Source organism: Thunnus maccoyii, chromosome 2 (assembly GCF_910596095.1).
Source record: "Thunnus maccoyii chromosome 2, fThuMac1.1, whole genome shotgun sequence".
In the NCBI taxonomy this organism is placed as follows: Eukaryota; Metazoa; Chordata; class Actinopteri; order Scombriformes; family Scombridae; genus Thunnus; species Thunnus maccoyii.
Genome location: NC_056534.1, coordinates 12930337 through 13074515, shown reverse-complemented (window position 1 = coordinate 13074515; position 144179 = coordinate 12930337). Strand labels below are relative to the sequence as shown.

General features: G+C 38.6%; 6 protein-coding genes and 2 long non-coding RNA genes across 19 annotated transcripts; 3 read left to right on the top strand and 5 right to left on the bottom strand.

Annotated features, from left to right (window-relative positions):
• Nucleotides 1–17481: 17481 nt before the first annotated feature.
• tmem154 (transmembrane protein 154) lies at nt 17482–28184 on the bottom strand. 2 transcript variants are annotated; one of them, XM_042429687.1, is made up of 9 exons: nt 27771–28184; nt 26953–27012; nt 25300–25365; nt 24971–25063; nt 24607–24771; nt 24050–24104; nt 22886–22962; nt 21179–21227; nt 17482–18624 (listed from the first exon to the last, which is right to left on the bottom strand). In XM_042429687.1, the coding sequence occupies exons 1-8, from the start codon at nt 27862–27864 to the stop codon at nt 21196–21198; spliced, it is 642 nt and encodes a 213-aa protein (XP_042285621.1). In that variant the 5' UTR covers nt 27865–28184; the 3' UTR covers nt 17482–18624; nt 21179–21195. The 2 variants fall into 2 exon arrangements, with proteins under 2 accessions (XP_042285621.1, XP_042285629.1); XM_042429695.1 differs by having other exon boundaries at nt 25016–25063; nt 27771–28181.
• Nucleotides 22217–25327, top strand: LOC121909281. Of its 2 annotated transcripts, none has more exons than XR_006099403.1 (4): nt 22217–22351; nt 22878–23676; nt 24654–24761; nt 25245–25327. It is a non-coding gene; the product is annotated as an uncharacterized LOC121909281 (long non-coding RNA). The 2 variants fall into 2 exon arrangements; XR_006099402.1 differs by lacking the exon at nt 25245–25327 and adding an exon at nt 25162–25241.
• Nucleotides 28185–37222: 9038 nt separating the features above from the next.
• Nucleotides 37223–41795, top strand: tma16 (translation machinery associated 16 homolog). Its single transcript, XM_042426889.1, has 7 exons — nt 37223–37326; nt 37474–37577; nt 38951–38988; nt 39109–39193; nt 40271–40419; nt 40517–40559; nt 41184–41795. The coding sequence occupies exons 1-7, from the start codon at nt 37324–37326 to the stop codon at nt 41365–41367; spliced, it is 606 nt and encodes a 201-aa protein (XP_042282823.1). The 5' UTR covers nt 37223–37323; the 3' UTR covers nt 41368–41795.
• Nucleotides 41796–43318: 1523 nt separating this feature from the next.
• On the bottom strand, nt 43319–64199 carry march1 (membrane-associated ring finger (C3HC4) 1). 4 transcript variants are annotated; one of them, XM_042426826.1, is made up of 9 exons: nt 64111–64199; nt 61062–61464; nt 51196–51246; nt 50309–50382; nt 48163–48960; nt 47801–47981; nt 47502–47646; nt 44042–44086; nt 43319–43943 (listed from the first exon to the last, which is right to left on the bottom strand). In XM_042426826.1, the coding sequence occupies exons 2-9, from the start codon at nt 61146–61148 to the stop codon at nt 43621–43623; spliced, it is 1704 nt and encodes a 567-aa protein (XP_042282760.1). In that variant the 5' UTR covers nt 61149–61464; nt 64111–64199; the 3' UTR covers nt 43319–43620. The 4 variants fall into 4 exon arrangements, with proteins under 4 accessions (XP_042282760.1, XP_042282770.1, XP_042282786.1 ...); XM_042426836.1 differs by having other exon boundaries at nt 61062–61461; nt 64111–64195; XM_042426852.1 differs by lacking the exon at nt 44042–44086.
• On the top strand, nt 58170–67795 carry LOC121907372. Its single transcript, XR_006098854.1, has 3 exons — nt 58170–58249; nt 64094–64279; nt 67513–67795. It is a non-coding gene; the product is annotated as an uncharacterized LOC121907372 (long non-coding RNA).
• A 16013-nt stretch (nt 67796–83808) lies between these two features.
• tmem192 (transmembrane protein 192) lies at nt 83809–99539 on the bottom strand. 3 transcript variants are annotated; one of them, XM_042426862.1, is made up of 6 exons: nt 99376–99539; nt 97533–97688; nt 96157–96418; nt 95929–96051; nt 86157–86262; nt 83809–84607 (listed from the first exon to the last, which is right to left on the bottom strand). In XM_042426862.1, exons 1-6 carry the CDS (start codon nt 99403–99405, stop codon nt 84493–84495), a joined length of 792 nt encoding a protein of 263 aa, XP_042282796.1. In that variant the 5' UTR covers nt 99406–99539; the 3' UTR covers nt 83809–84492. The 3 variants fall into 3 exon arrangements, with proteins under 3 accessions (XP_042282796.1, XP_042282805.1, XP_042282814.1); XM_042426871.1 differs by having other exon boundaries at nt 97533–97685; XM_042426880.1 differs by lacking the exon at nt 99376–99539 and adding an exon at nt 99104–99314 and having other exon boundaries at nt 97533–97685.
• Nucleotides 99540–101774: 2235 nt separating this feature from the next.
• LOC121914078 (LIM and calponin homology domains-containing protein 1-like) lies at nt 101775–132759 on the bottom strand. Of its 5 annotated transcripts, none has more exons than XM_042437107.1 (32): nt 132251–132759; nt 124281–124351; nt 124104–124173; nt 123900–124006; nt 123778–123808; nt 123582–123692; nt 122075–122202; nt 121708–121778; nt 119882–120083; nt 119504–119710; nt 118755–119063; nt 118289–118561; nt 116201–116458; nt 114729–115085; nt 114274–114609; nt 112226–112579; nt 111893–111931; nt 111333–111462; nt 109835–109992; nt 109246–109525; nt 108697–109146; nt 107588–107917; nt 106306–106408; nt 106120–106145; nt 105819–105932; nt 105591–105683; nt 104681–104882; nt 104486–104585; nt 103930–104004; nt 103628–103736; nt 103189–103291; nt 101775–102243 (listed from the first exon to the last, which is right to left on the bottom strand). In XM_042437107.1, exons 1-32 carry the CDS (start codon nt 132368–132370, stop codon nt 102218–102220), a joined length of 5343 nt encoding a protein of 1780 aa, XP_042293041.1. In that variant the 5' UTR covers nt 132371–132759; the 3' UTR covers nt 101775–102217. The 5 variants fall into 5 exon arrangements, with proteins under 5 accessions (XP_042293041.1, XP_042293052.1, XP_042293022.1 ...); XM_042437118.1 differs by having other exon boundaries at nt 108697–109056; XM_042437088.1 differs by having other exon boundaries at nt 108697–109525.
• Nucleotides 132760–137617: 4858 nt separating this feature from the next.
• Nucleotides 137618–143411, bottom strand: uchl1 (ubiquitin carboxyl-terminal esterase L1 (ubiquitin thiolesterase)). The gene is made up of 9 exons (XM_042398973.1): nt 143273–143411; nt 143168–143179; nt 142585–142713; nt 141609–141750; nt 140874–140959; nt 140228–140275; nt 140029–140098; nt 139882–139940; nt 137618–138695 (listed from the first exon to the last, which is right to left on the bottom strand). The coding sequence occupies exons 1-9, from the start codon at nt 143303–143305 to the stop codon at nt 138612–138614; spliced, it is 663 nt and encodes a 220-aa protein (XP_042254907.1). The 5' UTR covers nt 143306–143411; the 3' UTR covers nt 137618–138611.
• Nucleotides 143412–144179: the final 768 nt, after the last annotated feature.

Below are 144179 nucleotides of genomic sequence, written 5' to 3'. Positions count from 1 at the left end.
GTAATCGTTGCAGCTCTAGTATAAGAGCAAAGCCTGAACCTTGTAAACCACAAATGTAACATTGAAAGTTCAGTAAGAGCAACAGTTTGTCGGAAAATAAATGCTACAGCTCCTCAAAAACTGAGCACAGTTCCTGAGTTTTTAAATGTGCTTTCTATGACGCACATCTGAAACGTTGGAGAACTAGGCAGACTCTAGATCTTACGGGTTCTTACAAGTTCAGCTATGGGAAACAAGTCCACTCAAAGCTCCAGGTTAGGGGTCATCAAGTTCCCGTAGCGGAAAACACTTAATACTGAGTTGGAGAAAACTGTGGGACAAAGCAAGATTCTCCTCCATTCTCCTCTCTATAGTTAAAGGTTTTCTTTGAGAGACAACAAGATCGTCTGCAACAGCATAATTCTGGACTAATTTTGGAATACTGTCTTAAACTACCGCTTCCTCTTGTCCCTGCACTGTATCACACAGTATTCACATTATAGCCCACATCAAAGCAATAAGCCTGGGAGATTCCTCCCTGTGTTCATTAACCAACTCGGAGCAACATGGCACAGCACTGAATTATTAACATGCTCCTTGTGCCTCACAGATACAGAGCAGAGGGCCATTCACAACTGCAGAACACACCCACGCTCTGCTGTAGTTGCTTGTAAATCTCCAGCAAACCCTCAAGAGTGAATTCAAACTCATTAAGAAGGGATATTAAGAAAGTACAGAAAAGAAGACGCCATCACATGATCGATGATGGCCTAAGAGGCGGATAAATTGGACGATGAAAGCATTTAATATCAAAAAAAAAAAATCTAATTTTAAACATATCGAGGTTAAATCTTTCAGTTAGTGTAAGAGAGTATGTCTATAAGAGAAAAAGAGAAATACGAGAGAACAGAGAGAGGTTGCAGGGACATTATGAAAGAAAGAAATTAATGTTTAAAGGCGTGAGGAGACACTTCATAGATTCAACAATTAATCCAGAAAATAATTGTTATTTACAGCCCTAACTTAGGCTGTACAGCAACATTGCTAACTTTTACTATGACATTAACAACCTTACATAAATCCTTCAGTGAAGATGTTTACACAGGATCAATGCGACAGAATATTATCGGATTAATTGCCAACAATTCAAACTCAAACCCAGGATTTCTCTTAAGACGCTACAATGGTGGCTACCTTTGTAAAATTGCCACTAAAAGCTAAGTTATAGCTTACTAGCCAGACCAGCATTACTCACATTCAAAGTTATAACTATTTATCACATTCCTATATTTACAGAAAAAGAACTAAGTTTGCTTTTTAGTATCAATAACAAACCATAGGCAAATCCCAATCCCCAGGCTGTGGACCGGTACGAGGTCATGGGAATTTTTGCTTCCAGGCCGTATTAAACAATATGATTCAAGCTGAATTTAGCCGTTTTGTCGTAATTGCCTTGAACTGCATCTTTCCTCGTCACTCGCTCTCACGCCCACAACAACAACATACTGATTTTGAACTCAAGTAGGTCGTCAGTCAGTCAGTCAACAACCACTTGGCTACTCAATCAGCTTGTGTTTTGTTCCTGATGCTGTTGTAACTAGCTATTTAAGACGAGTCAAAAAAAAAAAAAAAAAAACATTGAGAGTTTGAGAGCACTTTAGAGTTTCTTCGAGGAGGTAGGCCAGATAAAAGGCATACTTAAAGCCTAATATTTCTTTAGGTTATGTCCTGCCACCCTTGATGTTGTTTGTCGATCGTTGCCCCAAAGTTCAACGTGATGTTTCTCTTAAACAGAGCTCCTCAGATTTCCTGGAGATGGGAGATCTCTTTCTTCGAGGTGACTTACAGCACCTCCACACAGAAAAGCCCTTTAATTTCCTCTTTGCTTGATCTCACTTTCTCTCAAGTGCCTCTTTCCACACACACACACACACAAAGCTGACGGCAGGCTGGACTTTAAGTAGAGCCTGCTCCTCTAATCTTTTTGCTTCTCCTCCTCATGCTTGCAAGCACTGTTTTATTTCCATCTCCGTTTCCCCGTCTACTAACACATCTAAATACATCCCAACACGTCTTTCCTCCACTTGCTCGCTGCTGTTCTCTTTCCTGTTTCTCCCTTCCGCTCTCATCTAGACTTTTCCATCTTTCCTTAACAACAACAACAGGTTTATCAGAATTGTTTTAAATGAGCTGAGAGAAAGTGGTGCATGTTTGCCAACAAGACTTACTCTCAAGCTACACACCTCCCACTTTGAGCGTATCCTTTGCTTTCAAATCTGCATACTTGTACCTCTTGAAAACCTGTTGTTCTGCAGGAAGATGCCCTCAATCCCATCTCTCCTCTCTGGACTCTTGATGCTTTCAAACTATGATCATCAATTCCTCACTTCCCTCAAACCAGCTGATGTCAAGATCCACTCACTCTTTTTTTTTTTTTTTCTGTTCCACTTCTGACCAAATGTCCCAGTATGTTTCACTAAACAGCGTTCTGGGTCCCAAAAAAAGACCTGGAAGACTGCCCGTTCTAATCAGACTGCACTCACTGCGTTACTAAAGCACTCCGCTCCAACACAGAAGCTTCTCTCTTTAGTCCTCATCTTTCTAGTGCTCCGCTGCATCCAACCCCATCAACCAGATGGTCCTTGCCATCCTCGTTGACCTGGGTTAGCCCCGATGTACTGCCATGGCTTGCTATGTTATTATGCAGTGTGTTTACATGACAACTACTCTAAATACAAAGATTAAGGTATTAATTTGGATTAAAACATGTGCATGGGGGCGCACCAATGGAAAATGAGTATATTTATTACCCTCCGCTGCAGTGTCAGACTGAGGGTCTGATTCCCAGTAGCTGTTCCTCTGGTTTGGTTTGGTGTTCCAGCTGCACCAGCAACTCGTTCGTTGAGGCGCCTACAGGCGCAGGATTTGGGGTGATGGCATGAACCTTGTTTACAAGCTCCATGTGTCACCGAGGATCACATTTTGGGTCGAGGGGGGGACCTTTGTTGTATGTTTCTCCATCTTTCTTGTTTGTCTATACTAGCTATGGTCAGTAAAAGCTAAAATGTACACAAAAAACTGCAACTAATTATTATTTATCCATATTGATTCATCTGATGATTATATTCTTGATTAATTGTTTGGTTACAATTTCCCAGAGCCAAATGTAAACATCTTATTTTGTCTGACCAAAACCAAAGATATTCAGTTTATTATCATGTATGACAAAGAAAAAGCATTAAATCATTACATTTGAGTAGTTAATCCATTATCAAAATAGTTGCTTTTCTGTCAATCAATTAAAGGATCACAGTAGAAAACAACCTTAAAATCAGGAGAAACCAGAGGAAATAAAGCAAAAATGTTTACATGGTTGCAGTTTCCCCATTTTCCCAATAACACAAGATTACATGATTGGTTTCATAACTGGGTTAACGTTCAGAGGGATATGTGGTTGCCAACAGGAAATATCTCGTCAGCACAGCCTCACAAAATAAGTTAAATAAGTCCTGATCAGCATAAAGTTGTCTTGCTTAAACATACAAGAGTAAATATGATGATTTTGATTATAAAATATTCACGTAAGAACATACTCGTCTCGAAGAATATATGCCACCTTCTTGAAACACTGCCCACTATATACAGCCTTAATACTCAATCCCTCTTCATGTTTTGTCAATACGAGCTTCAAAGCCAGGAAATCTCACTGTCCATATGAGAATGGTTTTAGGAAAGCCCTGGGGTCAGTAACACAGCAACAGTCAGAGGAGTGTGGGAATGTGAAGCTTTCTGCAAACAAAGTCTAGGATACCCCTCATCTCTCAGTCTCTGAGGCCCTGTAGCAATGATCACAGCCACAAAATAGTATTAAATCACAAGGATCCATGTGAATTCAAAGTATGCCGTTCCTGTCTCAATACTGACCACTTATCTTTATAATCTGTCACTTACATTCTCTCACTTCTCCAATTCACACTGCCTCAGGCATACTCATACAGTATGTCACATACAGTACGTCACATACAATGCTTCACATTCAACTGTTGGCTAGTAAGAAGTCGAGTAAATGCTTGTGTTGTACTTGTAAAAGGGATGTTTTACTGGGCATTTTGTCTCTAAAAGACAGTTGACAGAGTTTGGGTGACAATGAGAAAACACAATAAAGTTGTGGAAGATTAAGTGAGTTCTGCAAATGTGGGGAAAGAAACACTAGTTTAGTTTGTAGATAGTAGAACCGTGATGATTAATCGATTAGCCAATCGACAGAATATTAATCACCAACTATTTTAATAACTGTTTAGTCGTTTTGAGTCATTTTCTGACATTTTATGGACCAAATGACTAAATCAGAAAAATAGAAATCAACAGATTAATCAATAATGAAAAACATTCTCTTCTGATTTTAAATCCAGCACCTGCTTAAAACCAAGACAAGTCCAACACTAGTTTAGAAGAAATGTTGAACAGTAACACGTTCAATACAAGAAACAAATAAATGCACATTGATCTTCATAAATACTGTTTCTACTGTTCACCTGTTTCGCTCTCTCTGCTCTCTGAAAGCTTCATTAAGGATCAGTCGCCTATTTATTAATGACTGATGAGGTATTTTTGAGTGAAAAACACATTTGTGGTTCAGAAGTAATACTGGAAACGACAACAAATCTGACCAAAATTTGGCCATAATGTTTACAATTGATGAGTGATTGATTCAGTTTCCTCTCTTACAAAAGTACAGTTAACAAAAACATTAGATGCTTTCAGGAGTAAACTTTTAAAATCAGTTTTTTCTTCACACTTCCCAAAACTTTACCAAAGTTATTGTAACTTAAAAATGCTTCTCATGAGCAGTCACTACGATCAGCACTATGAGCCACTTTTCAAATGAACCATCGATACATTACTGCTTGAGCTAAAGGCAAAACTGAACCGGCTGAACTGCAGAAAACAAAGTGTTTCTATTCTGTTGGCTTTAAATCAAATACAGACTAAATTCCAGTGACTGTGACTAACACGTTGTCCTCAATGGATCTTTTCTACAAGTTCTGCTATTGGCATGCACACATACAGTATATGGCACTTTCTTAGAGACAAAGTTAAGAGTCTTTATTCATCCCATTTGATACCCAGCAATAACAATAACAACACTGATACATTAATAGTGCTGAATAGCCCAAACCGTTCTTATCATAACACAAGCATGTTGGGTTTTCAGAGCTGAAAAGAACCACAATCCCAAACTTAAGCAATCCAGAAACCTGTAAATGTTACAGGCTGTCCCGACCATTTAATCTGTTACACAAATGCCAACCAAAGCGCCCTCTTTTTTAACAGTATGATGCCAGTATTTACACTAAAATAACAAAATAATAATAACCTCCAGTACAATGTTATGTAATCTGCAATCCAATACAACAACACTGACATAAATGCTAGCTTTATGAAGCTTCTTGTGTTTGCGGTTTTGTCAATATTGTGTCACAAAAGCATTGATTAAACTCTATAGTCGTTCTGGAGCCTGTTTGTGTTAAATATTGTTTTAAACTGCATTATATGGAAAGTTGTTTTTTAAATTCTCTATGCAGAAAAGCCTTATTAAAGTGGTTGAAGATTTAATTTGACAAGTAAATAGTGAAGTATCTGTCTATTGACTGTGTGTAAACAGTTGGATTCTGTGGTAAGGCTTTGCGCATTACATGGATCTTGTGCATAAAAGAAAAGCCCCTCTGCAGTTTCACTCTTGTAATCCAAGTGATATAAAATGTTTCTACAAGTTCTCACCCCGAGGATGTTGTGTACAAGGCATAAATCTTAGTTGACACAGTGCTTAAGAGACACTGCCCCATACAAATACAACTGACATAAAAAGCCATGACTTGTTACCTTTTCCTTTCCCTCTTCTCTTATCACACAGCTTTCATACTGAACATAAAGACAACGACGGTAAGCTCTTCCATTCACGGCACATCTTTTATTTCTTCTGCTTCCGAGAGACTTAAAAGGACAAGTTCAGTGTCACTGGAGTTTTGTTAAGAGATACAAAAGCTCAAACATCGTTAACTTCCTCACAATTCTATCACGTTTTTTTTTATTGAGTTCAGCTATTTTGTTCTGCTGAACTTCCAACTTCTCAACTTGCTGCAAAACCACCTAACCTCTTATTTTGGAGATTTGGTAGCGTCAAAATAGCAGCCACTGACAGGAAGTTAAAAACTGGAAGCTAACAACTGGGAAACAGACAGAGGAAGTTTCTCATCATGGTAAGCTACACATTTTTAATTTTTTTTAAAAAAAAGTTTCTGCACACTTGAATATGTGACAGGTGCTTTACAAGGAAGCACAGCTTGAATAAAAATGAGACAAACTCCGTCTCACTTACAGCTAGAACATTTATTAGTTTGCAACATTTCGGTCTGTCCAACCTTCATCAGGTATACGATGAAACTTGATGATGATGATACACCTGATGAAGATCGGACAGACTCAAACTTTGTTAACTAGTAACTATTCCAGCAGTAAGCGAGAACTTGTGCGGGTGTTTTTCCTCATTTTTATTCAATCTTGCACCTTTTACCAGATTGTTCCTGTCAAATGGAAAACCAGTTGCAGTGTTGCACCCACATCACAGGTTCTGATCACAGCTGCTCACTTTACCACACAGCACAGATAAACAAAGGGCTAGTAAATTAGACACTGAAGGGGCATGGAAAATATTGCAATTTTTTTTCACCCAAAACACAACACACTCCATCCACAAAAATTAAGCTTTTAATGCAAAGCAGATTACAGTGATCTCAACTCCGGCGTAAACATTAACATACTTCAGATTTTCAAGACATGATTCAAAGACTGTTCTTAACAACAGACTCACTTCTCATCTGCTGAGGACTCAGAGTTATTGGGAGTGTTTTCCTGTAAGTTTCCTGGTCATTATCATGTTTTCAAGGCTCATGTCAACCCCATACATGGATGAGCTCACTCGCTCACTTGCTTTTGGACCACGTCAGTCTTTGCCGTCTCACTGGGGACAGATTGAGACCTGAGAGGTGAAGTGAATGTGGTTAACTAGCAGGTAGGGTGGAGAAGCAGTAGTCCTCTCCTGGAGAGGAAATAAAAGAACCCTGTTCAAACAGACACAGTGACGTAGGTTAAACCTGTGCTGGCTGTGCATCCTAATCTGTCAACATGTGTCAACTGACCTGACTCCACAATGAACTGAACTTGAGTTGAACAGTACTTTTGTGAACTATTAGGGTTGGTAATTTTTTTCAATGTTAGTGACATTTAACTGACTTCTGAACTGGACCACAACAGACATGAGAAAGACGCCATATAAGAGAAAATAAGGGTGTGGATTGAAGTGAAACTGACACTTTATTCGGTATTTATGTAACGTAACTGTATTTTTTTTTGTGGTAATGTGTGATGAACAGCTGCAAACTTGAGTCTGTGTGAAAACATGCCGACGGCTTTGTCTAACCTTAGACATGAAAGAACGGGGTCAAACTCAGGTTGAGAGGGAGTGTGTTGAAGTAGTGTTGCGGTAATGTGTGGCTCATGAAAACATAATACTCAGGTATCAGGAACCTTAGAAAAGACTTAATCCAAGTTCGGAAAAACACAGATATGCTTCCTGGTGAAGTGCTGCATGTAAATATAAACCTTATCCAAGACAGAGATTACTTTCTGTCATGTGTGCAGGTGCATCTTCAACTAATGTTACATTGTAATTAGTCTGTAAAACAAAACAAAAAGGTCTGACAGCTGAAATGCACACGATAAATTGTTTTGATCTTCCCTTACAGATGATTACACAGAGAAGCTAAATCCTACAGAGTCAAAAATGTAACAGAGTCCAAGCAGCCAGATGCCAAACTGGGCTCACCCTCTGATGTTGAGGTAACTCAGTCGGTACAGAAATTAGATATTTGCAAGATGTCTATGAGTCAAAGACATGTGTGCACCAGAACAGACGATCAGAAACCAGAACTATGTATACTATATATGAATAGCCAGGTTTATCTCTGCTTTGTGTAAACATCATATCATTAATATATAGCATACACACATGCTCAATGTATTCAGTGAATAAAATGACTGACTAAACATACACTCAGTTGTAGGGCTGCAACTAACGATTATTTTCATCATCAATTAATCTGTTGATTATTCTTCTTCATTGAATCGATAAGTTGTTTGGTCTATGAAATGTCAGAAAATGGTGAAAAATGTTGATGACTGTTTCCCAAAGCCCAAGACGCAACCTCAAACATCTTGTTTTGTCCCGACCGACAGTCCATAACACAAAGATATTTAGTTTACTATTATAGAGGACAAAGGAAACATCTTAAATATTCACATTCAAGAGGATGTAACCAGATAATTTGGGACTTTTTCTTTAAAAAATGTCTCAAGATAGTGTGCAATTATTTTTTTTCCCTTCTGATAAACCCCTCTGAGTATAAAGCAATGCCATTCAACAGCACCACAGACTACAGCCTCCAGTATGACCACAGAGATCAATCAACATCTCCCTCAACTCCTTGAAGGAAGGATTTATTGCAGGTCTGATGTACTATATTATTCTGCATTAGCTCCAGCTATGTAAACCTACTAAACTGGCACCTGTGTACAGATATGAGACAGATATCCTGTGCAACAACCAGCCAACCCAATGTTATTGTCTTCTTTTTACAGTACAACTTCTCAGAAAAATCAGAGCGGTGTGTGTAAACCCACATCTCAAATCCTACAACAACATATAAACAGTGCTGGTTATCATTGTCATAGTTGATTTTCTGGCACCCGGCGCCAGAGCTACATAACCGGAGTCAACTTCGCATGGGGTCAGCTAGCATTAAACCCCGAATAGCAGAGGAAATAGCAAATAATTCAACTGCTAAATTGCTCCTTAGCATTTCTTTTGTGTTCGCTATGAACACAAGCAATAAAGCCCACACTTCTCGAGTTTGTGCGCTTCGTATAACTAACATGTTGCATGCGGATTGAACTCTTTGCACTTCGCAGCTTTTGGCTTAGTTTGTGTGCAGTTTGTTTAAAAGAAAAGGGGGCACAGTGAGCAACCGAGTGAGACACACAGGCAACAAACTCGCCCGGCTTGTTTCCCTTGGCGCTGGTTACATTACAACAAAGTACGCAGAGCTACAGCGAGCTAAATCTGCCACCTTTAACTTCTTTCCAGATCGCTAAGAAGCTCCACATCAACAGAAAAGTGCGTTAGCGATGCTAACACGGTTAGCTAACGAGCTACGCGTTTAGCTGGCTAATGCTAGGGCCCTCTTCCACTGGTGCTTTGCTGCAATATTCCCCAGTTGTGATTGTAATTTTTACACTTGTGTTTACCTCAGAAATGTGAAGATGGACAAAGACAGCAGGCCTCTCCGGCGGCTCCTTTGGCTCGTGTATCCAAACCGAGATTTGTAAAGCTAACAGTAGAGGCTCCGGTGAGGTAACAGCTCCTTCTTCGTGTCTTGGTTTCCCAGCAGCAGCAGTAACAGTCAGTGTTTGCACCCAACTAACAGCAGCTAGCACGTTAGCAGCAGCAGAAGCTAACTAGCCTCTACAAGACAAACCTCAAGCCGAGTTCGTGTGATGTTAGCGGGCTAGTAAAACACCGCTAACGTTAGCTGCTCTGTCACACTGACGAGACTGTTGGTCGACCCCCGTTTGACTCCGTTACATTTAGCGGGCGACATATGACGGTCTCGGAGAATTACAAGAGGGAAAACACATCCACTGAGACCAAACAGCGTGTGAGTGGTGAGAGATTTTGCCGTCCACAGCCTCCTCAACAACCGCCAGGTTTGTTCGTCTCCACCGACTGGAGAGAATGGCTGTCGCAATATGATGATGGCACGGTTTTTTTTCTTCAAAACTTTATTTATTTTCAACAAAGAGGTATGATAACAATTGACATACAAAAACAGTAAAACATTTTTTTAAAAAGCAACTTTGTACAAGTCAGAGGTGTCCGAAGTCCATTTGTTGTGACTCACTTTCAAATAAAATGTACTTCTTTAAAATATTGAAAGTTTTTAGCTTTTTTGTTCTCCCTTACTGCGTGTGTTGTGGAATTTACCAATAATGATCAGCGGCTGCATTATATAGGTAGTTCTGCTATCCATCCTAGTGAATACAAAATATAACATCACATTGAATACATTTATCTGTACATTAATACCCACTTTTCTACTAATGTTTTGCATATATGTCCAAAATAAATTGGAATGATCACAGTGAAAAAAACAAATTAAATATTGTTTCGCGATACCTGAACTGCAAAAAACACAGGTATAATCTATATTTAGTTTAAATCTTTGCGACACTTCTTTAACAGGGTAGATTCGATGTAAAATCTTGAATTTATACTTATTTTACACTATTGATGTCACGTTTTTGTTTGTGAGTGGGCGCTCGGCTATGATGTCATAATATACTTGGCAGAGGGAAAAAAGATGCTTTTTAACTTTTTCAAAAAGACATCATAAGTGCACCCTCTGTCTCATCATATTGGTCCACTTTTGTTGGAGATATTTTTTCGGGAAAAATTTGGCCATTGCCACATAAGTTGTTTTTGACTAACAAAGTCAAAGAGATAAAATGGTTCATGGGTTTTATCCAACTAATCATTTATTCATTTTATTTTATTTGCACACACATAAGACAGCATACAATCCAGATAATAAAAAATGAGAGCTGTGTCAGGAGAGGTCAAGAAGCCACAGGCTTATACAACAGACTTCCCCGCAAATTTAAGGAGAAAAACAGACAATAACAAAAAAAGGAGGGGAAAAAACTAAGCTAATATAATTTGGGAAAACACAACAAAAATAAATGAAAACAAGAAGCACACAAAATGAGCAGAAAAAAACTAACCAACCAATAGACAACAATCCAATAAAAACAAAGACATACATGAAAAACAATACTGGGAAAAATAAGTTAATATATATATACTATATATACTATATACACATCAAGAAAAAAAAAACATTATTTGCAGAAACTCAAGAAAGACTTTGGTGTAAGATGTACGTTTTGTGGGGAGTTCACAGAGAAACGCTGGTACCCTTATTTTGGTCTCGCCCACATACAACTGTGGAGTAAACTGTCGTTGTTTACTGCTGATCATATCTACCCTCACTTTTTATTACTCTGGTAAAAATCTGTTTGGATTCACTGAATATGACAAGAATCTCCATTTGTAATTCCACTTGATTGATTTGCTGACTATTTTGAACAAATTCTATAGTATATAATCCAATCCAATACATTTCTTCAATATCTGAATGTACAAACAAAAAAGCTGATAAAACGTCTTATCACTCGCTTTACAAAATATTGTTGTTGTTTTGATTAATAAAGTCTTTTTTTTTAAGATGCTTTTTTATCTTGTGGAATAAACACTTGTGTCATGATTTTTTTTTATTTTCAATTGCAGTTTTTCTAAAATTATATCCATCTTTATTATTTTCCTTCAAGACCAACTCTCTAAAATTGCATCAAAGTAACGAGTACAAACACAATGAAAGATATTTATAAGTTATTTATATAGAAAATTACAGTAATCTATAGGTCTTTACATTTATACTGTGCTATGACATCTTTAACACACATATTTAAAGAGTGCTGATAACACTGAAAATGTCAATTATGATCAAACAAATGTGATACAAAACTGATTCCAGTTTCTAAAGAATGTGGATTTGTTTTTAACAAGATGAATGAATTGTTTCAATTATTAATATTATGAGAACTACAGTTGTGAACAAAACGTATTGTCCACATCAGTTGTGCTTGTTGGTGGTTTCTAGATGGTTTTACAGGTAGTCACAAGATGATGAATAATATTAGATTATTAATATTTTTATAGCTAATATGACTTTACATTAATATTTGCAAATATTGTTTTCCAAAATAATCCCCATGTTTACCATTTTCCTTTAAGTATTAAGTATTTATACATAAAAACAAAAAGATTATCAACACAGCTAAATACTGTAATTACATTTTTGCTCTGATTGTACCTCCCATTTTTATTGCTTAACACTTTTGTTATGGTAAATGTAAAATAGACATATATTTTGACAATTAAAGTTTGGACCAAAAAAAAAAAAAAAAAAAAAAACAGACTGAGAAGGGCAGAGACTCCAAACCTAATTTGCATGGTGTGTCAGAACTCATGCTGGATGAAAACGTAGACCTAATTCTTTCCAGCATATTGAGCCTCATTTATTCATAGGCACAAAACAAGCTATCGTGGATTAGTGTGCTGCTGCTGTTGCTTAAGTTAGCCCTGCAGTGCCAGCCATGGTTAGCTTTGGCTCACGGTCATTTTCATGCCCTGTATCTGAATCCTCCAGGGACAGTCTGAAACCCTGAGATATCACTAAGCATCAAACATGGGATCCTGAGAAGTGTGGAATTGAGACTGGCACCTGGTCAAGGAATACTGAAAAGCACATAATGAAAACAAAGCAAGAGACTGTAAATATCCTCAATTTGGCACTAAATACACTCAAATGGGAAAGCTGCTGTAGCTGTGTGCTTTTATGGAAATTATTCCTGTAAGTGACTCCTCACAAAAATCTGACGTCTTTTTTTAAGTTTTCTATTAGTGTCATTTGTACTTGTTTACTTCAAGTTATTTCCTACTTTAATAATAGTTATTTTTAAACTTTCGTCTAGCCCTGTTTCTCATTGTACCTGGTCAGCTACTTGAGAATTTGTACCTCAGCTCTTTTTGAGTCATTGTCCTCTGATGCTTGATTGCCTGGCTTCACTTGTAAGTCACTTTGGATAGAAACATCTGCTAAATGACAAAAATGTTAACAAAAAAATGAGATTTTTCAGTTTGTGATTTTGCTGAAGTCACATGTCCAAATACCCCTCTTCTACATTTTTCTTAAAATAACAGAAAACAGATTATTATCTTATAGTTTTTTTGCATGTTTAATTAATTAAACTGTTTTATTTTATCTTTTTTGTTTGTTTGCTTGTCTTTTTATTGTTTGAAAAACAGTTATATGTCCCAGAGTTTCCCTACATGATAGTTCAGAAACTGATTCTCTGGAAAAAAAAATGTATTTCTGAATTTTCTTGGTCTAAAATAGTCCAAATCATTGGCACCAAGTCCAAAAAATTGAAATCCTACCAAGCATAATTTATTAGATTATAAAATACAAACTATACTCCAGATCTCTAAATTCCCCCAAATACCAAACACATGACCCCAGGGGTGCAGTTTTAGCCCTGGATGACATTTCTTTTACAGTTTTATGAAATGTGTCCAACTGGTGCAAGAGGCAATCTTTGATGGGAGGCAGAGGAAGGTTTCACATGGTTTAAATAGTTTGTCATGAAACGACAACAAAAGACAGAGCATAATGACACAAACACACACCCAGATTCCCTGGTGAACGCTGTGTTTTCCACTCAGCGATTGCTCAAGAATGAGTGAATGCGATGATTGCGACAGACGGACGATGCTCTGTAACATCGTGGCTCTTGAAGGCACACGGCTGCTGGTGTGGCTGTGAAATGGAGCTGATGGAGTGTGACAGGCAGCAACAGTGCCTGCTGGGTAGACAATGATTCAGTCCACAGAGCTCTCAGAGAGACAGGTCACTGGAAATATGATGTTATGAATGTGTCATCCAGGGGATTACATCACATTCATATTCACTGTGAAAGATGCCTTTAATCAAAATTATTCCAGTCCTCCTACATGCCAGCACATACACTGTACCTGCTGCTAAGACGTCTTTGCCACTTTGTTGGGTTTTAGTCAGCTGAAGGTGTCTCATGTTATAGAGTGAGGTTTATCTATTACATATTGGTGAGAATAATTGGTGTTTTATTTACATGTAAACCAGTTTAGCTAGAATCTAGCATTGTGTGACCAACTGTGTTTGCAAGTGGCGCTGCCTGTGCACACAGTGAGAAAAACCTGCTGCTGCTGTCGTGCATCTCAGTAAGTTTTACTTGAGTCAAGTTTAGAAGTAAACCTTTACTTTTACCTTCACAATAAGGTATTATTATATATGATTATGTAATAATAATGATTATATTCTACTAATCTGTGAGGCACTTTTCAAAAGTAAAATCACATTTGCTTTACACAAAGCAACAAATAAAAACTGCAAGTAAACAACTTAATGATCAAATTTTTAATCTGCAGATAAATGTTTCAATAAGGTAAACAACTTATGAGACAATAAAGACATTTATTGTACAACCAGAATAAAAAAGGCAAATTAAAACAAACAGTTACACAACATCAAAGATATAAAGTAAAAAAAAAAAAAAAGTTATAAGAATTAAATACACTCAGATATAATCAGGATAAGCTCTCAGGTGAAAATATGTTTTAAGAAGAGATTTAAAAGATGATATTGATTCAAACATCATTATTTCTTGAAGCAGACTGTCACAGAGCCTCAGAGCCCTGACTGCAAACACTCTGACCCCTCTAGTTTTAGACCAGGACACTAGAACAGACAAATGACCTCAGCTCAAGGATGTCAACCAACATACAGGTTTATATGGACCAAAAAGGTCAAAAATATTGCTTGAAATAAGGCCATAAAACCCTTAGAATAGCAGTGCAGCAATTTAGTATTGCATTTCTGTGCAGTCTAGGGGACGTATCTAAAGAAGAATGGTCCAAATTGATTCAGCAGTGTCCTCAATATGGGTCAAGCTCCAAAAACACTGCATTCTATAATACAACTCAATAGCATCTTTCAAACTCCACGCCCTCCGTTTGTAATAACAGGGTTTGTGCCACCAAGCTCAAGCCGAGAAACCTGCGTGATGTCTGATATCTGATGTCAGGCTTGAAAAAGCTCCTGCAGAGCCACAGAAGACATTACACAACTGTTTTCACAGGCTGAGTAGTTCTTCTGACGATGAGTAAACTCACGGTGACATGTAAAATCAGTGGAATACCCCTTTAAACATAACCAATAAGATCATGAAATTATAAAATCAATCCTAAATCTTAATGGGAGCCAGTGTAAAGAAGCTTCTTACCTTACAGAGTTCACTGGAGTCTGTAGTTATAGTTCAGACAGGTGAGGTGAGTGACAAAAGAGTTTGTTGCAATAATTAAGGGGTTAGAAGATGAAGACATGTAAGATTGTTTCTATGTCTCAAAAAACCACCTCAAAAAAAGTATCTCTAAGATGATAAAAAAAATGACTAGAGAAACAGTGGCATATGATTCTTAAATTACTTGATGAACTTAAAACTATCAAACACTAAGATTTCTGAAAAGAGGGTTGATTCATCTGCGTCAACAATGAATCACGCAGGTATTTTCTTTGACGTCAGTTGTCGATTATGAAAATGTCAGTGTTCATTCAGCAGTGTCTGACCAGCCGACAGTAGTGACGATGCAGGCATTGTTCAGTCTGTCACTGCAGACAGAGCGGCCGTCTGGAAATCTTATGAGACAGAGATTGAAAAGGAGGAGAAAAAGGATTGAGAGACTTATTTTCACATTTGTATTCATTGTTTTGAATGGATCGTCCATCATTGCTCCCACAGACCTTCTGCTGGTGTGAATTCCATCAGCTTTTCATTCATGTCCATCACACATACAGAACTCAAAGAGAAAACCAGGCCAGACTGATCAGTGGATTTACAGCAGCAGACACAAGAGCTGAAGAGTGCACAGTGACAGAAACACATGTCGGACAGATGAATCATACCTCAAACAGGCTATGCTGTATTTAGAGTATCTAGAAGTTTTAACCTGGTGTAAATATAAATTTCATGTCAAATGATTTGAGTTGGAAACATCACACAACAATCATTTTAGCGTAGTATAAGTTGCATAAATGGAATATGCAATGAATCTATGCAATGCATTTTTTAGACTTTATTCTTATATGGCACCATATTCAATAAGACAAAGATTCTGCAGTCATGCTAGCAGCTCTGTGAGGTTGAAACTTAGGCAAAATGGTGAGCTAAATGCTAACATCAGCATGCGAACATGCTTCCAATGACAATGCTAGCACATATACTGATCATCATCTTAGTTTAGCTTATGTTAGCATGCTAGAATTAGCTAATTAGCATTAAAAGCTGAGGCTGATGTTTTACTGGTATTTGCTCATCATAAACCAAAGTATTGTGTAAAATGAAATTTTGATCTGATGATGATACAACATGAGAAGTCAGAGGATCACCAAAGTTATAGAAAATCATCCTGAAGGGGACATAAATGTGTCTACCAAATTTCATAGTATTCCATCCCATAGTTCAAGACAATTCACTCTGAACTGAAAATGTCAGTTTCATGGTGGCACTACTGAATGTCAGGGGATCAGCAAAGTCATTAGATTAATTGTCTGGGAACCAGCGGTGGAGGAAGTACTCAGATCCTTTATTCAAGTAAAAGTACCAATACAGCAATGTAAAAATACTCCATTACAAGTAAAACTCTTGCATGAAATATCCTACTTAAGTAAAAATACATAACTATTAGCAGCAAAATGTACTTAAAGTATTGCAGTAAAAGTAGTGATTTGGTCCCTCTGACTGATATATTATTATCTATGACATCATGAGAGGATTAATACTGAAGCATCAGTGTTAGAGCAGCATGTTACTGTTGTAGCTGCTGGAGGTGGAGCTAGTTTGAACTACTTTATATACAGTTAGCCAGTGGTTCCCAACCTAGGGGTCAGGCCCCTCCAAAGGGTCACCAGATAAATCTGAGGGGTTGTGAGATGATTCACAGGAGAGGAGAGAAGAAAAAAGTTCTGATACACAAATCTGTTTTCAGTTTTTAGAGTTTTTCTCTAATCTTTGATTTTTGCTGAAATATTGGATCATTTGAACATTTATTGAAATGAAACCATGTGAGAAGTTTAGAGGGAAAAATCACTATTTGGTGGAGCTGTTAACAACTCATAAACATCTGAAATGTGACCCCAACTACACACTGCTTTTTGTAAGACGTCACAAGCCAAAAACATTGGAAACCACTGGTTTCATCTTTAACCATGTGTTGTATTTTAAAAGCTTGTTATATTATCCATTGTGTCAAACCTTCATCTGAAAAGTAACTAAAGCTGTCAGATAAATGTAGTGGAGTAGAAAGTACAATATTTCCACCTGAAATGTAGTGGAGTGGAAGTATAAAGTAGCATCAAATGAAAATACTCATGTAAAGTACAAGTACCTCAAAATTGTACTTCAGCACAGTACTTGAGTAAATGTACTTAGTTACTTTTCACCACTGCTGGGATCCATTAATATCATACGTATCAATATGTATAAAATGTTATGCCAGTCCATTGAGTGGATGTCAAGATATTACACTTTAAACTGCAAGTGACACCAGAAGAAAAGTCATCAGGATTCGTCCTCTTAGGAATTTGAATGCTTATACTGAATTTGATTGCAATCCATCAAATAGTAGACATTATTATAGACATTTCCATTCAAAACCCAAACTCAACCTCATAATAGATTTTATTTATTGAAATCTTATTCAAAACATCAGCTGAACAACAGCACAACAGCCTTATTTGAAATATTTACAAAAGGCATTTCTTGAAAATATCATCTTTTGGTATACTGTATTCTCATATTTACAGTGCAACATACAGCAAAATACTGACTGACACTTTCAGAAAGTAGCGCTCACATTTATATCAGTGTCACGACTGCTTTGATTCAACACTTTTAAGCGAGAATCGGTAATTAAACATCTAAACTGCATCTGTAGCTATCAACTATTTAGTCAGTGAGTTATTATCTATAGTGAGATCTTATCAGTAGCAGCTTTTAGAAAGCTGTTCCAGCAACGGGTAATAATTTGTCTAAAGACTCGGGAACATAATACTGCTGATTTCACGCTCCGAGTGTCTGAATAAAAACACTTTCTCCGTAAGTCTTAACCAGCTCTGCACAGGAATGAAAAGGAGCGGTCTTCTCTGTCATGCATGCCTACAATCCTCAACAGGATATTTCCCCATTAAAACCTGCAGCTGGAGAGAGTCACATAGTGTAAAACAACAAAGAGGCTTTGAGCTGAAGAGAAGCCATCAGCAGAGACTATGAGCAGTTATATCTGTGAGGGGTGGAGACGGGTATTGACCTAATGCACTTTCTGTTGACCACACACTCTACAACAACATGAATCTGCAGAACAGGGAGTGTTTGGTAGTCACAGCAGTGGGGTTTTTTTTTTTAGGTTTATAACTAAATACTTTTCACTCTGGCTGATTCATGGAGACAGAAAATACTGCACATTGAAATTTCAGTAGACAAAAAAACAGGCAAAGCATGAAAAATGAAAGGCACAACACTGATCATTGTCATAAAGCACAACACATCCTTATCATAACAAAACAGAACAACTATTTAACATATTTAAGTCCAATGCTGCCTGCTGAAGACGGCCAAGAGTTGAAACAAGATTGCCTTTAGAAAGCTTTGAGATATGTATTTTTTGTAAGTGTCCTTTAAAAGTTGTAAGGATGTTTTCTGACTGCGTGGTCAATAACATTGTTTTAAAGTTGTGAGATGATTGTAGAACTTCAGCGTTGGCAACGATGCATTGTTGACTGCCTGTCCTTGCATGCCGAGAGAGCGTCCTTTGTTAACCTGCGGTAAAGGAATCATGGGAGAAAGAGGTGACAATGTCAGAGTGCGAAAGGTCATTCCTCTGTAATCTCTGAACTCTGGTGACATTAGTGAGGGGTGGTTGCGGATTTTACAGTCATATGCTCAGGGAATAGTTTCACATGACATTTTGTAGAAGCTTACTGATACCTCAACTACATTTATATTGTGATTTAATCTGTAAAATTACTTTTTTGTTCATTTTATTCCATAAAACCAAAGAAAATATTTCATTTTGAACCTGTTTATTTACTGTAATCCAAACAATTTTCTTTGATTCTGACTGCAGTGAAGACATGTCTAATCAATAGCATTCACACTGTGTATTGTACAGTCTATGCATAGTCTTACTACTGTCGTCATCAGCCTTCTCACGCATGAAAGGGCGTTCACACACAAGCGTCAAGGACTACGGACGTAATAAACTCATGACATGCTCCAACAACAAAACTAACCACGCCACAACCTGCAAACTTTCACTTGCAATCATTGTAAGCCAAGTGTGAACTCATTCTGCAAAAACACAAATCCAAGAAGCCAACTAATCTGTGACGAGTATTTGGCTGTGGTTGAACATGTTTTTTTTTTTTTTTTGCAGAATTTGAAAACTAAACTTCATTATTTGTTATGTTAATTAGTCATAAGTGTTGATAACTGTTATTAATTAATAATATTCAGATAAGTGAGTAATCCTGCTTTGTGTGGTTTCTTGTATACTCTCTGGAAAGCAGGTGTCCAGGTGACAGCTATTCCTTGTGTTTTTCTATGGATATTTGGCTATTTTTTTGTGTGTTATTGGCTGGCAGAATGCTCAAAGCTGCACTAATCAATATTTTTTTATGAACAATAAATGATTATGCTTGCTCAAGTGCTTGCTCGTGGGGGAACTGTTGAGTGTCTGTAAATGAAAGAGTATTGAAAAGGATTGCTCATAATGATGAATTCACTGAAAATGATCACCCAACTCTGCAGTTCCCCTCAGCTCTATTGAGCATTTTGGCATATTTCAGTTCATTATTTTGGTTTTCCAACCAGTAACTTTACTGCTTTGTTTCACTCTCAGCCAAAAAAGTTCTGATAAACCTACTTGTACGCTACTTTCTCAGCACCAAACACCAGACAGACAAAGTTAGTGGTGAACATAATGGGCATCTAGCTGCTGGAGAGACAAATATTTCCCTCAGGAGTTGGTGGAAACGTAAACAGAGCTAAAAAGAGAGTGAATATTGGACTAACATTGGTCCAGTGTCCAGAAACACGACTCCAAATAAATGCTCATTTACTCTGTAAATAGGCAACTGTTTGCTACCATGTCCACCACTACACCTTTATGAGACGATATTACGTCAATGTTGTATTAACAGTCAGCTTTTGACTTCATTTTGTCTCAAATAGTGTCTGTTTATTTTTTGAATTTAGTTTGAATATATTTTCTTAATATTTTTTACCAACATTTTCTCGTGAGAGTAGTTCTATGGTTCAACTTATTCTAATGCAAAGTAATTAATAGCTTTCAAAACTTGATTTCAAAGCAGCTTCATTGCATATTGTGTGTTTTCTCACCTAAATCTATAAATCTTACTATTGAACTTCATAGGTCTGTCAAACAAGGCACAGCTGCTGCATATAGACAACAAAACACAGAAGGTGGCATCACATTGTGCAACTGCAGCAGCAGCAACATCACATTCACTTCTGTTTGGAGATCTCTTGTGTAACCTAATGTGTACAGAGAGCCTCCGTGTTGAGTGAAAATACCCTCTAACCCTTGCACAGCTTTGGAAATAAAATCCTGAGAAAAAGCAGTGTGTAAATGACGTTGGTCAACAGTTAGCGGAGCGGACCTTGACCTCGCTTTCCCAGCCCTTCCAGTAAGGAGACTATCCTGAGTTAAGTTGCGCCACACTTCCATGCATGCCTTTTGTAATCACTAACAGATGTTAGGAGTGTTTGTGCTTTCAAACAGTACCATGTGTAATGACAAAAGGGTCACAGTTCATCAGTCACAGCTATACTGAAACCAGCTGGTGCATCACAACAAACAGAGGCTGGCAGGAAAAAGGAAACTGTTTGGAAAGGCTTCGTATTACCAAAGTCGACTGTTGAGTTAGCATTATTGTGAAACAAGCTGTATGTAACAGGTTGGTCGTAATACTTATGGCATAATGTGTACTCCCCAGTGAATAGATATTCACTTTTTTATGTGTGTAATCATAATGAGATAGCACTTTATAAATGGGTTATATTTACACCTGCTGGACCATGTCGCTGGTACAATTCTTGCTTAATAGAAAAATATTACATTCTCCTATACTGCCTTTTCATTTTAAGCATTTTTTAGAGTTCTTTAATTAAGGAAGTCACCAACCTCAAGGCAAAATATTACCAAATTTGAAATAAATGTAAAGCAATTACATGTTTTATAAGGTAGTCAGGAAAGATCACTGATTATAAGGAACAAATGACAAGAAATTGAATAAAGTTTGGATGTTTTCATTGAGTAGACATAAATATAACAAATGTAAAATATGCTCACCATAAGTAGACTGAGGCCTATGCCTGTTTGGAGTCCCCTGCAGTTTCACCTAGAACAAACAAACCAACAAACAAACCTGTGAGACACATAAATTCACTAAATCCTCACAAAATGTGATCATTCATGTCATGAAGATTACAAGCTAATTATTCATACGTAATTAAGTCATAAGAAATATACAGAATTTGCTGACTGACTCCTGACATGACAGTGACATTAGGTACTGTGCTGTATGTTCCCCTCTCATGAAGCAACTCTGACCTCTGCTGGATAAACTGCATCAACTCATGTTAAAGGTGCAGTGTGTAGAATTTAGTGGCATCCAATCAGGTCAGCTCCTGGTCTGAAAAGTGAAGCCAATGCAGAAGTTCCTTAAACCTGCATTTTTTCTAATGGCCATCAGTCGCCCCCTGATGGCCATTAGAAAAAATTTTTGGCCAGCATAATGATGGCATGATGGCCATTACGGCTGATGGCTTGCAAAAAGAAGTCCAATTATATAGGAATCTATGAGAAAATGACCCTACTTCTCACTTGATTTATTATATCAACAAACACTTTCCTGATGAGTTTATGGTCTCAATCACTAGTTTCAAGTCTTCTTCAATGCAGCATGATGTTCATTTTGTAAATTATGGTCCCATTAAAGTAAAATAGATGATAGAGCAGCATATGCTTTAGGGCATTGCTACCTTGTGATTGATTGCCATGGCAACAACATTGATAACGTAATGTAACTATGATGTAACCCTAGATTCACAGAATAAGCGTAGCCATAGCCATTGCTATTTTGGTGTGTTTTCAGTTCATGAAAGTTAATTGTAACATTTTGGTCATCTAAAAAAGTCTTGTTCAGCATTTGATTGTACTAAAAGACCCTCTAAGGAGTCGGATGTTCAGTTTCTCTGGTAAGTACATTTAGATTTAATGGGTTTAAGCCTGTTTTTCGCTAGTGAAAATTAGCATTAGTATTATCACAGTTAACCATAGACTGTAAATGCACTGTGCTAACCAAGTAAGTAGCTAGCGCTAGGGTCAGCTCCACCCTCTCATCCAAATATGGTCACATCTGGCTCCAAAAATCCAAGATGGCGATGGTCAAATCCAAGACGGTCAAATTGCTAAACTCCAGGCTTCAAAACAGTAGTGCACAAACCAATGGGTGATGTCACAGTGAGTATGCCAATATTTTTTTTACAGTCTACGGTGGCATCTGGCAGAACGGACTTGGCAGAAATGAATATAATATTAGATATAGATATGATATTCATAAGTTTGTTTTAATTAGTGTATAATCACCTGAAAATAAGAATCGTGTTTTCGTTAGCTTAGAATGAGCCCTTGATATCTACATAGGGAGCAAGCCCTCCTCTATGGAGTCCAGCATTTTGCACCGCCATGTTTCTACAATTTCCCAGAACGGACAAACCAAACATTAGCTCTAGAGAGGGTCTGATGCATTTTTGGCAAATTAATTTCACGGCCGCCATAGGTTCTCCTACACGCTTTGAGGGGGAGGCGGATGGGGTATTCAGTCAACCTCACCGCTAGATGCCACTAAATCCTACACACTGGTCCTTTAATGTTTTCCATAAAAAATATTTTTGACATATTTTTTGAGCTACTAAGATTTTATATTATTATTTTTATATTATTTCCTCTTATGCTCATATGTTGTTATTTGCTGTTTATTTTACAGAACCCTACCGTCTTTTTTCATCCATTGGTCCAACTCTTCCATCTCTAACTCCAAAACAGAGGGCACGTCTTCTTCAAACATGGGCCTAAAAGGGACACAAAATGTTTGAGAAATCAATGAGACTCAAAAACCAGATAAAAAGTGTTCACCATTATCTTCTGCCACCAGCAGTTGGTTTCAGCTGAACATTGTGTTGCTAGTAGCAACCACTACTGGCCATTTTGTCTTATCTGTGTTGAAGCAAATATTGACCAGCATATTTCATCTACTCCACAAATGGCTCTTGTTGTAGCATACTCTTTTTTAATATAGCTGTTTTGTGTCTGCTGATTTGTTCTTTGTTAATTTAGTTTTTCTGCAACCAGTTTAGGCTACAGCTAACCAAGCTAGCCATGAGCATTAAGCTAGCTGTAACTTATGTTGCTAATACAAAATAAGTTAATTTTCTGTTCGGCTACTTTTGATGTTATGCATCTTGCTCTTTTTGCTGTTAGTCCTCTATTTACTAGATAAATTACTGTGTTTTACTACTTCTTATGGCAACTTAATAATGTTCTTTTCTCCTAGCATGAGGGACAGTGTAGGCTAATTTGGGTTGTGAATCAGTTTCCTTGTTACTGTGCCAATTTGTTTTTACAATACTCTCAGTCTAACTCCTGTTTATGATATCTTATCTTTACTGATTTTAAAGTCCCATCTTTGAATTAATTGTGTTTTATGAGAAACTGTTTTCACAGTTTCTCAATTGCTTACAGTAACAACTTTAAAGGCCACCCGCTGTCTTCAACTGTTATTGGAAGTATGTTTAACTCTTTGCATAGTTGTGTAACTCTGCACATAGCAAGCACAGATGCATAAGTCTAAAGACAAAAGCAGTTTGGTCACATTAGCATCAAGACTTAGTGATGTTTGATATGCAGCAGATGTCAGAGGAAAGATACAACACCACGTGACATGACTTGTGGTTACTTTGTGCTATTTAACTATGTAACTCTTAAGCATATGTAACTCAAACATCCGTCCGTTTTGAAACAGAACATTAGGCTACAGGTTGAGGGTAAAATCTTCCTAAGCATTGGCTGGATATTGAGTGAAATGTATTTCAACATTTTATGTTTACCAAAAGTTAAATTAGCAGCTGCAAAAACTTTAAATTAATTTTCAGTACTTACATTGGCACCTTCTCTGCACTGGCGTCCTCCAAATACGGATCCTCTTTTCTTAGATCTATAAAAAGAAAACATGCTTTAATCATCTTTATTATGATAAAATGCCTAATAGTACCAATTAAAAATGTACATGTTTTACCTTGGAGTTATAAAATACAATTGTTAAATCAGCTAATTAGCTTGGTTTTACTTTTTCAATATCAATTTAATGTAATACAACAAATCAGACTCTCCCATTAGTTTCCCCAAGTCACAAAAAATATAATTTCCCACCATATTGGTATCTCGCTGTGCAGATAGTTATAGTATTATTTGTCAGATTCACAGTAATTTGACATTTAATAACATAATCCCCAGATCTCACTGTGGACAGATGCCATTATATCTATGTATTGAGTTTTCAAATCTAATATTGTTCAATGCTTTAAGGACCCAAAAACAAAATTATATTCACCCCACATTTGTAAACCCTTGTAAATAAATATGTTTTCCTTTTTTTTTTCTTTTTTTGTGACTTGAATTGTGAATTGATCTTCTCTTTCCCGTTATGATGGACGCACCTTGATTCTCCACTTTTTTGTTCCACCTGCGTTTGATGAAAATACAGACAACTATGATGGCAATGATAACCACCACCAGCACCACAGGGATCATGATGATGATGGGACTCAAACCCTCCTCATCCAGTGGTGTGAAGGGCGTAGAGGTATCGTCTGTAAGTATGTCTGAAAAGTCGGCAGTTTTGTGATTTAGTTATTTTTATGATAAATGTGTCCTGCTGCATTTCTGCAAGTCTATCAAAATACAAAAAGGTCTCTGTTTGAATCAGATGACACAGATTACAGTTCAGGGTTTTGTTGTCATTTAGCTTTCATTTAGCCTGAGGATTATTACAAGTATGAAAGTGATGATTTTGACATATACCATTAGTCAGAGAAAAGTCATGTCCTGGTATGTAGTCTGATATACCTGGGTTGTCAGAGTATGCAGAGCCTTCTCCATCTGAGTTCTCATCAACTGGAAACAATAAAAGAATCAATACATGATTTTACAGAAAGGTTTCAGTGAATACTGTCTAATGTACTACTTTTGTTTCTTCTTTCCACTATATGAAGCCAAGACGTGATGTCAGATGGTATTGGAATATCAAATGCTGACAACTGAACTTTAAAACTTTTGTGAAATGCTCTTCCTGAAGGTAGATGGAAAGATATTTCAGCAAAAAAAAGCACCATGTAGAAAAAATGCTGTACCTGTGACTTCACTGCCATCTGAGGAAGGAGGGATTGATGTCGGAGGGGCTTCAGATGGCTGTTCCTCTAGAAACCCAGACAGTAGCATGTCATCATGATTACCAACATATTCAGGTAGTACAATGTGTTATAAACAACGTGGCCAGAAGTATGTGGTCACCCAAATGTTACACCACGTGGTGGCAGACATTGCAGCAATATGCCACAACAACAGCTTTCAATGCTCTATTTGTGAACCTGAACAACACTTTTTAACTAGGGTGAGAAGGCAATAGTGAGAAATAGAAGTACAAAAATCAAAAGTTAATCAACCGTAGTATCGTTAAAGATATAATATTATAATATCAGATCACAGGACACGTTAACATTAGCTGTACCTCTTGTTCACACTTAACTTGGAAGAAGTGCATTCAAATACTACACTGCGTACAAATGGAAAAAGGTTACACTCTCTAATTTCACTTAAAGATTTTAAAAGGCTGTACTTATGTATTTGCAATCCCAGTTGTAATTGCTTTCTTAATGTGACAAAATAATGTCTAATGTGTGTCTATAAATTATCTGTGCGCCTGTCTATGTTTAAAATGCATATATACGTTGATCCTTGTACACAGGTCTCTCTTAAAAAAAAGATCCTGATCTCAGTGAGACTACCTGTTAAATAAAGGATTAAATAATTACAATTAAAAAGGAACCAATGTCCTCTAATCACACCCCACTACCACCACCACTTAGGTAAACGACTTTAGCTTCTTCACACAAACAAGGATGCAAGAGTCTAAGTGAAAATCAAATATTTTCCAATTGAATGTGATTTCTGGTTTGACGGCTGCAGACTGAATGACACTTTATGTTAAGGAGAAGCTCTAAAAACAGCCATAATTTGGTTGTAAGTGTACATTTATGTGTGAGAAATATTCTAAACCAAAATTCAGACAGTGAGCATACAGCACTGTGCAAAGGTTTTAGGCACTTTAGATGTTTAGGTTCTTATCCGTTATGCAAGGCATCTGATCGGTCCAAAATTCACTCTGCAGCATGACAACGACCCCAAACAAACAGCAAGAGTCATTAAAAAACTATCTTCAGCAACAAGAAGAACAAGGAGTCCTGCAACAGATGGTTTGGCCCCCACAGAGCCCTGATCTCAACATCCTGGAGTCAGTCTGGGATTACATGAAGAGACAGAATCCACAGAGGAACTGTGGCAAGTTCTCCAAGATGCTTGAAACAATCTGCCTGCCAAGTATCTTGAAAAACTGTGTGCAGGTGCACCGAGGAGAACTGCTGTTGTTTTAAAGGCAAAGCGTGATCATTTAGGTTTCTTCTGTTTACTGAACTTTGTATGAAGTTAACTGAAAAATAAAAACTATTCATGACATTATTTTTGAAAGCATCCTCACTTTGCTTTTAGTGCCTAAAACATTTGTGCAGTGCTGTATATACAGTATATAAAATATGTGATCTTTGTATTGCATTATGTATGTTTTTTATGCTGCCCACTCACATTTTTAAATCTCAATAAAAATTTTACTTGGTTAAATGAAAATTAAAACATTTCTTAATTAGAATTAAGGCACACCCCTGTCCACATACTTTTGGCCACATCGTGGATTATCATATCTGGAATTTATTTTATTGATCATGTCTCACCTGTCGCTTCAGCTTCTGGGGACTCAGTTTCTGCAATTTCTTCCTCATCTTGGCATAACACTGCAATTCAACACCGTTCATTACTTTATATCATGGTAATGTTACATTGTTGAGATAGATAAACACACAAGTGAATGAACAGAGTTATTTCTGCAAGAGATTTCATCAGCAAGTTTCTAAAACCACATCTGCAGCGGGGCAAAACCAAGCCCTGTTTCTTACCTGCACATAAACTCCACGTCAAATTCAGAACATACAGGAACTTAAGACTTCCGTGCTCATGATTTTTACTGTAAGCAGTTTCTACAAAAATCAAAACGGTTGCAAAAATTCACCTATCAGACAGTGCAGAGGAGGTGGAGAGTTTCAACATGTTGTGCAATTTGTTCCCGACAGAGCTTTGTCATGTTCACAATGCGAAAAAATGATTTCCTTGTTTAACAGAAAATGAGAGCCAGTGTTCATATTTTAAAATACTGATATACTATAGGGTGAACATTTTTTGAAAGGTTGTGTAGGCTGATGTTAGTTTTATAAAACTTAGAAAAGATGAATTTGAAATGGAGGAAGGATTACTACACATGGCAAAAGTCAAGACAAAACATGGATTTAAGTAAGACGACCAAACACAAAATGTTAGTACTTTGGATCCTAAGTACTTTAGGTATCATTTAATTCATGATAAAAGTAATAAAAGTTGTGTAATATCCACAGTATCAGTAAGAAGTTACAGCCACAAGTCACAGTAAAGCACAGAAGAGAGATCAGGGAGGGGACGGGGAAAGCACTGTTGAATCAATGAGTAAAAAAAGTCTTACCTGTCCCAGTCAGTGTGGTCAGCAGCAGCAGCAGCAGCAGCAGAGGGGTCTTTACTCGGGGGCCTCTCATGTTATCAGGCCAAGACGCAGACATAGTGCCATTGTGTGCCCACTTCCTTCTCTACTGTCACAGCATCACACTTCCTGATCTGACTTAACATGTTAAACGGGAGGAAAAGAAAAAAAAAAAGAAAAAAAAAGCCCTCATGCACACACCCTCAAACTCACTCAGACAGCTCACTCGGATGTGATGCAATCAACTGTGTGCTTGTAGCCACAAGTCTGACGGCTCCTCAGCTGCAGTACAATCACATTCCTGCTGGTTAGGTATGCGGCCTTACAGCGTGAGGGGGAAGCTGAACAAACAATTTGCATGAGCTCAGTGAGTCCCAGCTGGTGAGGTATCTCTTGAGAAAATTGTTCAACGTGTCTAGCAGCTGAAAAATAACTCACAATCTGAGGCTGTAAAAGTTGCTGCGTATTTGTTTGTTGATGTGATACTTGATATGAGCGCAGACGAGATTATGAGTCATTCTTTGTGTTAAAATACTGATCATGAATTTGAGGGTCATGCTGTTATGATTATCTATGGTTGAAGGCTGTTGGCCTACTTTAAAAGACTACAATCTTTATCTCTCAGCAGAGACATAGTGGTTGTGGGTTTCAACATGATGGGTTTTTAATGTCTTTCAACTGTGACTCTTATCAATGTGTCAAAAATACTTTATGCCTTCCTCTAAATACTGGTAGTTAGTTCTCAGAAGCCCATTGTCAAAAGATCATTTGGCGGTATCTGTTGATTCTTACTGTGCACGTACATGAAAATCAGGCTAAAGGGTAAAGTAACCCGGGGCTGTCTTTTAAAGAACAAAAATCCTTTATGAGTATAACTTGAATATCAATTTTATACAGTATGAATATAAACCTAAAAGTAGTTGCCTAAAAGTAGTTGTTGTTGTCTGTTGTCATATGACCAAATGATTAACTGTTGTTTTTATGTTTTTGTTTTTCTTCCATATTTATCTTTTTTTTTTAGATTCTTGTTTTTATTTTCATTATTATGAATGGGCAAACTGTAAATTTAATGCTGTGCTAAGTCTTCAAAGTCAGCAGGAATTTAAAACTTTTCTCATGCTTTTTTAAAAAAAAGAATTATCTTTATTGTTAACAACTTATTTTCTTATTTTAATTTATTATCAATAATACTCTGTATTTGTGTTCTGTTGTAAAAAATTTCTTGGAAGGACCCCAGGAAGACTAGCAGTCATTAAATTGGCAGCTAATGGGGATCCTAATAAGACAAGAAACAATAAGTGTGTACAGCCATGCTAGCAGCTTTAAATGTTAAAGTCAAGATGAAATGAAAAAGGCCTTTTAACTCTTTTAGATGTAGTTGTCATATTGTGCACCTGTTAACAATATATGCCAAAAAAATACAAAAAATCTATTTCTTTGTATTCTTATATCAAAATCCAATCATGTTTTCTTCCTGTAAAACAAAATATGTCATGTGCTTACACAGGCTTGAACCAACCAATTTCAATTAATAATATCATGACATCCACCCATCAATCAATCTTCAGTTTTTAGCAGCACAGAGCTAAGATTCATTTCAACGCTCAAATCAAAATTCTTCCCAATGCTACTTCTTGTCTGTCTATCCTGTTTCACTCGGAAATATGTCACGATACAGAAGATATCCTCTCAAAATGCCGTTTCATCTGGACTTTAACATCAGCATGCTAACATGCTAACAATGACAATGGTATATTGTTGACGATGTTCACCATTTTAGTTTAGCGTTGCTGATATTTCATAAGTAGCACTGAACACAAAGCACAGTTTTGACCTGATTATGGCGCTAAATGAAAAGTCAGAGATTGACCTACATTAGTGTTATTTATCCTGTGGACAACACGTATGTCTGCACCAAATATTATGACAATCCATCCAATAGTTGTTGAGATATTTCATGCTGAACCACAAATTGGAATCCTGGAAATTTTTGATCTCATTACAATTCATCCTCTGTGAACCATCAATATCTGTACAGAATTTGGTAGCAAGCCATCGAGTAGATGTATAAATATTTCACTGGATAAGTGAGAACTTTGACCTGCTGGTGTTGTTAGAAAAAGGAAAAGTCAGTAGTATTCATCCTGAATATCTGTACCAAATGTCATGGAAATCCACCAAATAGCTGTTGAAAGAGACTAAAGACTAAAGAGACCAAAAATGTTGACCTCATTGTGGTGCTGGAGGAAAAGTCAGAGGATCATCAAGGTCAGTTGGCTTCATCCTTTGGGGGACATGAATGTCAACATTTCATGGTTATCCATCCAATAGTTGTTGGGATCTTTCAGTCTGGGCCAAAGTGGTGGTCCAACATTGCCATCCCTGGAGACACGCTGCTAGCATGGCTAAAATAATACCACTTTATGAGAAGTCAGCCTTTATAAAAGGTTTATAAGTTGCATAGATCAATTGTAAACTATTATTAAAACACATTTTGGGTTGTCAGATTGTGAAAAATCCCCTTGGCAGGTGTCTATTTGGTAATAATGCAGTTACAAATGTTGGTAATACGTTAATAAATGTTTCTCACTTTTTTATAAGTCATGATGTCTGCAGTTGTAAATGTTAATAAGTCATTAAGTGTCTAATTGTCACATTTGAAAAGGCTTTAAAAGCTTTTTTTTTTTTACAAATCCATAAGCTGTTTGTGACAGGCAGGTTTAGAGCGCTGTGCTACTTCAAGACAAACTTCATTTGAAAAAAACACAAACAATAAAATTAAATTAAAAAATGGAAAAACAACAACACCGAAGCAGCCTAATGACACAGATTTTGTTTGTTTTTCATCACTTATCTGAGTTCAGAAGTCATGCACACGCTGTATAAAACATTAGTAAATTATCTTTTAACTGTTAATAAAGCCATAACTTATGATCCTTTTGTAACAGATGCCTTATTAGAAACTGGATCAAAACAATATGTATATGCATATGTATATGAGATTCAAAGTTCATTCCTGACCTTGGGAACAGCAGTTAAGAAAAAAAGACCCATTTAGTAGCTGTTCTGGAGCTTTCAATCATATATATTTTCTTTGTTGTGTGTAAGTATCGCTTTGTTTATTTAAGGCTTTATCACACATCATTTTCTCTTTTCTTCTCTTGTTGTTGCACTCACACAAAACTTTGAGCTAACCAGCAATTACATAAAACTTCAAAACACAGTGATTCATTTGGTATAAACATTACGTTGAATTAACAGCTAAAAGTTTACACAGCATAAACTTTCTGGAAAGAGAGGACGATAGAAATTATACAGTAGAAGACGACGTGACAGCAAATTAAAGCAATGACTTGGACTTTGTGTAAATCAAAACCAAATGTTTTTTTTTCCCCAAAGAAGTGGGTTTTATAAAACGAGTCTATGTCAGAGGAGTCAGCTAACACCGTATGACTACTGTCTCTCCCTCCAGGATTTTATTTATCTAACTGAGTCATACAATCTGACTCAGTTAAAGGTCAGTCTGTTAAACTCACTTGATTTAGAAGACGTGACAGTTCACCATGAAGCCTTCGTTATGTTCTTTTATTTGTTTTAATGATATGGTGTGATGGTGATAGTGGCATTTTGAATTATTTTCTGAATCCTGTCACACTCCTCAAACCATCGCAAGTGGTAGAAAATCAAATGAATACATTTATTCAAATTCTTACGTAATTGTACTTTAGTACAATTTTGAGGCAGGTTCTGAGGAGTATTTCTATTTCATGCTACTTCATAATTCTACTCCATCACAATTCAGACGAATATGTTGTGCATTAACTGTATTTTGCATTAATATCTATCTATCTATTTATCTTTTGGCTTGTGATCTCTTGTGAATCATCAGTGTCTAGTTGTGAGAGGATGTCTATGAGTTCATAGCAGCTCCACAGTACTTTCACTTTTGATATCTTAAGTACATTTTGCTGATAATACTTCTGTACTTTTACATAAATACCATTTTCAGTGCAGGACTTTTAATGGAGTACTTTTACATTATACGTACTTTATAGGTAATTTATTGTACAACTACTTTTTATCTAGGTATTTATAAGATGTTTGATGTGCATTACTGTTGAATTATTTGTTACTGTACAGCAGCAGTGTTGTGTGTCTGAAGAAAATTTCCCTCAGGGACAATAAAGTCTTTGCTTTTCTTATCTTATAGATAGTTGTATTGGTACTTTTACTTAAATAAATGTTCTGAGATCTTCTTCCACCACTGTACGTGAGTGAAGTGTGAGGATTTTCTGGAAAACTGTCTTTGACATGTGATATTAGGGCTCAGATCCTATCTCCTTGGACTTGTTTTTTTCTGCTCATGTTGGCATCGTTTAGGAGTTCTGAAGAAATCTGAGATTACTGCAGATGTAATGTGACGTGAAATTTTCTGTTACAGCAAAGGAAAGTACAAGTTCAGACATACATATTGTATAAACTTGATACGTGATTATCTTCGTCCAAAATCATGTGCACTAATGTGCTGTTATAGCCGCTGTTCTGGCTGCAGGTATTTGGCATTAATGAGGTTGGATGCTGGGCGATAAAGCCTGACTCAAAGGCAACTCAAGTTTTTCCACATCAAACAGGAAAAACTGTTGCTTCATGGATCTCACTGTATACATGGCAGCGTTATTTAAACAGGAAAGGACCTCACGTAAACTGTTGCACAAAGTCTGAGGTACACTGCTGTCTCACGGTATGCTGCTGCACTTAAATTTGAAATAAACTGCTTAAACAAACCTATAAAAAACAGTCCCAGATCAAAAGTACATAAAAGTAGTGGTGGAAAGTAACCAAGTATATTTAGTGAAGTACTGTACAATTTTGAGTTACTTGTACTTTACTTGAGTATTTCAATTTTATGCCTCTTTATACTTCCACTCCACTACATTTCAGAGGGAAATATTAAACTTTTTACTCCACTACATTTATTTGGTGGAGGAGAAACAGAGAAGCAGAATAACCACAATCATAACAATAACAATAATAATAATAGAGATATGACTAGCAACAACAAACAGCAGCAATAGCTGGAGAAGGACACCAACAGGACTGCAAAGGTCAGCCCGGATTCTTGGGTTTCTTGCGAGACAAAAAACTCGGGAAGAAGGCAAGTTAGTAACTTGCATTAATGGTAAATTAATGCATACAGATGGAGAGGAGGAGAGAGGAGCTCAGTGCATCATGGGAAGTCCCCTGGCAGTCTAGACCTATAGCAGCATAACTAGGGGCCGGTCCAAGGCAAGCCTGGCCGGTAACTATTTTATCAACAAGGAAAGTTTTAAGCCTACTCTTAAATGTAGAGAGGGTGTCTGCCCCCTGGACTGAAACTGGAAGATGGTTCCACAGGAGAGGAGCCTGATAGTTGAAGGCTCTGCCTCCCATTCTACTTTTGGAGACTGTAGGAACCACCAGTAAGCCTGCATACTGGGAGTGAAATGTTCTAGTGGGGTAATAGGGTACTATGAGCTCTTTAAGATATGATGGTGCCTGACCATGAACTTGTTGAGACTTGTTGGGGCAGCCTGATAATAAAGGATTGCAATAATCCAGCCTAGAAGTGACAAAGGCATGAACGATTTTTCCTGCATCTTTTTGAGACAGGATGTGCCTGATTTTTACAATATTATGTAAGTGAAAAAAGGAACCACTGGACTAAACCAGCTAACTGTATATAAAGTAGTTCAAACTAGCTCCACCTCCAGCAGCTACAACAGTAACATGCTGCTAACACTCTGATGCCTCAGTATTAATAATATAAAGATGTCATATATAATAATATATCAGTCACAGGGACCAAACAAGTACTTTTACTTTAATACTTTAAGTACATTTTGCTGCTACTTATGTACTTTTACTTAAGTAGGATTTTTCATGCAGGACTTTTACTTGTAATGGAGTATTTTACATTGCTGTATTGGTACTTCTACTTTAGTGAAGGATCTAAATACTTCTTCCACCTCTGCACAAAAGTTATGTAGGTAGGTGTGTCCACATATTTGTGGCTACATAGTGTTTCCCCAAACAGCAATTTTAGCCACAAGAGAGGAAGAATATTGCCTCATCTCAGGTGATACCACCAACAAATACAAGTTATGGGGGAAAAAAATCACTCTTTTATGTAAGTCAGCTGTTCCTAATTTTGGCAGATTTTAAGATGATAATGTTTAAAACATACCAGAGCTCGCTGCCCTGCCTCAAGTCTGATCTGTTAACATATGAACCAAACAAAGCCTGAGGAGCCTGACTGGTCTCAACTGGTCCCACTGAAGCAGCTTGAACCAGACTGATCAGTATCATCGTCTCCATGCACACATGGACGTGATCATCTTTTAATAAATTACATGTTCTGTTTCATTAATTATGCAATTTTGACTTTTTTATTCTAATTTTCTGTCTTTTCTGGTCTTATTTAAATGATATAATTTCATGTTTTTGCAGAACACTTTTTTAATAGTTGATTGGAAAGTACAGTGAGTGAAGTATATGTTAAGTTTATTATAATAAATCGTATCACATACAACATTTGCTGTAGTCTTTCACCAGCTCATCTGTCAAATTGAATATCATCAATGTCATTTACACCCAAAGTAGGTAAGTACAATCTCTTGTTGAAGTAAAACAGTGTGTTGCTGTCGAAACATCACTCTGCTGAATGTGTTTTCTATTCGTAGTTAATAAAAAAGAATATAACACGTAATATATTTATTTTCAGAAGGAAAGGGAAATGATTGATAGTCCACTTCAAATTCCTTTGGTATGTTTAGATAAAGTGAACTCCATCTGTCTGTTTTACCAATGAAAGGCTCAAGTTTTCTGACATCACGATGTCAAGCATGTTATCGTTTGAGCATTTTTCTGATGTGTAATTTTTATGTGCTTTAATTCTGTTCTTGCATTGTGGATCTGATCTCCCTCTCGGGTTCCTGCTGTGGTGTCTGTGTGTGATTGGATGCAGGTGGGTTGGGGCTAATTGATTGTGACTGTGCGAGTGTATTTGTTGTTTCAGGGAGCTGATTGGTTCCAGCCTCCGAACTTGCTAGTTTTAAGACCAGCTTCTCCCAGCTCCTGCGGGCTCGTCTATCTCCACTTCCAACCAACCTGCCAGCCAACATGTTTCGATGTGAAATGTTGTATGTAGCTTTGCCTACGTGAAATACCAGCCCGGGTTTTTGTAGGGGTGGGTAGCAATTTTGTTTAATCCTATTTTCTCCTGTTTTTTGTTAAGTTAGGAGTTAATATCTTTTTGTTCTTGTTTTGTTTGACTAAGTTAGTTTTGGTTGTTCAGCTTTAGTTCACTTCCGTTTGTTATTTTGCTGTTAGCCCACCCTGGAGCCTAAAAGATTTTAAATAAAATCTTTGAGGAGGCTGCAAATTCCTTGTTGCTGGTGGTTATTGGGGGCTGGGGAGAGGGGAGTCTCATTCTTTTCATGTTGTGCCAGGGTTTCCCCCTCGGTCGTAACAAGTATTCATTCAAATAAATGACACTATAAATCATTTTGTAACCACACTTTTCGTGAAATAGCGGCAATCTCTTTTTTAAATAACACTCTTCAAGTCACAGTTTAGCCTCATGTTTGAACACTTGTTGATGCTTTAATATAAAACATGTTCACCTAATTACTATTTATATTAAAGTCACTAACACTTTACTTTAAGTCCCCCTATTGAGCATTAAAAACAGTGTATAAATCATTTACAGTAATAAATGGTTTACAACACACTGTAATGTAGTTGTTAGCAGATATAAGTGTTAATTAATGTGTTTGTCAACAACTACAACTCCTCATGTGGGCATAACTGAAGGTTAGACGTATAAACAGACAATGAATAAAAATATAGTAAAACACAGATGTAATAATATAAAATGTCTTCATAGGAGAAGTTATGATTGCTGACAAATTGTACATTAATAAACATTTTAGAATATATCTGCTTACAGTAAAGTGTTATGTATAGGTCTGTATTTTGGTAACAATAATGTCCAATTGTGAAAAATAGTACAGTAAGTAGTTTTCTTTGCAAAATGTAAAGACAGACAAAGTAAAAACAACCTCAGTCCTGCAGGCTCATAACTGAAGAGAGCACAATTACAGTATTACATTTTCTTTTCTCTTTTTGGTCACTTTTTGTCTTTATTGTGACATATTTGAACTAATGTGTACATAATGCCGAGCCATCATTAAACTTGTTAATGTATTATTTCTACATGGCATCAACATGAATTGCGACACATAGATGGAGAATCACAAAACAGACAATAATTAAATAGATTTTTTTGAATTGCAATTAAATGTGTCTGAAAATCAAAATTCAAATGGAAATACAACATTTTGTTTTAAGCCAATTGTGGGTCAATATGCAACTTACACGTGTTTGATGTGGAGACTTGAAGCCTCCAGAGCACAAAGACTGAAAATGGACTTTACAATGAAGTAAGTTCAACTCTTGAAATAAAATATATTTTCATATGTATTGATTCTGGATCTTTCAAGGAGGGAGAAGAAGTAGATGTCATTGTGAGGATTTTTAAGTAAGTAATTTAACTTTTTGTGGAAAAACTATATCAGATACAAATTATAACTCAAAGAAGAGTATTTTTGACTTGTTTATGTTTTCTTTCTCTCCGTTCTCTTTACCATACAAGTGGGTGGGTTACTCATTTCCCTTTCTGGAGCTTTTTTTTCTTCTTTTTTTGTGTTTGTCTCTTGTTTTTCTTTGTTTTGTTCTTGTGGGCTTGAGCTTTGAATAGTATAAAAAACATTTAAAAGGCAGCACCCAGGTGGAAAGTGCACATACTATAACCAACCAGAAACAGTCGAACATGTGGAAAATACAATATCAAGGGAAATCACCTTCTGCAGTCACTGAAGAAGGCAAAATACCACTTTTCATTTTCAGGGCTCTTGTGGAAAACAGCAGGCAAGATATACTGTGACATTATTAGGATTTTAAAAGAAACTGGCTTAGCTAAAAGAATCTAGAGTTGTTGTTTTTTATTGATTCCTGCATAATCGCTTCTTCCACACTCCAGTCCAGTTGGTTGCAGTAATGTGCCTCTAAGCTGGTTTGCCAACTGTCATAAAGAAGAGGAAGAAGAAGAAGAAGAAGAAGAAGAAGAAGAAGAAGAAGAAAAACTAATCAAAGCTTGTTTAACTTTTGATCCACTGAGATGCACAGTACTTTGATTATTAATATTAATATTAATACTATTAGTATAATATGTCTCTGTCTTAACTGACATTTTTATATATATAGTATATACTATATATAGTCTATATATAGTATATATGTCTCGAGGGATCTTTAATCTTAATTTAATACTGAATTTAATACTGAAGCTTTAAAATCCTAATTTAATACTGAATTTGAGAAAAATGAAAACAGGAACGCGTTTCTTTGACACACATCCGGACATAATTTGGTGACGGACCACTTTACTTCCGGTCCGGTTGTCAACAGAAGACAACCACGCGACTTCAACGCAGATAAAATGGTAAGGCTGGTGTGGAGTAGCTCCATAAATGTCTCTGTCCGTGTTTTAATGGTTAATCAACATAATTTTAAACATCAGAGTTGGTTAAAATTGTAGTTGAATTACTGACATTGTTTAAAAGCTTCATGTTATTTTTGTTATTTTCAGCCAAAGGCTCAGAAAGGAAAAGTCCCGGCGAAGGTTGTTCACCCGTTCAGCAGGAAAGCTGCTTATTTAGCCCGAGAAGAAATCAGGCTGAAAAAGAAAGAAAGGTGTGTGGATGAGAAACAAAACACAGCAGCCGTGTTTTAAACTACAAAAACTGGCTACATGTGGAACAATTACTGTGTAACATTTCTCACTTTTACCCCGATAAAAACAAATACCCGTAGCTCTTATGCAGTAGAGACAGTAAATGTGGCATTTAGTTCTGTTGTGTGATTATAGTTACATGATGTGATTGTGGAGACTTAAAGGGCAGGTTCACTACTGTATTTTTCACGTCTCTCTTAAGGTGCCCAAACAAACACTGAAACAGGTTTTTCTTGCCATAATCATCCTCCTGTTCATACCGATCATTAGAAAATCCCTTCATGATGCACTTACAGTGTGAGTGATGGAGGCCAAAATCCACAAGACTCCATCTGTGCGAAAATGTATTTCAACGTTTATCTGAAGCTAATATGAAGCTTCAGTCATCCAAATGAGTCAAATCAAATAGATGTCTTTCAACGTTACAGTCTTTTTAGTGTCAAAGTTCCTCTTTTTGTTACTAAACTTCCACAACAGCTCAACAGGGAAACACAAAGAGGGAATTTGATGATAAAAGACTGTAAATGTGTCAGATATCCACTTGATATGACTAACTCAGACTGCTGAAGCCTCATATAAGCTTCAGATAAACTTTTCAATGCATTTTTGCACACTGAAAGAGCATTTGAACAGCCAGTATGAACAGGAGGAATGATAACAGCAAGGAAAACCTCTGTCAGTGTTCATATGAACACCTGACTGTTGTTTTAAGATGGACTTAGAAAATTGTGAACCTGTCCTTTTTAAAGCAGTTTGAAATGTGTAATATATTTTCCTTTTAAATGTATTATGACAGACCTGATGTGCTTTATTAAGAGAAGATAGAGAAAATACAGGAATGCAGAAGTGAACTGCTTACATATTAGTCTCTTTGTCAAATCCTCCCGTGTTCCCATTACTATTTGTACTTCCTGTTCACCTGAAACACTCCTGGGTCGCTGCACTTTTTACCCAAAACACATCCTGAGGTCTTGTTACTACTACTGCTGTGCTTTCAGCAACTTTTAGGACAATAAACAATCTCTCTTTTCTTTATGTTGTTTCTAGAAAATTATACTTGATAGTGTTTTGAAGTAAACAAACACTAAATATTCTAATTTAGGAAGGCCTGACTCACATGAAGTCAATGAACGACGCATGATGCAGTTTATAGACGCTGATCTCTACATTATATAAAGGAAATGAATTTAGTGCCAAGAATTAAATGAGACACAGAAATGCAAGCTTGCTCTTATGTTTTCTTTTATTTCATTTCAGATAGCTACATGTAGAACACACACCTTTTAAAAAGTTAGGATATGAATTAAATTAATTATTTTCTTTGATACTTCAGGCAGAAAAATGACAAAGCCACACGTCTGAGCAGCGTTGGTAAGCTGGTTTTTCTTTTATTTATTTTTATTTATTATTTTGAGCACTTTCTTTATCTCTTGTGTACCAGCTGGAAGGATAAAATCATCTCTGTTAAACATCGTCTCCCTACACACACAGGTGAGAAGCTGCTGTGGTTTCAAGGAGCGCTGGATCCAGAAAAGACGACTTATACAAGAAAAGATGCTTGTGACATCATTGAAAGGTGGGAGTTACATCAGTTTTATGATTGTAACTGATTATTTTAAGTTTACATTGACAAGTCAGTTTTATTTATTTAGCGCCAAATCACAACAGAAGTTATCTCAGGGCACTTTTCACATAGAGCAGGTCTAGACTGTACTCTTTAATTTACAGAGACCCAACATCCCCCCCAAGAACAAGCAAAGACTCCCCTTTAGTGGGACAAAACCTCGAGCAGAACCGGCCTGTAGGCGGGCAGCCAACTGCCTCGACCGCTTGGGTTGCAGTGGGGAGATTATTTTCATTATCGATGAATCTGCTAATTATTTTCTCACTTAATTGTTTTGTCTATAAAATGTCAGAAAATAGTGAAAAATGCTGTAATTACCTAAAACCCAAGCTGATGTGTTCAGATGTCTTGTTTAGTCACATGACATTCATCACATTTTAGAGGCTGAAACCAGTGAACGTTTTGCATTTATGCTTCAGAAAAAAAAACCTAAAACAATGATTTGATTAGCAAAATAACTGCAGATTAATTTCCTGTCAATCGATTAATTGACTAATCCTTGCAGCTGTAGTCCGCATTGAATCAAAGTATTTTAATCAGGATGTTGTTGTGAGCGATCACAATGTGAACATTGTGTGTATTTTAAAGAAGTCATTCATTTTATGGGTTTAGCTTCATTATTTTGGCATCGATCGAGATGTTTTATTGTTTATTATATCACAGTTTGTACACGATAAAGTACATGTAGATATTTTCCCGCAAATCTGCTATTCTTTTTTCTCTGTTCAGTATTTCATAGAATTGTAACTTTATTGTCATTGTTTATTGTAGTTAAACCTACAAATAATCAGGTTTTTCTCTGTTTACAGGGTTAGAGACAGTTGTTGAATTCCAAATGATCCTTCAGTATCTGTTATTGAGAATAGAGTAATTAATGCGTTCATATACAATACATGTGCGGGGATTTATGAAAAAGAAAACTCCTCTAAAATGAAGAGTGAAAATACACAAAGCAGTCGACACCCAAAGACACATCTTAATCACGTCTTCATGTTTAGTGAGCTTTAGTGTTTCCCGTTTGTGTTTCAGGTACCTGCAGAGATTCGATTCTGAACTCGAGCAGATTGAGCTGATGAACGGGATCAAAGGCCGGCAGGGTCGTCTCCATGGCGCCAGAGAGGATGTCATCAAACAGACCGTCGAGCGAGAGCGGGCGCAGTATGAGGGCATCGGATTTGGTGAGTCCTCTTTATAAATATATATATATATATATATACACACACTCACTCAGAGTTTGAGATTATGTTACAATGTTGTGTGTTATCTTCTTCTCAGAGATCCCAGACATCATCAACGCAAAGCATTTGAAAACTTTCAGGTTAGTGAAGTCGACCAACATCATGTGGCTTTAATTTTTCGGTGTCAGTGTTCAGTGTGTGTTTGAAATGAGCAAAAGGCCCAAATTAGTCAACGTCTCATTTTTGACTGAATGTGATCACGCAGAAGATCAAATTAGTCTCTACAGCCTGATAATGCAACTAAATTTCCTTTTTTGTCTCACTTAATTATCAGTACAGAAGTCCCAGCTGTGTTTGCTAGAAGAAGTCGTTATTTCTATAAGTTAACTTATAAAACCTGTACAGATGAGTCAGTCTCATCCACACTTTTTTCTGGCATTCTTCTGTCATATTTTTCTGGCCGTGGCACAGAATCAAATCTTGCCTACGATGTTTGGATCTGCTCGGTCGTTTCCGATGAAAACCAGAACACCAGACGTGTTTGAGTTACTGAAAAAAAATCAGAGATGTGGGCGGCAATTCAGAGGTCTGAAAACAGGCCAGTGCCTCCATCTCTCCTCCTAGTTCTCTGTATTTTCAATAAGCACATTAGATATAAAGGATTGACATGACCAACAGTGTGAAAAGAGGAAGAACACGTGAACATTCATGAACATACTGTATCATAACATTTGATGTCATTTTTTTTTGTTTTGTCTTGGCAGGGAGTGGACCGGAGATCTGAAGAAACTTCCAAATATTAAACTGCGAAAGGTGTCTAACAAAGGTCTGGACACGAGTAAAGAAGGAGAGGAGAAAAATGAGGCAGAAGAGGATGATATTGAGGATGAGGATGATGATGATTTGGACGATGAGCAGTTGGATGACATGGTGCTGATGTCAGACTGAAACTAAGGCTCCATACGGGACAGCAGCCTGTAACAGTGTGTTTCAAATATGGGACTGAATGTCAGACTACAAAGACTTTTTGTTACACAGTGATTTTTAAAACGCTGCTACTCCATTACTGTCCAGAAGATGGCGCCAAAACCTCACAGTAGAAACTCAAATCTTATCAGTCTGCCCTCCTGTTAAGTCTTGTTACCGAGTAACTTCACACCAGCCAGATGAGGGGTTCTACGCTCATGTTTATTGCACAGACAAATATGCATCATATGTAACCTGAATATTCCATTTGATCCAATCAGAAATAGAAAAAAAGGTTTTGACAAAGATATAGAGTGCTCTGATATTGTTGTGGATGTAATGACAGAGAAAACCGAATTTTCCATGATGATGTGACAGTGATGCTGATTAAAAAAAAAACCCAAATTAAACCTGTAGAAAAGTGGAGTGAAGTGTAAACTACAGCCGCCTTTAGTAGACTGAGGGGTGAGTCGCTCACACAGTGTCGGATCTAATGTATAAACGTTAACGGATGGCAACCATGAAAGCTCTAGTTTACATCAACATATAAATAACGGGACCTCGCAGAGCAGGACCACATAAAGCTGCAAAACGTCAACAACTACTTGAGATTTGCTATTTCAAGAAATATTTGAAACTCTCCTATGACAGTAAATAACTTCATCGCTTTCAAAACATTCAAATTTTGGATCTTAGACTGAGCTAAAGATAGAGTTTAAATAATAGTATCTCAACTTATAATATTTCTTTGGTGTCTGAAGACCTGATTGTCCAAAAAAAAGGAGATTAAAGGCCTCAGTATGCTTCAAACCAGGTGTTTGTCGGAGCGTCTGAGGCCGCGTTCAGACTGACTTCAGCCCTGCGTGAAAAAACGCAGCTGAATGAGACCAATGCGTTAACATGATGGTGTGACAACATAGATGGCAGAAAAAAGTTGAACCGGGCTCAATTTTTTGCGTTCTCCGTTGCCTAACGCAACAAAGCATTAAACTATAGCTGCTGTGATAATTTTCCAGAGCAGTAAAATACTGTTTCATAGTGTTACAAACCACTGTGCAGTGTTACAGTGTCTGATAAACCTTCTAACTCCTGAATCTGGTACTCAATTTGGACTTCCTGGGTCGTGTTTCATAGTGTCACTGGTACCTGAAGCAGCACGTCTCCCGCCAGTGTAAGTCCCTTGCAAATTTTTTTTTTCAGTTTTTTTTTTTTGGCCTTTACACCCACTAGCTGCGTCTAAAGCAACATTTCTAGTGGCAGGAAATGAAGGGGTTGCGTTAGACGTCAGAATCCAACAATTAAGCCCATTTTAGCAGCAACCGGCCAGCGGTCTGTTTTACACAAGCAGTTTTCATGCACCGCTTACACCAAATCACACATGGTGCCCTGTTTCACAAATGATTGTCGGGTGCAGATTTCAGATAAATGCGTGAGTCTGATAGTCCTCTTGCATGCTTGGGGGGGAAAGTATGGTGCTTCTTTTGACGAGATGTAACATATTTCATCTTGCATGTTGCAGATTTGGTGAAACGTGCTCCAGAAGTGTCAAGGTGAGAAAGAAAGGGGTAAAAATTCTCTCTCAAACTCTCTTTTTCTCATTCCTCACACAAATACTTCAGTTGTGTTTTGTGTGCTGAGAGCAAGACCATGAGAAAACCTTCAAGGAGAGACCGTTCGAAAGCACCATTAGTACAATTCATCGCTCATCGCTCTCTGTGACAGCAGCTGTTGACTCTGGGTTTGGCCTTTCAGAACACGTATGAACACGTTTGCCTTCAGACTTGGTCAGACAAACTAGTTTGTTTGAAGCGTACTGACAGCTTTAGTTAATAGCGTCCAACGGGTGTTCACACCTTTAAGTCAGTGCAGTTTGAGAAAGTGCGTACAGGAATAAAACTGTCAACATCACCACTTAACGACAGTCTTTACAAGCTTCTCTTTGCTGATGGCTTTATTTTCCGTTTCATCTCCTCGCTCTTTGCCTGCTCTTCGTCACTCTGCACCTTCGCTTCACTGCAGCCCTTTAACATTTAAAACTTTCCTCGATCACTGACGGACTGGATTGGCACTTTCGCTGTGAATCCGTCCATTGTGTCTCAAAAGATCAGTAATCACAGGAGCTGAGAGGAACAACACACTAAAACACTACGAGTCTGACTCACACTGTGCTCACGCCAGCTTGTGTTGTTGCATGAGCAGGGTGTGACTCAGGACTCTGAGCGGGAGGAGAATCAGTCAGACGGGGTTTTGTACGGGCGCCACCGCATCCTCCACTGACATGTCTGAGTCCATCTGTGGCTCTGGAGCCGGAGCCGGGGCTGGGGCCGGGGCCGGGCTGACGGGAACCTCCAGCGTTTCATGCCTGCCGTTGGGCTGGGCCTGAGAGTTGTGCAGGTTTTTCTCGGGGCAGTTCTGCACAGTGATGATGCGGTTGAAGGCCTTGAGGCGGCGCCACAGCTGCAGGTAGACCTTACACTGGATGTACATGAAGATGAGGCCGCCTGTGAAGCCTATGGCCACCACAATCAGCTTGGTCCAGAAGGGCCACTCCAGTATACCTGAAGATGCACACATACACGTTAACAGAGCGGCTCTCAGTCAACCTGCGGGCCGTGTGATGGATCATGATGGTTGGTGTGTGCAGAGCTGCGCTTACCGTTCGGCTCATAGTACTTCAGAAGAGTAAATCTCCATAATTCGTCTGCAATCAAGAGCGAGTGTAATTTCTCTTTATTTCTATGTGGAAAAGTGTTCTACGCTATTTTTTTTAATGATACATTATGAATTTAGATTATACCATGGCCACTGAAAATTCAGGATTCTGATTGGTAGGAAGGTGTGGGTTCCCTTTCAGTAACTGGATAGTTTAACTGGACGCCTGCGACGTCAGGTGTTTGCTGTTCTAAATTAATGTGCCAGTATTTAACTGTTGGTAAAGATGGCGCAACAGTGAGGCTTAACTGAAGAGTTTGGAGTCAGAGTTGTGTAGCCACCAACTACCGATAATTAAATGAATATCTTGAGTCGCATATTCAGTCTCAAACATGTTTGATATTTGCATTAAAGGTATAATATGCAGGATTTTCCTAAAAAACAAACAAACCCCAATGTATAGACTCCTTCTCAATCATCACTTATGACCCACTAGAAATGTGTGGTGGTGTATTTATGTACAGAGACTCTGCCCTCTGCCTGTATTTTTTTATTATTTTGATGTGTTGGGGACATTTCTGGGCGTCAACTTTTGGGCGGTGGGTGTGTAGCGTTCAGCCAATAACAACGCGCAGCTGTGAGGTCTTGTAGCTTAGCGACCAGGTTACATCGCTGTCTCCGTCTCTCACCTCTGCTCTCTGTCTGTGTCATGGATGTATAAAGAGAACAGGTCTGTGTCTGTTTGACTCAGGGCGGGGCTGAACCCCCCACACACACACACACACAGAGCAGAGAGGCCGCAGCGGACAGGATGAAGCGTGCCCTTCCACTGTGTTCACACAAAATCCAGCAATGCGGCACGTTCCCGCAGGGTTATGCGGACGTGAGGGCGTGTTTATTTGTGCTTTAGAGCATAACTTGTTAAACAATCAGAAAATAATGTTTTATTTATCCGATTCACTGCTTTGTTCTCATTAACGCCGCTCCCTCTCTTCATTTACTCTCTACCTAGCTCGACCACCGCTGCTCTCTTTCTCAGCTCGCTCCGGTGTCGTTGAGCCGGGAAGGAGGGGCCGACTTTGAGCGGTGTGTTTACTAACAGCAACCGACAAATCCTGCATAGTATACCTTTATATCTACATCAGTTAGCGTTAATAGATGAGGGTGAGAAAAGAGCGTCAGCTGCGGTGAAGCTGCAGCCTGCAGGTCTCAGGGACAGCTGAGAGAGGACAAGCGACCGAAACTCAACAGAAAATAAAGAGATGAGGAAAGTTGCAGGTAAGAGTGAGAGACTTGTGCTAACCAAACGTGTCTGTGTCAGGAACGAGGAGGGCAGCGCTCCGTAACGTTTTAATACTGTCGTGTAGCAGGATGCAGCACTATTCTTTATTTATTTTCAAGACTTGAAGGCTCTCAGAAAAAAATCTGTCTTTCAAGATTTCAAAACTTTTTTTTTTTAAAACCCTTATGAAGCTTTTTCTGTTCTTCCTAGATGTTGCCTGGCAACGCAAACAGCAGAGATTCTGTGGCCCAGGAGCAACATTTATGACATTTTCAACAGAAAGTTATATAATAGTAGTATAATAGTTTTAAATAGAATTTGAACAAATTATATTTTTTAATTTGGTGACATATTGCAATTTGTTGGAGAGTGACCATGGTATGAGGGGAATAATACCCGCCGAGGTGTAAGTTCAATGATTGTAACTTATTTCATGTAAACCACCTGACACATCAATCAGAACTTACGTCAGGTATTATCCCTTTTACTTTTAATGTTTATATATAATATATATATATAAAGTGACATCTATGTTTTCTGCCTCTACCTTTGGATTCTACATGATGAGAACGATAATACAGACTATGATCACAGCACAACACACCACACCATCACTGAACACAACAACAACAACAATGAAAACACTGAGGGGTCAATTGTTACTTTTGTTAATGATGTAAATTTAAGCAAACGTGTGTGTCAGACTGTAACAAGAAGATCCCTGGTTCTATTTATCACTGATCATCAGGTGACCTGGCAAAGTGTCAATCAAAAAGTAATTAAATTAAATTAAAGGAACATTCCAGTGGTTTTGCATGTTCTAGCCCATTAACCTAAAATCACATCTACGTCACATTACTGAAACTATTTTTCTACCTTCAGTCTCACCTTCCAAAGACGCCGGTTTCAGTTGTCAGTGCAGTATGCAAATCAGTTTGCAGAGATTTGAAACTCGTCTCATCAGTCTTATTCTTATATTGGCTTAGTTTTTTTTGTTAAATATGCAGTTTCAACTCATGTTAATGAGATTATCAGAGACTGCGTTGAAAACCTTTGCTGAAACCCTTTTTCCAGCAACATACTGAAGCTCTTGAGTTAAATTCTTTTCACTCAAATCTTGGTTGTCACAATTCCTGTAAAACTTTGATCTAAAAACATGGATAAGATCATTTTCTAATAAACAACTGCTTGAAGGCAGGAAATGTAGTTAAAAAGTTGGTCTGTAATAATGTAAAGTTTACACAACATGTATTTAATTAACTAAAACATGCAATACCACTGATACAGCTAAAAGTCCTAAAGTCTATTATATATTTCTTACAGGTTGCCAGTCACAACATTAGTATATGAAATATATCTACAAGTCAGTGTAGATATATGAAATAGTTTTTAAGTCAAAGATGCAGCAGTTACTTTATTTTCAAAGCTAATACACTTTGTTGTCTTATTTTAACAGTATGAAAAAATAAATGAATTATGTGATATAAGTCTTTGAATGCATCATCATGTTAAACTGAATAAAATTATAGATGAATTTGACTTTGATGATGTGCATTTATTCAAGCATATTGAAGCTGTCTAAAACCAGTGTTTTCACTCTAGAGCCAGATGACTCACATGTGGAGGACTGGACGATTTATACTGTTACAATACACACAAAGTCTTCACTAGTTACACTAGATTTAGACAACACGTGAACACATGAGTGACTACACAGAAAATCTATCTTCAAAACCACAAAACCAGAGTGAAACAGGTGCAGAGATCACCAGGTGAAAAGCTTAAAGGTACCCTGTGGAGTTTTTGACCAGTGGAGGTGCTGTAGAGTAACGTGATGGACTACAGGAGGATAGCCATGCACATTTCTGCAGAGTGCAGCAGGCAGTGATACGTATTAACAGATAGTTGAGGTATAGGAGAAGAAAACTGCGAGCTGATGTAAACGATGCAGTTTTCTAATGTTTTTTTGAGGTTGAAAATGCATTTTAATGTCATACATAAGGATGCTCACAATGCCTTTAGGTGAAAGGGTGAGAAAAAAAAAACATAGTTTCACAGAAAAAACTCCCCATGGTACCACTATGTTGCTATGGATCATGATACTGTCTTGTGGATCAAATGGTTTAAAAGTTTCTCTCTGCATGTCTGGTTTATGAGAGGGGGGAGCGGAGAAAGTACTGACCGTTCTTCCCGAGTCTGATCTCTTCAGTAGTTCTCTTGACCAGAATGTAGACTGACCACAACATACAGACTATTGCTATCAGGTGAAACAAAACTGAACAGAAGATCTTTCTCCTCTCACTCTTCGTCATGTGTAGCCTCTCCCACTGGAAGACAGGAGGGTGGAAGGAGGAGAGATAGAGAGAGAGAGAGAGAGAGAGAGAGATGGTGTTCATTATAACATCCTGACAGTCTCGTCTGGAGGTATCAGCCCTGCTCGCCATCTAAAAAAGAAAAATTTGTGTGTGTGTGTGTGTATACCTTCCGTAAAGGTTTGAGCTTTGTCTCCATAATGAAGTCGAATTTGCAGAGTTCACAGCAGCGAGTATCTGAGGATTTGATCCACTGGTTGAGACAGGCCTGATGGACGAAACTCAGACTCCCCGTGCAGCGACAAGGCATAATCAGCGGGCAATCTTCATCCCCCTCACAGTGGCAGATCCTAAACACACACACACACACACACACACATATCAGGAGAAGTCAGAGATTCATAAATTGTCTCTGTCGTTAAATGTTCTCTGTCTCTGTAAATGTTTTACACCCCTGACTTTTTTTTGGATAATGAAGTTTTAAAGATAATGAAGTGATAAACACACGTCAGCTCTCAGACACTCACTGACCTGCAGACCTCCAGCTCAGAGTCATCAGAGCAGTGCTGGGGCATTCCACCGTTCACACCGCAGTGTGAACGCGGCGTGGGCACAGACATGTCCCCGCTCCCTGACCCTTTTTCCTGGTATCGTTTGGTGATGAGCTCCTCGCCGTCCTCTGCCAGTGAGGAGCTGCCCCCCGGGCTGTGTGACTTGTGGCCTCTGCAGCTCTTCTCCTTCTCTCTGCTCTGTGATCCTTCCCTCTGTGACGCGTGGCCGTCTCTCTTTGAGCCCCTGCCACCGTGCCGCTTCTTAAGCCCTCCGCTGTCTTCCACCAGAGGCTGGCTCTCCTTCCCTTCATCCGAGCCCACTGACTGCAGCTCCATGTCCCCTTTGTCTTCCCTTCCCTTGCTTCCGCTGCGGCGGCGCGCTCTTCGGGCTTTCTCTTTGCTCCAGCTGCGGGCTTCGCGCTTCGCCTCGTCCTCAGAGGTGGAGTCTGAGTTGGCGGCACCTGAGCAGCGGAGGCGGGGTGGGAGCTCCCTCCGGTTCTTGAAGGAGCGGTGCCTCTTCTCTCCCCTCTCGCTGCGGTCTGAGCTGAGGCTGCGGTCGCTGCGGTCCGTCTGCTCCTGTTTGGCGTTGGTTTCCACGCAGTCCAAGGTGGTGCAGCTGTTCCTCTTGCGGCGGTGACGGCGCTTCACCTGCTTCTTCTGGGCCTGAGCCGATGAACCCAGAGTTGTGCTCGTGACTGTCATTACAGCTGTGTGTGTGCGCTTGCTAGTTTTGTGTGACTCAGAAGCATCCTCCTCTAAGCGGGTCAGTTGGCCAGTGCTGAACACACACACACACGTACATGCAAACAAACACACAGAGATGGAGACATGAAACAAGGATAAATGAGATGGAAAAGACACAAATGTGATGACATTAACAAAACAAATGGGCTGAAATTGGAGCACAGGCACTTAAAGGGTCAGTTCACCCAATTTAAAAAACCCCCCATTATTTTATCAATTACCTATCGAGCCATGATCACAGCTGATTTCTGCCTCCTTCACTCCTTTACAATGGATGTGACTTGAATCTTATCTGTGGTGTTCGCAGCATAAAAAATTCAACAGCTGTATCTCTTTCCAGAATCAGGAGCTCCGTTACTTTGGATAATCTGGTTTTAATTGGGACTATTTAATCAGTAAAAAGTAGTTCCAGTGAAACTGTGATTGTTTCTGGAAATACACACTGCTGATGAATTATTTATAGGGCTGCAACTAATGCTTATTTTCAATATCAATTAACCTGTTGATTATTTTTTTCTATTAATTGATTAATAGTTTAAAATGACAATCACATAGAGCACAGTATCATCCAATGTCTTCTGTTGATCGACAAAAATAATCATTTTAAGAATCCATCAAATATTTGGCACACTTGCTTGAAAAATGAATTAAACGATTCATTGATTATCAAAATAGTTGCATTAATTTTCTGTCGATCGCCTAATTGATTAGTTGTTGCAGCTCTAACTATTTAAATGTGATGAATTTAAATACTTATTAATATTAACCACAAAACAAATTCCATTCACATTCATTATATTAAAGGTGGAGGCAGAAATTTCTAAAAATCTGTGTGGAAAGATACATCACAATATATATGAACCCTTACTGGCCAGTATCCTCCAGAGCAAATTAATATCAGGATAATATCTGCAGTTAACAATTAATTAGTGCATATGTAATGATGTGTACATGGTTAAGTGACAAATGGAGTTCCAAACACTCACATACAGTAAACACATATCACATGTGTCCATACTGCCACACAGTGTCCTTTCATCCTTCAAACCGCATCGCTGAGCCTGTCAGCGTCGGCATAATAAGTTGAAAGATCCCATTTCTGCAACAAGTCATCTTCCTCTCATTGATTGCGCTATGGGAGCACCGTTGCATTTCAGCATCCATTTTAATTTTGTTATGCCCTTGAGGTGCAGCAGACCATACTAATTCAGTCCCCCACTCAGTGGAGAGAAGAAGCTTTAAACCGTGCATGTTAATATCACAGAGAGACTTTAACAGACATGGTTGTGTTTGCAGTTATTCAAGGAATAGAAAGGGAATAATAGTTTTCCTTCAGTCTTGCACATTCTGTCCAGGTAACTATAATTGTGAACAATGTTTACCTGCATATGTCCTGGGAAGATGGGGTGATTGATGTCCTTGAAGTTGTAGTTAGTCCGGTTGTAGAGTTGCTGGCCTGCAACAACAAACAGACTCAATTTAGCTCCCACATTGCTGTAGCAGTCGGTAATCACTGATTTATCAGACATGAGAATATCTTTGCGCACTTTCAAATGTACATATAATCAAAGTAATGATTAATTTATATCATATTAAAGGTACATTAATAAATTTTTTTGGCCACCGGGGCAGAAGAACTCCAAAACAAGCTAATGAGCACACAGCCCTGACAAGGCGTTTTGAAGTTGCTGCTAACATGTTTGCCTACTTACACATCTAGCAGCCATGGAAGAACATTTATTTTGAGTTTTAATTGGGACCAATATTCACTCTCCTTTGATGTCTGATTTGGTCTCCATCAGCTCCTGAGTATCTGAGTCATTAGCTGCTATATGTTTGACTTTTTTCATCAGCTAGTTTCTACCTTCTAACTTATATTTATCTTAATCTTTGGTTAATCTGAGCTTCTCTGCTAAAAACAGCACTGAGACGGTGAGACATACTGTACACACTGTAAATTTACAGGCTGTTAAACCAAAACAATGAACTAAAAGAGGCTCAGTGGGTTTGTCACTGCGAATGACCCCTCCACATTTGATTTATTGTTAATATTAAAAAATAATGATTACTGGAGCTTTAAGCATAATTTAGTGTTTCACACGTCATACAACAGTGTGCTCAAAGTAAACTCACATTGATTTGTTAGTAACACACACAGCATTAGCACATTCTTGCACATTAGAGTCTGCTTGGATAAACAATGCTAACATACACTATGGACTATGACCTTGATGTTGGCCCTTTAAGCTCTCTGATATTCAGCGGTTACCTTGGAGATGTTGCTTGATCGACTCCCAGAGCGCCCAGGGGCTTTCTTCCCCTGCGGGGAGAAGGAGAGACAGAAAATCATTACCGTGTGCCCAAGAACACAGGAAGTATGTGATGCTTTAATGGCACATGACACCAGTGTAGCCTGAGATGTTTCAACCAGCGCTTTATCAGACACACAACACCAGAACAAAAAATATATTACAACAATATTTCACTGTAGTCACATCACTACAGAGACTGAGGGTGCATTCATCTCACCGTAACACTTGAGTGTAATTTACTGATGGGCTGCAATTTTATTATGCATTTTAATATACATGTTTTTGGTAAATCAATTAATTGTTTAGTCTGTAAAATGTAAAAAAAATAATAATACACATCACAAGTTATCAAAGCCTGACATGATGTCTTCAAATGTCTTGTTTTGTCCGACTAACAGTTTACTAAGCAGCTTTTAACATCAGCAACATGTTCTATACTATTAGTAGCTTGTAATTTCGTCCGGTGCTGAGTTGATTGGTTGAAATCCGGCATCAAGAGTCATGCCATGTGTCCTTGTTATTCTTTGTGACCCCAGCTAAAGCCAGTCAATCCTATTACCTGGCTGTCCTGCTAAATGCAGAAGATGCCGCTCTGCAATGTGTTTCTATTTAAAGTCAACTTTAAGCACTTTTTCTAGGGCTTCCTAGAGCGCTGATTGTCTCAAGTCAACAGTAAGACCTTGACATCAACCATCAGACGCTTACGTCTATGTCCTCATTCACTGCCTGCAGTTTCACTTACCAGTAAATGGCAGTGTGTGGGAGTTACCAAGGATTAAACACAAGATGTTCTTGTAAATCATGGTGAAAACAAATATCTTAACAGGTAAGTTATTTTCCAGCCACCAACGTACTCTCAAACCTGTCCAACTTATATCACTGTACATACAATTTTATATCAAACACTGATTTAAATCTATAGGAAATTTTCTGGACAAATCGACTATCAGCTCTCTATTCAAACTGTATTTCTGTATTCTTGAAATACATGGGCCCACACTGATTGTACTATTACCGCAGGGATTTGGTGTATTTACTATTTGAGAACTTCAGAGCATTTCTAATTATTTTAGGACCTTAAAACATCTGAATCTCTTGGCAGTTGTCTGACCAGAGAATGCCCACTAAACCCTTATTTTGTCGAGGCTGGGAAAGCTACAGTTATAACAATTTTCTTGGCATTTTTGCTTTAATTTGCCATTTGAAAGTGCAGTTGGAGACAGAAAACATGGGTGGAGAGAGGAGTCTGACATCCGTCAAAGGTTTGAAGCTGGAATCAAACCGTTGTGGTTGTGGTTATGTGTTATGCAAATAAAACCAGTGCCTTAGAAACTGCAAGGTTTTTAAAACAAAAGTACAGACCAACAGGACGGAACACAACAAGAAATACTAATCAAATATTTGTCTTTTTTCCTCCTGTCCTTGTAAAATCTACTATTCTACATCACTGTCTTCACTTGTGGCCTGATAATCAGACTGTTTTGCCATTTTGTCAGCAAATCAGAGACGCAAGCATCAATTTAAAGGTTTGTAAACAGGATATTTCACTCTCAGCCACACAGCTGATGCTATTGGCAGCCAGTTATATTATGTGATTAAATACATCTTGTACCAGACGCACACCTCCAGCCCCAGCTGCCTTTACTGTGGTTATGCGCTATGTGTGGAAATCAAATTAGTATCTGACAAACAGGATAGACAATCTACCAACTGTCTGGTGTTGGAATGAATGCAAATGTGGAAAATAAACTGAAGAATAAAATAAAGTGATAGATATGTTGTAGTCATATATTCCCAGGATTTAGTCCAAAATGAATCTCTATTAAAATACTTCACGGCTCTAATGGCCTTGAGGATAATACAGAGGCTCATTTTCCATCATTCTGATAGACGAATGTGTTAACAAATTTAAATTAAAAATGAGCACAAGTTGTTTTAATACATGCTTAAGGTCTGCCTTTCATATATGTTAAATTTAAGTATTATAGTATATACATTGATCACACCAACAGTGGGTTTAAAAGTATGAAAGTGGCCGCTTTCATGAGATGAAACTCATAAGCGGTATGTATCTTACAGGATATTTACAGGGTTCAAAGTTGATGTTTGGAATGTCTCATGTGGGCGGCCTCTTTATATTTTTTTAACTTGACATATAAAAAGCAAAACAGAGCGTGTGAGAACCAGCCCACACAGAGACACAGTTGTGGGTGCACTCTGTGCAAATCTGTGAAATAAATAAGAGACACTGAAAAGTAGAAGACTGCATCATCTGATGCCCACCATACACTAGAAGACTTTGACAAGAACTACAGTTTGACACACTCCCACATCTAAAGACAATGTGTCATAGGTTACTGAGTTTTTAGTCACAGACTAAGATTTTGCAAAGACTAGGGATCTTGCAGGGTCACTACTTGCAAGACTACAACTAGTTACATCTTGATATTATTTCCCATCCTCCTCCTGGTGGCAATTGACAAAAGGAAAAACTGTTGAACAGTGGAGCAGAAACAGAAGCAGCGTTTGGCCACAGCTTCCCTTGTGTGTTCAGTGGTTTGTTCTGAAAAACCAGCCAAAAGAAAATGTAAATTAATAAATTAATTCAGTTACTGAACAACAACTGTGAAGAGAAACAACAGCTCAGCTAAGACAATCATATTTCAAAAGGTTTCGTCCAGTACTTTTATTTTTACAACTTTAAAACTACACGGTTTACACAGCTGCACACCATCTCCAACACCACACCACCTTCAATCATTAAGTATCTGGACACAGCACTTTCAGCTGCTGGATGTTGGATTATTTCTGTTTTTAAAGCCTGCAATCTGCATGAAATACAGTAGAAACAGCAGCAACCTGGATAATAATACAATGGCAGAAAGTCACAGGTTTAACTCCTCTAACTGGCCTGAAATCATGTGTGAAAAACCAGTAGATAAACTGCAGACACACAGCAGCTGACAGAAAGAGAAAGTCATATTATACAGAAATACTATGTTTTTTCTGGGTGAATAAAAGATAATGTGACTTATAAAAAGGAAAGCTAAAGGACAACAAGAATGCTGAGCTTTCAAGTTTCATTAGGAGTCATTAATAACACCATCAAGCACATCATGTTAGGAGGTAGTTTAAAAACATGCACACAAAGGGCGACCGTTTTCTGTATGCTGAAATTTAGTACAATTAGCCACCGTCAGTGATTAATACAAACACACATTAGGCTTTAAACCATTTATAAAACCAATAACTAACAGCAGTGAACGTCAGACAACCTTATCATATTTTAGCAGTTACTTAGTGTTTCTCTAGTGGTGACAAAACATTAAAAATATACATATTAGCAGTTTGAATTAAACTGAAGCTCCCTGCACTCTCTGGAGAAAATATTACACCAAACTCCCTTAAAGAAATCCACAAAAACACGTAACTCTAGAAACACAAGATAAAAGGCTTCATATGTTAACAGTCTTGTCACTTCTGCATCAATATAATCCATAAAGATAAACTGTATTTCCGATCAAACTTTACATTTTGGATTTTTTTTCGCCTCAACTTGCTACCAGCCTCTATTGGTTAGCTGCACTATTTAAGTGGGAGAAGACTGTGAGTATGAGAGACAAGCTGTTGGTTGGTGGATCAGATACACGCTGAATTAAACACTGACTCATGACGCTGTTAATTCATCGTCTTTGAGGAGTTTTTTTCGGCCATTAGAGTCGCTACCTAGTTTGCTGCTTCCTGTTTGGTGCTGGAGAGAACCTACCTCGTTGTTGACAGTGTTCATTAAGGGTGTGCCCGAATCCAAATATGTTATCCAGCAAAGCATAAATAGTGGGTTTTTTACAAACATTTATTTCGCACAAATATTTTAAAAATGATTTGTTTTCGGGAAGAAAAAAAAACCTGTGTGTCAAATACCAGCGCGCAGGTCGGTTGCATTGCTATCTCAGTCTCAGGATGTAAAAAAATAGGTAATAAATGAATAAATAAATAAATTCTTTTTTTTCTGTTACACACTGTGCTGTCTCTGTGTTATGGGTGTATAAATAAGTACAGGTCTGTCTGTGTATTTGCAATGCACTTGGTTTTAGCTCAGTAGTCAGTGCAGTTGTCTATGATCTGGGAGACTCAAGTTTGAGACCTGGTGTGGGGACCTCCTTCAGAAGATAGTTCATTCATGAGCACTTTTACACTTTAATATCCTAAAATTAAAAGTGTAAACAGTGTAGAAAACAACAGTATTTTACACCTATTTCCACTTTAATTCGAATACAAATACAAATATAAATAATTTTGCTGCCTAAACAAATATAGATACTAATACAAATACTGGGTTCTCTGCACATCCCTAATGTTCATGTCATTGAACTTCATTATTTGTATGAGCCCAGACTAAAGACTTAGAATAATATTAAACATGTTTGATTTTATCAGAACGTCAAGACGAGACAAAGACTGACTAAAGAGAGCTTTGACTGAGTTTTATGACCACATTACACCAAATGATCGAGATGATGGGAGCTCGCCACAACTCTAGCAAAAACTCTCATCATGATTTTATTCCGACACTGGAAATTAGTCTGCGACAGTGAAATCGTTTGAAAAGTCGTTGTCGGTATAAGGCTGGCATAAGCTGATCAAGGGATTTGCTGATAGCCTTGTTTAAATTAGTAGTCCTCTGTGGAGTCAAAGCAACAACCTCCTCTGGGTGTTAAGAGGAGACGGACACATGTACAGCACTTGTGGTGTCAGGTGTGTGTGTGTAAGGATGGATCAGTCATTCATTATGAGTCATGAAATATTAAATAACAAACTATCTGCCAATATATCACATTAATATATTTATAGCAACAGATCAATTTCTTATCAAAAGTGACAAGTCAGTGTTTCGTTTTATGACTCAAATTTTCATAACAAGTCTTTCATTTTGATGCCAACCATTGTGCATGTGAGCACAGGAACACCCAGGAGATTTTGTGTTAGCTTGAATTAGCATTTTTTAAGTAGATGCAGATGTTGTACCTCTGTTCCCTTTTCAGCAAATCAGTATTTTCAGTCATGTCAGGTTATTGTTTTAACTTGTCTGTTTAGGGCTGTTAGTTAAGAAATCAACTACCTATTAAGCCATGACTCTGAAAATCTTTTAGATAACACTAAGCTATGCAACAAACTCCTCCCTGTACTCCTCTCTCCAACTCTGTCATGGCTGAATATTTAGCTGATTTTGACAACAACTCAACTCTCACAATATTTCAGACTGAGACTTCTAAAGTTTCCCTTTAAGACTTGAAAAAAGTCCCTTTACAGTAAATTTTGAACAGATAAAAAACATGCCATTAATTTGTGATTAATATGGACAGACATACGATTAATCGCAATTAAATATTTTAATCGATTGACAGCCATGAAATTTATAGGAAATGTTCATTACTAAATTCTGTCATTGTCAGGTCAGACATTATGTCCAAAAACTTGAACATAAGCAGCCAAACACTATTATATTCACAGCTACATTGTCAGAAAATAAAACTCAAAATCAAACAATAAAAAATGCTCATCATTAAGATGTTAGTAATAATTTGGTAGCTTTAAATTAAACAATGGTGTTTAGCTCCCAATTGTCAAGTCAAGTTGGAGGTTTCCAGAACACATGAACACACTATAGTACAAGTGCCCAAATTTGTTTTTGGAAATATATATAATTTCATTTTTGTGCATTCAGTGGAGAGATTGGTTTTGTAAATTTCACATTCAGTCACTCAAAATGAAATGTTGTGCACTATTTAGCGAACAGGAAGTGATTTTGGACACAGCCTTAGATGTTGTATCTTGTTGGCTAGCAAGGTAGTCACCAATATTTCTTAAGTCACCTGGATGTTCTTCCGTTAGGTAAGAGTGAAAAGCTGGCAGCCTCAAAATGAGTACAGGCTTTTTAAAATACTTTTGGGGTTGTCGGAGGACACTTTCGACAGAGACGGGCTAGCTGTTTCCCCCTGCTGCTAGTCTTTGTGCTAAGCTAGGCTAACCACATCTGGACCAATCTGAACACACCGTGATTTGAGTGATATCAATCTAGCTTTCAGTAAGAAGGCTAGCGATCTTATTTCATAGTCATAGTCTGTATTTAGCACAATAAGTTGTACTAGTGATGTCTGTATACATCTATAGTGGCTTCGAATAATTTAAACTGTTGCTAATGGGACAACGTCACAAGATACTTTAGATGCCCTGATTATCTTTCACTGCCATACCAGACAACAACATACAAAAATGGATTTGGTTCAGATCTAACATGAGGAAACATGCAAAAACATGGACATGAGGAGTAAAGAAGAAACATTAATTTCACTATTTTGCAACCAAGAGTCTAGCAGCATCAGGAGGACGGGGTCAATACACAGGGCAGACTGACTCAATGTACAACATGAAAGTGCTATATTAGTTTCTGATCTGAAAAATCTGTACAATAGCAGCATCTGCTCCGATTTTACAACCTATTGGCTCACACCAAATAAACATAAACTGTAAATGTTTCAAAAAGAGCAAATATTCTACTTCCTTATATGTATGAGCCAGTTTTTAATTTCATGCTTCAAGTCTAAAAACCAGTCAGACAAGTGAGTCAACGAGTCAGTCGTGTGTACTTAGAGGAAAAGCAGATACAGCACCTACAGTAGACCAAGTTCCTGTATGTGTTTTCATTTCATCCCCTCCATGTGCATGAAGAACTTCTACCTAAAGTAAGTTACTGTATCCTGACAGGACACAGGTTACAGCAAAACACTTGCAGCTGCCAACTTCTAACTGCCTTTAAAGAACAGTCAAAGCAAAAGGTTAAACACAAGCCTAAAACACAAGCATAGTAACCAAAAACACACAGTTCCTTCCTGCTGGAAGCACTAATAACCAGTGAAGTGTTGTTCCAGAGCTAACATCCTGCTGTCACTTACCTGAGCGCCTGCTCCTCTGCCGACACTCTGATGACTCTGATGCACAGCAGAGACTTTGGTGAGTCTATGTGTGGACATGTGCATGTTTCGGTAGAGGAGATTAAGTGATGTAGCATGGACTGAGGGCTATATTTTGGTTCTGTACTCTGGCTCCAGATCAAAAACACCTAGAGCCACATTTAGACAACCAACCATGAAGCTGCAGCTGCACTGTTTATAGTTGGTCATGACATGTTTTACAGAATCTCAGCTTTAAAAGGACCAAAACACCTGGTTTCAAATCCAAAATATTTCTTTATAGCATGAAATATTTGTGAATCAATAAGCTACAATCAATTAAAAATAGGACTGTGTTGTTGTGGTTTGATCTGATTGACAGTAGGGTCTCCATGGCAACATAAGCAGAGCCAACAACTGTCATCAGATTGTGATTCATGTATTGTTCAATTCAGAAACCTCTCATGTAATGAAATAACCAGTATTGCTCTTGATTGTGGCAGATAAATTTATCTTCACTCATTGTCAGAATTTGATTAATAGGTGATAAATAAACACTTTGTGATTTGTGAACAGCTGTCTGTAGATGCCAGACAAGACTTTTGCTGTAAATATCGCTTTCAATCATGAAACTTTAGCTTATGCAGCTAAATTTCTAAATATTGAGTAGAGCTTTTACAACTTTGATATGTAGTTCAAATAGATTTTTAAATATCATCATATCTATCATAGCTCTTCAGCTATAAATCGTGTCAACTTTATGTTTTTGCTGACCATTTTCGGTACAGTTTTGGATTTTTTTTTTCCATTTCTGTACAGTTACGAGGATCCACTCTTGCAACATGAGCAGTGATACTGATTTGAAAAGTCACTTTAATGCACTTTAATACCTCATAGCGATAATGTTTGAGAGTTAATTCAGACTTGATGTTCACTGTGATGGATTACACAAATCAAGCAAGGTTCAAGAGTCTGCTATTTTTATATCATACAGATATAAATAGAAACCAACAGATGCCTGGAAAATATGTCAAATTTTCTGTAGGTTTTGTTATAAAGTGATTTGTAGAAAATGGGAAATGTGCTCGGGTCGGGTCGGTGAGGGTTGATTAGATATGTACAGTATGTAACTTGGTTGTGATTGGCCAGCAAACTCAGTCCCAGAACACACATGCTCTCATGCGCACCCCAAATGACACAGAGAGGGCCGGTAAAAATGGATTTTTTGATGGTCCAGCAGCCCACTGGGATTTGCCCAATGGGTATGCCCAATGGCCAGTACACCACTGCCTGTAAATGGACTGCAAATGGACTGCATTTATATAGCGCCTTTCTAGTCTTCTGACCACTCAAAGCGCTTTACACTACATGTCAACATTCACCCATTCACACACACATTCATACACTGATGGCAGAGGCTGCAATGCAAGGTGCAAACCTGCTCATCAGGACATTCACACTCATACACCAATGACACAGTCTTTGGGAGCAATTTGGGGCTCAGTATCTTGACCGAGGACACTTCAACATGCGGACTGGAGGTGCACACTAATGTTTAGAAATGAAAACAAATATGGCCTATGCTCTGATGTTATCAGTTCGGACAGAGTTGGGAAAAATGCTTTTTAAATAGGCTAGTTGTTCCATCTGACCATTGTACAGAAAGAACTGGTGATTTCAATCAATCAAGTACTCCACCGATTTAGCATTACACCTAACTGTCAGACACTTAACTGTCATGATGGACAGTTATATTCTTTTAATGAAAATTGATGTGCCAGAACCACAGAGATATCGTCTTTTGAATTCCACTAATTCTTCTTCCTCGTCGCCTACGTTAGCCACAATGCAACTCAACTCAATTCACTTGACTGTAAAGATTTGGGTGTGTTATGCTAGCAGTGGCTAATGTAGCCTCGAGCCGCTAGCCTCAAGCAGTGATGAGAAGTTTCTAACTCCAAGTCCCCAGATTTTTTTAAATTTTCAAACCTGTAGTCTTCAGACTAAACCGACGTGACTAAAGTGACATCACTTGAGGCAGCTACCTTTACCACATTTTTTCACATAAGCAGTAATACTCCCAAAGACCTATTAACAGACTTTGATTTGTAAAATTGGTTCCCCTTTAAAGGATCTGGATACAACACTCTTGGTTAATGTTTTTGCTTATAATTTACTGCTTTTACTTTATTTGGATAGCTTTAAAAACTCTGACACTTCATTATGTCATGCGACTTGATGCCAGACTCTACAGATAATGCAATTATAAACATCACACGCACCCTGTGATGTTTTTAGTTGCCCTGGTAGCCTACTAGTTAAGGCGCATGCCACGTAACTGTGACGTAAACAGTTAAAATCTGGCAGCAGACCTTTGATACATGTCATACCCCATCTCTCGCTCCTCATTTCATCTCTCTCTACTGTCCTATTTAATAAAAAAATATTTTAGAAAATAATAATAAAATAAAAACATCAAACCCCAAGTGAGGGAGTGGTGATAAAAGGCTGCTGAGTACATCTATACTGTATGTGTGACTAACTGAGTGAGTTGAAAAGACTGGAGGCTGACACACACACACACACACACACACACACACACACACACACACACACACACACACACACACACACACACACACACACACACACAAAACCTCCACTACAGTCATCACGATCAATGTTCAAGGGCCAATCAGAATATGTCTACCCTTGGACAACACAAATAACTTCTCTGGAATCTCAAATCTTTCTTATATGACCAACTTAAAACTATTTCTTACTTCAACCATCAAAAAAGAAGATAAAAAACCTTAAGAGCTGTCACCGACACTTCAGAGGATGAAGACAGAGTCGAGGGGTCAGAAACTCACCTCGTTCTTGTCTTTGGAGCGAGGAGCACTCTTGCCGTTGCTGCCTGTCTCCCTGGCCGGAACCACAGTTATCTGTTGTATTGGCATGCTGCTGTTTCCAGGCAACGCTCCAGTGTTACTCCCACAGCATTCCCAGCACGCCGCGTCTCTGAACCACGTCCCTGCGTGTGATCCGCTGTCCCATCTGTGAGAAAAGGGAACGGAGCTCTGGAATCACTCTCCTTTATCAGCCCAATCCGGATCATCAAGGAGAGCCGAGATGGAACAGGATCGGGTCACCGTGGCAACAGCTAGACAGCTCTGGAGATGGTGGGGTGTGAGGTCGTCATGACGACTAGGAAACTACTGAACAGTGCTCACCGCCTCCTCCCCCGCCCCCTCCTCTTCCTCCCCTGGCCTCCTGCTGAGAGAGAGAGAGAGACGAGAGAGGAAGAGTTTCGATGAAGCTGAGCAGTAAACAAGGAGGCGGGCGAAATGTGTGTTGTAGTGACGTGTGTGTTTATGTGTGTGTGTGTGTGTGTGTTTCAAAGGGGGGCGGAGCCAGGATTTTGTCGTGCTTACTGGGTAATAAGCATACGGTCCACGAGGATTAGGGCTTAGACTAACCTCAATCTCCTCCTCTGACCAGTGGTGCTGTTAATAAGCTTATACAACTTGTGCACATGGACAGCATGCACGCGCTAACACACACACACACACACACACACACACACACACACACACACACACACATGCACACTGTTCAGGGACTCCCGGATGACTAACAATGTGTTGATAGATACTATCAATTCTTGCATGAAAGGCACTTTACTTGTCTGACACACCATGAAGTGAAAAACCTGCACAAGTGTGTGTGTGTGTGTGTGTGTGTCTGTGTGTATGTGTGTGTGTGGTGAAGGTGTAATCCTATTTCAAATTGTCTCAGGTCATGAGGATTATGATTGATATAACTGGAAAATGGGTGACTTCAAGTGATCACTAAAGACCAGCGGCTGACTGAGGTGAAGAGGCAAATAACTCAAGTGGAAAATTGAATAAAATTTCTCCAAAAATGTTTTGGTTTACAAAAAGTAATTCATTCCCACTGCAGCTGGAATCTTAAACTGGAAATGTTGGTCATGTTCATTATTATTTTTCTGGATTGCACTCCGCATATCAGTGATCCTTGTTTGGCAGTACATGTTATTCAAATCTTGTTGATTTTTTGGCTTTTTCACTTCAAAGGTGTGGTGTGAAAAGTCAGTTTCCAGACCTTTGAATCCTTGTCCATGACTCAGATTTTTCCAGTGATTCATATAAATCTGATGTTGTGCCCGCTGACGGCTGTTCCCTTGTTTGGAAAAACAACCGAGCCAATCAGAGCTTTGTCAGAAGGAATAAAATTGCAACAGAAAAACCCGCCATAAAAATGAACAAGCGTAGATAAGATGGACTCAGCTGTACAGATTTTTGTAAGTCAACATACAGAAATAACAATTTATATTAGCACATTTTCACATTTGTTCAAATAAGGAAAAACTCCCCAAAAAGCTTTAACGGCGAAAAAAAAAAGGAAGAAATCTCAACAAGATCAACAGAGAAGGGATCCCTCTACCAGGATGGACAGACATGCACTAGATGTTGTGTGTGCAGCAACAGCATTGAAAAACAGGATGTCTCAAGATTTACACATCCCCTCTCAAGTCCAAGAAAGAGAAGTCTAAACCTGGTTTTAGTTTTTGACACTTTAAAACTTTGCAGTTTTATATATTTAAAATGTGTCAACATTTATCATCAGTGTCAAAAAGAGATTTACAAAAATATTCTGTATGGTTTTACTATTAGTAGTATTATCATAGAAGTTAACTATATTATCCAAAACAATGTATTTGTAGGCTTCAAGACTTCAAGTTTGTCTTTTTTACAATGAAAAGATCAAAATGGGAAGTGGCACTTTACTGTAATTAAAGCTACTTTTAATCTTTTCTCTACTTTGATGGACATCTACCTGTGTTTTGGTTGAACTGAATTCACTGTGACCGTCTGTTTCCACTCTGCCTGATTGCTTTTTTGCCTCCCAAGACTGAACAGCTTGGTCAATAATGTTGACCTTGTTGACTTTCAAGATCACTGAGCCATGGACCTTCTCAAATATATACCTCATATATATTTATTTCCTCATATCTTTGCAGGATTTAGATAATGAGCTGTACATTTGCATAAGGAACATTCAAGAACTTGTTTGCAACAGCAGAAGCAGCAGCAGCAGCCCTGTTTTCACCAGAATGAGTTGTGGTCAAATAAGTGTCCCACATATGTATGGCCACCCACATCCTTTTCACACATTCATAAGTACACATACTGTACACTCAACTTGTTGCAATACCATTAAGTACATTATAAATGGGGAAGTGTGATTGCTCTTATTTTATGATCTCTAATCTTAAAAAATAACTGATTTACTTACATGTATGTGTATACTGAAAATGAGTGTGTGTGTGTGTGTGTGTGTGTGTGCGTGTGCGTGTGCATGTGGGGAGTGGGGTGGTTAGCAGACAAAATGATTTGTTCCATTTGAACAGGAAAGCAACCACAACAAAAGTTTCTTGCTAAAAGAAAACCAGAAAACCACTTGAGCTTTATCCTCTACAGTGACTGAGTTTCAGTTTCTGCAATCTCATGCACTCCTACCATCTAGAGCACCTGAGAACACCTCATAAATCCTACAATTAACACATTCATACATTTTACACGGGGGCATTTGAACTGCTAAACACACACAGACACAGACACACATAGAGGCACGGAGCCCATTAATAATTAGGGTTAATATGATCTCACTTGAACTTGAGAGGGGATGTGTAAGTTAGCTCTTCACAGTTCTTGTTCGCGTGTGTGACAGAGAAAGAGAGAGAGAGAGAGAGAGAAAGAGAGAGAGAGAGAGAGAGGTGTGTGTGTGTAGTGTCATAAAGCAGCTGTGTGATGGTCAAAATCTAAATGCTGCTGTTACACACTCTGGGGTAAGTGCTAATCCTAATTTTTTAAATTTTTAGTGTGTGATGGGAGTCACCTTTGTTGGGAAGCAGGTGACAAAATGTTCACTGTCAACACACACAGGCGGGTGTAGATGGCATCTCCATTCACTGAGCTGGAGGTGTTGACGATCATGTTCTCTCTCCTGGTTTTTGCCCTCTTCACACTTACCGGGATGATCAATGAGGGATGTGCACACTCCAATGGTACGACTGCAAACACACACATATACATAAATGTCTGAGACTTTATCCATTTACTAAATTTATAGTTTTTATTTATTTATCTCTTATTTAAACAAAATACACAGTATACTTTTCATTTATGATATCTCTGGATTTTCAGGCAGGTTTTTTGCAACACTGTAGTACTATCAGGGTTAGTACCAAATTATTACACTAAAATGGGTGCAAAAATAACAGAAAAATCTTATAATCGTACACTCAGTTTATTAGGTATGAGCTAAAACGAATGCTTCAATAAATTCTGCCTCCATGAAAATTGCAATATCCAATTTTGAAACTGTTTCAGAGAGGTGTCGATTCAACTTTGTGGTCATTTTGGAGGCTCTAGTTTGAATTTAGCACAATATAATTCTACAGCCTCCAAAACATCCAAGATGAATATATATACTGGATATGTTTTGTTTGCTTTGGGTGCAAAAAAGAAACAATCTGAAATATCCAGGAATGTGGAATTAAATCAAAACTTCTTTGACACAAAGTCATGATCATTCTTTTTAAATATTGGCCTAAAATCCATTTTTATAGAACATTGTAGAGGCCCTTTCGTCTTTCTGTGTAACTTAATGATACTTTTCGTTTTCTGTTTTTATCTATCAGTCATGTGTAATATTATCTTTGCTATAATTTTGCTGTTCTACATCCTATCTAGATGTCCACCTTCATAATTTAATTCCTTTGCGTCTAATGCTGCTGTTTATTTCTTTTATTTCCTAATGGCACTCTGTGTCTTGTAAGTGCATTTTATGTATCTTTCATCAGGAGAGCTATTTGTGCTTCTGCCTTGCAATATTAAATTATATTATTGCTATTAGATTGTACATGTGTTTATGTTGGTGTTGCTATATTTTAACTATACACACACTGCATCTGATTCTTACAACTCTTTTTAGAGGTTTTAGAGGTTGATTTTTGGTCTTTGGAATAGTGGTCTGGCAAGATAATCTTAACTCAAAGGTCCATGTGTTAAACCACATTTCATGTTCCTCTTCAGCAAATGGAAATGTCTCATTATGCAGTTAAAAGCTTCAGATTGAGATGATTACATTGATTTTTAAGACTAATATGATATATATGTATGTACAGTAGCAGTCAAAAGTTTGGACACACTTTGTCATTCAAGGGGATGTTGTGTCTAAACTTTTGACTGCTTCTGTAAAGCCCCTTTCACACATGCATTTCAACCCTGAAGTTCTCCGGACATTACCCGGAGGAGCTGTATGTGTGAATTCAAATGTCTGAATCAGGCAGAGTACAAAGTCTGTGTAATGTTTGATTGAGCCCTTGTGTGAATATAGCAGGTCATTTTAGAGAATTCACAGCGAGTGAATGGTCGTGTTGATGATGTTTCTATCATGTGGCTGGCGCTTAAAAGCTTAAAAATGCAGAATTACAACTGCAGCGTACTTTTTGCATCATGTCCTGCCTCCTGCATGCTCCGACCAGGTGTATCGAAAGCCAAAAGGGGTCACAATTCGTCTCAATTTCCCCAGCGTTTATAAACACCACCGGGCATTTAAAACGTGTGATGATAATGATCTCTAACCTGTGGTTTTCACAGCCAGTGCATTTGAACTGCAATCACCTGATCAGTAAAGAAGAAAGGCAGACCACACTAACCAAGCATTGATCTCCTTTGCTGTTTGTTTGTGTAGCCTAAAGAAAATCCCAAGCAGGCTATGCACTTAGGTGTTATGTTTATTTATTTATTTTTATTATTATTATTCATTTATTTATACATATGATTGTATGCTCAAATATATGAAGTAGAGAGTAGTTATATCAGCCGTTTAATAGGTAAAGGCTGTTCATTCGTGCTTCATGACTGGGATAAGCCAGCTCGCCTGTTGTTACTGTAACAGGACCACTTACTGTATATAATGGTATATATTCCCTTGTAAAACACTATGACCATTTAGATCATGAAATTAAGTGACACATCTTTTCTATTGTAAGGAATCCATCTCGTTTTGATATACCTGTGTAGATATTGATGTTATAGTGTTATTGATATTGTAAAAGGTACACAGTTAATTAATTGTGTGTGTGCGTGTGTGTTGTCCTAGTCATTATAGGTGCGATAAATGACATTCAGTCTCACTGGATGTCAGCAAATAACTATTTGCTATGTAAAGATATAGTGGAGTCATGGTGACCTGAGCAGTGAATGAAATCACACTCCCTCTGTGTGTGTTGTAATCTGAGCTTCTCTATTGTTTGTTTTGGTAGCCAGTCCGGCCGTGCGTGCACGTTAGTGCATGTGAGTCCTTCAATGTCCTCCACGTCCATTTCCAAGATGGCAGCCGCATAACAAACTTTCTCAAATTACAGTTAAACAGTACACTAAGATATGTTTCTGAAAGCATGTGAGGTGAGAAATAGACGATGCACTAACAGAATCTTGATTCATATTTGATCAGTTTGATCTGACTTTCGTGAGCTGTCGGTTCAGGGACCACTTTCTTTTTTTTCTCCAAATTTACTGAGTAAATGAAACACAAAATTTTTTGGTTGTGAAAACCACAGGGCGAAGATCATTATCAAAGGCCACCAGGTGTTTATAAAAACTGGGGAAACTGAGACGAATTGTGACCCTTCTGGCTTTCGATACAGGCGCCATCCCTCGCCTAAATTAAACAGTATTTCAGTGGGTGAGAAGGCGTTTCATACAGACAATCTTGTGTTGTGGGCTACATGTGTGAAAGGGCAACTCTGGAGTTCATTTGAAAAAACAACTCAAGTGTATATACACTGAGGGTGTTGTTTCGTTACTATTGAGGTTTCTGTTTTTATTGTTTATTAAATATTGAGGTTGAGTGTTGTCTAAGTATTTACTGTATTTGTGTTGTGTCTTTGTTTCGAGGTGGAGTTGGGGAGGTAGACATGCAGGAACTGAATCAAGGGGAGAAATATATTGTTAGCTTCCTGGTGTTATTTAAGTTGTATGATTAAATCCTCATGTATTTAATATGAAACGATAACAAAACACGACTTAATCATTATTTTATATAGAAATTATTTTTTACATCACATTTTTCTTTTTTTTCTATTTTTTTTTTTTTTAAATTTTAACTACAGCTTAAAAACAGCCCCAAAAAGTGCTTATCATGTTGATCAGTAATTTTCTTCTTAACATCTTGTACATGGAGGCAGAGACCCAAAGGAAGTAACAGCTTTTATTGATTCTTCTTCTTAAGAAAATGCACAACCACAGTGTGAGGAGCTGATCGTCTGACTCCAGAAAGGAGGTTCATAACCAAGACTGAAAAACCTCTTCGGACCACATGAGACTTCCTGTTCAGGGCTTTAAGAGGAGCGTGTCAGCCAAAGCCTTGGAAACTGTGTGTGTATATGTGTGTTATCAGTTACCAGAACAAAGTCTAACTGCTGACTGGACATGTGTATGTGTGTGTGTACTTTGTTCTAGGATATACCATTCTTTGTCTCCAGGATGAGGCACAGAGGAGTGGCCTAGATGGTACACTGTAAAAAAAAAAAAAAAAATTAAATAAATAAATAAATTACCACCTGCTTCAACAAACTGTGAGGAGACCGTATCTAACGCCTGCTTTCTTTCCTCTTTGAGAGTGTGTATGTGTGTGAAGACAAGTCCTTTCATTTTGATCTTGAGATCTGAAAATACCTGCTGTGACTCTCCTTCTGGTAAGTCTCTGTTTTAACAAAATCTCGGTTCGACTAGTTTTCTTCTTCTTCTTTCTTTTTTTTTTTTTTTTTTTTACACATTCCTTGTTGTAGTGCTGTTTGATATTTCTCAACAAGAAATGTGTGTCAAACAAAGGTCAGCTCTGACTGAAATCTGTAGCTCCGGAGAGGTTTTTCAAAATCTAGGTCAACAAAAGGTGTGCGAGAAGAATTTTTGAGTGAGCTCTCGAATTATTCTGCAGGAATGAGACGTCTGAATGAATCACTCTTGTCAGGGATCACAGGGTGAAGCTTGTGTGAATGAACAGATCTCCGGCAGCAAGAAAAATGTGTGAATCACAGGCCATCTGTGTTTGTCCATTATGATTCCATCAGCCTCTCAAAGATTATATAAAACTACATGGTGCAACATAAATGATACCTTTAAATGTATTATTTCAAACAGACATGAAAATGAGTAGAAGGATCGTAGTGCAGCTCCTGACCTTCTTTTGCTGCAATTCTGCATATTTTCATCGGATTTGCTCATGAAAAATTTACGCAGAAAGCAAAAATTTGGTTAAAGTTGACAGCCAGAGTATTTAGGTTAAAGTTAAGTTTGGGCTTTAGAGGAAAGATCTGATCATAAAACTGAAAACTGCTGAAAATGAAAAATTTATTCACTAAAGAAAACTTCTCTGAGTTCGCTGAAAGTTCCCAAAACTTCAATATCTTTACTTTCTTCTTTGATTTTCCTCACTGACTGCTTTATTCATGTGAGTCCTGCCTCCTGTTTCACCCAGTCACCAATATTATGGCAGTATAGTACTTTTTTTGAACTTTGTAATACATAAATGCAGCAGCTAATACTACTGTATATGACTTTTACAGGGGGCTGAAAGTGTACACTCTCACCTACAGATAGCTATATTAAAAGTCATGTGAACTGGACAGATTATTCAAATGTTTCAGGCTGAAAGTGAACTTGAAATACAAGATTCTGCAATACAATGTGCTACAGTATAAAGCTCAGTCCAGACCAGGAAAAAAACTCAATAGATACAAATAATACTCAACAGATACAAACCAGACTTTTAAAATGAGAGCACTGTACGTAGTCTGAGGAGAGTGACTCATTATACAGTTTACCATCAGCTGACAGATGTCATGGTAACACAGTTAGACGGCCCTCTGGTGGAAGCAGCTCAAACTGCACCTTGTACTACTTTTTCTGTATGCGATGCATAAACACTACTGTAGCGTCTGAGCTGGAAAATACACTTTATTGTAGTGTATAGATCATGCGCATTCGACTTTGCTCTAAACTGTGGCTTCATGATGGACTGCAGATGAGCCCATTCCTAATTTCATCCATATGATGCATGTATAGCAACACTGTAGGGCTGCAACTAATCATTATTTTCTTTATTGTAACTTACGGGAGCCCTAAGAGGCAAATGAGAAAAAAACATTCTGGTGATCCATTTCCTAAGTCTGACCTAAACTGTTTTCTCTCCTGTGTTTATGACTTAAAAACAGGTGAAAAAAAGGTTTTGCCAGGATAATCTTTCTAAATTCCTTAATTTTTTTTCATCTATGAAAAATGATGAAAGCCCTATGATCTCTATCCCACTGTATATGAATAGAATCAAATAGATATCCAATCTGCATCCTTGAAAAGACTGCATAAGCTACTACGGTTACCCTGATTGGCTGATCAGTCAGTTGTCAGTAACTGTAAAGGATATGTAATATGTAATGTATATGTAAAGGATATCAGCTTGTTAGTCCACAAACAAGTAATGAAAGTTTGCTACAATTTAATTAATTTTAGTGGTTCAAAAACATCCACAGCTACTGCGACAATTTATCCATCACCTGCTAGCACGGATTAGCCAATGTTAATCTCCCATAGCAACAGATCACACTAGTCCCATGAATTTGTTTACAGTCAAAAGTTTCATGTATTTGGATACTAACTTGACAACTCTTTCAATGGTCAGAGGGTCATGCCACCTAAACATACTGAGAGTTGGCGGTGCTCAGAGCGGGTGCACTAATACATCTATAACAAATCAAATGATACATCTGAAGCTGAAAAAAACACGACACTCCTGACATTAACATTCAACAATAAGCTTTTTTCTGACTGAATTAACATCATTATACTAAGTCTTTGAGGACTGGACATTTGAATATTATTTACAATGAAATGGTCTAAGCAAAGAAGCACATTTTCAGTGTCTCAGTCTGAAAGAATCGAATAGCATCTTTATTGGTATCATAAGAAGACCTTCTTCTATGTGAATCGGTTGTTAGAAAGCCTCATTTACAGAAGTATCAGCCTTCTGGTAGACAGTTGTAGCAAGTCTCCAGTGGTGTTGCAGCAAACACATGCAAATTAGTTTTGTGGCAAAGTTCTGTTAGCATTCTGGCTAACACTTGTAGCAATGTACGCTAAAAAGCGTTGCATCTGTGGTTTCAATTGTTTGCTGACAGTTTGCAACACAACTGTGTTTGTGGTATTTTTTTCTTCCATTTCTCTGGCAAACACTTGTTTCAACATTCAGGTTAACAAAAAACAAATACAATGCCGCACACATGCTTGATATTGTACTTGCCATGGGTGCTATTAATTCTGGAGCAGTCAATAGATAATGTATTTGGGATATGTTAATCTTCTCTAAAATCAGCTATGGGGATGCTGGTAACCAGAGACCTTGTGGCAGAAACCAGTGGGTGGTGCACGCGTAAAAACCGAACTGAGTGGAAACATTTCTCTATCAAAGAAATGTCTTTGTTGCAAAATTTATTTACATACCGACGACAGGGGTCTTTTAGTCTTTAGCTTAGTGCCTGACTGACATTACCAACATGGAACCGACTTGTCATTAAACAGACTTTGGTTTAATTATGTAATATCCTGTCTATGAGAGATTGCATACAGTTAAATTAGTCAGGGTGTGTAAATGTCTGATTATGTCCCCCAAAAATATAGATACAACTGGAAACTTGTCATGTCCTCATCTGATCAAGTTCAGGTACTTGGCCAACAATGAAGCCTTCAGGTGTGCTTGGACCCTTGAGACTGTATTTTATCAAGAGAAAGAAAGATTAATTTAAATGAAACGACTCTACTCCGATATGCAATAATCTTAAATATTATAGCAAACAAAGGGAAGGGGAAAATCCTCTACTTAAAGTGAGAAGCATAGTTATTATGTATTGAGAGGGTGAGCTAAAATTGGGTGTTTTTAATGCACTGCATGTTGTACAATCATTACTGTGTTTCACCTAGAAGTATTCAGACGGTAACAACACTGCTCCAGTATGCTTGGATAGCTTGGGTCATACTTTATAACACTTTACCTACCTTTCACCTGTTTTCACAGATGAAGAAAAAGTAACTTAGAATATACTGTATATACTGTGGTACTGTATATATAATTAAAAATGTAAGTACAAATAAGACTTTTTACACAAATCACAAGCTGCTGTTGTAAACCTATTTTGGATTGCATTTGTCTCTGTAGATTTTAAGGATCAACAAATATTAAGTCACATTAAGACAAAGAAGATTAAAAAATGTCAGTTTGCTTATGCTGGAACCTCATGTGCACATTTTGGCAATATGCAAGGAGCTTATTAAATGTCTGTAAGACACGTGTGTGAAAAAAGATCTTTACTCTTTTTAAGTCATAAATCTGGGAGATGATACAGGTGATACATATAAAATATGTTCACATGGTATAAAGTCACCCTAGTTATTAAAAACATACCAGTGTACGTCCAAGCATGAGTGAACTGAAGCCTACTGTTGCAGATGTGAGCATCTAACAGACTATGTTGGGTGTGATGTTTAAATTTAGCAAAACAAATACCACTTTTAAACATATAAGATGTCACATCTGCATAAAAATGTATCACACACTAAAGTTGTCCTACAGTATCTTTTGGAGGCCGGCGTGAAATACAACATAAGGATGAAGTGAAATGGCAGAGTGGAAAGTAGAAGATGAGGATGAGATTTCCTATTTGGTCAGTTTCTGTGTCATGATTATGTTCTGCAGTCTTTGTGTGAGGATGTTTGATAACATAATTGCCTGCTTTGTGTCGTGTAGCTGTGTAGATGGAACTGCCGTTTTCTGGCTTCGAGTTGACCTTCATCATTGTTGCCTTCGTCATCTTCTCCCTCTTCAGCTTGGCCTCAGTCTGTATCCAACCAAACGAAGACCAGCCAGGTACAAAACTCTCCCTTGCTGTCAGACACACACACACACACACAGACAAATGTCAACTTTTTAACGCTGCATATATGTTGTGATCTCTTTCAGAGAAAGGCGTCTGTGAAGCAAAGAAGTCACGCACATTTTACAGGAAGCAGAGAGTGATCACCAAGCAAGCTGGACAGAAGCCAATAAGTAAAAGATAGAAATCTCTCATTTGATACTGTGAAGTTCACACAAATGAAACGACTAAAAATAAAATGAAAACTTTACTTCCCATTTAGTTAGTTTTTAATTAGAGAAATCATTAAGACAAAAGGTGTTGAGACAAAATCCATAACTCTGAATTTTATCAATAAAATCAAGGCAACAATAAACTCACTGCCCCATGAATGAGACAGACTGAGTTTAATGATGTTCATGATGTTATGTATTAATAAATACACAGTTATTTCATTTATTGTTGTGTTGCCTGAATTTGTTTTATAAAGTGCGTAATGTCATTTGGTTTTGGGCCTATCAGTAAATGAAAAAGTTTGTTAAAAAAGGAGGTAAAAAACTCAAAATTTTTCAAATTTTCAAATTGTATATGTATACATACAAGCATGCAAATCCTGCCTCCGTTGCTGGTCCTAGATCTGATCTTTACCATCTATAAAATAAACAGTTTGATTGTTGGATCACGTTAGGGTGTTTGTCAGAAAGGAATTAGATCAAAAAAGTATGATTCTCTATCCACTTAATGTTTTTGCTAAAACAACAGCCATTTGGAAAATGATTATATGTTGCATGAACATATTGGCTTTCTAATCTGGTCTACATGACCCCCTGATGCTTTAAAATGTTTTCTATAATCAAACCAAGTGGGTAGTTCCAGGTCCGAAAAGTGAAGTCAATGCGAAAGTGCCTTAAACCTGCATTCTCTCTAATAGCCATCAGGGGGCGACTCCACTGGCTCCAAAAAGAAGTCAGATTGTATGGAAGTCTATGAGAAAATGACTCCACTTCTCACTTGATTTATTACCTCAGTAAACACTTTCCTAATAAGTTTATGTTCTCAATCACTAGTTTCAAGTCTTCTTCAATACAATACGGTGTTCATTTTGTAAATTATGGTCCCACTACGTTGTGATTGACAAGTCGCTATCACTGTGACAATTTTGGTTAGGTAACGTAAACATACTGTAACCCCAGATTCAGACTATAGGCATAGCTGTAGCCTTCGTTATTTCAGTGTGTTATCGGTTAACGAAAGTTAATGGTAACATTTTGGTTGCCTAAAACCTTGTCTTGTTCAGTGTGTATTTGTACTAAAAAACCCTATAAGGAGTCACATGTTTTTTTCAGTAAGTACATTTTGTTTTAATGGTTTTAGGCCTGTTTTCGCCAGTGAAAATTTGCATTAGCATTATCACAGTTAACCATAGACTGTAAATGCACTGTGCTGACCAAGCTAGCAGCTAACGTTAGGGTCAGCTCCACCCTCTCATCCAAATATGGTCACTTCCGGCTCCAAAAATCCAAGATGGCGACGATCAAAATGCCAAACTTGAGGTTACAAAATGCAAACCGATGGGTGACGTCATGGTGGCTACATCGATTATTTTTATACAGTCTATGATTCAAAGCTATGCACTTGTCCTTGTTATGTAAATGTAGTGTTTGCTCTTTAGCCCCAACTGCAGTTTTCACAGAGAATCACATGCACTCTGCATGAAGTCCTGAATTTCTGAGAGGGACCTTGAAACACAGAGCCCAAGTTAAATGAGACAAAAGTGAAACATTAGCAGAAAGCTTATGCATTTCTCTGTGTTCTTTTCGTATCTTTATCCACTGCTGCGTGTGCCCAAGAACCAGAACGACACATACTGCACTTTAAAAACTGAAAAGTGAAACCACGGCACGGACGCTGGGTTTGTGTGTCCAGAGAAGCCGCCGTGTCTGGGTTAGGATTTAACAAACCAAGTGACTTTTGGCCCCTGCAGCCCTTGTGGGGTGACATCCTGGGGGGGTTAAAGGCTGCTCCCTGTTGAGTTTGCCCCTTGACCCCTGAGCCCTCCGTCACTCCTCCACAGTCAGCCGTCTAGTTGCCAACACGGAGGGGAGGAGGCGCTCCAGAATAAAGACGGAGAGGTTAATCAACTGTTGTAAGATTCTATCTTTTTCTTCACAGAACTGCGGGAGAAAAAGAAAAAAACGCTCATTTGTGTTGTGACTCAGGTTGTGTGATGTGTCCTGATGGGTTATACTGTGTGTGTGTTTGTGTGTATTGGGTGTGCACTGCTGTTCATGTGTATATGCATCCATTGGAATCTGGATTGGGCAATTGGAGATAAAGGGTCTTAAGAGTAATTAAGCTCTGGCTGGCTGCAGACCCTCATTAACACTGACGACCTTATGGCATGACAACAGACTCACTATCACTCTAACGATGGACAACAAACTGACCCATCATAGCACAATCAACACTCGTACACACACTCACGGACACTTGACGACACCCCAGAAAATTCAGACAACACGGCACATTTAATTTCTCCGACTCATTCTCTCACAGAGACTCTCCTCTGCTTCCACTTACATGAGTGTTCATTTAAAAGACGGGTGACAAATGAAAGGGAAAACTGAGATAAACAAGTAGAGAAACATAATTCAGTCAGATTTTCATGATATGTTATGTTTGGTTTGGTGCCGAGCAAGCTCGACACAGAGCCTGAAATAAACAACACTTTATGAATATAAGCACATATTAAACGAAAACTCAAAGCTCACATACAAGAAAATGCTAAAATGCAAATGTTAAAACCTTCTCAACTTTCACTTAAAAATTAGAAGTAAAATGTAAACAAGGTTTTAGAAATAGAAAGAATAACAAACAGAATCAGAAATCAAGAACTGGAGAATTTGAGTGGATTAAATGAGGCCTATGACTAAATGATACTGAGGAATTTATTCTAAAAGGAGGCAGATGTAGTGCTATAAAATAAGGATTCAGTCTTGAAAAGTAACAGCTGTAAACAATTCAGTGTTTAATGTTATAGCTTAAAGTATTATTTTATATAGATTGATGAGGGTTTTTTTGTTGTCTTTGCTATGTGTATATACTGTTTATCAGTAACTTCTTTCTCTCTGCTACAATTTTGTTTATCTTTGTTTTCTCCTTCATGGTAAAATATATAAAGATTATATGGACAGTCTTTCCCAACCAGGGTTACACACAGTATATCACAGGGCTTACTTCTGCAGTAGTAGGTATGTGGAAATATGATTTGGTAGAACATGTACACAAATATTTGTGTTTAGGAGAAAAATAAATACATAACTAGACAATGAAGATTAAAAATTATAACTAATATACAAGTTACAATAAGATAACTGCACAAAACATGAGTCAGCTGTAGCACCTTAACACCACTGCTGTATCTGACAGTTGATGAAAACTAGTTAGCAGATGAGTTGAACTCAAAGTAGATATCTGAAAGTGATGGATAAATGACTGAAACATCCAGCTTCTCCTGCTCCACGTTGTAGTAGCACAAATGCAAACTTGACCAAATCTTAACACTGACAATTCCAGGATCACTATGTCTGGTATGAAAAAGATTATTGCAACAGTATCCACTGTCATAATATAATTAATATTCATAATAACATTCAGTTTAAAATTAAATCAAAGGAGCTCACTTTAAGCATGACGGGTGGTGTTGACGAAGGGAAGCTCATCTGGTAGAGCTCTGAGGATACATCCGACACAAGAGATTGGACATTTATGACTTGAAGGTGTATTCAAGGCTTGATTGAATGTAGATGCTTCCATACAGGGCATGACTGGGCTCACTGTAGGGTTTGATGAATATTAAAATGATGTGAATCATGTGCTACAGCCTTCACAGTCACCAGATCTTAACCCTGTTTCAGCACATATTGGAGAAACTATCTTTTGGAAGGACATTGAAGGTGTTAAGACACTTAATGTTGGGGATTTCCTTTCATCTACAACCTCTGTCTATCTGTGTGTATATAAGTATTTAACGTTCGTGTGTACATACAATAACGGTCGGCTAAGTGGAAAAGAAACAGAGACATTTTATGACGCACTGTTCTTCTTAACAAGTTTTATCAGAGAGGAAGTTCTTTATCAGTGGATCCTGGTCAGGAGATGATGGGAGAGGAAGAAGAAAGTGAAAATTCAGGAGGGGAGGAGAGGGTGAAGCTTCCTCTGTAGTCGTAAAGATCACAGCTACAAGAAAAAAAGGCCATGACAGCAGCTCTGTCCAACTCTTTCCTTTGGTACAGTTGTACAATCACCCAAATGACACTCGTGTCTTACATACTATAACTGACATTCACTCGCCAGTCATCCTATGCTCTGTTGCCATGCAGTAACACGAGGGAAGGTTGAGTATTCGGATAGATTCTGGGGCTTGGTATTTGAAATGTTTACAATACCAATACAGATACGATACCTGAGATTCAGTACCGATACTGACATAATGCTTCCCACATACTGTCAGTACTCAGCGTACTACAGCAAAACTTTTACATTTTGTGCATTCCTGTGAGAGGGACGGCGCTCGCTCCATGTCGTCTCCCGACAGTTCGGTCCTCACCTGCCTGCAGTGCAACAAGACCCTCTTCTGCATGTAAACCCTGGTGCACGACGAGAAGCCATTCAACGGCCCAAGATAAGATAAGCAATGTGCAGAAATTCATTACTTTCTTTGGCATTATTTCATTTTTCTACTTTCATTTTTTTACTTGGTGTGCATTACAACACTCAATTTCATACCTAACGTTTAGAAATGTTAACATATTACTCTACAAAACCCCCTTTTTCCATTTAACTAAAGAAGCCAATGATCATGACACTTAAATGTTATCTAAATGCGAGCAACTGCACCAGAACTTTGCCTCATTACAAAAACCCTGACCCTAAAATTCTGATTTAAATCTGGAGCAATCTTTGTTGATTTATTTATCATTTCACTCATTTCTAAGCTAAAATTGTAAACATTCATTGGTTCCCTGCTTTTCAAATATGAGGATTTGCTGCTTTTCTGTTTTCTATCATTGTAAATTAAATTTAATATCTTTGGGTTTTGGACTGCTGGCTGGAAAAAACAAATGTTCATTTGGACTGGAAAATGTGTTGTGGTCATTATACAGACTAAAAAAATCATCAATTAATCAAAAAAATTATCAACAGAGTACTCAATAATGAAAATAAGTTAGTGAGACGGACACATTTTTGGCATTTCCGTAAAAGTAGGTTGAACACCCAACCTCATCATTACGCATCAAATATTCTGTCTTTTAGAGTGGATTAAGCTGTGCGGGGCAGCCCTGCCAAGGTACTGAAGCAGTTTAATAGGAGGTTGCCCTCTGTGTGTGTGTGCGTGTGTGTGTGTGTGTGTGTGTGTGTGTGTGTGTGTGTGTGTGTGTGTGTGTGTGTGTGTGTGTGTGTGTGTGTGCCTCTCTCGTAGGGGAGTGTTTGAGCAGGCTGGGTAATCCCTGTCAAGACGTAAAATCCCCAGGAAGAGCAAATATTACAACATGCTCTACTCAGTCACACAGAAAACCTGGTGGGGAGAATTCAGTGCGATTCACTTGATTCTGTTTTGAAGGGGAGATAGAAAGAAACTCAGAGACACAGAGAAAACAGAAAATTTGGCAGCAGTTAGTGGGCAATGGATACCAGGTGGCTCTGAATGACAATTGGGCTGAAATTAGCATATTCAAATAGGGAAAATAAAAGTTTTTAAAAGACAATGGCAGCTGATATGCAAAGTGCAGCTCGCAGCAGAAAAAAAAAACTACATACCTCAGCAGAGTGTTTGCAGTGGGATGAATGTGTGTGTACGCGAGTGTGTGCGCTTGTAAATTGGCCAAATCCATGAGGAATCTCTGTCATTTCGAGCGACATTTTTGCAAACACTGTAAAGCAATAAAGGCAACATTTCCAAAGACATAATGACACACACACACACACACACACACACACACACACACCAGTAAAACCCACAATCGGAGAGACTCTCCTCTTTTGTCTATTTTTCAGGGCTAAAGAGAGCCGATGGTCCAGATGCTTGTTCAAAGTTTCTCTGACCATTTCGAGCCCCTCGGTCCATTAGTGTCCTGCTGCTTCTCTAATCCTCATTCACATGTAATGGCTGACATTTCATCTTAATGTGTTAATTCATTAGCTGGGTGCTGAATGGAGAGTCTCAGTCCACAGAGACGGCTGTAAGCAGACACGCTAATGAGTCCCCACACGTTGCAAAAGCCACCGGCAACCTCAGAGCTTAATGCCAAGTGAACAGGGTTACCTGCTGCAAGAAAATCCCCTGATGTACCACCAGCTGACAACCTGCATGAGGAGTAGGGCTGGCTATTGTTCCTTTCCAATCTAGTGAAGAAACAACACCTGAGTTTCAGACCTGATTCATTTTGACACCTCATTTTAAGAAATATAAACACATTTTCTGACAAAAAAGTTAGCAACAGAAGCCAAAGTTCTCAAATCTTAAATGTTGACTAAACACAAGCTGCCACGCAACATATTAGCCTCAACAAAATGGTCTAAAATTGGCAAAATTTTGATGTAAATCAGGAACTGTCTGATCAAAGAATCAGTAAACAAGATCATAAGTCTGACAAGAAATTCGATCCCAGCTTAGCTTTTAATACGTGACAAATTTTGATATTGCTACAAACATATTTCAGCTGTGAGGCTCTACACCTAACTGTATTCATCACACACCAAAAGTGATTGATTAAAGAATAAATAGTCAAGAAAAAAGTGTTATCAAGTGTTCGATGCATATTTTCGGTTGTAAAGTTTTCATTTTTTGTAGCTACAGACACATTTTGGTCAATACCAGAAAAGTATTCAATACACAGCCCCAACAGAAAGGCTCCAACTAACCAAATTTTTACAGATGACGATGCCCTAAAAGCAGAATTCACTGTCAAAAAACTCACTTTAAGGGTTGCTTTTAGGAAAAAAACAGAAACTCAAAGAATTATCCTTTCAAATAAAGACAGAAAGGAGCAACCAAACACCTACAAGACACTCATGCAGACAGACAGAGACGGTAGACGGCATCCCAGACAGACAGTCAGACTTCTTTGGCTATCATTAAGTCCAGCACATCTCTGGATTTTATTCAATCAAGACCCCTGCCCCAAAATGCTGGGTGCAAACACCCTCCTCCTCCACCACCACCACCAATACCATCCCACCACCCAGAAGCCCCAGATGTGTGTGTCCTCTTCGGTGCGGGGGCAGGGGACATATGACGGAGGAGGGACCTGCTACTTTCAACTCCAGCTTCTTAAATCTGTGCTCTGATGTTATTAATCAATACTGCCTGCTTCTTCCGCTCTTTAAATACAGTATATCAATCACTCACATTGTTGCACACACACACACACACACCTACATCCATGCATACACAAAATGCAGCAGCATGCAGGAGAGTGTGTGTTCAAGGGGCATTTGGAGGGTAGGGAGGGGGCTTCCTGTCACTTGAATTACCCTCTACATGTGGGGTCAATATGTGCAATGCTGAAAGTGTGTGTGCGTCTGTGTTTGTGTGTGTGTGTCAAGGGGTTGAGGTGGTGGGGGCTGCTATGGGAGCTACACTCCCCCCCCACCTCCTCCTCCTCCTCTCCCTCCTCTCCAAACTGCTGCCCCCTCCCTCTAAAAGGCTGTATAAAGGAGGTGGGGGGAAGAGCACCTTTGTCACTTTGCTCTCAGTCACAGAGACAATCACACTCTCACTGGACACACAAACACTCTGGACACACACATTCCTCAGGGACATACTGATTATCTTGAGAAAAGAGGTACTTCTGTGAACTGGATTCTCCCCGCGGTGGCCCTTCTGGACTGAAAGAGACAAGGAGAAAGAGAGAACTGAACCACACTGAGCATCATCACTGCAGCCGGACTCAGAGCCAGAAGGACTCAGAGCCAAACTTTTGGGAAAAAAAACAAACAATATCATTAACTAACAAACTGCTGCAGCTCTTCAGAAGCTAACTGAAGTCCAGACATGAAGATCTTCAACCTGGTCTACCTGCTCTTGCTGCTCGCAGCTGTTGCGGCACCGATGTCCTCTGCCAGACCAGGTAAGCATCCCGAAACTTTACTGTTCCTGAATGGCTGACAGGTGTCCTTAAAATCTTAAAACGCTCCGGTCAGCTTAAACTTGTGTAAGGTCAACTGTTTAACCGCCAGTGAGCAAAGTACGTTAAACTGCAAGTAACCATGGCAACAGTACTTAGCTAGTTAGCGTTAGCTAGTTGGTGTTAACTCTCTCTGGTGAAACAGACTTATTTTAAATACATAATATTATACGTTTTCGTTTCGTTACGTACTGACTACAAGCTTAAAAAACAATTAAAATTTTATGACAGATTCACTTTTTGCTGTGGTGATAAATGTATAAAAGAAATAATACACTCCGATTTAAAATAACGGTCGTCAATCATCATGACGAGGTGAAATGTACGAAATCCTGAGAGAAGTATGCCGCGTTCAGGTCCTGTCCTACAGCCCGTTAATGCGATGACCGACTGGGGGAAAAAAACGTTACCGTGAGCCTCATTGTTTAAAGAACTACATAAAGGTCAACAAATAAGAGGAAAATAGCCACAAAGCCACTGTAACCAGCAGTAAAATGAATAAAAGCCAATAGTAACCTAAAACAAATACTATCGATTCAGCTTGCTGACTAAAAAGGGGTTAAAATTAACGCTGTTTTTTTTATATTGTTGCCCAAAATCGCTACTTATATGTATCACTACAAAATAGCTAATTTATGTTTAATATTTATTTATCTGGTGTAACAATTAATTACCTGGGAGTTACAAGTTTAATGAAAACCTTTCACTTTATTCCAATTCTGCCGACATGGCATGAAAGCAGCGACAATTTACGCACAAAGTTAGGTGGACGGTCGGCACGATAAGTGTAAATTATGGACTTTTACTATACTTTTATTAAATCCAGAGTCTGGCTTTAGTCGAGTAAACAACCTCTATCAGGCTAAAATTTTAATTTCGCCGACTAAAAAGGGAGATATCGTTTTGCTTTTATAACTTATGTTGCAGCAGGTGCACTGTGGCGGTGCGCAAACTCGGGCTGGTTTGCGGTTATTTGCTCATCGGCCTTGAGGCGGACACACAAACAGCTGCTGTGACAGAGGGAGGCTTCGAGGGGCTCGCAGGTCGTGATTAGTTTAATGTGATGATGGAGAAGAGAGGATGAAGGGAGGAAGATGGGGAGGGGACGAGGGCGGAGCGCCGCCGGGGGATCGCACAGCGGCCCCGGTGAGCCCCCTTTTGTCCCCGGCTGGAAGGCTCTCCGGCGCGCCTTTGTTAATCACGGTGTTAAAACGCCATGCAAATACCCTGAGCTCTATTAACATGACATGGAGTAGCAGTGCCAAGTGTAAAGAAGCCTACCTTCAGGCGTGGGGAGCAGTTTTCTTTCAGAGGTACTCAGGAGGAGAGAGGGGGGAGGAAGAGAAGGAGTCATAAAGTCATCTGGCAGTTTATCTCTTCCTGGGCTTGGCTGGCAGTCTGTGAACCGCGGGAGTCAAAGTGGATTTATTAGGGACGTTTAAAAATAATCATGTGCTAGGTCTATGTGTCCCAGTTTATTAGAAGGGGGTCACCCTGCTGTTGGTAAATTGGTCCAAACAATAAAACCCATGAACGGTCAGTAGCCATAATTAAACTTTGTTAGTGTCAAAATTATACTTACTTGGAAAGTGGTGACTGTAGGAGATGTAGTTTTATGTTTCTGGTGCTAAATAGGCTGAGTTTAATCTCCTCCATTTGGGTTTAATTAGGCCTGTCAGGTGATGCATGATGGGAGTATGCAGGGGTCCAACTGGAGACATAAATCTTGCTTTTTTTTTAACATCAAAATGCAGTTTTTGTAGGCTACAATAACTTTGTTAACAGCCTTCTTGTCCAGTGGTTTAATTATACATAATAAAAGTCAAAAATCTATTTCAGATTTCCTGAACCTGAGGAGAAAATACCACAGACACCACTGCCCACACAGACGCTGCCTGCCTCTGCACTCCAGAGTACCCTTCCCCTAAGGTAAGAGACACGCGAACAACAAAGTGCACACATGTGTTTTCATACATGTGTTTTCTGTGTAGTGGAGGTTATGAGCCCAGCTGTGTGATACACGAGGACAAAACCGGGTTACAGAGCCGGCAGGTGGCACTTAAGAGGGTGTGTGTGATTAGTGGCAGAGGTGTGTATTCACACAGAACAGGAGTCCAGGCATAAATTTCACTAACGATGAAGAGGAAGGCTTTATTGCCACGAGGAGTGTTTGGAGAAAGAAGGGGGGAGTTTTAGCTCTTAATTTGACTCCTGTACATGCACACTTACTCAGCTGTTGTTTAAGTTTTTAGTCTGATCTAGCAGGTCACTAAATTGTGTTTTTCTATTACAGGTTTCAGCACAAGAATGAGGGTGACCAAAGGAGAGAGATATGAACATGAAGCAACTGCAGCGTGTGGCCCAAACATCATGGATGGATCCCAACTCCAAGACATAGACTAGATGAGGAAGAGGAGGAAAAAGACTGTGGGACACCATGAAAATGCCATCCAAAGACAGTTCATATAGCTGTTTCTACACACAATCTGCAGAAAAACAAACTACAAGCAGCTTCAGCTTGTGCATAACTGACTTTTCATTCCTAACAAAGAAAAATATAAATCCTGAAATGTTATTGTACGGCGTTATTGTGGCGCACCTACAGATTTGTCCAGCTGCAGGCACCTTCCCTCTTCGTCTTCAAACGCCAATAATCAGAGGGAGCTAAAAAAAACAACATCTGTCTTTAAGTATGTTACACACTCGACTTAAAAGCTACGGACCAAAGAGCTGTAAACATGTTAGTTAATGCAGCTATGATGAACAGCATTCCCATACAATTCCTACAGAGTGTTTATAATGCATGTATGCACTTCAAATGTTTATTGAATAACGTTTTAAACTTTTTAATAAAAAATGTATAAGTGTAGTGTTTTGTTTTTTCTCTGTGAGATTCTACTTGTGTGTTTGTGTGTTAAAATATAATCCCAAATAAATGTGGCAACAAGGTTAGAAAAGAGGAAAAGTCAAGACTTCATTTACATTTTGTATAATTTAATAGCAGATTAAGAATATATCATTATATAAACTTAAAAGTCACAGATCAAACAGGGTTCGAGATACCTGCCGATACCTCTGGTTAACTCAGGGGCTCCCAGCAGAAGCCACATGGGAAAGGAGTCGTAAATGCGGCGCTCCCTGTGGAGTTACGGACGCCAGAGCATAAAGGAATCACAATGGGGAACAAACACCAAGGGCTCAAATGACGACCTCGATATTTCGTTAACGTAGATTCCCGTGACTGTTGAAATTTAACACAGATGAGGTGAGGCGGGAAAAGGTTTTCACACCAGCATATGTTGACACTGCAGTGTTTTCATTTGTTTGTGCTCTTTTTTTTTTTAAGCTTTTTCGGCACATTATACAAAAAGTGTGAGTAAAAGTAGCTCTCATTCTGAAAAAGGCTCAAAAATAAATTCAAATAACAAAACAATAGAAGATTTAAGATTTATTGGAATCAAATCGCAAATAAACACACTCGGTGATTTCACAGATAGAAAAAACTCGACAAATAAAGCCTTTACACATGCACGTACACACATTCAGACAGATAAAACAGCACTTGCAGACATTTTACAACGTTATTTGATCTCTTTCTTTCTCTCTGGCTGACCCTGATAGCCTTTCTCTCCCGTATCTCCTACTCCTTCAGTTCCTCCTCAGTGCAGATGATCTCTAAAACAATTTCGCCTCCTCTGTTTCTCACAGTAACACAAGCAGCAGCATACGTGGGTCACTTGGGGTCGTAACACAGTGATAAAAACCCCTCACCTCTGATCTGTGACCCATGACTCCTCTCCTCCTCCTCCTCCTCCTCCTCCCACCTTGATTCTTTAACTGTCCTCCACTTTCAGCTCACCTCCTCCTGCGTTATCTGTCCATCTCAGGTGAGGATGCCTCCCGTCTCTGTCTGTGCGTACAGGTGCTTGCGTGTACACAGGGATTTCCTTACTTTTAGTCTTTACTCCAGTGCTTCTTCTTCTTCTACTTCTCTCTTTAGTCCCCTCTTTCAAACTCACAGATCCCGTCACTCTCTCTCCTTTGTGTTTTCTTTGGAGAACTGGGTGTTAAAATCATTAAGCTCTTTCTCCGAAGAGGGAGGAGGAGGTCAGACCGTGGTCAGTGCTGAGCAGTGAGGTTGAGCAGCCTCTTGCTCAGTAAGGTGTTGTGCTGTTTCAGGTACTCTATCAGGTCGGCCTGTTTCTCCACCACCTCTTCCAGATTGGAGCCCTCTCTGTGACACAAAAAAAAAGCACAAAAGCCCTTTATAGACTTAATGGATGGAATCTGTAACATTGCTGGATTCATGTGATATTCTTTTTCTTTCATTACTGTAAACGAATCCCAAGAAAAAACAATAATCTTGCTATTGTCTGTGTATTCAAAGCCTGATTCTTCCTCGCCATAGACTTCCAATTTGTGGCATCGACAAACTTAACTCCTTTGTACAGAAGGTCAGATTTCTTGAGTTGTATCCCTTCCATTGAAGCGTTCAGATGACACTCTGGTAGATTTGATCTACTCATCAGAGGCTCATTCAAGTAACTCAACCTGCAGCCAGTGTTCACCTGTTACAGATATGGCTGTGCCTCAAGTTTCCAGCAGATCATTGATTACTAAGTAGCATTGTGATAGTGGGAAACATGGCATCAGAACTAAGTGATCTCAGCATCAAATCATGGCTACACTAATGGTTTCTAAGGGGACAGTGCATGGAAGTCTAAAATGCTTTGCAGAAGCTGGATCGGTTGTATCCAAAGCACAATCAGGTTGACCAAAGTGACCTCACCATCAGAAGATCAATACATCAAACTTAGTTCCCTGAGAGAGAGAAAAGCAACTTCATCACAGATACAGAATTTGCTAAATAAAGAACGCAAGACTCCAATCAGCTAAAATAATGTCAAAAGAAGGCTGTGTCTCAGAGGACGAGTAGCAGTTTCTAAACCACTTCTCAGGAGGGGAAACAAGGCCAAGAAATACCAGCATTGCATAGTGGATGACTGGATAAAAGTCCTATTTACTGATGAGACTTATGGCAGTAACAGAAGGGTGTATGTAAGGAGACGAACAGGAAAGAGAACGATATCAAACGGACAGTGAAACACGGTGGTGGGAATATGTTTTACCTACTCCAGAGATGGACATCTGCATCTCCATGGAGGAGGATTCATACTGCAGCAGGATATTGACCCCAAACGCACCTAAAAGCACTGCAAGAACTACTTGAAGACCAAAGAAGACCAAGAAGTCCTGACTGTCATGAACTTTCCTCCACAGTCACCTGATCTCAACCCCACTGGACATTTATTTCACAAATCAGGCTAATTGGACTAATTCCTAATGGGTCACAAATGACGTGTATAAAGCTTTTTGCTAGATATTCACAATATAAGCAGCCAGCATGGAGCAAAGAAAACTGTACATTTAGAGACTGATGTTCTAATGCTTGCTGTGATTTTATAAGGATCTTTTCGGAATAAAGGGATGAAAGCACATTTTTGAGACTAATCATGAGAAGTGTCTTTTTAAAACTTCAAACGGGCTCATTCACAGTATTTGGTGGTTTATGAAATACATTTTCTTTGTGCATAAGAGGAGAAATGACAAAAGAAGCATCTCTCCCTGTTTATTTCACCTTTATGTTAATGCTGTGGCATGAAATTCAGACTTCAAACATAAAGCCGACACGTATTTTGTGTGTGTGTGTGTGTGTGTGTGTGTGTGTGTGTGTGTGTGTGTGTGTGTGTGTGTGTGTGTGTGTCTCTGTGAAATCTGCGTACCTGAAGCCAGTCTCAGTCGGCAGGCTTGTGATACTGTAGTTGTGTGAAACTTCTTCTTGGCTCACGTCCGGTGCGGCTCGCTCTCTGTTGAACCGCATCACTTGGACTGGAAACACAAACAATTCAAATCTTCAGTTACTTTTCTAATTAAAACCATAAAATCAGTGTTTTGTTGCACAGAAAGACACACAGACATTATTGAGCAGTGAGAGCTTTCCTCCCCGACGTTAATCACTCAGGTGAGAAACGGCACACCTTTGGGTTTTTTTTACCGTTTTCCATCCCTCTCCCTCTCTTAAACACACACAGGCTGTTATATCCTGCACTTAGGCCTTATGGGCTGCCATATCCTGCACTCAAACCTCTAATTCTCACACCCTAAACATACACCTTTACACAAGGGGTGGGGTTAGCGGCGAGGTGTGGGTGTGGAGCATACAGTAGCTGTAAGAGGAGCCAGAGCCAAAATATGGGAGATGGTTTCAATCAAGATAAGGCTGGTGTGTGTGTGTGTGTGTGTGTGTGTGTGTGTGTGTGTGTGTGTGTAGGGTGAGTGTGTGAGGAAGGGCAGAGGGAGGAGCTGCCTAAGTATTGATAAGACTGAGTGTCATTAGCCAGAGGAAATTGTCAGGGAGGTTCTAAAGAGCGCTATCTTTACTTTGCTACAGTGCAGCATCTCAGCATCCACACTCACACACAATCCAAAGAAATACTGCAAATTCCTGCATAATGAGGCCCTAAATCTGCATGTGTGTGTGTTTGTAATAGTAAGCAAGTATGTGAGAGAAGAGAGAGAAGGAGACATTCCAGAGAGGCAGAGAAACGAGGAGGTGGAGTACAGAAAAGAAGAAGGTTAGGGACGATGTCACATATTTAAAATTAATTTCTAACGTTTTCAAAGCTCGTCATGAAGCCAAAGTCTCTTTTTAAAGGACTTATGCACAAACATCATCATCAGAGTTAATAAATGTCTGGAAAGGATGTATTGTACAGTGCAGGAAGTATGTTATTAGTGCCACAAAATGATGGATTTACGATTACAAATTTACAACTTTTAAAAAAAACATATCCGCCACCGTTATCAGTGTTGTACATTCATTGCTTTTCATGCATTTCACTGATAAACTTGTTGTTTGTCTTTACAACCATTTCGCTCTGCTGTGCTGGGTGATATTACATAAACAAACATTTATATTATCAATTGTACTATCCTAATATCTATTCTATCTATTTTCTATCTATGGAGAAGTGTTTTAAAGCTACTGGAGTGTTTTCTTTGACTGGCAATCAATTTACTAAATTCCTTAAATGTTATTTTTGAAGGCCACATTGTATTTGGGAACATTTTGAAAGATGGGAGGTTTATTAAAATCGTGATTTGGTAAAAAGAACACATTTGATTGTAGTGAAACATCATTTAAAATAGATGCATTTATTTACTATCTATTGATTATCCTGAGACACTTTATTTTAGCAGTTTTTAGCTTCTATGCTCTGCGCCGTTGAAACAATCTGAACGAGGATCTGAGAGCAGCTGAAAGTGTTGATATATTTAAACATGATCCTAAAACTGACCTCTTTAGTCTGACTTTTCATTAGAATATTTATTTTATTGTGTTTTAAAATGATTTATTCCCTCTTGTATATTGTACATGTCATTCATTGTCTTTTATCTGTTTTATTCTGTTCTAATCTTATTTTAAATTTTTATTGGGTTTGTTACATTTTCATCTTTTTGTTTTCTCGTACGTGTCAGTCCCACATTGTTTGTTTACATTTGTTGTCTTATTATCGGTGTGTCAGTCATCTGTAAAGCACTTTGAACTGCACTAACAAATCATAAAGTTTGATGGACTTGACTGATTGATGATAATGACATTTATCTGAATAATGTGAATCTTGTTCATATCTAATTATGTTGTCTGACGATACAGTTTATGTGTTTATGTTGATGTAAGGCTTTATAGGTTTTGGTTGGGTTTGTCTGTTTTGAGTAATCTTTGTATTTGTTTGTTAATTTTATGTGTTTTTATTCATCTTTACTGTTGTGTATTGTTTGTTTTATCACGTTTCATGCTACGATTATTGTGGCCAGCACTACGATAAGTGCTGCCATAAACTAAAATAACTTCTTGCATCTACTTCAAACTGAACAGTGAACTGTATATTGCTGTATCCTGCAAATGAACCAACATCAAAAACACACAAAAACACCACAAACAAAAGCAGGCTGGTAGTTTAAAGTTTAAAACAGTTGACTGGAAATGACTTTAAACTCAGCTCAGTGTCTCTTTCTGTTAGATTAAATGCATGTTCTGATCAGTTTAAGGTGTTAATAGCTACATATTGTTGAAGATTTTTACTCACTTAACCATAAACTAGACGCATGTCAGTAGGTCGACTAGCTAATATTAGCACAGCAAGTCATGGCAAGAGTGGCTAAAGCCAGACAGACAACTGTTACCATCCAAATGTTTTCACCAAAGTATTTAATAAAAACGGTACACTGGCACGTCTCTGATGTTGACTATTGAAGGTCTGTAAATCAGGTTATTCTTACTCTGATTTCAACCTTTAATTCCACTCAGTTTACGCACATGCAACGAGCTAAATGTTGGTTTAAATACAGAAAAGGGTGACATGTTTAGTGTCAGTCAGCTTGTTCAGGAAGATCTAAAGTCTGGTGTTTAGTGCAGCGTATTACAGTAGCGGGGGGTGAAAAAAGATAAGAGATACCAGGATGGATGGATGGAAGGAGCAGTTTAAAAGAAGTGACGCATTTCACACTTCCCTGTTAGAGACACTCACACGACTGGACAGACAGTGCTCAGACCTGGTCTACGCAGATCTGAGAAGCTTCAATCACCCATCAAGAAGTGCACATTTCCAGGTGATCACAGTGAGGCTGCAGAGGTGCTAAATCCTAATGGTGCTCCTGACTATGTAGTGCTCGAATTCGAATCCGAGCAACCAGAGTGACTGATCTCCAGACTTTGAATAGAGTGAAGAGGGGCAGTGTGAACACCTTTTAGTTGCAATGTTGGACATTAAAAGCACCCGAAGTAGTGTGGAAGACTAAAATAAATCCTGCTGATGAAACAGCGTCTTGTGTAGAAGCTGCAGATGTAAGAAGAGCTTCAAAGACGAGGATCAAGGAGAAAACTGAGGAGATGTTCACACTGTGCTAATCTGCAATGCTCTACAAAGAGTAAAACTTTTCAAAATTCTAGACGATATAGACGAATAAAAAAAGACTAAATTTATGTCAAAGAAATGAACATATAATGTTGATGCTAAACTCAAATATCAACAGTAACTGGAGGCAGAATTTGCTGTCAGATTTTTACCAAAATGAGCAACTATGGATGATCACTAGATGGACTGTTTTGACTGACTGACACTTAACTCTGCAACCCTGATCCTGACCTTTTGGTTTTATGCAGGTCAGATAATGTTTGACTATGCAATGATTTTTGCATATAAGAGGGAAACAGGTTTCTAGAAAGAAGAACATTATTGTACAGTTGCTAAAGGATCATTTAAAGTCCTCATTTAGTTACTACTAACTTATTAATATTGTGGCAGTAAAGTGTAAGTTTTTCCTAACAAAGCAAGTTTTTAAAGACGAATTAAATAAAAACATCAATCTGTTAAGCAGATAATAAATTATGCTGAGTCTCCAGATCAAAAACAAAGCAGCAGTAACCAGTTTTAATGCTGGTGAAACATGTTTATAATTAGACCTTATTAAAAGGTCTGGTATAGTGATGTACATGAAGTAGGGACTCATTATAATTCTATATAATTTTCCCTCTATATAGTCATATTGTGACAAACTTCTCATATCAAGATATCATGGATCACAGTTGTCATGTCTGAATAACGTTAAGGGAGTTTTTTTGTTTAAGGGAGAGACTAAAAAACTTTATACTCTCAAGGATGAACATGACATAAACTTTTCAGAAAACGATATCGAGAAGTATATACCATTAAAATATCAATATCAAGATTAGAGCTGAAACAACTAGTCGATTGACAGAAAACTTGCAAAAATGTGATTATCAGTTTATAATTTCAACACATTTTTGAGCCAAAATGTCTAAAAATCCACTGGTTGCAGCTTCTATAGTGTGAATATTCACAATTTTCTTAGTCTCTTATATGGTGGCACATTTCTGGCCCATTTGGTGACCCCCCAAAAACAGAAAGACGCTGCAAATCCAGAACACAAACACATGTTTTGTATCGCAGCACATTTCTGTATTTGCAGTGTTTTTCTCTAAACGCCGTCATATTTTATCAACCTGGCGACGATGTTTTGCGTGTATTTTCTAGTTGCAGTATGTTGAGCTCTCAGGACCACCGTACATACTATGATAGAAAACTACTTTTTTGTTTTTTGGTTTTGAACTGAATTGGACGTCAACTTGTGCTCATTTACAGCATTTTATAAGCCAACGTTTTATCGACATTTATGAAACATCCAACACTTTATAGACAAAACAATTAAAATAATTGCCAGACGGTAATACAAATAATCATTAGAGGTCTAATTGAGGTAATGCTGTGATAATTATTGTGATATTAACTTTGGACATTTAGCCCTACAGTTATGGTGAACAGAGACAACCAGGTATTTATAACCAACACAATTATATGAATGTTAAAATGTGCATTAATTGTCTCTTACATGAGTCTTATATACCTCTCATGTCGTCCACAGGTTTGTGTGTGAGAAGGGTACAGTGTAGGTATCTGTGTCGGTGTGTGTGTGTGTGTGTGTTAACCTCGTGCCCTGCAGTGCTTACACTAAGTTCTGGCCAGGCAGAGCAGAGAGATGTATTCTAAGTTAAGCCTTTGAAGGCCAAGGCACGGCTTTGATGTGCATGGAGGTCTATAGAGGAGAGTGTATTCATGTTAAAATGAGAGGCAGAAACATACAGCAAACCTCAAAGACACACACACACACACACATATACATGCACTTACAATCAGCACGCACTTCAAAGAGAAGTTGAACGAGGCCTTCCTGTATGGACTTCATAGCTGCAGGCATTATATAGCTCTCCTTCACTCTGCCTCCCCCAAGAGGAGAAGTTTAGTTTTCTCCTCATGAACTCATCGATGTCGCTCCTGACGGTTCATTAGTGACAGCGATGTGTGTTTGTGCTTTAAAAGGTTTGCCCTGCGAGGCGTCGCTCAGTTTGTGTTGTGCCTGACCGCACTGATCTGAACTGGAATGCGGCCGGTGATCACAGATACCCCCCTTCACACACACACACTGGATCACCCTGACTGTAAACACCGGGACAATGTGTGTGTGTGTGTGTGTGTGTGTGTGTGTGTTTCCCTGTGTTTGGGTGGAGTGGGTTGAGGGCTACCCTTTGGCTAAGCTAAATCCTAATGCCTCTTATCTTCTCTCTTTGCCTCTCTGGTATCTTGATCCTTAATATGTGCCCTTCAGCTGCCAAACACACCTTTAATATGGATTTCCTTTCAATACAGATTCTTCAATATCAATATCCTCTGATACAGCATCTTTAACAGCAGTTTTCCTTCACATAGTTAGTGAAATGCTAATGTATCAGCCTTCATCCAATATTCTGGGAAATATACTAATATTTATTATTTACTGTAATGCTGTGTTAAAAATTTTTAAATATTAAGAATCGCAATAAACACGTTTTAGTGTCTAAGTTAAAAATACATGAGCTGGGTTTTGAAGTCATATTTGTCACATAATGATTTCTGTAGAGCTGAAACCATCAATCTATTAGTCAATTAGCTGATCGACAGAAAGTTAATAAGAAAAATAATCACCAGATTAATCAGTAATTAAGATAATCATTAGTTGCAGCTCTGGATTTCTGAAATACTTTTGTTAATTTCAGTATCAATAACTAAAATGATACTTCTGTACCGGACTGTGAGGAGTTTAAACATGTTATTCAAACTCTTTTTTCAATTTAATAAAAGAGTCAAACTTTTCTAAAACATCTTAGTTGAACTTTGAAAACAAAACAGCTGTGAAAAGAACTTTGCCATAATAAAATACAGTGTAAAATCAGCAAAATTATGTACTTGATCGGAGTTTGTGTTTGCCATGCAGTCCAATAAAATAGCCAACTGAGATTTAACTGGGATTTTCCATTCCTAAATAGACTAACTTTGACTTATATTTTAATATTTTACAATTCTATTGCAGGAAAACATCCCGATAGAGCAGTGAGGTGCATCTTTTTTAGGTTTTTTTGTTGTTTTTAATTTGTGGCAAAGGTGCATTTTCGTATTTTTTTGTAAAATCGAGGGATCTTCGACCCACAGGAGTAGCCAACAAACAGATTTCATCAATGAGACAACATGTAGGAGATTTCATGTTTACTAATAAATGAATAAAACTAAATAAGAATGCTTCATTATTAAACTATTACAGGCCCAACACTGAGTTCACACTTACACAGACTAGAACACAAGAATGAGGCTGCAACTAGCAATTATTTTCATTATTGATAAATCTGCTATTCATCGTTTAGTCTATGAAATGTTACAAAATATAGGAAAAAGGCATTTTACAGTATCTGAGAGGCCACAGTGATGTCTACAAATTTCTTGTTTTGTCTGACAAACAGTCTAACATGTTAAGATATTCCATTAACTGTCACATCTGGAAAAGGAAAAAGAGCAAATCTTCACATTAGAGAAGCTGGATCCATCAAATATTTGGCAATTTTGTTTGAAAAATGACTGAAACGATTAATCAATCATCAAAATAGTCGCTAATGAATTTTCTGACGACTGACTAATCAGTTAATTAACTAATTGTTGCAGCTCTACACTGGAATAATACAAGACATCAGGCTTCAGGGAATGTTCTGTCTAATTTATCCAATGCTAAATGACAGACACAAACTAAACCTGACGGCTTTAAGATGTCACCTGTATTCATTTAGATCATGTACACAGATGGCGTCACGGCTCATAACAAATGTCTACAAATATCTAGTGTTTCTGTGAGTAAATCTGTCACATAAATTTACCATTTTGACCTTTTTTCCCTTATTAATCCTGACGTTTGATTGCTTTTCCACAGAGATGTTTGTAAAGAAGAAATAACTACAAGAACACAAAGAAATCTTTCTGGATGAATCTATTAGGTTGGACCATCCAAATGAACAACGCTAACTGGCTCCAGTACTTTTCCGCATGCTTTTGGTTGCTTTATTCTCCCTAAAGCTGTGACTTATAACTGCTAATGAAGCACAAAGCTACAGTGTGGCCATTTACGCTCCGAGCAGCGTTGCAAAGGGAGCGTTTTTTTTCCAGATAACGTTTATAACTTAAGGTCATTTTCAACAAAGCTGAAGAAAAACACCGGAGTTAATTTAAACTTAACTGATTCGTTCCCGAGCCACATGGGGAAGAAAAAGACAAAACAGACAGACACAGATAGACGGGTATGAGTTAGTTTGTATGGTGTCGCTATCAGAAGCTGAGAATCAGCAGATCAGCAGAGACAGAGAGGAGGAGAGAGAGCTGAATGGATGATTGTCATGCTGTCGAGTCTGAAAAGGGCAGGGCAGGTATTGTGATGCGAATGTGCTCAGATAGAGTGGGGGGTTGTGTGTGTTTGTGTGTAATGTAATCTTCAGGGTCCGTCTCTTTATATACCACTACTGATATTATGACCAACATCCACAGAGAGACTGGTTGAACATTAACGACATTGCAACAGAATGTCATAAAAATACATTAAATCTGATTCCAGATTCTCAAATGTGAATATTTTCTGGTTTCTTTAGTCGTCTTTGACAGTAAATTGAATATCTTTGGGTTGTCGGGACAAAACGAGACGTTTGCGGACATTATCTTGGGCTTTGGGAAACAATGATTGATATTTTTCACCATTTTCTGACATTTTATGGACCAAACTACTAATTGATTCATCAAGAAAATAATTGACAGATTAATCGATAGTGAAAATAATCTTTAAGTGCAGCCCTACTTAGCATATAAACTCCAGATGTAAAGCAGCTGGAGAAGTGTTTCATTTAACTGAGTTTGTGATATTGGGATCTGACACGACTGTTATCAGTATGATTCATTTCACAGACTTAAATATTTTAATGACAAGTTAGATTAAATATTTCCTTTTTAAAACCTGTTATGTCTGAGATGTAATAACCCAGTTTCATTGGCTGTTATGTCTGCTCTTTATATAATCTCTCTATCTTATGTAATATGTTTTCTCCAAATCCTGCCAAATTCAGACTAGTACAACCTGAACACAAACTTATTTAATTAAGTTTGTTTTTTTTAACCATAGTGTTGAATTTTTAGATCAATATGTTTATTGGACATAAAAGGATGTGCTGTTTGGAGATGTTTTTTTTTTTTTTTTTACTAGTCACAAGATACTTTTCCCAGTACGACTAGTTCATTAGTAGATCGACAGAAAATGAATCACCAACTATTTTGATAATCAAAATTCTCTTTATCCAAATGTGAATATCTATTATTATTATTATCATTATCTTCTATGATAATAAACTGAATATCTTTGGGTTGTGGTGTATTTGTTGGAACAAAAGAAGACATATTAGGTTACATCTTGGACTTTAGGAAACAGTGATCAACATTTTTCTGACGTTTTATAGACCAAACAACTAACTGATTCATCGAGAAAATGATCAACAGATTAATGGACAACATTAGTACAATGAACATAAACTTGAAACCAGATGTGTTTCAAGTTACTTTTGCTGTGAAGAATTCTAAATTATTTTTTATTTTTTCTAGTTGCTGTGTTGTATGTGTATTAACATCATTTGAGTGTACTTTGGTTTATATTTTAAAAGGTATATATTTGTTCTTTTATGTCTTTAGTCACTTTTCAGTGTAAATGTTTTGATTGTGAGTATTCAGGGTGGAACTCTATGTGTGTTCATGTATAAATGAGCAGCTGTGTGTGTGATGAGGTGGGAACAAAGAGTTATTTTTGGCCACACGTATTTTTTTCTTTTTTGAGGGGGGAGATCAGTGTGTGTATGTTTAAAGTCTATAAATAAAAATATATAATAACGCAATAAAAACCTTTTTAACTACACAAAGGTCTGAGGAATAGTGCTGTCCTAAAAATAAGTCAATCTACAACCCCAGAGTGAAGTTAATTCACTAAATATTAAAGGACGAGTTCACAAGTTTTCAAGTCTGTCTTAAAACAACAGTCAGTTTCCCAAATGAACATTAAATTAGGTTTTTCTTGCTGTAATGATTCCTCCTGTTCATTCTGATCATTAGAAGATCCCTTCATGATGCACTTATAATGTAAGTGATGGGGGACAAAATTTCATTGTTGTGAGAAAATGTTTTTAAAAGTTTACCTGAACATTATATGAGCTTCAGCCGTTTGAGTTCGAGTGGACATCTTCCACATTTAAAGTATTTTTAGTAAAAAAAAATCTCTTTTTGTCTCTGACAATGTTTCCCTGTTCAGCTGCAGTGGAAAAATAGTAACAAAAAGAGGGACTATGGCACTAAAAAGACAGTAATTCATAAAGATATTGACTTGATTTGACTCATTTGGACGTCTGAACCCTCATATTAGCCTCAAATAAACGTTTAAATACATTTTTGCAAAGAAGGAGGACTGTGGATACTTCTAATGGTCACTATAAACAAGAAGAAAAACGATGTCGATGTTAATTTGGGCACCTGACAGACTTGAAAAATTGTGAGCCTTCCCTTTAAGAAATGACAACTGACATCAGGTTACCTGTGTAATAGATGACGCACGGCAAAGACACCAAGAGCTCCAACCCCAGAACGCTGAGCAGCATGTAGGTTTGCACAGCTGGTGACATTCTAGCAGCCAGAACAACCAACAGCAACACGTTTCCTACACACACAGAAACACAAACACACATTCCTTCCTTTAGCGTTGCTGCCATCTTGTGAAGAAAACTGGCCTCTACACATGCAGTGCAACAACAAATGCACGTACCTGTGGAGTATACGGCGAGCGGCAGGGTCTTCAGCCCCTGCGTCTGTCTGTAGAATCGCAGGTATCCTCTGCTTCTGGCTCGACTGTGATGCTGCTGCACACTGCCGGTGAACAGCAGCACCAGCAACCATAAACACACCTTCCCGAACACGATGACGCTGTCACCGTGCACATTTCCCAAAATATTGGCACATAGCTCCTCTTGGCCGAATTTCAACACACACAGCACTGCAACACACACTGACAACGCGACGTAAACGACCTGGAAAGAATAAGAGAGTAGTAGCAGTGAGATAGATGGATCAAATGTGAGAGACTTTGGAAAAGCTGCACAAACTATGAGTATTATTACACATAGAAAAAAGAAAAAAAAGAGATTACTGAGTGAATAAAAGCATTTATATGTGCTGTGTTAGTCTGATTCTCAAAAAAGGGCTGTCATGGCATTAATTATCATGGCAACATCACCACAATATTAAGATTATTTCACAATAATCACCATTAAAATATCATCATATTAAACTTCATCTACTATCTTTATCTTTTTAGCTTACTGGTTAAGACGCATGTAACATAACCACGACATCTGAAATGTGATTCTGACAGTAGACCTCATATCTATCTCTCCCCTCGTTTCCTGACATCTCTCTACTGCCGCTATGACAAAAGGCATAAAAGACTGCAAAAACATATATTTTTAAAAAGAAAAAAAAAGTGATTAAAGGGTTTAAAGTTAAAAAGATCCTCTATATAATAAAAAGGAAAAAATCAATATAAAACTGCATTTTTTCCCCGTTATCGCATTGTAACAATATCTCTTTGAACAAAACTCATATTTTAACGCTCTCGTATTACTAACTTTTTTCAACTTTGTTTATTTCAATACGCCAAATATCATTTGTCATTACACACAGTAGGTTTTTTTTTTCAATAAAAATACAATCAAAAAACAAAGCCTCGAAAACTCGTCTAACAAGCACATTAGTAGACCATCAAATGTACAAATATATGCTTAGAGAATAGAGGAGAAAAAGAAAAATAGAGAAAATATTAGTACAGTATCTTAATCTTGAATAATATTAATGTAAACAGCAGAACAGCTGGTTTGTTAAGTAAGAAACAAAAGTGTTGCCAGCGACTAACTTTTAACAGCTTCAAACATCAAGATAAATAAAAGCCACATACAATTATAAAAAGTTTCCCCATCTCAGAAACATCTTCAGAAAATAATTAGTAGATTAATCTATAATGAAAGTAATCGTCAGTCTGTCTTTTTCATTCAGAGTCATGTTCCTACTGAATTTGAGGAGTAATTGTAAAACTAAAGTGCATGTGAACATATTTAGTGTGTATAGATATGTGTGTGTGTATCTTACGTGCAGCAGCGACAGCAGGCAGGCGTGGCACGGTGTCGGTAGAGTCTGAAACTCTCTTCTGATGGCGGAGTGAAGGGCGTCAGCGGAGATCAGAGGTCCATCCACCAGAGAGTCTTCCTCCATACTCCGTGTCATATCTACTGAAGCCCCCGCCTGCTACAACAAACAGTAGATGTGAGAATATTTAACATGAGAGAAGATGAATTTACCATCTCTCAGTACTGTTTATACCGCTGCAGCTGTCCCACTATGTCTGGGTGTTATATAAACTGTGTTTTATGGAAATGTTTGATGTTTTTAGGATTTGTGCATTAGTTTAATGAATTGTCTTGATTTATTAGGTGTTTAATCAGCTGAATTGATCCAAAACAGATATTTGTGTTATTTCACTTTTATCACATCTAACATGTTGCGTTACACGAACACAATTTTTTGTATTATTATTATTATTATTTGCACATTGCATATACAATTTACACTATTAACATTTGCACATTCCTGGTCAATATTTTGCACATGACATTCTCTCTAATTGAAATGTGTAACAGCTTTGCTAACTTAGATATATTTTATAGAATAGATTCCGTATAAAATTTAGCTTTTAATTGTAATTGTTTCTATCTGCTTATTTTTTGTCAAGTGGCTGCTGTAACACCTTTTTCCTCTCTATTCTTCTCTCTCTCTCTCTATCTATCCATCTATTTTACATATTTTTATTGTAAATTTTATATTATTCATGATTACTTGATTTTTGTGTATTTTTTATTGTTAATCAACAAGACAAATTCCCTTTATGTACAAACCTGTTTCTGATTCTGATCCATTAACAACTTCTCAATTAATCTTCCAGACTATTTACTAATAATCGATATTGCAATATTAAACTACATATTCTGTGTAAGAGGATGATTTCTGCATATCATTCACTCCTAAAACACAATATTTAACTACCCGTAAAACATTTTAGACCTGTCGTCAACTTCAAAATGCTGATGTACTTGACAAGTCTGTCACACTGTCTTCAATATTATTGTCTCATATGTAAAGATTATGTATGGCGCTGCAACGATTTATCGATTAGTTGCCAACTATTAAATTAATCTGCCAGTATTTTGATACTCAATTAATCATTTTGAGTCATTTTTTAAGAAGAAAATGTCAAACATCAGGATTCCAGCTTCTCAAATATTCATTTTTCAAGTCTCTTTAGTCCTCTATGATAATAAACTAAATATCTTTTGGTTGCAGGCAAAAGAGGACAGATGAGGATTTCACCTCAGGCAGTGATTGACATTTTTTTGCCATATTCTGCAAACAACTGATCGATTAATTGAGAAAATAATCAACAGATTATTCGAAAGTAACAGCCCTACTGTCATATGATATATGTAGAGAATATATGTAGAGAAATTATCTCCCTGTACTCACTGATATCTCATCCCCCATTAAAATACTAACATTAATTAATCGATTTATAGACAAAGAGCAGAAAAAACAACCTGTCAGTTTATATTAAATATCTGTATATGACTGTGTGTTAGTGTCCGTAAGTGAGACGGATGTTTACTTATCTTAGTCAGCAGTGTGCATCACAACAAACGGTATTAAAAACAGGAAACAGATGAAAAACCACCGAGATAACTGATTGCACAACAGGTTTGCTTGCTAATCTGATGATCTGTTGAATTATAGTGTTGGTAAAAGACAGAAATAAACTTATAAACATGTCTGTTTTGGATATTTAGCTGACAGCTCTAATTAGCTTCGCGGCTAATAACAGTCAGTGCGTAGCGAAATAAGCGTTGACATGGCAACCGGTTAACATTAAATGACGTGTACATACTGCATATAACGAGGGTCCCTTTGAATCCATTTAGTTTAGAAGTTCGACGTTTTTAAAAGGAGAAAAGACAAAAAAACACATTACACAAACAAACATTAGCTTGTAGTAAAAGGGGCGGGCTGAGGTGGGCTTCCGGTGGCCCAGTTTGCTGGTCCCGTTCTCTGTTGAACTTTGGTTCCTAGCACAATAGTTCCGGCTGAGCTGCATTTTAATCAGTTTAATCAAATTTTAAAAAATCCTCAATTAAAGTCCTATTTACACATCATTGTACTGATGATAGTATTACAATAATGTAACATAATATATAAAATAATAACACTGAAAGCACCCATTCTGCCTCAGAGTACTTTTACTTTTTACACATTATTTACATTTTGCTGATAAAACATCTGTACTTTTAATAAAGGATGAATGCAACCTTTTATTTCATTGTACTTTCTTTGAATGCTCTCATTTTTAAAAAAATGCATTATTTACACGCTTTTTTGTGTTTTGTTTATAAATGTAGACAATTTTAAGCACTTTGAAAATATTTTTAAAAAGTGATATATAAATAAAGTTATTATAATTATTTTACTTGTAAAAATTGTTTCTATGTAGTGGTCATTTTACCTCAGTAAAGGATCTGAGTACTTCTTCAACTTGTTTACTATTTTAAGACATTTTTCTATACAGTCAGAGTGCATTCATCACTTCATAGCCCACTTAAAATGCATCTTAATAGTAATTTAAAAAACAAAAGTAAAACACCAGGCAACACCCCATTTAAAATATTTTATTGATAAACATACACTTGCTATAAAAGACAATGAACTGAGCGCTCTATTCCTCTGAGTGATGAAGACGCATGTCAGGTGACCTCCGCTCCAGATACAAGCAATGACACAGAGAGGACAGAGAGCTCAGACTCTGGGGAGGCAACACTTGTGATAGAGGCAGACGAGGAGAGATTGTAGGACATTGTGAACTGACATAATAACTGGGAATAATTCACAAGGAAGCAGCAAATAATGTGTCATTGGTTTAGCTCATCATAGGAAGGAGTGGAAGAGGACAGCAGGTGATTAGGAGACGCTGATCCGTTTTAATATATATGTATATATATATTTTTTGCTGGTATGGAACTGTGCTTCAAGTCAAATCACACACTGCATACATACTTATACATGCGTGATTTCTTACACATATGCACACACTCACACACTCACAAACACACACACACACACACAATGTGCCTAGACTCAGAGGTCCGTGTGAGTGTGAAATACTCCTGCACGTACACTAGCATTCATTACATAAGGCACTGATTCGGATGCAATCAACCTATGAGAGAATAAACGATGGCTAAAACATCTTAAAAGGGAAAATACTTAAAATCCAAAGAACAAGTATTATTAATAACATGCGTTCTCATTCTTGTAGAATTAATTATAAAGAAAATGTTTGTGTAGCCACAGTTAAGAGTGACTGGATAAAAAGTCAAAACGATGATGATGATGATGATGATGATGATGATGTACAACATATTAAAGAATACATAAAAGTTAAACTGTTGAGAAGATAAAAACCTACATCAAACTCACACGTTTCCATCTGAGTAATACTCACAATAACTTATATATGTTCTTCTTTCATGCAAAACTGTAAACACAAAACCCAAAATGAATGAGAAGGTATGAGTAAGGCATTATAATGGTCAAGCTACTTCAGGTTGTCCAACCCGAACCACATTACGTCACACTCAGTGAGTGGAGTCACATGATCAGTGCAGAAGCAGGAGTTAATGAACGGTTAATGAAACTTTGTTCAAACATTGATTCTGGGACTGATGTGTTACAGACAGTAGTGTTTAGCTCGTAGCGTAAAATATTTAGCTTGTACTGTAGTAGAACAGATTATTATTCTAGTCTTTGTGCTGAGTATGGATGTGCAAAGTCATAAACACACTTATTTCTTAAGTCCATGCTACACATATTGAAAAAAAGTGTATACATGTGTACAGTTAATGTCCCAGTAAAATGGAAAATACATTTTCCCAGTTTTAATCCTGTGTCCTTGTGTTAATTGTTCATTTATCTCGTTATATGCCAAATACATGTCAAAAAATCAGTATCAGAGTGTTTTTACATCAAAATCCCTCTTTTCTCCTCCTGTAAAACAGTTTCAAATATTTGATGAATCATCCTGCACTCAGGGGTGTTTACAAAATTAAACTCTGGGCGAGTAGCCACAGCTGTTATATAAAACCACACTTCACCGTTTGCGGGTCATAGTAGCTAACAGAGCAATATGGAGAGAGATAAGAGAGAGAGATGTGTGTTTGGATATCAGTGGGCTAAAACTTTGTTTTCATTTCCAAAACAATGTGTCTAATTCATTCATCTCTCCCTCTTCCTCCTCCTGATCTAACAACAAGTGAGGGAGGTGTGTGTTGAGCCAACAGTCCTCTGTAGCTATGTTTCTCTCTGCAGCTTCTTATTGCACTTAACTCTGTAAGCTCCATGCACTTTTTTGCAGTCCAATCAAATGCAAAGGGTTTGATTTAAATCTCTCTTGTAATCTGTACACCGCTCAAACATTCCATTTAACTGGGATATACATCACAGCATAGAAGCTGAAGACGCTGTAACTTCCGTTTCACTGGGACTTTAAGATGCATGTACTGTACTTGATGTGCATGTGACGTTAGTCCAGTTTTATGTTCAGTATCCATGAAGTTCCGAGGAGATTTGAGGGTTAGGGTTCCAGAATTTTCCAGACTGTGCAGGATGTCATTCAAGGTTCTAGAATGTTCTCTGTCCAATCACTGGTAGTGATGGTGGGGGTTCCGGAATATAGGTCATCATAGAGTGGTTGGCTGTCCTCTACCTGCAAACACATGACAGTGTGTTTAAAGTCTGTACAATGGTCTCCTGTCATAGCTTATTATATGGTTGTTTGATGGCCGTATCCACAGCCACACAACTGAAGGTCTAAGGTTTCACACACACACACACACACACTCACATCATTACCACGTATTCAGTTACTTTCATTTGCAGTCACTTAGATTACATAAGACACAATCAGAGTTTGTTTAGAATGTGTTTATTAGCACATTTGACACTACACGTTTTTCTAAATGAAGCATGTACATCTATTTTACATTGTTTTGTCATATTACTATTTTGTTTAATTAAGTTATATTCATTTACATGTCTTTCTCTCCTGACTGCTGAGTTCTTCCTGGTCTGACAAAAGATGTGGCTTAGGGTGGAGCCTGGTTATATGCAGAGACCCAAGCCACGTACCAGACCAAGATCTCTGACAGCAAGGGGGGGGTTGGGGTTTCTTTGTGGCGTGTTTCAGTTATTGTCTTCCCCTGTGTCTGTTTATTGGTTTGATCAGCCAGTATATATGTTTCCCTCATGTCTCATCCTGTTATATCTGTTAGTTGAGTCAACATCTCGTTTTTTTAGCCTTAGTTTTCAGCCGACTTATGTTTTAAGGGACTTCATTTTAAGGGCCTAATAACTTAGTTAATTCAGTTACTGACCATTTATTTGCATTTTGTTGAATCTTTTTTGGCAGTTCCTTGGTAGAGGGGGTATGACGCCATTGACATCAATACATCAATAGCTGTGCAGGATAACTTGTACTGTATGCATGATGATGATGACCACTTTATACTCCTCTCCACACTTTCAAATGTGGTGGTCGACAAATCACATGGCCATGTTCTTTTTAGGTAAACAAATATGTTTGATGGGGTGTTCACACCTATATGCATGTCAGTCTCGGTTTGTCTTTGCATGTGTGTGTACGTGTTCTCACCCCGAGACGCAATATAGCAGTCGTGACAACTCAGCAGTCCATTACGAATCCTCACATCAGTCCCTGCTGTGGCGTCACCCAGCTGCCCCTCACACACTCCACACTGAGGAGAGAAATACGGTTAAAAACTAATATCATACACAGACAGGATAGTTTTAGACAAGCTATCAAATGGTTACTAAATATGAGGCTTGCCTTTCACTCCTATAAGTTCAGTCATTTCTTTTTTATGTTGGCACAATACCTTGGAGTTCATTTAGATTTAGTACAGATGCTATACTTACATTTACATCATCCAAACCTTTATAGAGAAGCCAAATATGTTAGTGCTGCCAACTGTAGATAACTAGTAGCACTGTCTTTAAGACTGTGTGTGTGTGTGTGTGTGTGTGTGTGTGTGTGTGTGTGTGTGTGTTTGTGTACTAGAATAACACAGTACCTTGAAACACTGCATGTGGAAAAACAGTCCCAGTGTGTCGATGATCATGGCAGCTCCTTTTCCCAGAGGTTGAGAACAACCAGTACATAGTCTCTTTCCACTGACACACCTACATGACACACACACACACACACACACACACACACACGCACACACACACACACACACACACACCAGTGTTAATGACATTTTTAATGAATTTAATGAATTCTAATTCATTACAGTTAAACTCTCTCATTATTCCCTAAATCAGTGAGTTTTTTTTCATTTGTAGTCATGTGTATGTGTGGATGTGTCATTACCTGCTTGGCGAAGGAGGCTGAGGTGATGATGAGGAGGACTGCTGGTTGTCAATGACAGTGTCATGGGAACCAGACCTGTGGGCACATACCAAGAAACATAATTAAGACCAATCCCAAGAAACATAATTAAGACCAATCCAAAACATCTGCTCAAAGAAATAATTATCTAATTTCTAATTTTCTGTGAATACAGACGTTAATTATTTATTCAAAATTCTGTTAGGGTGAAAAAGTAAAATGTGTATTTTTCAAGGCTATGGAAAAGAATAAAAATGCTGCTTAGCGAATGAACATTTTTCACCATGAAAGGGTGGCTCAGGACATATTTTTGTCACCTCTATCTATCCAGCCAGCAAATTATTGTCATGACACAAAACACATGCGGTACATCCAACAATTCATTAAAATCTTGGCATTTAGTTCAATAAAAATCACATTTGAGACTCATTTTTTTGATAGAAAAGCAAATTCAAATACATTTAACATGCAGCAGCATGTGGTGAGCTTAAAAAGACACACATGTACGGCAGACACACACTAAACATCCTGTAAATACCTTTTAACAATATTTGCGTGGATCAGCTGAGGGTTGCGGTCCAGAGAGGACGTCTTCCACAGTTCCTGTTTCTTTGAAGGCTCACCATCACAAGCAGAATCTATAAGAATACATCATAAAAAATCATCATTACAGAAACTCTGAGTTGACACCTGCTACATACAGTATCAGTGTGTATTTCTACTTGAATCTCACCCTGGAAGAAATGCAGCTTGGAAGCATGCTGATCCTCGTTCCCTGTGGAGATTCTTTGGCCGTTTTGCTGCAGTGGAACGTTTTTGCCCTCTATCTCGTTTTTTTCTGGAGCTGATGAAGTCATCCCTGTCTGGCCCGGCTGCTGGATGAACAAGCCGGAGGGATTGAGGGGTGTTACAGTCTCCTCTAGAATCTTTCTCTCCTGTAAGATGTACAGACAAAACAAAGAAACAACACATAAGACACACAAAAGCAGGAAGTGACGTGTTTTGTTTTCAGTGTACAAAGGAAAAAGATAGGTAGCAACATTTAGACCATCACAGTCTTGTGAGGCAAATATAGAAAATGAATGAAAATAGAAAATGAACAAAAAGCAAGCGATAACTTCAGCCTGCTCCCGTGCTATTGATGGCTTCCGGGAAATTTTTGGGTCCCCTCTTGTATATAAATATACAGAAACATGATTCAAAAAACACCCATATCTCAAAACAATCTACTATGTATAAAAAAACACATAACTTAAATATATAGCGAATACAGGATATATGATACACATTTTTAAAAATGTACAGTGAGATAAATTTTCTAGTACTATATGACAAGTATCTGTGTATAGCCTGAGTTAGGGAGACATCTCATCTAAAGGCTTGACATTTAATTGTGTTCATTCATGTTTTAAAATAAGGTTTTATGTCAAATCGTCATTTAAACCACAATGTTCAGTTTGTATATCCAAAAAGGTTCCTTTCGGAGTAGATTTTTCTCCAAATCACATCTCCTAGGACATTTATGAACTTGAGTTATGAACATGAGTGTGGCTGCAGGAGATCACACCATGTATATATTTTATTATATATATTATATATGTCTATATTTTATTTTTAGCGAGTCAGTCTGTGAGAGTTTGTACCTCTTCATTGTGTTTTCGCTCCTCTTCCTCCACCTCTAGCTGTGCTTTCTCCCACTCCTTCTTCAGCTTCTCCTGTTCTCTCTGGTATTGCTCCTGCAGAGGCACAAGGTATGTGTTAAATACTTAAACACATACACTTACACGTATAGGCACACACATCCATCACTTCTGTGTTCTGGTTAACATTCATGGAGCCTTACATGCACACACACCATTCCACCAGTGTACCTGTAGGAGGCGCTCCTGCTCTTGTTGCCACCTTTCCAGGCGAGTACGCTCTTCATTAGGGTCCCAGACCCAGTGATTAACACGTTTAGCCAAGTTCAACATGGGGGTCTCAATCTACCCAGACCCGACCAACAATCACACACATGTATACGGACCAAAAGGACAGAAAGAGAGGAAAGGTGAGAGGACAAGTCTGACTACAGTGACTACAGCTACAGGAGACGAAGGGTCAGGACAGGGTTAAATTTAAGAATGAAGGAGAAACAGAAATAACAAGCTGGAGCTGGTTGGAAATACTCACAGTCACATTGCTCTCCTCGAGTCCCTCTGTAAATTAGGAAGAGACAAAAATTTACAACTGCTAAAACAATATCTGCAGGGAAAATTAATGCTATAAACAATACTTCTGTATTATTTACAGAAGTCAAAGTTCTACTTCTGTAAATACTTGATTGAAAATAGTACATCGAGGACAAAGCAGTTTTACCTGTGACAGTGGGGGAATATTCCTGCATGCTGCAGGGTGATGCAACTGGTTGAGCCTTTTTTTCCTCTGCTGGTTTTCCGAATGATCCCATGGTACCATTGACCTGAAAGTTAAACATTCAGATAAATGAACTGGAAACAAAGTGGGTCTACATTTATTCTGTCTCTATTTATCCATTTACTAAAATATTTCATGCTGTTTTTGAATGTTGTGCAAATCACATCATACTTTAATTACTGCTGACCAATTTTTCAAAAGCATACCAAAGGACTTCTGATTTTTCCTGCCTTGCAGGCAGTCGCTGGTTTCAGTTCATGTAAATGCAATATCAAAATCAACATGAAGAGAACTGAAACTTGCTTTATATAGACAATCTATCACAGTGAACAACTGAGGATAGTTTCAGGTCCTGCTCATATTCTGCACTGTGAATTTCAACCTCTACCTTCTGGCAAAAGATATACAGTCCTGATGTAGATCGAACCACTGCTAACATGCTTTTGTACCAAGATGTGTTGGTATTTTAAAATTAGGGAGTTAAAAGATGCAGCTGGTTTAGTGTCTGATTGTGTGTAGTACTGAATGTATGTGTGTAACTATATATTTTATTTTTAATTGTGTTTTGTGATGTTTTATGTGTCTGAAATGCATATTGCAGTTATTTATCTTTTTGGAAGAGGAGCGCCGACTCAAACATAAATTTTCCCACAGGGATATTTCTTTTTTTTCATTCTCTCGCCTTTCTGTTTGTGTTAGCACTTTGTAGATGTGAACGGAGATGAAACAATGATTTCTGTGGGAGGAAACTCCGCTGTGTAGATATATTGAACTGCTTCCAGGAAGAGTCAGCTGCTGAGTTGGAAGAAGTTATTAAAGGCAAAAAGCAACATGGACATGGACATTTCTTGAAAATAATATTGTGATATTCACAATATTATTTTCAAGTAATGTCCATGTTGCGTATTGTTTGTCTCCTTGGTTTAAGTAATTTTCCATCAACAGAGCTCATGACTCTCATGGATCAGCACCTGACCTCTTATGTTTCAGATGTCACAGCTTCCTGTAAACACTCAAATGCACCAGCACAAGAAAATTATCAGCACATTCCACATTTTCACTTGAATCTCCATGTAGCAATAAGACAACTTTGACTAAAAGTAAATACTCAACAATCTAAAAACTATGGTATGCTTTTAAAATTACCAGCATTAATTAATATAATGTGGAAGTTGTAGTAAATTGGCAAACACAAGCATCCTTTAACATGTCACTTGTGTGTTACCTGTCCATTGCTTTGGACATCCAGGGGATGCGGCTCCACGTGAGTCTGCGTGAGTTCTGTCACAATAGTTGTTGTGGTGACACAGTTTCTGCCACCAAGCAGAGAGCTGATGGCAGAGCCAGAAGACGAGGTTAGTTTCTCCGTCTGTGGAGGAGGCGACTGCTCCGCCGTCTCTTGACTGGCTGCCGTCTCCTCGGAAGGAACTTCTGTTTCCGTCTGTTTGGAGGTAACATCTTTGTTCTCCTCTGACGAGTGCAGAGGGGAGGCAGGTGGAGTGGAAACAGATAAATCCTCTGTAGCCTCTCCGTTCACTCGCACCAACCCGTCCATCTGAGTGGGACACACACATAGAGGTCAGGATTAAAGCGATAGTTAGATCTTGGAAATTATACTACAGTGTTTTTCTTACTTAACGACAGTCACACAAACACATGAATGCAATGTCTATGTGTCTGTGTGCAGCTTGAGGAGCACAACCAAGGTTTAAGGGATCAGTTGCAGCCACTGTTGAACCACATCTTCTCCAACCACTTTAATTTATTATTGTATTTTTTTGCCTAGCATTACATTTTTCTTAACAATTGTCTTCAAAAATACATAAAAATCTTACCACCTGCAATATTGTTTGGAACTACTTTTTAAAGGTCCAAGGTGGAGTGAGCATGGTCTGCCACGAGTATCAATCAAAAAAGAAGTATAGTGCATATTTGTATTCATTGAACATGTAAAGTAGAGCAAAAGCTAATATTATTTGTATGTCAATAGAGAAATGATCAACCCTAACCCTAACCCATTAATATGTGAATTACATGTTAGTAAGATGAGACATCCTCCTTTGGAGAAGTTAAAAGATTCATTCCCCTTTTTGAGGGAAGTTGATTCTTGATCCTGCTCACACAGCTCAGCTAGGCTCACCATACAACACAGCTACAAACTGCATACAGAGAACTAAAGAAAGGTATCCATGACTTTATGTGACTCTGATTAAGAAGTAAAACTTCCTAAAAGCTAAACGACCCCTTTAATGAGAGCATGAGGTCAGGAAATGAGAAGGAATGGGGAAGTGTCAGACGATGCTGACAGGATCTGTTTCGATATCAAGCCCTCACCTTGACAGGTTTCTGTCCAGACTGTGAAGTCTTGGGCTGGCAGTAGGGTTTGGCCGCCAGCAGGGGAACAGGTCTGGAGGACACAGATGGAGGGGAGGGGAGTGTGTGTACAGGCGGTGTGGTGTGCATCTGCACTTGTGCAATCTGAGGCGGAGTGTGTTTGGTTTGAGGCTGTGCATCTACTGTCATCGGTTGTTCGTGTGTGCTTGGAGACTCAATTGGTTGGGTTTGAGGTTCACGAAGTTCTTGGGATTGAGGTGGCATGTTTTCTGAGTGTGTGACAGAGGGGAGGGGGCTTTTAGGTGTGGAGGAGCTGGAAGAAACAGCATCTGAAGTCTCTTGTTGAGCAGTTTTATCTATCTGAAGTATTTTAGAGGGGACAGGGCTTTTAGGTGTGGAGGAGCTGGAAGAAACAACATCTGAAGTCTCTTGTTGAGCAGTTTTATCTATCTGAAGTATTTTAGAAGGGACAGAGGGGAGGGGGCTTTTAGGTGTGGAGGAGCTGGAAGAAACAGCATCTGAAGTCTCTTGTTGAGCAGTTTTATCTATCTCCATGTCTTCAGGTTTTGTGTGCTTCTGGTCCGTCGTAACAGTTGATTCTGGTTTATGCAGAGGGTCCAATGTCTCAGAGTCATGAACAGGTTTGTGCTCTTTGTCCACCTGATTTGGGTCTGGTTTGGGTTTTGCGGTGGATCTGGGGAGTTTTAGACTGTCCAGTGTTGCGTCGCTGATGGTGAAGCGGAGAGCGTAACGCTGTAAAACCATGGCTGCCTCCTCTGGAGTCGCTGCATTCCTGTAGGCTTCACACAACTCTACCTCTCTGCGCTCCCTGGAGTAATTAGGGAAACACAAATTGTTTAACTGTACGTTACATTTGTAAAATATAACAAGGATACGGGAACAGCGCAAAGTCAAGAGGTTGTGATATGTAGCACAACAAGCTAGCTAGATGATATATCAGGCTTTGGATACACATACAATACTTGTAAGTAGGATCAATTATCTGCAAGAGATTTGTTGACAATAAGATAAATAATTTGACAAGCAATGAAGAACCCAGTTTGTCTTAGAATACATATTTTCAGAGCCATGTTTAGTGCTAAAAGGACTTCTCTTAATATCAGCCTCCCGTCCTTACTTTTCCTCCACGATCTCTTTGTAGGTCTTAATGCTTTTCCTCTTGTTGCAGTCACTTCCTTCCTCCTTCATCCTCTTCTCAATCCTCTTCCTCTCTTCCTCTTTTTTGATCAGCTCTTGTGACGCACTGCGGCGGCGATTCTTCCAGCGAACCAATTCCTGTAACAGGTACACATTGTCAAATAATGGCAGCATTTATTCAGGATAATACTGTTTTTTTAAATATGCTTCTGCATTTTAACTCATTATTTCCAGAATTTATATAGCGAACTACACTCACTGGCCACTTTATTAGGTATACCTTGCTAGTACTGGGTTGGACCCCCTTTTGCCTTCAGAACTGCCTTAATTCTTTGACACATAGATTCAACAAGGTGCTGGAAACATTCCTCAGAGATTTTGGTGCATATTGACATGATAGCATCACGCAGTTGCTGCAGATTTGTCGGCTGCACATCTATGATGCCAATCTCCCGTTTCACCACATTCCAAAGGTGCTCTAGTGGACTGAGATCTGGTGACTGTTGAGGCCATTTGAGTACAGTGAACTCATTGTCATGTTTGAGATGATTTGAGCTTTGTGACATGGCGCATTATCCTGCCAGAAGTAGCAATTAGAAGATGGGTACACTGTGGTCATAAAGGGATGGACATGTTCAGCAACAATACTCTGGTAGGCCGTAGCACTTAAACAATGCTTACTTGGTACTAAGGGGTCCAAAGTGTGCCAAGAAAACATTGCCCATACCATTACATCACCACCACCAGCCTGAACCATTGATATAAGGCAGGATGGATCCATGCTTTCATGTTGTTTATGCCAAATTCTGACGCTACCATCTGAATGTCGCAGCAGAAATTGTCAGACCCGACAACGTTTTTCCAATCTTCTATTGTCCAATTTTGGGGAGCCCTGTCGAATATTACACTCAGTTATCTGTTCTTAGCTGACAGGAGTGGCACCCAGCGTGGTCTTCTGTTGCTATAGCCCAACTGCTTCAAGGTTTGATGTGTTGTGTGTTCAGAGATGCTCTTCTACACACATCAGTTGTAACAAGTGGTTATTTGATTTACTGTTGCCTTTCTATCAGCTTGAACCAGTCTAGCCATTTTCCTCTGACCTTTGCCATCAACAAGGCATTTTTGCCCAGAGAACTGCCACTCACTAGATATTTTCTCTTTTTTGGACAATTCTCTGTAAACACTAGAGATGGTTGTGCACAAAAATCCCAGTAGATAAGCAGTTTCTGAAATACTCAGACCAGCCCGTCTGGCACCAACAACCAAGCCACGTTCAAAGTCACTTAAATTACCTTTCTTCCCCTTTCTGATGCTTGGTTTGAACTTCAGCAGATCATCTTGACTATGTCTATATGCCTAAATGCATTGAGTTGCTACCACAAGATTGGCTGGTTAGATATTTGCGTTAACGAGCAGTTGAACAGGTGTACCTAATAAAGTTGCCAGTGTCACTCTGTTTCATATCATAAGTCTCTTACGTTTTGCCACTGATCTTCATCATCCTGGAAGTTGCTGTACTGTTCCTGCATGCGCTCATAACGTGATTGGCTCAGTTGCGGCAAGTGCCCCACCTCGTCGTCGTTAAGCATGTCACTCATACTCACGCTCCTAAACAGGAAATAGAAAGAGAGTAAACATGTGTAAAGCACTGAATCACGTGACTCAGCGTGTTAACTTTGTCCCATTCGACTCTGGAAAACAGCAAATATTTACATTAGTCATTGAACAAGCAGCTGAACGAACATTCAACATTCAACTTAACAAAGTGTATTAGTTGAGATGTCTATATATCTATATCCAAAATAACAAGCAAACAATAATAGCATTAAATAAGAAGTAAAACTAAAATGTAAAAGATGACAATAAAAAGTTGGATGTTAGTAATGGGTTGCAGCTTGGCAATGCACAGCAATGAGCCTGAGGTTAGCGTGTAGTATATTAATATATTTTGGGATTTTACTCTTCAAATTGAGTGTGCACAGTGTGTTTATATTGTTATCATGCAGGAGTTCATCCAGATCCCCATCGATAAACTTACTCAGTGTCCTCAGACATAAAAGCAACTCGTCGGCTCATCCTAAAACAACAACAGAATAAAGTGAACAAAAGGAAAGAGCGAGTGAGGCAATGTGTAGCAGGAGTGCTAATGTCACACTTCACATCTCAAGAGGGGAGACATCGATTTAACATTTGCCATCATTGCAGCACAAGTAGAGAGTAATTGTTTGGTTCTTGCTCACTTCCATTTTCTTACAGATCTTACAAAAGTAAACAAGTGCGTAAATGCAGACTGGCACTGCTAACATCGAATTTATCAAATCTGAAAATGGAGGTGAAGACACATGCATTACGAGGTCAACAGGCATCTCACATCATTGGAGGCAGATCTTCGTCCTCCAGCCAGAAGGGTTTCTTGCGTGGTTGCTCATTTACATCCCCCTTTCTCTCTTCCACCTTTTCCTCAACTCTCTCCTCCACAATCCTCTTTTCCAATTCTGCCTTCTCTTTACAAGTCGGGGCAGTAGCAGGACTGGGCGGAGGGGTGATTGTTTTAGAAGAGAGAGGTTCAGTCACATCTGTGACAGAGGTGTTTGGGATTGTCATCTCTCCCTTTTGCTTTCCATCCTCCTCCTCCTCCTCCTCCTGCCTCTCTCTCAGCCCTGCACTCATCCTGCGTGGGGCTTTGGAGGGCGAGGCCTGAGATTCTGCTGCCACGGTAACAATGCTGCCAAAACAACGATCCAGTGACAAAACCAAGATTACTGGGGAAAATCCAAACGGCATCACAGTGAGCAAAACACTGCAGCTGATTTGCTCTCTATTAGCTGAAACCTTTAACCATGTTGCATCTCTGAACACACCCCAGTCAGTGATGTAATGAAACAATGATGATGAAATCAGGGGTCATCAGCCATGTTGATGCGTCTTTTTGTTATGTAGTGCAAGAGTGAGAAAACCCATTTAAATAGAGTACAGGCAGCACATGAGGCAGCAGGCATGACACTGAATTCCCATCAGCTGATGAGCACAAAGCAGAAAATACTGTAGATGTCGTGGTAACCCTTTTATAGTGGGTATCAGCTGAATAATTATTAAAATTACTGAAAAAAACTATAAATTGGTAAATATAAGGAAAATTTTACATACAATTATAAACATGTTACTGTCAACTTATGCAACTATTATTGCAACCAAACTTTAATTCCACCTTTAGAAGTTTAAATGTTGGCAGAAACAGTGCAGTAACTTTCCTATTGAAAAGCCTTATTAAATACATGTGGATACAAGTCTGCATTGTACACCTGCTATTTTGTATACTTCCTGCACAAGCCATCAGTTTAAGTCGGCATAAGTGGTATGAGCTGATTTGTGTGCTGAATTAAAATAGAGTGGAAACCTCGCCCAACACAAACAAACCAGCAATGTGCCGGTTTGGTTTTGGAGCACACCTGAAGGCAAAACACCTGCTCTGAGATCACTGAGTGGGAAGTGGAAAGAATATGCTAAATGGGCCCAGATTACAAAAAAAAAAACATATTTTCACTCTTACCTGTAATGGGATCTAGCCATGCAGATACTTTCAGTTTTATCCGCTGAGGTTCTGAGATTTCTGCTTCTTAATTTGTCGAGCTCACAGCAAATGACATTTAAGAAATTCAACAGCAACACCTTCTCAAGAAACAGTGTCCCACAGACCTCGTGGTAAAGAAAAATGAATTTCTACTGAAGAGAAAAGTCTCTGTATAAACTGTTGACAATACGTTCTGTGGATTATTCAGAGTAACGAGGCTACTAAAGATGCTGCTGTTGATTTTTGTAAATGTAAATTTTCAATGCTGTGACCACCACAAACCTGAGCAAATTAAACCAAAACTAGAGTAGCTGAGTGGCTAGATACTACTAAAGGTATGCAAGAAAATACTTTTCTGTAATTTCAGTTAAAAGTTTCAGCCCTTAAAGTGTAGCGCATCAGTGTGATTCAGCAGTGATTTACACTTGACATACATTGATAACAGTCAACTGGTCCAATCAAAGTCATACCAAACAAAGCCAAGGTTAGAACTCACCAACAGAACAAAAGTCAAGATTAATCCAAACCAAAGCAAAAACTACAGTCATATAATACAGGCATGAGCTGAGCCATGTGAGCAATTTGGACCACAACAGCAAATCAAAGTCCACCAGTCCTTTGAAATACAAATAGCATAAATAAACCACATCAGTCATCCAGCTGGAGGGACTGAAACATGCTGGCATGAAACCATAACAACAGGATCATCTCTAAATCATCTACAGAGACACATTGCTGTTAGCAAGGCAGGCCATATCACTTGCAAACATGATTAAATCTTCGTCTTCTTTACCAGTAAAATGAAGCTATGTTAGATGCACGATCTCGTCATCGAACGCAGGTCATACCTTTCACTTGCCATCTTTTCTGGGAGTTTAGGTTTGTTGTGTAGTTGCTTCATGCCAGACACTGGGGCAATGTTATATTTGACTGATCCTGGTACTGGCAGGAACTGGCTGAAGCACTGATTTGTTCTGGCTGCACCCTTTTTCTGAGATGATCCCATCCTTCGAGCCATCATATCATCCTTCTGTACGTCAGGCACAGGCTCATTTTCATCATCATCATCATCGTATTCATGTTCACTGTGAGAGGTGGATCGGATCACCTCCGTTACAGGATGCGGTTGAGGTGTTTCCATAGGATCCCGCGGTTGGTGTTGCTCCACTCTATGAGAGAAACTCCTATAATTGAAATAACTAAACATCAAGCTGGAGAATCTTTGTAAGGATGCACATCACACCAAGGTTGTTAGTGGCCTCTGCACACTGTTAGAAACTGTTCCACACAAAACTCAGCCCACCTGACATTCAGTTTCTTGCTCCTGTCTGTCTGTACTTCCTTTTTGTTCCTCGGAGCAGCATCAGTGGTGACCACCCCTTGTGTGCAGCGTTTGGAGGCAGGCACAGGCAGAAAGCGGTTGCAAGTCGCTGTACTGGTGCTTTGTTTATGGAAAACTCCTGTCCTCCTCGCCATCATGTCGTCTTTCTGAAGATCTGGGATCCTCTCCTCTTCTTCCTCATCCTCCTCCTCTGCTCTCATTTCATACTGAGCCAGACGTGCATCCAGTTCAGCAGGAGAGGGAGTGGCATCGGGGGTCCACGGTGGGAGGTCAGCAGATTTTGGGGCAGTTTGACTGAGATTATCTCCTTCTACCTGGCTGTGAGAGCATCATAAAAAGCTCTAACTGCAGCAACGAGAAATGGATAATGCCTGGCTAACTCTATACACAAACATCCAAAAATACAATATATAAATAAAATTAAATGCACACAGAAACATGCAGAGAAGCAGGCCAGAGGTGATCACAAGAAGTAAAGAATACAGATTGCAAAAGTATTTTTAGTGAGATCAGAAAATTTCATACAATTCAAAGGAATATTTCAGCAACAAACAGCCGGAGGTTGGAAAAGAAAACATGCAAAACTAATGCAAATCTGCAAACAGCCCTCAAAGCTCAGATGAGGTTTTGACCTGACTGGGACACTTTGACCACAACAGTCATGTGAAAACCTCCATCTATGAAGTGCAGCGCTTTAGGTCTGACCCAAAGATCTTTCAAAAAGATATCAGAAGATTGTGTGTTATCTCAGCAAACTTAATAGAAATGCATGGTCTGTGCTTTTTCTTCTGCTTATCAGAGCAAGACTGATAAATTGGCAGAGGCAAAATAAATCGGCTGATATTGGCTTATCGCATATGTATTAGTGCTGTTGTATATGTGTATACGTAACAAGAAAATCACAGAGTTTGTGTACCACAGTCCTGAGAATTTTATTTTTCAACTATAAAATGTCCCGCTCAGTACATATGTGTCACAATTCCTTAAAAAATACAGTATATTTAAGGGATCCTTATAAAATAAAAGTTTTGTGTTTATGTAAAAAATGACTACTGGTCAATATATCCTTATTTATGTTTTTAAAAACTCTTAAGTATCAATATCAGCTGTAAAAATCAATTGTAGGTCAGGCTATATGTGTTATCATAGTAGGATATACATGCATGCATCCTTGTTTGTGTGTGTGTACCTTTGTTTCTTATTAAAACTACAAGCAAATCAGTACAATGCAGAGGGTGCATCCAAACTACCTAATTTACTAATTCAAATAGGCCTGCATGTAAAACATGTTCCAAAATGCAAGCAGTTTAATTAAACCATTTAATGAGTAGTGGAATAGAAAACTATTCTAACTATTCCTCAGTACACTTCATACTAATGCAAGCGACTTTGTATTCGAGTCAACGCTGTCTCGTATTTGGCCTCGTCCATACCTGCGTTCCCGCTCTGAAAGCTGGGAGCCCAGGCCAATGGTAGGCATGGCTACAGTTGCCTTGGAAAGGAGTCGTCTTAGCAACTCCGTCTCCTCCCCTTCACTTGACGTGACTGTATCTATTGGCTGCCCGATCTCAGTCACACCCCCAAAGGTCACAACTTTGCTTTGACCTCGTCCAGCCTTTGCTGATCCGCTGAAAGGACTTCCATAATTTTTCTCCAGACAAGCCTGACACACAGGGGCCGGACTAGCCTCACTGTAGATACAATCTCACACATGAAGAACACACACACACAGTAACAAACAAACACACACACACACCAACAACAACAGCACACAAAAAAAGCAGGAGGGGAAAGAAACAGGGTGGAAAAGAAATCATGAGCAACTACAGACAGAGGATCAGATTGTGAAGACAAAGGAAGGATGAGGTGGAACTGATGAATCAGACAGGAAGTGTGGATGGACAGAGGGGGTCAAAGCATGGGGTTATGTACTTAAATCAATTCAACACACATGTACATTCACACGTACACACACAAGCTTTTTTTTATCTACTCTAGGTAGCAACATTTCCCTGGTAACTGCTGCTGCTCTGGGAACACAAAAAACTCTTTATCCTATCTAATGACATCAGCACAGAGAAGGAAAACAAAGCCTTAGCGGCGCTCACAGCCAACAGTCGCCTCTTTTCTTTCTTTGGTCACACACACAGAGTCTCACACATACCGGCCAATTCCCTAATCTGTTTCAATGCCTGTCAAAGAAGACTGAAGAGGACTGAAGTGCAGAATAATGAGGAGAATAAACAAGCAGATGAGAACATAGGGAGCGACAGAGAAAAGAAGGGAAACTTAGTCTATGGAGGTTTAAAGCTGCTTACAAAACAAGATACAACAGACTTAAGACAGAAAAGAGTTGAGAAAATATTGACAAGATGGAGATTATTTTTTGAGGTTTTTAAAATATTTCTGATCATGTTTAGAGTAGTAAACTTTATTTACTTTGATGGCTGTAACAAACAACATTTTCATTATGGTTAAATCCATAGAAAAATTTAACAAATTATTTCAACAGTTAATTGATAATAAAAGGTGTTTCTTACAAATTATTAAACTGATTAAATGAGTAATCATTTCAGCAATATTACTCATGACCTGTGCTCTAGATAATTGATTATTCACTTGGACTTTTTAAACATTTTTTTTTAATCATTTTAACAATTGCACCCCTTTTGAGGCACAAAGCCCAATTTAAGTAATTGCACTTGAACCATTTTGTCCAAACTTTTGATTTGGTCTCTTCAGAAAAGTAACTCTTTGGAATTTAAAATCAATTAGACAGAATTGGTCTGAGTCATATTGCAATAAATTTACAGAAGCACAAACATTGTTAAAATGTTTTCTCACCTCTTTATTCACCACCTATATTTTTATTTTACTCTTTTGGCTTGTATGTACTTCTGTTACAAAATAAACAACAGTTGTTGCAAAGATACTGAGATTTTTAGATGGTTTTTATAGAGGTTTGTTGGTTCAGCTGGATGTAATCCAAAATAAATCTTGTACTGCAATAGAGGACCACAATGGAAATAAGCCCTCGGGCTTTTTTGTGTATTTTAATCCTCAACAATTTAAAAAAATCTTATATGGAGACTGTCTGTGTGATCAGTCTGTCATGTATGTTTTAAATTTTGTCAAATAAATCAATCTATCTATCTATCTATCTATCTATCTATCTATCTATCTATCTATCTATCTATCTATCTATCTATCTATCTAAAGTACCAAACCACCGACGTATGCCAGCGCTGTTTGATCAGGGACTTCACAAACATATCTAGAGAGCCATCTGGGTTGTATTTTCATATGAAAGTTTGCTTGGTTTCATTTTTGCAGATTAATGACCCTCATCTGCCTGTAATAAAGACTAAATAAAACTAGAAGCACAAACACACAAACACACAAACACACACACACTATCTCTTTGAAGCACACATTCATCTACATTCCACACACTTGATATACAGCAGCATTTTAGTGCTTTGTACAGCATGTGTGTAAAACAGAGAGTGTGTGTTGGGCACCTGGGTTCAGTCATCTTGAGTCTCTCCCACTTCTCCATATCTGCCTGGCTCATGGCGGCAGGAGCAAAGCTCATTGGTCCATCCCTGTGAGGGATTGGCCTACTCTGAGCCCGCCTACGAGCCAGGTCATCCTTCTGCTTATTAGGTATCGCCTTAACCCTTCCCTCTTCTCCCTCTTCCTCCTTGTCCTCCTCTTCCTCCTCATGGCGAGGGGTGGACTTTAGGAAGGGGTTGTCTCTGCGCGTAATGATGTCAGGGACAGCTTGATTCTCACTGTCCAATCACAGAGCCAGTACAGTGACATTACACCGCACACGTTACAAAGTGAAACAAACACATCAAACCACAAGTGACCACAACACCCAAGGAAAGAAAGAGCAGGAAAATAGGAAAGAATATTTAGCGGCAGGTTAGAGGAAATTGAAGAAAAACTGCAAATTCACACACACACACACACACGTCTAACCTGATCTCCTTCTCCTGCAGTGTTTGCTGTGAGGCTCGTCTAATGCCCTCCCAGCGTTCTCGGTCTTTGTTGCTGCATACAGGCGGAGGGATAAACTGATGCACCTTGGGAGCGACGGGGCCGCGGGGAGCTCGTCTGGACGCCAGGTCATCTCTACGAACATCCGGAACTTTCTGCACCTCTGCCTGATCCTCCCCGTCAGAGGAGGAATCCCACGCAGATTTCTGAGAGTTCAAAAAGTCATTATCGCGGCGAAGGATGATGTTCGGGGAAGGCGACCTCACTTTCTGTTCCTCCGTTGTGGGAGGGCTGAAGTTGGAGACGGGAAGGTGTGGCAAAGTCATTTCAGAGATGCTTAAAAATCCATCGTGCCAGAGGTAGTGACGTGCAAAGATCGGACTTGACATGCGCCCACGATGATCATCGATTAGTTGCAGCGAAAAGTAAAACTTATCTTTGTGTGTTAGAAAATTCACATCCACTGAAACCTCTATTTCAAAATGAACAACTGTCAAGATTTAAATCAACCTCTCCTAATTCTTCAAACACCAAACATGAGCAAGCAGTTAGTCAGATCCGTATGCCAACACACAAAACTCACAGCTACACAAAGCTAAAAGTGAAATCACACCACCAGCGTGATCGAGGCACACCAGAACACTATTTACCATCACAACTATTCGTTAGTGAACACGACCAAAACTGTCCAATCGCAGTGGCAGCAGCTCTTATGCTCGTTCCTCTCTGACCTGCTGTAGCGAGCGGCAGCAGGCAGAAGTTTAATCCCTGCCTTCTCCAACTTCTGCAGCCTCCTCTGCTCCAAAATGTCCTGGGCCACCTTCTCCTCTTCTTGGTTTAGTTTTTCGCCATTGTTCTCAGGTGCCCAGGTGACAGTCTTTGCGGTTTTGAAGTGCAGTCTTTTGCCCTCAACCTGCTCTGGAGTAGCTTGAGGTTGACTGAGGAATGGTGTGTGATGGCAGGGAGAGATTAGGGATAACGGAAATGTGTGTCTTGTGTGATTTACTTCAATCTGCTCAGTGTTTGTATTTGACATCGCAGCACTTACGTTCAATGAAAAATCATTATGAATACTGAATAATTTATTGTACTCATGTGTTGGTCATTACCTCCGCTGCTCTCCTTCCTCCGTATGTGGTTTTCGTCGCTGAGTGGGGATGTAGGAGCTGACATTGGTTCGGTTGGGAAGAAACTGGTTAAAGGGAATGGAGCTTCTTGATTCACTGCTGGCAGTCCGTCTGGCCAACATGTCATCCTTTCGCACATCTGGCTTCCTGCTGGGGGCGTCGGCCTCTGAGTCGCTGCCTCGCCCTGGGCAACAAAGAGCGATAGAGCATAAAAGGTAAAAGAGTCAGGAAGGTTAGAAAGCATGTCAGGACTGTGAGCAACTATTCTTAATTGGTCCTTGCATAATAACCTCTGCATATGCTAAACAGTTGTCAAGGCATATGGCTCAATGTTGTTTTTTATTACCAAAAGTCCATTAACAACTTCAGGTTTCATGTCAGTAGATGCACAGATTGTCATGATTGTGCCTGAATTTGGAAATGGGATGTGCCTATTCATATTCTCAATACTTGAAAGCATTTTAGCCATTTATTGCGACATGACTTAATTAATTTAGCTTTGTTTTTGCTCAGTGGCCATTAAAATTTCCATTTTATTAAAACCATGGTCTACTTTCTCGTAATTTTGGCTATCATTCCTACCACTGACAATAACATTTTACTCACAAATTGCTGACATCAGGGAACAAGGCAACCTTACTAAAAAGAAGTCCGATATTCAGTAAATATAAGCACTTAGATAGACAGACAGATTCCAAACAAACTCCCAGGTTAGCAAAACCTATTTGTAAGGTAAAACAAAGGTGAACAGTAAGATCACTACATAAATTGTCCGTTGTAAACATCCACCACAGTTTACAGGCTGTTTTACTATGCAAAGAGGTATTACTAGTAGCATTTTGAGTGTGCTCACTTTCAGTTTTACTTCAAAATAAAGTAGTTTAGATAATCTAGCTAAACTGTCAACTTGTTTACGATTTGTATGGTCACCTGACTGCTCCCAAATCCCAGCAAAACTACAAAAATCAAGGAGAATTATGATTTAAATATTACGGCAACACAGAGTACAGTATAGTATGTAGCAAGTCAGTCAGACACATTGATCACTTCTTTTCTTCCTAACCTTTTTATGCATAAATCTATTAAGTATCCTGCAAACAGACAGACAGAATATGATAAACTATAAATCTTTTTCAACTCTGCTGGTAGGAAATGTAAATGTTTCTCAGAGGGACAGCACACTTTCTCTGTGACCTGTAGGGAATGTAGGGAATGAGTTTATTCCCGGCTCTGGAATAGTGTTTTTCTTGTCACCTTTCTGCAGACACATTACACTGTCAACATAAAAGACACAAACAGGATGCCTGTGATGCCCCACTTCAAACACACACACACAGACATGACAGGCAGGATGTTGACCTCAGTCTGTATTTCCCAGGTCCAAATATCAAGTGATTGCTACTGAGACCAACAGCTGCTGCATCTGGGACACACACACACACACACAAACACACACACAGACAGGCTGAGACGTTCAGCTGTTGTCCACAGGCGGCCTGCCTGGCCATAACATACCAAGGTTAAAACCCTAACATGCAAGAGATCAGCAGACTATTTATGGAGAAGTGGTTTTGTATTGCTGCCTTAAAGGAATCATTTGACATTTTGGAAAAAATGCTGATTTGCTTTCTTTCAGAGAGTTAGATGAGAAGATCGATACCACTTTCATGTCTGCCTGTTAGGTGTGAGGCTGTATAGCCAGGAGGCAATTCGCTTAACTTAACATAAGGACTGGAAGCAGGGGGGGAACAGCTGGCCTTGCTCTCTCTACAGTTCTCCAAAGTTGAAAGACATTTATCAGAACAAACCATCACTGTTTCCTCGATTCACGACATCAGGGGAGGGACTGTGCTGTGAGCGAGAGCCAAAGGAGTCCAGACTGTCAAAAACAAAATAAAACATATTACAATTTCACATTGTAGCAGCTAAATTCATGCATGGGACATTTACATTTTTTTCCCCAGTTTTTTTTAAATTAAATGTTATAATCAGCCTAAAAACAGTTTTAGTATGTATGACTGTGATTATGAAGAACCAATATTGAAATTAGATGTTTTTAATCTAAAAAACATCAAAAGTTAAATTCTCATGAGTGATCTGAAGTTCCTATAGTGTGTGTGTCCACATATATGGGGTATGTGTGTGTGAGTGTGTGTGTTGACAGATGTCTCTCACCTGTCCAGGGAGTTGTCTCGAGTGTGTCGTGGTGGAGAGAGAGAATCACTCCTCTCAGAGTCCCAGCAGTCATAGCCGCTGTCTCTCACACCGCGCTTCTGCGCACCGTCCCCTCCTTCCTCACTTTCCTACAAACACACACAAAACACACACAAAATACATGAGCTACAAGGAAAATATGTGATCAAATGCATAAAGTAGGAAATATGCATGAAGAACATCACTTTGGAGCCCTTTTCAGACATGGAATATGTAATGTTGCTGGCTTCATGAAGCTGTTATAGTGACGGCTTTTTGTCATTCAGACATAAGTGACTTTTACGTTAGTGTTCCTTATGGCTTTATTCAGACATGACAGGACATTTACAGAAAGAGACACTAATGCTTGTGTGATATTTGGCACCTGGTGCGCAAGAGGAAGTATCTCTGATGAATTTTTAAACTTATTTTGCTGTTGAGGCCTTAATTAATGACCATTGTGAGTCTCATCACAGCTTCTCTGATTGAATCCACTGACATAGTTACGCATCAGTTTCATTAATTAAACTTACTAGAGAGCTAATTCTGTTGCTTGTTTTAAAAAGTTCAAGAATGCACAATCACTGAGTGACAGAACGTTAAGTTGCTATTTTCATTTAATTCTTATTAGCTCACATGCTGTTTGTAAAGCGTTTTGCTGGATAATCATTTATTCAACAGCTGGCATAAATGAAGCTCTGGTTTAATTATTACTGTGTCTGTTTGATGAGTTTTTTAACCTCTTCTGCTCTAGTTGCCAGGGGAAACGTTTTTATAAACTGATCTGATATGAGAAGATTGATTTCCTCCTCAAAGCCTTAAAATTGTCTCTTTCACAGTGTCTCCTAGTTTATTAAACCGATTTTATGCATAAGAAATGATGACTGAGATGATAAATTTATTTCACTGATGTTAGATGGTGAAAGAAAAGACACGTTTCCACACTATACATATACTCCCCGGCCTTAAGTCTTCACTAGTACTCCCACCTAATAAGATTCCTATCGTGACTGTTACGTGATAGTGACCAGGTTGCTTATTTAGACATAAAACCGACATGTTAAACAGCCATCAGACTAACGTAAGGAGGTGCATGTTTGAAAGGTGCAAAAGACAAAGAGATAGAAAAGTGAGGAACAAGAAGATACCAGGTGTTTGTATCTTGTGTAAAAAAATAAATAACAGTAAAGATGAACTGATTTGAATGGACTTCCAATTGATCCGAAAGATAAAACAATCAGAGTCAAACTTCTTTCTTAACTCATGTCCTGTTTATCCCCTCTATCTCTCCCTGAAATAGGAGTAGGTGTGGTGTAACAAAAACAAAAAATGTGTTTGTCTCCAGCCTAGCGTGTCTCTCCCGCACCCCAACAAAGACAGGAAACTAACAAATCCATCCCCCCACACCTCCTCCGTGCCACTAATCTGTTTTTTCTGTCAGTCCCCCTCTCCCCCTGCATGCTCGGCCCTTCTCACTTTGTTCACTCACCACCTTCATTTGTGCAAGCAGCCCTTCAAACTCCTTGAGGTTGAGAGTCGGGCCGCTGTAGGAGGCGCAGCCGCTGGCGGCCTTTCCCAGCCAGAACACTGTGTTCAGCACCTGAGAAAGAGACGGATAGAGGTGTTTGGTGTGCTTAACACCCTGACGAAGAAGATAATGTGAGAAAAAAAGCAATAAAACTCACATTTTTAAGTTTGCGGTTGCAGTCGGAGTCCCTAATGAGAGAGAGAAGTGTGTTACTGTCATGTGATTCAACATTAAAATGGACATAAACAGGAATAAAAAAAGCCACAAATGCTCATTTACTTGAGGTTGGCTCGTATGGAAGTGTCTTGCAAGTCTCCGGGGTCAAACAGCTGGGAGCCCCTCAGGCCCAACTCCTCACAGCCCCGCAGGAAGACTGACAGGTTGTCCTAGAAGACACAGCAGGGGACCACAGACAGAGTTTATCACTTTGACGAATAGGCTGGTTTGCAGAGATGAATGTCACGCTGGAGAGTATCTTCTTACCAGCCCAGCGATGGGGGTGGGCAGTCTGTTGATCTTCTTAACCAGCCCTGGTTTGATTGCACTCAGCAGTCTGGTTGGAGGAAGGGTGGGGATTTATTCAATGTTAAGGGAGTTTGTGTAAGTTGTTGCTACTTCAGACATCAAAAAGCCTGAAAGGGAGTGATGTTACAAGCTTACTCGCATAACAGGATGCCGTTCTCCAGTGCACTGCGGAAGTCCTTGTCTCCAAAGCTCTTCCCCGTTACAGCCTGGGAGGGAGGACAGGAAGAGACAGATGTAACAGAGGTGGAGTGGAATTAGGTCCGCAACTAACAATTATATATTAATCTGATGATTCATTTTGGATTAACCAATTCATTTGTCTAAAAATGTCAGAGAATATTTAACGAACATCACATGTTCCCAGATCCCAAGTTGATGTCTTCAAATTGCTTGTTTTATCCAACCGACAATTCAAAGTAACGATTATACAGCACATAAAAAACACAGTTTTTCACATTTGAGAGGAGGAACCAGAGAATAATGGCAGCTCCAACTTCAACCAGATTAAATATGTTTCTTTTAAAAATGAATAAGTGCAAATATCACTTTTTTATGTCCTTGTTTCATTTCTAACTCCAGGATCTGACACTTTCAAACTTCACGTTTCCTCAGAAGGATGTGAAATATGTGACAGTACTCATAAAAAAGCAATGCTGAGGGAACGAAATGGAGCAGAGAGGAGGAAGACAGACAATGGAGAGTATTTATGACAGACTCAAGTGACATTGTTTTCAGAATTTCTTGCAAAAGAGATTTTGATTTCAATTATATTTTCCTATACATACTGTAAATATAAAGCTTAACTAACTAATTCTAACCCTGAAGACGATGCTGTGCTCTGTGAAAGCAGTAGCCTCTATTGTTGGTCATGCTGCTTATTAGAACATAGAGAGATTAATATTGCCTAATGCTGAAATGATTAACATTCATTATCAAAACTCAATTAATAATTTAGGTCAGTTATCAAGTAAAAATGCCAAATATTCTCTGGCTTCAGCTCCTTAAATGTGAAAATGTGCTGCTTGTTTCTGTTTTTAACATTGTAAACTGGGTATTTGTAACACAAGGACTTTATAGACGTCACTTTGAGCTCCTGATGGGCATTTGTCATCATTTTTGGACGTTTCATGTTTTGAAGGATTTACTGAGTAATAAAAGAATTGACAGATTAAGAAGCAAAGTTTAAGCTCTAACATGTTCACTGTCATTAATTGGTAATTATTCTATCCAACACTGATGGAGGTTTAATGGATTGTGCTTCACTGTGTCCCTGATGGAGGAACCTGCTGCTGCCCGGTTCACCCTTCCCCCAACATTTTGCTTCAGTAGAAACCAAATTAGAGTGACGCCAGGGCAATGACACACTGCTCTGTGTCCTCATTCCATTTTCCCAAAATGCACCCACACGCACGTCCCTGATTTAGATGCATGCCGTCTTGGCTGGACAGAGTTGCAACGATAACCTTAATCTTCTAACCTGGACTCCAAGTTGCAGCACGTCCTGTACGGGAGAATCAGGAAGCGGCAGTGATAACAACCCACACACACAAACACATACACACACACACACACACTGCTTTCTGGAGTTGTTGTGTAACCAGCAGCCAAAGATGAATGGAAAAGTGGAGAGGTTTGACTGACGCCTGTTTAGACGTCTAATCCAGATTAGCACAGATTATAGTTAGCACCAAAACTGTTAACTGCAGGCACACACTCTCTCTGTCTCCACTGCTCATATATATGCTCCTGCACGACCATCTGCAAACATATTACACACATTTGTGAGTGGGACACTCACCACAAACACTTCATAATCTGAGGGTTTAATACTTTGGTATTAAAGCATTTGATACTAAATATTCAAGATGCTGCTTAATCTTTTCTTCCTCCTTTTGCTTTTCTCCTTTTTTCTCTTGTTAGATTCATGATTTCTTTCTATTTCTTTATGTACAGTTCTGATGCAGATGTACGATATGTACAGTATGAGCGGAAAACACACACATCTGCATCTGCAGCTATGAAAACAGCCTATTGTTTTTTTTTTGTTACATAAGTGATGACCAGATGTTTCCCATTGGCATTCCCTTCTTTTTATTGTCTTTCATCGCTCTGCTGTCTCACACACACACACACACACACACACACATCATGTTTCGACTCCAGGTCTTTGAAACATTTACACCATGGTCATGCATAATTTACTTACCAAGGACAGTGCTGTATTGAGGGAGAGCAGCACTACTGTGTTTGTGTTCGCACTTTGTGTAGGTAGGCAGTGTGTGTGTGTGTGTGTGTGTGTGTGTAGGATGCAGGACGCAGACAGTGAGCAGAGGGTGGAGGCGGTTAAGGATGTGTTATTGGCAAAATGCTGAGACAGAAACACAGCAAGTAGACATAGTGACTGATGTGAACATACATGTTTCGCATTAAAATTTTAGCGCAGGAAAAAAGTTGTGACGTTTGTGCTCGAGTGTGTGTTTTAAAAAGGAGAAACAGAGTGTGTGAAAGAGAATGTGTCTGTTTAGTGAGCATTCATGTCTGGCCAAAAAACCAGAGCAAAAAGCCTTGAGGGTATTTCAGCGCTAGCAACAGTAATTCGACCCTCTCTCACTCCCTCCCAGACCTCATGGTGGATTGCTCTGTTTGGCCTCGGTGAATGGCAGCAGCAGCTACCATTTAAACCCCTGAGGTGGGTTTGAGTGTGCGGGGGGCAGAGGAGAAGAAGAATTAGGCCAGTGTACCCTTTACTTTTATTCTAGCAACTGTAAAAAAAAAAACAATGGAAAGAATGAGAGGCTAGAAAAACAGAGAGAGCAGAGAGAAAGATGCAGTTGGTGGCGTTTCGTAGCGTTTCCGCTGTAAGGATTAAATTCTCTGTTTAGTGCCATGATGCTGCATCTTACACAAGTTGATATGTTTAGCATGTGACAGTTTACTGGGCTGAATGGAGTCCCAGTTTGTGTCTCTCATGTATTACTGTTACACTTGAATCACAGAGCTACAGCAAGCATCTGTTTCTCTTGAAAAAACCCTTGAAGGAAATTTAAAGTAAATGTCCACAATGTCTGTTAAGTCACTATCTATCACCCAGTGAGGTAACACAACGGGGATTGAGCCTATGGTCCACTGATGAAAGCTCTTGCATTTGTAGTTTTAACGAACTGGCTGTTGGTGGCGACATTCTCAGGAAAAATCACAAACGGTGTATATTTAGTGACACGTTTTCCATCACCTAGCAGTAATTGGTCCGACAGAGAGGGTAGGCGGAGCAACAGACTCGCTCTTCAACTGCCAAATGACTGACGTTACACAGGCGACACTGTTTGTATCACTGAAAAGTACGAAACGGAGATCTTCGAGATTGTTACTTAAAGAATCGTAAAAGACTCCTCTAATTACGTGGATTAAAAAATATTCTTCTCTGTTATCGTTGTGTACTCCACTACATATGTGTGAATATATGTGTATACACATAAAGATATTTACTTTTATATTTGCCATGTAAGTACACGACTTTTCATTTCTCATAGGTGACCAAATTTATGTTCTGTTTTTTGTTTTTATCTCTTCTCTTCTAGTTGTTCTGTTTTATAGTTATGTAAAATCTGAATGGAAGCTCAATATGCTATTTATCTGTTTTTTGGGGGGGGAACTCGATAAACAAAGTTTTGATAAAAAACATTTTTTCCCCCAGAGAACAATTAAAAACACATTTTTGCTCCAATTTCTGGAAATTAGTAATATCTTTTCGCTTGCAAATAATATCATTTCTGGCTTCCATTTTTGTTTGGATTAGGAGTCTTTTATTGTTCTGCAGTGGCATAAATAGTTTTTTCATCCAAATGGTTTCAGTTTTAGGGTCTTTGAAGATTCTGGAAATATCTTCAGAATAGCAGCAAGTATTGGTACGAGCCTTCCTCCTGGGTTTTTCAAAGATACACACAAACTGGGGCTACGCTGAATCATGCTGAACTATCTGTGTGCTTCCAATAAAGCCAGTCCTGAAATTAACTGCAGGATATTGCAATATGAGATGGAGATGTGATGAAAAGACCACTGAGAGAGGTTTCTGTTTTAATACGTGGTGTTGCATAAGCGTTAGCTCTTTGCATACTGACGACCATGTGGCACACAAAGTGTAAGAGAGGACAACACGGAGGAAAAAAACAGAAAGAGGAAGATGGAAAGACAGAGAAATAAAGTCATAATCCAGATGCATTGTAGATTTGAGGATGAGTTTAATCTGGATCAGAGTAATTAACCAGAGTGAGTCGACACCAGACAGCACCAGTCTCCCCATCAGATGACAACTGATATTTGTTCAGTATGACGAATAAAAGCAATTCCTTTGTGTAATTCCTGTACAGTAATTGTACTATATATTTTGCAAATGTATTTCAAATGAATTGCCAGTACACAAAAAAATCTAATTTAATATATCATTAGGCACTATAATAGCGTAATGATTGCATGATATTTTGGTATTTTTACTTTGATTTAAATATATAAAATGCACCTGTCACTTTATACTGTACATAAACATGTAGTAATAGTACATGAGTATACCAGCTGTAGTATTTGAGCAATGATGTAGTGATATTTTGAACTTAAGGTTCAGGAACTTTTCTTAATTACTTCAATTATTTTACCACATTTTACGTATACTAACTATAAGTCTGATTGCATGTATATTTCAGTGTATTTTGCATCCTAAAACTGTTTTATGAACTGTTTTTTTCACATGCTGTTTCTCAGCTGAGTGTTGAAACAGCACAAACTTATACTACTTGAAAATTTTGCACAATGCTAATCAAAGGCAATCAGTCATATCATGATACGTTGATAGTTTGTGCGCTGCCATCTAATACTTCACAAAAATGATCACACACCATGTTTAGCTTTGTCTCTGGGAAACTATCCTAGCTTTACCAAAACTTGGCATGAAAGACATCTTTGTCAGCAACAGCATGTGTGTATCATCATTATTTCACATTCTTTCATACAGCGTTGAACGCATGTTAAATCCACAAATCTCTACTCTCACACTCTCTCTCGTGCAGACACAGCTGGCTGTCTGAGACCATTGGAGTTAATCTGCCTCGGACAGCTGTGACATCTGGCACGCACACACACACATACATACATACACACACACACACGTGCTCGGTCACACACATTCTTTACTTTATTCCCTGTACGTCAGACTTTAACTCTTGCTATGTACTGTCTGTCGGTGACAGCAGAGGTTAACTGCTGTCACTAAAGTTAACTTTGTGCGTCTCTAAGCTCCAACAGGTTTAAAGCACCTTCGACTGTGTGTATCAGCATTGAGACAGTCTAGTCTAGTCAGAGTCTTGTCTCTTCTATAAACAAATAAAAAGGTCTTGTCTGTGCCAGTCTAATTTCCTGTTCGGGTCATGTGGCGATACATAGCCTACTACTCTACTGACCACCCGGAAACAGTGACACCTGAGATCCTGCCCATGTTATGTTCCCATAGCGACCAGTGTCACTCAACCTGGGTGTGTTCAAGGAGTGTGTGAGCAGTGTCATGCATAGCCGATCGGCATGTGTGTGTGTGTGTGTGTGTGTGTGTGTGTGTGTGTGTGTGTGCATACACTTTGCATACTCTTACAGACATGGCAGCCACACACACAGACTGAAAATGCAGCATGGAGCGAAGGGAAGGGTGTTTAGCCCTGAATCATCCCCACCTGTGAGAGTGTATAAATACTGCACTAGAAATAGAGTCAGCCTGACCAGTCTGAAAATAACGGGAGAATTAGGAGGCAGGAAGACGACAAAGCAAGAGGAACACGGTGCAAAGACACCACAGTGCAGGAGAGATTACCAAGTAGAAGCCAGCATTAACCCAGACGAAAATGTCAGTGTTCAACCCCTGATGTTACGTGGACACTATCAATAGGCCATGAATATCAATATTTTTGGAGTGCCGACCAAAATGTGTGCTTAGCATCAAGCATTCATCGAGAGCCATGTATAGAAAGTGTTGATGCCATTTTTGTTGAGTTAAGTAGATTACAATTGCTTTTTAAGGGCAGGATTAACTTCAGTTTAAAAAGGAATGTTTTGATGTCAGCTGTAGATTGGTTTAGAAATGAGTGTTGTACTAGAAAGTCAACTAGAGTCAACCTGTTGGCCCATAAATAAGTTACGATGCTGGTAATGTTGTTAATCTCTTATTTACTTTTATATTTCTTGTGAATATTATTCCATCTACTGGGAGAAAATGTATGTAATTCTGTGAAAACTACAAAAGACTAGAGACACTGGCGATTTCCACCAGCTGAGCCGGCTAACTTCCGGTTAGCTCTCTGCTAGCCGCAAAAGTATCGTATCGTATATCGTAAGTAAGTGTCGACAGTGTTTTTGTAATTACTCTCACTGCCAGAAGGGGGACAGAAAATTCCAGCACTCCAGCTTTAAGGCTCTGACTGTCACTTTGGAATAAAATCATCTATGCAAATGAATCCCTTAAAATTAGCCTGAATGGGTCATTACTCTTCACAGGAAGTGATTTTTTACGAATGCTGATTTTCCTGCACTGTATGTGGGTTACTGACAGCTCTGAAATGGGTGGATCAGAGACAAATGATCTACTCTGGTGGCCTTTGAAATTCTAAAAGTAATTGTGGTGGAAAGATGAAGCCCCAGGCGATCCATGGATGCATAGATAGATAAAAGAATGTATTTGAGAAAGGGACTGATATTTGATTGAGACCAGTCAGTGGTTGGCTTTTGACCACAACAAAGCAATCTCTACTAACGAGCCAGTGGATGCATACGTCTACTCGTTGGTACCAGTTCAACGAAAAAGTGATTTTAGTGAACTTTTAGAGGCCTGCTTTTACTGCCATTTTACTTTCCCGTCCTGTTTATCATTTAGTGACTGCCAAGTTTGGAACCAGTATGTTAAAAAGTAAGTTTAATTTCTGGTTGGATTTTAGCCATATTGGTATTTACATCCAACTTCTTGGTAAAGAGATGGTTGTTAATGTTGTAAGGTTGTCTGATTTACAGGTTTTTTTGTTCAGTTTTGCATGTTTTAACCTGTCTTGTCTGACTTAAAGATCTGTCATATCTATAAATAAAAAAAAAGACCACAGTGGAAATAATTGTTACTGATTTTTTTTAATCCACAACCATTTTAATTGTAGACTATGTCAGGACCTGGTGTATGCAGTCTATTTTACCTTTAATATTGTTAAATATATCTATCCAACTTTTCCTCTTTCACAGCCTGTAGTAAACTGGCTTGCGTGTAAAACAAGCAGCACAGATTGTGTGAAACACTTGGGAAAACACAGCCAAGGTGTGAAGCTAAAGCCAGTTTTGTTTTCTTTTAATATAAAAATTAATTTCGTTGTAACTACGACCTTGTAAATGTCCCCTGTGTGAGACTGTAGTTGTCAGGTAGCTAGGCTAAAGCAGGGACAGCACTGTGATGAAATGATAATAAAAATAGGTCATAACGCAGCTCCAAGGGGCAAATCATGATTCACCACTCAGGCTTATAGAGAGAGGCGTTTATAGCCGACCAGATGATGGTGGGAGCGATGAAGCAAACCGCAAATGATAATCTCATCCGATGCTATCAACTGTTGGTACAGTATAGCATCTCGTGCGTGAACGTTGGCCCGGTTTCATAACCATGGCAACCGGAATCCCCTCGCGCCCGATGAAAAAGGGGGGCGTTCCTCCTCCCGCAGTGAAGAAAACACTAAACAAACGGAAAATTAACGGATATCTTGAGGGGTTAACGTCATGTTTGTCGTTTATTTCGTTGCTTAGTCGGTGTAAAAAAGTCTCAACAGTACACGTACGTGTGTTAAATTTCTTTACCAGGCACACATGTGTGAAAACTTTTAACTCCACGCATGTAGCGGAGCCGTTGTCCCGACACACAGTAACCCGACACTGCTGCATCGTCCCCCTCCCTCGAACAGGTGACGATGCACCGGTGCTGTGAGCTTATGTATTTATATCCCCGGTCACAGTATATGACAGTATGGCCCGTTTCTGTCCCCATTATGCTATAGCAGCAGGCCCCCCCGCCGCCTCTCTGAAACGGTCACTTCTCTTACCTCTATCCATTTCTGTGCCTCCTGACAGGCCGGTTCGGGATGGTTCGGCTGAGGCTCCGACGACTCAGGCTCGTCCCGCGGGGCTTTTGGGACATCTCGACCTGCTGCCTGGCTAGCCATCTCCGGGCAGGCCGTTTAAAACGAGGACCGGGGGAGTCTGTCGGGCGGTGATGATACGTGATATGTGATAAAGCTCCCGTCCGTCAGACGTGCGGTGGTGGTGGTGGTGCTCCCCTCCCCGCTCTGTCAATCCGTTATCCTCCTCCTCGCTCTCTACCGTTGCTCCGCGCGCGGGTGCGTTGCGTAGTCCTCAAACTGAGATGGAGAAAGAGCCTCTGGCGACCCCGGCGCTGCAACACGAACCAGGTGCTAAAAATAACGATTTCTTCCACGCCGAACTGAGCAAGACTGACGCCGTCCTGTCCCTCAGCCACCACCGCTGCTGTTGCTGCTGCCGCGCATTTTAGGAGACGTGAACGCGCAGGCAGGAATCTGTGCGGGGGAGGTCGAGAGAGATAGGAGAAGATAGAGGAGAGAGAGAGAGCGAGAGAGAGAGATGAGGGGGATTGCAAAAGATGTCCCGTTATTTCTCATGCGTCAGCTGGAAGTGGCTGTTTGAGGAGATTTGCTTCATGCACCTGAGCCATAGAAAGTCTACTGGATTTAAGATGGAGAGCAAAATAATCAAGCAAATGTCAAAAATTAGAAAGGGAACAGCTCATTTTTGAGTCCATGGGAGATAGTTTTAGCCTGTGTATACATTCATTTAACACGCAAATGGGACAACGATACCTCAAAATCTTGTTGTAACTTATAATTAAGCTTCTTAACTTTTCAGTTGTCTTTAAAATTTATTTCCTAACATTAAGATCTAAATGCTGTTTCAAAGCCTTTGCCACAAACTGGATTAGACCCTCAGGGGCCCCAAAGGTCCCCAGGTTTATGGTTTGTGGTAACTCCATCAACTGCAAATTTGTTTGGAAATATATTCTACCATTATTGCAAAATATAAACTGCATTTCTACCTAATCCAGAGGCCCAATGTTGACACAAAGGTGTCATATTGTGCTTATGTGGTGCATATTTCTAAATAATGTTGTGTTTAATAAAATTACCAGAAATAAACTCCTACACAAACAACCTGGAGAGGTGTAGCATCCAAACAACAGGAGGGCTGTTTGCCATCTAGAGTGTGCTCTGTGCCTGATTGGAACATAAATGCAAGCTGATGCATTTTTTATACTATCAAAATGCTTAGCTCTTTAAGGACATTTAGGCTTGCATTCAGCTTTTTTCTACCTTTTATACTTCTTAAAATGTTAAGCTTTTATCAAAAAATTTCTGCCATTGAATTAAGGGACAGAATGTTCAAATCCTCTTCAACCCACTCCACTTTGCAATACAACTACTTCCACATACTTCCAGCTAGAGACTTAATTTCAGCTTCAAACGGGTCACAAGACTTTCAGCTATTAAACTTGTATTCAGCTTTTTGATATCTTTTACGGTGTTTACACAGTCACAGTTCAAGTTTCATGAAATTTTCATTAGTGTGTATAGCGCGTAATGTTCAGACCCAGAGTGAGTGATGTCACTCACAACATCACACACTGAATGTTCAGGCCTTCACATTTTTATCAAAAATCTTCAACACATTATAATCTTACTTCCACCTCTTACACTCTACAAGCACAATTTATACAAAAGTATAGACAAACTTATCCTGTCTCATCCAATGTTACTTCCATTAAAATAGAGCTCACGGTTTTTGAATAAATTGCCCAAAAGTGTATGTCCAATATTATCTGAGGTATAAATCTTCCTCAAAAACAGAGATGATGGGTATAAGTAAAATGATAAGTAAATGATCACAGCTCTTTTATCTTAGATCATACAGACATATCCTACAAGAGTATCACCACTGAAGTCTTGGGTCACTCAAACTGAAGAAATTTTTTCAATGTGACTTTTAGTTTTTGAGTTATAAGAAGTTGTTCATGCCTGACTTTAGCTTAGAAACAGCTTGTCACACCCGTCTTCACTCACTCACAGGGGTGTACTGTCACCATAGCAACGTGTGTGCTGTGCTGTCAAGCAATTTTTAGATCTGTTTTAAAGGTTTATTCCACCCAAATACTACTCTCTGTCTAACTTTTTGATCTTATTTATTTATTGGGACCATGTACAGAGTTAAACATAAATGTTACCATTTGATGTACTGTACCAGATTTAGCTTATAGCTCATTTTCATCTACATTCCCTTTGGCAAGTTTTTATAGTTTAAAAGGTTTATTCCACTCAAACACTGCTTTCTGTCTAACTAATTATAGGTTTAAAGGTTTATTCCACCTAAATACTCCATTCTGTCTAACTAACTATAGGTTTAAAGGTTTATTCCACTCAAATACTGCTTTCTGTCTAACTAATTACAGGTTTAAAGGTTTATTCCACCTAAATGCTACTTTCTGTCTATCTTTTTATAGTTTTAAAGGTTTATTTCACCTGAATACTTCAGGCAAAAGTCAGAGGCAGAAGTTCACTGCGGCTGGTCCTGCTTTTCTTATGGGGAAGTATGGGAACGTTGGCCTGGGTGCTGGGAAGGCAGCAGCTAGCTGTGGCTGGTCCCAGGTGCCTGACCGACACTCACAGTTGCACCCATGAGCACCAGTGCTTGAGGGGTGGAAGGGGGGGGGGGTCCTGGAAGGTAGCAGTTCACTGCAGCTGGTCCAGGATACCCTCCTACCTGGATACAACAACAACGCCCTAGAAGTGCATGCTTCTCAAAATATACGGCCCAAATGTTTTTCAAAGGTTTATTTATGATATGGGGCAGGTGTGGGGAAACACAGAGCAGGGCAGGGCTAACGATGCTCGATGCAGGTGGGTAGATGGGCAAAGGAAGCACAGGAACACAGGAGTGAACACAGCAAAAAACCCAAAACTCTTCATAATAAACTGACCTACATAGAACCGCCACAGAATAAACATGAATACAACTCAAATACCCAAGCAACAATACAATCTCTCATCTGCAACAAACAAAGCCAAAACCCCAAAACACAAAAAGCCCAGAAATCCCAAAACACAAAAAGTCCAAAAACAGAGTCCATGACAGAAAGTCTATGGGAGGAATGTTTGCAAGGTGGTATCTCAAAAACTAAAAGTGCTTAAGTATTCATACTACATGTACAGGTGCCCCATGAGAAAATGCTTAACATATTAACACATGGGACCAATAGCGCCACCATGTGGTCACTTATTAGGCGTCTTACATAACTTGCGCCCATTTGCGCCTGGAAATATTTTCTGCAATTTTTTTGCTTCTGTTGGCAAATATTTAATCTAATCTTCACCAAACTTAGTAAATACCATATTTAGATGACCCCAGAAAAAACTTACACTCACTGTTTGTCTGTAATTGGTTGCCAAACTTTTGAAGTTTTTTTTGAACTCTTCAATGCTTAATTGGATTGCAACCAAATTTGGGAATGTTGTATATAAACCTGCACTGCACAAGTGTGTAACATTTGATATAATTCTACCCACAGTAAAGTAACATTATAACATGATATTTCTGCAATTATGTCTTATATAAAATTAAACTTGGTACACAAGTTCTTCATGAGAATCTGCATGACATACTGAATCATGGCACCAATAATCCCACCCTGTGATAATGAGTAAAACACCACCATACCACTTATTACCTGCCATATCCCTAAATGTAGTATAAGATGGTAACCATATTCTGCAAAGTTGCACAGATGGGGATGCTGAACAAGTGTTTTGTATTTGCAGCAATGCTTTGCAAGGTATTTCAGCTGTCAGCATTCACAGGCATATAGCCTATAAAATATCCACCAAGTGATTGTCAGGTTGCTGAAATCCCCAAATCCCCTCCAAAACACAGACCTACATGATAGTGACATGAAGTACACGTTGCACAGCACAAAATCCATATCCTATTACACAAATTTCAGCCTCGACTGCATTTTTGACACTGACTCAGCATTGAAAGCAGTCAGTGAGGATGATAACAGTTGCACACATGATTGGGTGATGATCACTCCTGACCTTTTAGTGTTGAATGCAAAAGTGACCTTTTCGAATGGCAGGTCAAGACTTTAATTTTCTGTTCATGTTACTTTGCCCAATCGCCTGAATGTAAGGGTATATATGGAAGATTTAAAATAACGACATTTTTCCTTATCATAATATTTCTGTGTCATAAATAAATGAAAAACATACTGTATGTTAAAAGGACTATTATTTATCTTTTTGTCTTTACTGAACTTTAATTGCTATATGAATTTTCCATAAAATCAAATCACAACACAGAAAACAAAATGACGATATGTATTGCGTTCCAGTGTTGTCCAACAGAGGGCACCGTAGACCTAACTGATACTAAATACAAAGCACTGTAATTAGTTTTCATTAGGAGGTGATTTTTATTAGGAGGAGGTAGTAGGAGGAGGTTTTCATTAGTTTTCATTTCAAGATGGAGTGTTATTGTCAGTGCCAAAATGATAAAACAATCAACTATCCAATCACAATTTGGGGGCTCGACTGTGGGCGGAGTTTGTCATTGCTGTCAAGAGCTGATGGCAGCCATGAGAGACAGCCTGTTTTCCATAAAGGCATTATAAATCTTCCGTACATGTGTCTGCCCAGGCTGCTTTGCTACCACATGGGTATTGGCCTCTCTTTGGGTTTTAGTGTTCCTCCCTAACTCTGAAAATATCTGTGCATTTCAATGAGTGACATAACCCAGTTTCAGAATAATGTTGTCAAAAATATGCTTCATAGACTACTTTGTCACACTCCCTCTCTTATAAATCTCTTTATATCTTTATATATAATCTCTTTATCTGTTTTGCAACAGAGAGAGATCTTATTGTCCCACAGTGATGAGTAGAGCGACCAGGTTATCTGCTGTCAACTTTTTTGTCGTCCTTGTGTTTCCGCCTTTTACAGCTAAATTGCAGTCAGGAACAGTCAGAGTGAGCTCCAAAGCACTTCATATGACAAAGTATGAGTAGGTGTAGGTTAAAATGATAAGATACTGCTGACCGGAGGAGTCAAGGAAAGACAGATTACTGTGGTTCAAACCCATAACCTCATATTTAATTATGGGCTAAACAAGTTTAAGAAGCAGTTACATGACTATAATAGCATATTGGGGAGAATATCATTTGGGGTTTATGAGGGGTTATATACAGGCCTCAAAAATTAAACATCCGGCTTTGAACATTTGACATTACATACTATAAATCCACTATCACTCACAATAACTGATGCAGAAAACAGGGCAGGTAGACACTGTAATTTGTCTACTAACAAATACAAACACACCAGGAGACGCGATTGAAGTGTAAGGGTTGCTTTATTGAATTCCAAACAGCTGCATCACCAATAGAACTACAGCAACAGAGTATTTGCAAAAAGGTAAACAATTGGTACACAGCCTAGACATACTGTACTATCACCCTGCACGGCACAATAATAACCCAACAGAGAGTAGCACTTTATTCGGATGATCCCTACCTTGTTTGGAATTTAGAGTTTTCCGAACTTCCACACTAACAGTGCTATTGACAGTGTGAGCATTTTGTAGATTGTTAACTTTATTTCAAATAGAAGTGCAAACAAAATTCGAAACAAAAGGATGATTGTAATCCCGTCACTGTCGCCATCATTTTGCTCTTCAAATTCAAACTCCTCAAAGGAAACCTCAGTTTTTCTGGGAAATGTCAGTACAACACCCGAGGACACCACTCAAAAGGGTTTTTTTGCAAGCTCCGAACAATGGTTAAATTATTCCTACGGACACATTTGGGCTGTTCTGAGGAATGTCAAAACCTTATAAACTCAACCACACAGCAACTGGAGGCATTCAGAGAAAACAGGCAGAAAGTTTCCCCATACAAGTTTTCTGCCTTTTCCTTCCCACTCTGATTGGTACAAAAGGCATTTTAAGCATCAGTCTTAGTTCAACACAGATGCACCAGTGATTACATTAAAAAAAAAAAAAAAAAGATGCAAAAAGGCAAATACACACATGCGCACAAGCAGTGGTGAGATCAGTTCTCATGTTTTACAATTTTCACTGCTAAATGATGTCACATACAAAGGGACAAGCTTGTATCAGTTAAGTGTTAGCAGAGGAAAACATGTTCACTGTGTTTGTGTGTACGTGTGCTAAAGAATGCTTTGTTCACGAGATGAGAGTGAAATATGTGGAAACAATGTGTGCTTTATAGTGCATAGTGTCTGCAGATGTATGTGTACACGTGGTTGTGTTTGCCATGTGAGTGCTCCGGGACATTTTGGTTCATAATTTGGTTCTGTGTCTTACAATCTAGCTCTGACAAAAAGCCACGGCAGAGAAACGCACTTCGCCTTGCTCTCTTTCCATAAATCCGCGGCACACTTTGGCTGCATCCTGGACATGGATAAAAAGAGACACAAGTACATATGTTTATTTAGGTACGACTGTTACATGGGATTTTGATGTTAAGTATCATTTAAATGATAATACTTTTTATCCACTATACTTCAATTAGAAATATTGTACTTTGAAAATGGAAATTTGAAAAATCCACTTGACTGACACCTCAGCTTACAAGTTGCAGAGGACAGAACGTCCCAAAGAAGGCTGATTTTGATCTTATATAATATTCAAGTACATTCCACTGCTAGTGTGTTTGTATTCTCCAGTAGGGCTGGGTAACATCACTAAAATATTAATATTGTAATAGCTTAAAACATTGTATTTTCCAGGTTTGTAATGCCATGTTTTAAGTAAATCTTCTTAACTTATTACACTGTTCAAGCTGAGTGAAACGAATGCCTCTGTTCATAAAATTTTGTAAAAAAAAATAAAAAAAATTCTGTAAATAGCTTCTGGCAGTTGGTCAAAAAATATAATAATTATAACTGATTTTATAATATACCATTTTCTCAATATTGCTCATCCATACTCTGAGGTAGAATTTTGAATCCTGGACTTTAACTCAAAGATTAATTTAGGGAAGCATCTCTACTTTTACTGCAGAATGTTGCAGTTTCATTGCTAATGCACGTGGAGCCCTCTAGTGGCTGTTCGACAAAAGGCTCGGAGTTGAATAGACGTGACCCTCCATGACTTGCATTGCAAAACAGAAAACTGACTATAATCAGCATTTTTCCAGTCATATCAGCCTTGTTCATTTGGCATTTCCAATAGAGTTTGAACTTTATGTTAATAATATGAAAATTGTATTATTTAACTGGCCTAGCCTGTGGGCCACCACCAAGTGTTAAGTGAAACATTACTGGCAACAAACAGTATTACTTAAATTCCAACTATCTTTATATTTAAATTATTGTAGACATTGATATTTAATTTGCTTTTAACTATATTCTGAAGTTTAACAGTGATCTTCACAGTTCCCTACTTATCTATTGGAGATATTTGAGAGGAAGCATCAGCAGAGTTTATTGATTGCACAAAGACAGTCAGGAACTGCCACTCCCTATTCCCGTTTAATACCATGACTCATCACTGATCATGTGCACAGAGGGATTGGTTGGCTAGAGGTTATATTTTTATATATCCAGAACTGAACTGACTCGTTCGCTCTACATACCGTTACAAAGGACTCATCTTTGGTTGCTCCATGTTTTACAGGTCCATTCATTCTCCCATCTTAAAAGCAAATGAGACTGTTAGGAATCCAAAATGTGAAAACACATACAGGAATGTGCATAATGAGGATATATATATATATGCTTACCGAATTCATACAGCTGTCCATTTACATTGACAAAGGCAATAAAGTGGAAGTTGACTTTATCTGCTTCCGGCTGTGTAAATTGGGATATTGGGAATAAATATTTTGAATTAATATTATGATACAAAATGCTTCGGCAAAGACAAGCATCTCAAAGCAAAATGTTGCTAACACTACATCTCATATAAATACACAATCTTACCCTACACTGGCCCTGTACTGCAACCTCATTATGAGCCTCTTGGATTGCCTGGAACAGAAAAATGCAGAACATGTCAGAGTAATATCGCCACACTCACTCTACTCTCTACACTAATGTACATTTTTGGTAGAGAAACTTCACATCAGAAATAAATTTAGGACAACAAAAGCATACATTTTAAAGATAATGGTATCCAACAATTATTACGTATTAAAATAACTGTCCAGCAGCCCCTCTAGAGACAAAGATTCGGTGATGTCTGTAGCCCCCAAGTGGCTCAAACAAAATATGAAGGTAATACAACGCCACATAAATTCTAGAAATTTCATTTTGTTTTGGTTTATTTCAGTTTTTAATGCACAGCATGTTTTGTGGATTACTAATTCAACTATTCAATTTATCAAGTAAAATTATCAAGGTCATCAGATATGATGGGATACAGTATGCTAAATTCTCACTTTTATTCAATGTTTCATTTATATGTTATATTCATATTGGACAGTAAACTTATACAAACAAAAGTAAAAAAAAGACATAAAAGAGGAAACTTATAGGCAATGGAGCCTCAGTGATATCATAAATGATCCTTTACACATAAAGCAGCTTCAACTCTGTGTGTGTGTGTGTGTGTGTGTGTGTATCTTACCTGGTTCTTCTCCAGTTGTTTGGCACGGTCATCAGCAGACATTCCTGCAGTATCATCTAGAAACTTCTTCAAGGCAGAGTTACTATCTGAAAAGACCAAGAGCAGAATTAGCTTAGTCACTAACAAATACATCATTTATTTACATTGAAATATCAGAAATCACAACCTGCCACACCAAATAAATGTATCCTCAATCCTCATCGAATACTTTTAATATGGGAATTAAGAGTAGTACTGTCCATTTAAAAGAAATGACCTTATTTCTCTGCCCAAGACAATTCAGCAAATATTTATGAGGCCCCATTTGTCAACCCATTTGTGGGCCAATTCTTGCACCCTTATGAGGTTAAAATTCAGGTTCATACCTGTGAACAATACATCTGAGCATAAACTTTACTCTGGAGAGAAATCTTAATTATGAGTAATGCCATTGTCACTGTATAGAGCAGTCTATGGGCTTGACATCTCAGCAACGTCACAAATTCAATGGGTTTTTATTTCTTTATTTAGATTCTACTTGGATTAGACTCTATAACAAAGAGTGGTGCAAGTTTGGTGGTCTTCTGTGCATTACAAAGCAACTGAAAATATACATGAAAAAAAGGTAGTGTGCAGGTTGTAATCTGAATTATGAATGCCACATATCTCAGCACTTTGAAAAGAAACTGCTGAGTCATTGATAAAATGCTAACTTTATAAATAAATAGTATTAATTGTAATATCAATATTAGTTACCAAATGTCAATTTGTTTTTGTTGTTGCCGACTGCATGCAGCAGGGCGATGGTGCCACAGGAATTGACCACTGTCTGCTTCAAGAAATAAACCTCAGAGCCTCCTGTCACCTTGTCTGCCTGTTGTTTTCTGAAAGACTCATGCTGGCATACACACAGACAGACGCACAGTCACACGCACACACACACACACACACACACACACAGAGCATGGTCATTGTCATCTGCCCACGAGAACACAGTGTGCAGCCAGTTATGCCACTTGAAAATGTGCACATGGATTATGGTCACAATTGGAAACGTTACAAACATGGCAGTGAGGATAGTTCATTTTAGAGCTTTTTTAGTCCACAGAAAGAAAGTTCATTGGCAAAATTTTGATGAGTTGCTGGTTTAAATAATATATGAGGCAAAAACAGCTTCTTAGATGTGATAATTTGGTACTTGTCACTGTTTTATGTCTTTGTATATTGCATCAAGTTGGGTTGTGAACTGTTGTGGGCTAAACAAAGCATTTGAAAACATCAACCTGTAACCTAAGAAACTGTGGTGGGCATTTTCTGAAATTTTGTAGACCAAATGATTAATCATTTAATTGAAAAAAACCTAATTGTTAGGATAATTGATCATTAAACTTATTTTTGTAGCCCTTGTATATTTCAGCTAATTCTGACTCAGATGTTGACTCTTGAGATGTTGTCTGGCTCACTGGATAACAAAACAAGCAAATCCATAGCCTCAAAGATTTATATTTGGGTTTGACAAGATAATTAGACTTCACAGTGGAAAGGAAGCTTCGCATCTGCTGATTCAGTGCCTCTCTAACATCCCAGTCTCACTTTATTCTACCCATCAAACGACATTACATCTCTTTCTCCCTCTCCATCCGTGCCCTCCCTGCACCTCAGTATCACCCCACCCCTGACAGCCTGTATCACCCCACCCTTCCACCACCACCACCACCACCCCCATTATTACCTGTTGTGTCAGAGGGAAGAGCAGCATCAAGGCACAGCATGGTTTCGGGACGGCGGAGAGTTGGTCACCCTCCAGCCCGAGCACATCCACGAAGCGCCAGCTTTCACCCACGCCTAGCTTATTCATCATCTGAAACACACAGTCAGTAAATAAACAAAACATGCTAGCTTAAATAGATGTCAAACAGTTGAGGTTATAGTGGCGACATCCATAAATTACTCCCTGTGTTCAAAGATGCTGCGTTGTGCTGGTCCGGTCAGACCACACCCTTTAGCCCAGACACTGAGGAAGGATGCTGCCGCTCACTAAAATGGGATAAAGGCTTCTCCTGTTTGTGATAGCATGTTGCTTTTAAAAATTAGCCAACTATTATTACACTTAACAGTTAAAAAAATACCACTATAACCCACGTATTCATATTATTGTTTCGACGTGGTGGCCTGATGGCGTTTTAAGGTTCGTCACAATAACCGTTTAGCTGATCTCATCACCATAGCAACAGTAAAACTTACCTGTCAGTTAAAGAGAGAATAACGGTTAACAATATGTCGCCATTACTCAGTGTCTAACGTTTGTTACGCACCTTGTTCAGCATCTGAAACGACATAAACAAAAAGATAACAGGTGAGCTTGTTGTCTGTGAAAACGTTAGGAGAAAAAGTTAAAATAACACAGCTATTATTCCCACCTCAGGGTTGATCTCCATCGCGGTCCACTCCATTTTCACAGTCTTTTCGTGCTGTTTGGTTAGTTGACTTTGTGTCTGCGCTCTCTCGGTTTCTGCAGCTGTCAGTTGAAGTTACCAGAGTGGCCGCACTTCATATGCTGCCGGTCATACCACTTAGCGGCAGACAGGGGGGTGGCCTCAGATCAAATAACCCGTGGTGTCCAGATTTAAAAGGGCTTTCTGACAAGTATTTGACAGATTTATGCGTTAAATTTTATTTTCTACACGTTTAGCTATTCGGTGACACCCTAGAAAGCGCATTATATCCTGATTAAAAAGCAGATTTAAGTTAAATCACACCACCGAATGACACATCAGTCTGGTGAACACGTTCTTTCTAGAAAGAAATATGTGACGTATTATTCACCCCTATCAAAATGGTTCTGGTTACTGGACTTTTGTGGACTTTTGGGTACCAGTTGAACGATTATTAAAATATATATTTTTTTAAATTTCTCATAGATCAGATGTTAATAAGTCAGGGAAATAATTTTTTAATTTTTTTTTTTTTTTTTAAATATTTTATTATTATTTCTTTAAAAATTTCTGTGTTTTTGTGTTTTCTGTTTTGTTTTGTTTTGTGAAATGTGTTTTTCTTTTTGTTTTTTTTGTTTTTAAAATGTCAATGTGCTTTTCTTTTTGTTGTTGTGTTTTCTAATTTGTTAATGTGTTGTGTTAATGTGTGTCTGTTAAGTTTTGGAAGTGAGCCATGGCAACTATAGCTGCTGCTAATTACAGTCCTCCTGTTTACTCTATACTAATTGCTGTTGTTACTGCTGCCTGGATTATCTGTATCAGATTTGGTTCCTGTGTAGACCTACAGGCAGCATGTAACCTCCAGTAATTTAAGGATGTCTGTGGACTTCCC

What these genes read in the sequence shown, in the direction of transcription:
- LOC121914078 (XM_042437088.1), bottom strand. Translation starts at nt 132,370, where the DNA reads ATGGCTAGCCAGGCAGCAGGTCGAGATGTCCCAAAAGCCCCGCGGGAC. An exon ending in CTCAAGATGACTGAACCCAG is followed by an intron (nt 116,459 to 118,288) that starts GTGCCCAACACA and finishes TTGTATCTACAG; the next exon opens with TGAGGCTAGTCCGGCCCCTG. An exon ending in GAAGATCTGCCTCCAATGAT is followed by an intron (nt 111,932 to 112,225) that starts GTGAGATGCCTG and finishes TTGTTGTTTTAG; the next exon opens with GATGAGCCGACGAGTTGCTT.
- march1 (XM_042426826.1), bottom strand. Translation starts at nt 61,148, where the DNA reads ATGCCAATACAACAGATAACTGTGGTTCCGGCCAGGGAGACAGGCAGC. An exon ending in TCTTCCCAGGACATATGCAG is followed by an intron (nt 48,961 to 50,308) that starts GTAAACATTGTT and finishes GTGTGTGTTCAG; the next exon opens with CACTGGCCAACTGACCCGCT. An exon ending in AGCTCAAACCTTTACGGAAG is followed by an intron (nt 47,647 to 47,800) that starts GTATACACACAC and finishes CCTGTCTTCCAG; the next exon opens with TGGGAGAGGCTACACATGAC.
- uchl1 (XM_042398973.1), bottom strand. Translation starts at nt 143,305, where the DNA reads ATGGAGTGGACCGCGATGGAGATCAACCCTGAG. An exon ending in AACAACTGGAGAAGAACCAG is followed by an intron (nt 140,276 to 140,873) that starts GTAAGATACACA and finishes TTTCTGTTCCAG; the next exon opens with GCAATCCAAGAGGCTCATAA. An exon ending in TGGACAGCTGTATGAATTCG is followed by an intron (nt 139,941 to 140,028) that starts GTAAGCATATAT and finishes TTTGCTTTTAAG; the next exon opens with ATGGGAGAATGAATGGACCT.
- tmem154 (XM_042429687.1), bottom strand. Translation starts at nt 27,864, where the DNA reads ATGTCTGCGTCTTGGCCTGATAACATGAGAGGCCCCCGAGTAAAGACC. An exon ending in CCCAGAAGCTGAAGCGACAG is followed by an intron (nt 25,366 to 26,952) that starts GTGAGACATGAT and finishes CTGGGTTTCTAG; the next exon opens with AGGAACAGCCATCTGAAGCC. An exon ending in AGTGCAGAGAAGGTGCCAAT is followed by an intron (nt 22,963 to 24,049) that starts GTAAGTACTGAA and finishes TGTCCCTTTTAG; the next exon opens with GCCCATGTTTGAAGAAGACG.
- tma16 (XM_042426889.1), top strand. An exon ending in AGGCTGAAAAAGAAAGAAAG is followed by an intron (nt 37,578 to 38,950) that starts GTGTGTGGATGA and finishes TTGATACTTCAG; the next exon opens with GCAGAAAAATGACAAAGCCA. An exon ending in AAGCATTTGAAAACTTTCAG is followed by an intron (nt 40,560 to 41,183) that starts GTTAGTGAAGTC and finishes TTGTCTTGGCAG; the next exon opens with GGAGTGGACCGGAGATCTGA.
- tmem192 (XM_042426862.1), bottom strand. Translation starts at nt 99,405, where the DNA reads ATGGATTCAAAGGGACCCTCGTTATATGCA. An exon ending in GCTCGCCGTATACTCCACAG is followed by an intron (nt 96,052 to 96,156) that starts GTACGTGCATTT and finishes CTGTGTGTGTAG; the next exon opens with GAAACGTGTTGCTGTTGGTT. An exon ending in CCGACTGAGACTGGCTTCAG is followed by an intron (nt 84,608 to 86,156) that starts GTACGCAGATTT and finishes TTTGTGTCACAG; the next exon opens with AGAGGGCTCCAATCTGGAAG.